Source organism: Eurosta solidaginis, chromosome 1 (assembly GCF_040869045.1).
Source record: "Eurosta solidaginis isolate ZX-2024a chromosome 1, ASM4086904v1, whole genome shotgun sequence".
NCBI classification, from domain to species: Eukaryota; Metazoa; Arthropoda; class Insecta; order Diptera; family Tephritidae; genus Eurosta; species Eurosta solidaginis.
In genome coordinates this window covers 337,501,882-337,646,060 of record NC_090319.1, presented here as the reverse complement: position 1 = coordinate 337,646,060, position 144,179 = coordinate 337,501,882, and the positions used below count along the sequence as shown (strand labels likewise).

At 36.7% G+C, this 144,179-nt stretch overlaps 2 protein-coding genes across 4 annotated transcripts; one reads left to right on the top strand and one right to left on the bottom strand.

Annotated features, from left to right (window-relative positions):
* Window positions 1-38,308: 38,308 nt before the first annotated feature.
* LOC137237914 (lysosome membrane protein 2) lies at window positions 38,309-128,253 on the top strand. 3 transcript variants are annotated; one of them, XM_067762284.1, is made up of 9 exons: window positions 38,309-38,887; window positions 78,600-78,913; window positions 117,662-117,753; window positions 124,054-124,563; window positions 124,644-124,813; window positions 124,885-125,171; window positions 125,232-125,350; window positions 127,459-127,584; window positions 127,664-128,253. In XM_067762284.1, the coding sequence occupies exons 3-9, from the start codon at window positions 117,703-117,705 to the stop codon at window positions 128,012-128,014; spliced, it is 1,614 nt and encodes a 537-aa protein (XP_067618385.1). In that variant the 5' UTR covers window positions 38,309-38,887; window positions 78,600-78,913; window positions 117,662-117,702; the 3' UTR covers window positions 128,015-128,253. The 3 variants fall into 3 exon arrangements, with proteins under 3 accessions (XP_067618385.1, XP_067618384.1, XP_067618383.1); XM_067762283.1 differs by having other exon boundaries at window positions 78,600-78,920; XM_067762282.1 differs by lacking the exon at window positions 78,600-78,913.
* LOC137237916 (trypsin-1) lies at window positions 127,324-143,604 on the bottom strand. The gene is made up of 6 exons (XM_067762285.1): window positions 142,463-143,604; window positions 133,291-133,534; window positions 132,525-133,229; window positions 129,070-129,157; window positions 128,801-129,007; window positions 127,324-127,852 (listed from the first exon to the last, which is right to left on the bottom strand). The coding sequence occupies exons 1-5, from the start codon at window positions 142,560-142,562 to the stop codon at window positions 128,840-128,842; spliced, it is 1,305 nt and encodes a 434-aa protein (XP_067618386.1). The 5' UTR covers window positions 142,563-143,604; the 3' UTR covers window positions 127,324-127,852; window positions 128,801-128,839.
* Between the last annotated feature and the right edge of the window lie 575 nt (window positions 143,605-144,179).

Sequence of the window (144,179 nt, the reverse complement as noted above, 5' to 3'; positions counted from 1 at the left end):
TTAAGATCATTTAGTCTTGTAAACCTTGTACATATTTGTTTTTGGATACGATCGAGAACACTTTTCATAACGCGAGAAATTCTGCGGAAGAACCAACATCTCTAGCCGATTATCTGGTCGTTTTGCGGCGCCTTCTTACACGTTTTACTATATCAATATCCCATTTTTCACGAAAAGACTACGCCTTTTCCATTGCTTCTTTACAGAGAGTATCTCGGATTCGGATAGTTCAGTCTCCAATGGTTTAAGTTCATGATACGCTCCTCTAAAATTCATCCCCGGATCATGTAATCTGAGCTGCACACGATCAATCCTCCTTAAGATTTCATACCAGAAATGAACGAATGTTGTGGAACTAAAATTTAGTATATTTTGCAACAGAATTTTAGTTTCGCTTCTGGTGTTACTTGTGGTGTTAATGTCCTCTGCTAATTGTTCTAAGTGTTCTACTACGTTCTATAGCCCATAGATAATAAAGCTAATCGCTTGTACTCTGACGCTCCATCGTGTTTCAGATTCACGTTTGACAGTTTTTGTTAAATCATTTTTTAATAATTCCCATCGTAACGTTGAATGTGAGAAAAAAGATATATGCTTTCAATTATTCCACATCTTGTCGCAAGTGTTCCGGATATATGCATGCATTTTTAGAATAGAAATTTTTTTCCAGAAATCAGTTATAATAAAAATACAAATTATCCAGGAAGTTCTGCTTTGCAGACCCCTTCGCGGCCCTCTGTGAGTAGCGCCCAGAGCAACTTTTTTTTTCCAATTATATAATTGTTATTGTGAAAATGATAAATGATACTTATAAATTTGTTTATAGATTAACACCTTATCATTTGTATGCAAATTCTTTTATAGAAGAATTAATAATTAGCATTTCAACAAACTTTAATTACTTTGTTCATCGCAGTCATATTTGCTAATTAACACGGCGGATTTTTCTTTAGAACGAATAAGCCTTGTGCATAGAAAATATATTTCCAGTATTGATTCAGACACTTTGAGTATGCCGCAAACGCAAACACCTCCTAAATTTGAATATAATTAATATGCAAGAAAAATGCTTGCTTTATGCTTGCTCAATTTCATAAAGCCGCAAATGACAAAAGCTATTGCGCAAGGCCGCTTGTGGAACTATCAATCCCCCTAATCCAAGATGTTTTGAGGAGGGTGCCTATTGGATGATTTGCAGCAAGGGGATACATTCAGCTATATTCCAATGGAGGCTTCCTGATACAGGTACGCCTCGGAAAGTAATGGATTTCTTCCCCATATTTAATATTAGACCGCCGAACGTGCTTTGTCTCTGCAGGCAGGCCGTAACACCAAGATGAATTACGCAAGAACTTATGTTGATAAGGAGAAGGAAAGAGAGCGATCGGATCTCAAGACAATGAAGACAAAAGCGCTACAAGCTTTTTGTCAGAGGAGAGTGAACGAGCTGCGTGAAGGAAGTATATTGGAGAAGAGTATGAAACAGAGAGAGTGAGAGAGCACTCTCACACCACCATACAGAACTAAGAATTGTCATCGCTTTACCGATGAGCTATGCAATAAAATCGGGGGCTATCTCTTTAGTTCTTCCAATTTTTTCACCTCGCGAAATCTGGCATTGTCACCGCTAAAAGCTTCGGCGACCTTATTTGCAACGTAGGCCTGGAAAATTAGCCGAATGTGGTCGCCGAACTTAAAAGAAACACACTGGAAAATGCAGGCCTGTCAAAATACAGCGCTCAGAGCTGCCACGGGATGGTCTGATATGTCCTCAGAGTATCACCTACACAGTGAGACGAGAAAATTTCTCATTAAGGAGAGAATTGAAATGTTGGACAAACAGTTTCTGCTATTACCCTAATCACTATAAAGAAATTCGGCACTTAAGAATTTAGCTGTTTGAAAAACACGAGGAACATGACTAGGCCCTCAAAAACGTCTAGAAAAAGGCGTCGGACCACTATACCAGGGATTGCCCGGTGAAACGCGCTTAAAAGGCAAATACGCCAACACTTAGTTGAGGAATTCAACCTCCTCTGTATGTTCCGCTTGTAATATGTCCCTACATGTCACCAACCATCTTCACATTGCAATGTGGAACCAATGGTTCAATTCTGTTAAATCTGCACGTTTGCTCGGACTCCCGTTAGAGAACATTGATGACAATTAGTGACTGCTCACACGTGTGTGATGGGGCGAAGCACTGCTACAAAAAGAACTACTAAGAATTGTCAAACACCAAGAAACAGTGGTCGACCCAAAAGATCACAAAAGTGAGCACTTAGAATTTTCCCATTAGGCGGTAGAAACAGGTCGAAGGCAGTTCAAGAATTTTGCACCGAGAAACCCTCTATACTGAATTCAGGAGGCAACGTTCGGCTGAAGGCGACAAAACTGCTTTCAAGAGGCAGAAGAACCGAGTCCAAAAGTCCAAAGTCAGGTCAGCCGTATTGACAAGATAAGTGGGTCTTAACTGCAGGACAGCTGGACGCCAACAGCGGGGTAGTAACTACTTTGAAAGCAACAACTTCGAAAGCTGCAAGTCAGAAAGAGAACGTGACAAGTGAGGGTTCGCAAACAGCGCGTGTGGAAGTGGGTGCTAATCCAATGGGAGATAACTCTAAATTTTCGGATTATTTGGAGGGGTTAATCGAGTTAAACCTCGACGCCGACTGTTCTTGAGGCGATGAGTGACATGGTAAAACATTCCCCGACTTTGGTACAGATTGATTGTAAAACTGTTTTTTACAGATGCCTATCGAAGGGTAGAAATATGTAGAAATAGAGCTTAGTGCTCAAGATGAAGCGAGAAGAAGCATGATTCGACGGGGTCGTGCAATGGTGTTTAGTTGATGGCGTGCGAAAATATCGCGATCTTGAAGTGGCTAGAGGAAGTTGTTTCTAACCACATCAGCGCGCATGTTAATGTGGTGGAAGAGCGCAGATCTCCACAATACCAAGGTTCAAAGTATGAAGTATCGAGAATGGAATTAAGAGTTTCAGTCTTTTTCCTTAACGTTAAGAGACTCTTACAGGCGTTTATCAGGCTACATAACTGGGATGCATTGAGCGGCCTTAGGGTTTATATGAGCAAGACAGAATTGATAGTTTTTAGTAACAAAAGCTAAAGACTTCAATTGCGACTGCCTTCACTCAATGGCACAGTACTCTCGCTTTCCACGAGGATCAAGAACCTCGACGTCGAAATTGATAACAAGCTGTATGTATGACAATGCTAAAAGAAGAACAAAGAAAAAGTACAATGCTTACTGCTCGTGTTAGAGAATAGTTAACAGAAACTGTGGCTTAAGACCAAAATGTATGGTTTGACTTTACACAGCGGCCATATGACACACAGTTGTGGATGCAACAACGGACAACCTATGCAAGGATAACAGGAGTGCTTGGGTCATATTAAAAGAATGCAGAAAATATAGTCAGCTACCATTCGAGCTCCACATACGCATTGTAGCTATAAGCTTATCCATTGGCTTTAGGAAGGTCAGTTGCTGGAACGAGAAGCAGTATGACCGCAGTAGTATCCAAAGAAAGATCTCCGATGTCAATGCCGCAACAGACTATTTTTCATCCATATTGAGATTCAAAAAGCATTTAAGCTGAGGCTTCTTTAGACAATGAATTGGCCAGTCGACATAGTATGTAAGGTTTTGACGGATTCAAAATAGAGTGCCGTGTTGGACAATGAGTCTTGCACGAACAGCTTAAAGTCGTACTTTATATCCATTTCAGCTGGTATCTTCTAAGCAGAGCTATTAGGAATAAAGTTATCCTGATGTTTCTTGTTGGAAAGTCCGGTTTATTGTCGTGAGGTATGCATATACTCATAGAGCCAAACATCACGTTGCATCATTAGGTTTCACTCAGACATTCACGGCCCATATAAATCAACAAAAAGAAGCATTCAATGAAGGTACTTTACGGACGAATGTAAGTTCAGTACGCAAACCTACCGTTTACCATACCCTCGTAAGGAGCGGGAATCTTCTTGTGTAAGAGCTGTGAACACAACGGTCACCCACTACCACTGGGAGTGTCCTGCTTTTGCAGATATCAGGTACCGGCTCAGATATTTCTTTGAACTCTTTTTATCTATCTTATTATATTTGATTTGTTGTAATTGAAAATTCACTGATGACCGATATCGATAATGTACCTGGAAATATCATTTTAATTGTTTTGCTTTGAATGTAGGCTTGAAATATTTTGATGCTTCATTAATCGTTAATTAGTGGGACAGTTTTGGATTTCCAGTGATATGCTGATAAGCAACGGAAATTTATCATTATAGGTACTACGCTAAATAGGTAGCTGTATATAAGAGGTAGATACACATATATGCACCCACGAGTATGTAGTAAGTTTTGACAAAAATTGAATCGCTTTATGTGTGACACACACAAATTGGAGTAGATATCAATTAAAATCATGAATGTCTGTCGGAAATGTCACTAATTTCCGATACTTTTGCTATATCACAAACTGCGGGTATTAATACGAAGCGGATAATTCATAGAACCTAACTAAAATAACATACAATAATACAGGGGCAGAAACTGTTATTCCTTTTATTTTTATAATATAATTCCTTGCAAAACTATTAATTTTGGCCTTTTATTATATTTGGATCAAGATAAAAATTAATTTCGGATTTTTATTACCTGAGTCCGATAGAACTAGTTAAACTAAAATATACGTTTAATCCGGACTTTTATTTTTTAAGGCCAAAATTAAAGTCCGGATTGATAACAAAGAAACGGCTCATCCGAAATAATTTTTTTTTTTTTGATTCGGATAAGCCATTTCTTTGTTATCTAGCCGGACTTTTATTTTGGCCTTAAAAAATAAAAGTCCGGATTTAACTTTTATTTTTAAAAGCCCGACTTTAATTACTTCTATCGTACTCAAAAAATAAAAATACAGATTTTACTTTTATATGTGGACTTTTAAGGAAAAAGTTCGAAATATAAAAAGAATGCATGATTCGACATGATATTGCTATAGGGATACCTGAGAACTCAAGCATTTTCACCTAGGACAATTTTTTGACCACGATTTTTCGATTTCGAAAAAAAAAATAATTATTATTTTCCGTCCCTGCAATAATATGCAATGAGAATATGTCCCTGCAGCACGTGCTAAAATTGTTTTGATATGAAGTTGTGCTTATCATATAAAGAATATTATTAACTTAATTATACTCAGTTGAGCAGAGCTCACAGAGTATATTAAGTTTGATTGGATAACGGTTGGTTGTACATATATAAAGGAATCGAGATAGATATAGACTTCCATATATCAAAATAATCAGGATCGAAAAAAAAATTGGTTGAGCTATGTCCGTCCGTCCGTCCGTCCGTCCGTCCGTCCGTCCGTCCGTCCGTCCGTCCGTCCGTCCGTTAACACGATAACTTGAGTAAATTTTGAGGTATCTTGATGAAATTTGGTATGTAGGTTCCTGAGCACTCATCTCAGATCGCTATTTAAAATGAACGATATCGGACTATAACCACGCCCACTTTTTCGATATCGAAAATTTCGAAAAACCGAAAAAGTGCGATAACTCATTACAAAAGACAGATAAAGCGACGAAACTTGGTAGATGGGTTGACGCTATGACGCAGAATAGAAAATTAGTAAGATTTTGGACAATGGGCGTGGCCCCGCCCACTTTTACAAGAAGGTAATTTAAAAGTTTTGCAAGCTGTAATTTGGCAGTCGTTGAAGATATCATGATGAAATTTGGCAGGAACGTTACTACTATTACTCTATATGTGCTAAATAAAAATTAGCAAAATTGGATTAAGAACACGCCCACTTTTTAAAAAAAAATTTTTTTAAATTAAAATTTTAACAAAAAATTTAATATCTTTACTGTATATAAGTAAATTAAGTCAAAATTCAACTCCAGTAATGATATGATGCAACAAAATACAAAAATAGAAGAAAATTTCAAAATGGGCGTGGCTCCGCCCATTTTCATTTAGTTTGTCTAGAATACTTTTATTGCCATAAGTCGAACAAAAATTTACCAATCCTTCTCAAATTTGGTAGGAGCATAGATTCTATGACGGTAACTGTTCTCTGTGAAAATGGGCGAAATCGGTGGAAGCCACGCCCAGTTTTTATACACAGTCCACCGTCTGTCCTTCCGCTCGGCCATTAACACAATAACTTGAGCAAAATCCGATATATCTTTACTAAACTTAGCCCTCGTACTTACCTGAGCTCACTTTTCTTGGTATAAAAAATGGGCGAAATCTGACCATAACCACGCCCACTTTATCGATATCGAAAATTACGAAAAATGAAAAAAATGGCATAATTCTATACCAAATACGAAAAAAGGGATGAAACATGGTAACTGGATTGGTTTATTGACGCAAAATATAACTTTGGAAAAATCTTTGTAAAATGGGTGTGACACCTACCTTATTAAGTAGAAGAAAATGAAAAAGTTCTACAAGGCGAAATCAACAGCCCTTGGAATCTTGGCAGGAATACTGTTAGTGGTATTGCATATATAAATAAATTAGCAGTACCCGACAGATGATTTTCTGGATCACCTGGTCCACATTTTGGTGGATATCACGAGAACGCCTTCACATATACATCTAAGGGCCACTCGCTTTTAAAACCCTCATTAATACCTTTAATTTGATATCCATATCGTACAAAAACATACCAGAGTCACCCCTGTCCCACCCTAATGGCGATATCTCGAAAAGGCGTCCACCTATAGAACTAATGCCCCCTCTCTCTTAAAATGCTCAGTAACACCTTTCGTTTGATACCCATATCGTACAAACATTCTAGAGTAACCCCTGGCCCACCCTAATGGCGATATCTCGAAAAGGCGTCCACCTATAGACCTAGTGTCCACTCCCTCTTAAAATGCTCAGTAACACCTTTCGTTTGATACCCATATCGTACAAACATTCTAGAGTCACACCTGGCCCACCCTAATGGCGATATTTCGAAAAGGCGTCCACCTATAGAACTAAGGATTACTCCCTTTTAAAATACTCATTACCACCTTTCATTTGATACCCATATCGTACAAACACATTCTAGAGTCACCCTGGCCCACCCTAATGGCGATATCTCGAAAAGGCGTCCACCTATAGAACTAAGGATTACTCCCTTTTAAAATACTCATTACCACCTTTCATTTGATACCCATATCGTACAAACACATTCTAGAGTCACCCTGGCCCACCCTAATGGCGATATCTCGAAAAGGCGTCCACCTATAGACCTAATGCCCACTCCCTCTTAAAATGCTCAGTAACACCTTTCGTTTGATACCCATATCGTACAAACATTCTAGAGTCACCCTTGGTCCACCTTTATGGCGATATCTCGAAAAGGCGTCCACCTATAGAACTAAGGATTACTCCCTTTTAAAATACTCCTTACCACCTTTCATTTGATACCCATATCGTACAAACACATTCTAGAGTCACCCCTGGCCCACCCGAATGGCGATATCTCGAAAAGGCGTCCACCTATAGATCTAATGCCCACTCCCTCTTAAAATGCTCAGTAACACCTTTCGTTTGATACCCATATCGTACAAACATTCTAGAGTCACCCCTGGCCCACCCTAATGGCGATATCTCGAAAGGGCGTCCACCTATAGACCTAATGCCCACTCCCTCTTAAAATGCTCAGTAACACCTTTCGTTTGATGCACATATCGTACAAACACATTCTAGAGTCACCCCTGGCCCACCCTAATGACGATATCTCGAAAAGGCGTCCACCTATAGACCTCATGCCCACTCCCTCTTAAAATGCTCAGTAACACCTTTCGTTTGATACCCATACCGTACAAACATTCTAGAGTCACCCCTGGCCCACCCTAATGGCGATATCTCTAAAAGGCGTCCACCTATAGACCTAATGCCCACTCCCTCTTAAAATGCTCAGTAACACCTTTCATTTGATTCCCATATCGTACAAACACATTCTAGAGACACCCCTGGTCCACCTTTATGGCGATATCTCGAAACGGCGTCCACCTATGGAACTAAGGATCACTCCTTTTCAAAATACTCATTAACAGCTTTCATTTGATACCCATATCGTACAAACACATTATAGAATCACCCCTGGTCCACCTTAATGGGGACATCTCGAAAAGGCGTCCACCGATAGACCTAAGGCCCACTCCCTCTTAAAATGCTCAGTAACACCTTTCATTTGATACCCATATCGTACAAACAAATTCTAGAGTCAGCCCTGGTCTACCTTTATGGCGATATCCCTAAATGGCGTTCATCCATAGAACTATGGCCTACTCTCTCTTAAAATACTCTTTAATACCTTTCATTTGATACACATGTTATACAACCACATTCCAGGGTTACCCCAGATTGATTTTCCTTATTTTGTCTCCATAGCTCTCAACTGAGTATGTTATGTTCGGTTACACCCGAACTTGGCCTTCCTTACTTGTTTTTTTATACCTTTCATGCAAATGAAATGGTATATTAACTTCGTCACGAACCTCAAAATTGTAAGTCCTTAAAGGAAAATAGATAGACCGGCCAATAAATATATCGAAATGATCAGGATGAAGAGCTGAGTTGATTTAGCCATGTCCGTCAGTCCGTTTGTCGGTTTATATGCAAACTAGTGTCTCAATTTTTGAGATATCTTGATAAAATTTGATGAGCGGGTATATTTAGGTGTCCGATTAGACATTTGTCGGAACCGGCCGGATCGGACCAATATAGCATATATCTCCCATATAATTGATTTTCCAGAAAAAGTAAATTTTTGTCATAAAGCACTGTGAAATAAAATTGTTTGCTGATGATACATTTCTGATGATAAGTGGGAACAATATTACTGAAATATATGCTAAGCTGCAAGAAGATCTTAACAGCGTATATAGTTGGTTATGCGTAAACAGACTGAAACTGAATGTCAATAAAACGAAATTTTCAAAACAGTGAGCTACAAAACTTAAATATAAATAACGAACTAACTGAAAAAGTCAGATCCATAAAATACTTGGGAATAAAAATAGATGATAAGCTGAATTTCAACGAGCACGTGGATTATGCGGTAGGAAAAATAGCGAAAAAGTTATATTTTACACCACGAACCTGCAAATATTTAAATAGAAGGTATAAAATCATCGTCTACAGATCTATAATCGAATCTCATTTTATTTATTGCCCAACTATATTTTTCATCTTGCGAGATAGTCAGATCTACAAGCTACAAAAGCAACAGAACCGAGCTATGAGATTAATTCTCAAAAAACGGTATGAACACCTATCAGAGACATGCTATGCTCTCTTAATTGGCTTAGCATTAGACAGCAACTTTTTTATTATACCATGATATTTATTAAAAACATAATAGAAGGAACTTTGCCTGCGTATTTGAGGACTAATATAAAATATGTAAAAGATATGCACTTTGTAAATACTCGTAATAAAAATGATTTTAATCTGCCGGCTTATAAAGCTGAAGCAGACAAATGTAATCTGTATTATAAAGGTCTTAAATCCTATAATGAACTACCGAATGATATTAAATAATGTCATTCCAATAAATTTAAACAAAAATTGTACAATTATTGTAGAACACTACCAATTTAGTGCTGGACGGGCGAGCTTCCATAGCATCGATAGAAGTGCAGCGAAACTATTCTGCTACACTCAGAGAAACAATCGTTCTCAAACGAACGAAACAAGTTCAAAATTAAGAACATTCGTTGACAAAAGTCTGTTAAGTACATTTTTTCTTAACTTGTGACCGATGGGCTTGTTTTAAGAACAGTTTTTCCAAGCACACCGTTCGTATTTTATGACCAGTTTGGTATTGATGTGTGAAACTTCTGTGCTTATTTCAAGCACTACTTGGGCTTGATTTAAGAATTTTCGTTCTCACGCTTCGAGAACGATTTGGGGTCGATTTAACATTTTTCGGTCTCAAATCAAGAACGGTTCGTGCTTGATTTTTGGTGGGAAGGGAAAGCATTTTTTTAAATATATTAATTAATTTTTTATTAATAATAATTTTTTTGTCATAAATAAAAAAATATTTATAACAAAGAATTGTTTTTAAAATTCAAAAGTTTAAGAAAAAATGCATAATACGCATTTTCTCATACATTTCTCTTATTGAGAAATTATTCTTATTTGAAGATGTAATCTGCATATATACTTAAAATATTTCAAAACAAGTTTGAGAATTACCTGTGTATATGTGAATAGAACTGAAAGAAAAATAAGAGTTAAAAAAATAGAACATAAAAAATTGTTTTAAAAAGAGTCGAAGTTTGACGGTGATCGAAACCGCGCCACACGATCGTAAGCGCAACATCATAGCCGCTGGGCCACTACAACTGCTTGATAGCTGGTGCCAAATGTTGTATTTAACATGGTAGTGCACACGAATTGTACCATTTTTTTCTTGGGCTTAATTTAATAACATCGTTCTCATTAATAGAACATTTGTACATATTTTAAGACCAGCCGTTCTCTTTTCAAGAAAAAGGTGTCACTTCAAGAACAAGGTTGTTGTTTTAAGAACAGGTCGTTCGTTTTTCAAGAACAAAAAAGTAAGAACACGAAAATCTTGAATTGAGTTCGGTGGTGCTGGATTTTAGAACGGCGTTTTTCTCTGAGTGTATGTAGCGCCAAGACTTCCAAGCTCTTGTACGCATACAAAAAAGGTTGCCGAAGCACATACTGAAACGCATCACTCGATTAACTCAGTGCATCGCCGTGCAGATGTTGCCTTCGCGCTTTACTAACATGCGTGAAATGCCTACATACTACACTAGCACAACACTTTATTCGCATGATCTGGAAGTCTCCCATCCATAGTACTCTAAGGTAGGACATAGATGTAACTATTCTATATTGCACAGTCTAGAAGACAATTATAAACATGTAAAATAGATTTAAGTTAGGCTTAGGAAAGCCGTAATAAATAAATAAATAAATAAATAAATAAATAAATAAATAAATAAATAAATAAAATAAATAAATAAAATAAAAAAATAAAAAAAAATAAATAAATAAATAAATAAAATAAATAAATAAATAAAAAAATTATTACACATATTGTTGTCTGATAAAATGGATGAGATCGGTCGTATTTATAGCATATATCCTCCACAACCGATTGTTCAGATAAGAAGCTTTTCGTAATTTCTGCCCCATTTTAACAGCTAGAAGCATCTAATTTCACCGAATGCTTACGTATGTATATAAAAAATCATAGAGATCGGTGGTATGTATATTATATACCCCATACCAACTGTAATTTTTGCACTCTTTCTAACAGCTACAAGCTTCAAATTCCACCAAATAGTTATGTTTACTTATATATTGTTAGGATAAGTGATTCATTGTCATGGCTATTTCATGCAGACTAAAAAAAACGTGAAACTTTCCATCCTCACACAAAGTACCTACCTATTTTATTTACTTTATATTTATCTTAAAAAAACAGACAATACATATTTCTTTGAAAAATTATTTTGTTGGAGACGTCCGCTAAGTTGTAACGATAAGATGGAGAAAGGCGTGGTCTTCCTTGTGGCTCTTAATTGTTTTCAATTATCGCAATGCAGGGACAGCTGGCGTAGCTACTTGAGCAACCACCATTGATGATGATGATGCAAAGCTTTGTCAAATAATCTAGAGCAGCACCTCCAGCTCCATAAGGATTGGGAAAAACCTCTTCGAGCCGTTTGAAACCAAACGAGAATTCAGATAAGGCGGCTCCCTATTATACATCTATTCTGGGTTTCCCGTCATAAAGAATAGTCATAAAGAAGATAACGAAGAGGCCGATGAACTGGAAAAGGAGGGTCCATGAATCTACGGTAGACGGCCCAGTTAAGGAGAAATCAAAAGGACACAGGAATTGCATATGATCCACCAAGCAGGAAAGGCGAGGGCAGAAGCACGTGGCTGCGAAATTTCTAAGATCATGTGCAAATTCTACTTCGTTTTAAACTCACCAATTTGCTTATATCGCTAAAGAGACAAGACAAAAGGCTCAAGATCGACACACTAACTGGACACCGCCTTCTGGCTGCACATGCGCATGCATGGTTAGACCACGTCAATAACAGGAGACGAAGGAAGTGCGAGCTGTACGTACTGTGTTCATACCCTGCGCTCGCAAGGTCAAGGCTCCAGCTACTAAGGGCGGCAGACTTGCCAGATCGCGAGACAACAATTTATCTAGGTCATAGAAAAGTTCTAGTGTTTGTCAAGAGGACGAAGTAGGAGATAAGTTCTTAGTCCCGAAAATCTAACTGTACTGGATGTTACTCAAATATCGGTGACAAGATTCCTCATGTTGTAAATGGACTATCTAAATATCTCGATCCCTGCACAATATAGAAAAATCGTTTACCCCAAATATTACTAACTAATAGAGCCCAATGCTATGTTTAAAGGTCCAGGTCACTGGGTTATCGGGAAGTCCCTTTTTTGAATTGGATCACCTAGCAAAAGTTTGTTTTCCTCATCTTGTATTGTCATGGAGTTGTGGAGCATGTTTCTAATTTCAAGAATATTTGTAGTTCTAGCGGAAGGGGAGGTTACTCAAATAGCAGTCGCAAAAGTCCACATGTTGCGAACGGACTTTTTAATATCTCCAAATATCTCGATCACTGACCCAGTGTAGTTAAGCCCAAAACTACGTTCAAAGAGTCAGGTCTTCGGGAAATTTCTTGAAACTCGAAAGAAAACTTTCCAAGGTCGAAAGATTTTTTAAACTTTCACGATCCCTGGAGCATCTAGCAAAAAATATTTCCCTCAAGTGGACTTCATAAGAATCTGTAAACATCTTGATCACTGTCCCATCCATAAATCTCTGTAATACTAAATAGTATAGTTAAGTAGAGCCTAAAGTTTCTTTCAAGGTTTCAGGTATCAGATTTATTGGGAAGTTCCTTAAAAATCGAATGCAAAATACCCAAGTTCGGACGTTTTTTAGAATTTTTACAATCCCTAGACCACCTTCACCGGGTTCTAATAAAGTTCCAAATTTCAAGACTTTCGCTTTCCGGAAAGTTGCACAAAAATGGATTGTAAAAGTCTCCAATTGTGTATAAAAATTGGCGGAAAACATCAAAGAAAACTAAGTTTAAGGAAGTAAAAAGAATTGTATATCTATGTAGCTTATGTACTCACAAACCATTCCACTGATTTTGATTCAGGATTGCTTCATTGTAACCTAAGCATTGTTTCTGCAAAATCAGCAATGCCAAGACCCCTTATATATTGATCAATTTGGTTGAAATTGGGTAAAGAAGTGGACCAGTGGTCGTCCCATTCCAAAAAGTCTTATTGATGTTATCATAACACCCCCAATGTTTTCTGAAATTGTGGCTCTCACATAGACCCTATTGCGAAGGCGGTTATCTGCATCCAGGGAGGCAAGCGATCAAATATGCTAACAGCGCCACTGCTGTGGACTTTTTACGCTATTCGACATGGGTCCAATCTAGTTTACAGCATCTGCAGATGCCGTTTCAGACATCGCACGTGTCATATGCCGCCCAAAAAATTAGCTCTTTGAAGGATCAAGCATTTCAGGACAAAAAAAAAAATGCTGTGGAATATGACGTGATTTAACTGTTAAAAAGGAAAAGACAGATATTAATTTATCCAAAAATTTTACAGGGTAGGGCAAAGTCTGTCGGGTCTGCTAGTTTTATTATCATATTAAAAGATACTGCAATAATAAAAGTTCGACTAATCGATTATTCCTCAAAATTGCTTTTCATTGCAATTTTCCTTTATGTAACCGGGATATAAAACTTACGTAGGCTACCGGTAGTCAGTCTCTTCGCAAAAGCGCTCAAAGTTCGGGCTATACTCGAATTAACTCAAATATTCTACAATGTGAACAAGGCACAGAATGAGCTGATTGTTTTTCGTTGAAAACACCAGAAGTCGCAGAAACAGATCGTTCTACTGCAACTCAGATAGTTATAAGAATTTGTTTCACTTTGCCGTTTGGAGCTTCTACCCCTCATACTGGTTGATGAACCGAGGATTTCTCGCAGTAAAACTCTTTAAATGCCTTCAGCGTACTTCTACAGCCTAACGGCCCATGCTTAGAGCTCACTATCTAGATTTGTCGGGTCGACCGCTGCTTCAAAGCGCTAGACAATTCTTAATGCCGCACGGTGCTGTGGGAGAGCTTGTCACGTACACATACATTTGTGGATCTGCCCTTTGCGCAATCAAGGTGGAATCGCCCCAGCTAGCTCAGTACATGGAGTCGCGGTTCTGAACCGTTTTTCCACCTTGATTCAGGGCGGATGGCACAATCATATTAATGATTTCCTCTCTCACTCACCTCACAAGAAGCCCACCCTTCCTTGGACCGCTCGCTTCACTATGCTGGTCCCATTTCCTTACCTTTGCTCCAATATTTTCCACCCTACCTAACCTTTATTCATCTTCCCCCTCCACACTTTGTTAATTTAGAACACCATGTTAAATTTTTTTCTCAATTCAATATAAGATTTTAATTAAGTAAACTAAACGGAGATACATACATGCATATACGCTTTGAACAAAGATTGAAAAAACAAATTTTAAACTTTGCTTTTGACTTGTGATTTGTAGAACAAAAAAGAAAAAATATATATATATAAAATTTATGTTTGAATCAAACTCATGTGACTATACAAAAAAACAATTTCCTTACATTAACGTGATACGAAATTTCTTGAAATTTTAAGTTTGACTAATTCGGCTTACACAAAATCATACATACATTAACATTATTGTAACGAATTTACCGCAATTCCGCTTATTTGCAACCTTCTTTTAACGTTCGAATCACTTAAATGTTGAATAAATAACTGCAATATTCGATAATGCAAAATGGTCTTTATTAGACTACTTTCAAAATAACACTTCTATTGCTCGACAGATAGCGTTCTTAAATCAAGCTGACTTCTGATTGCTCAGATTGCGCTCTTTTATACTCTTCGATTTCCTCGTTCCATACTTCTAGGCGTTTCCAGAATTTACTTAGTTACTGCTATAAAATTATAATAACAGATGCACAATTATAGCTTCTCATATGCGCTTGTATATGTGAGTGACACTTCCAAAGATAGTTGCCTACATTTGGGAACATCTCAGATAAGATATATGCATGTGTTTGTGCGTCTCTTCTCCGCTGCGTGTACGTGCATATGTGTAGACATAATGATTGATTCGTTTATGTAGATACAAGTGACTCCCTGATTTATTGTTGTTGTCGCTTCATTTACTTAGCATCAAACTAGTGATATGAGTATCACTTAGTGTCACTAATATTCGTCACATTATTAATTTTACTAAGTGTTCCACGACTTCCCGCCAACACAGAAAAACCAAACATTAAAATCGCTCAATATGAGCTCAAAATTTTATAATCCCTGCCAGGGTCCTATCCTATATAAAATAGCTCTCTTTAGTGGTCAAGTCTTATAACTAGACGTAATATACATGAAACATATTTTAACGAATTTATTGAAATTCCTCTTATTTTCAACCTCCTGCTTAACGTTCGTATCGCTAAACTGTTGAATAAAATAACTCCAGTAATCAATAATGCAAAATGGTCTTTATTAGACTACTTTGAAAAAAAAAAAAAAAAAAAAATGTAAGGCGCGGTATCCTCGAAGAGATCTAAGGCCGAGCTTCTCTTCCAATTTCCGTCGTGCTTCTCTTGCTTTTTCCTACATATTGGCCGGACGGGACCTACATGTTTTATGCCGACTCCGAACGGCATCTGCAAGGCAGATGGGTTTTAACTGAGAGCATTTCATGGCAGAAATACACCAGGAGCGCTCGCCAAACACTGCCGAGGGGCGACCACGCTTAGAAAGAATTTCTTCTAATTGAAAAACCTTATTTCTAAAATTTTGATGTTGCTTTGCCCGGGGTGCGAAGCCAGGGTATACGGTGTGGTAGGCGGAGCACGCTACCATCACACCACGGTGGCCGCCGACTTTGAAAATACTTCACAATAACACTTATACTTCGCAACCAATAGCGTGCTTAAATCAAACTGGCTTTTATACTCTTCGGTTTCCTCGTTCGCATACTTCTAGGCGTTTCTTCTTCTAGAATTTACTACTTAGTTACCAGCTATAAACTACAGATGCAAGTTTATAGCTTCTCGCATAGCAATATGCGCGTGTAAATGTGAGTAATACTTCCACCGATGATTGCATACTTTTGTGAGTATCCCAGATATATGCATGTGTATATGTGAGAACTACTTTGCTGATGATTGCATAATTTTGTGAGTATTGGAAATTGGAAGAGAAGCTCGGCCTTAGATCTCTTTGGAGGTTATCGCGCCTTACATTTTTTTTTTATATGGCATAGTTACAATACCATAAAGCGCACAGACACATAGTCGGGGGCAAGGAGTTTGACTAAGCAATCACATTTTCCACCACGCCTACCCTAGTGAAAGCCTTGTGTAAGCTAGTAATAACAAATGAAACAAGTAAGTACGACTAAGTTCGGGTGTAACCGAACATTACATACTCAGCTGAGAGCTTTGGAGACAAAATAAGGGAAAATTACCATGTAGGAAAATGAACCTAGGGTAACCCTGGAGTGTTTGTATGACATGGGCATCATATGGAAAATATTAAAGAGTATTTTAAAAGCGGGTGGGCCATATTTCTATAGGTGCACGCCTTTTCGTGATATCGCCATAAAGGTGGACCAGGGGTGACTCTATAATGTGTTTGTACGATATGGGTATGAAATTAAAGTTATTAAGGGTTTTAAAAGAGAGTGAGCCTGAGTGGTATATGTGAAGGCGTTTTCGAGATATCGGCCAAAATGTGGACCAGGGCGACCCCGAACATCATCTGTAGCGTACCTCTAATTTGTTTATATATGTAATACCACGAACAGTATTCCTGTCATGATTCCAAGGGCTTTTGTTTTCGCCCTGCAGAAATTTTTAATTTTCTGCTGCTTAATATGGTTGGTGTCACACCCATTTTACAAAGTTTCTTCTAAAGTTATATTTTGCGTCAAAAAACCAATCCAATCACCTCGCTTTATCCCTTTTTACGTATTTGGTATGGAATTATGATTTTTTTCGAAATTTTCGATATCGAAAAGGTGGGCGTGGTCATAGTCGGATTTCGCCCATTTTTAATACCAAGATAAAGTGAGTTCAGATAAGGACGTGAACTAAGTTTACTAAAGATATATCTATTTTTCCTCAAGTTATCGTGTTAACGGCCAAGAGAAAGGACAGACGAACGCCTGTGTATAAAAACTGGGCATGGCTTTAATCGATTTCGCCCATTTTCACAGAAAACATTTACCGGCATAGAAGCAACGCCACTACCAAACTTCACAAGGATTGGTAAATTTGTGTTCGACTTGTGGTATTAAAAGTATTCTAGACAAATGAAAAGAAAAAGGGCGGAGCCACGCCCTTTTTGAAATTTTCTTTTATTTTTGTATTTTGTTGCACCATATTATTACTGGAATTGAATGTTGACATAATTTGCTTATATACTGTAAAGATATTAAATTTTTTGTTAAAATTTTACTTTAAAATTTTTTTTTTAAAGGGGGCGTGTTTATTATACTCAGTTGAGCAGAGCTCACAGAGTATATTAAGTTTGATTGGATAACGGTTGGTTGTACATATATAAAGGAATCGAGATAGATATAGACTTCCATATATCAAAATAATCAGGATCGAAAAAAAAATTGGTTGAGCTATGTCCGTCCGTCCGTCCGTCCGTCCGTCCGTCCGTCCGTCCGTCCGTCCGTCCGTCCGTCCGTTAACACGATAACTTGAGTAAATTTTGAGGTATCTTGATGAAATTTGGTATGTAGGTTCCTGAGCACTCATCTCAGATCGCTATTTAAAATGAACGATATCGGACTATAACCACGCCCACTTTTTCGATATCGAAAATTTCGAAAAACCGAAAAAGTGCGATAACTCATTACAAAAGACAGATAAAGCGACGAAACTTGGTAGATGGGTTGACGCTATGACGCAGAATAGAAAATTAGTAAGATTTTGGACAATGGGCGTGGCCCCGCCCACTTTTACAAGAAGGTAATTTAAAAGTTTTGCAAGCTGTAATTTGGCAGTCGTTGAAGATATCATGATGAAATTTGGCAGGAACGTTACTACTATTACTCTATATGTGCTAAATAAAAATTAGCAAAATTGGATTAAGAACACGCCCACTTTTTAAAAAAAAATTTTTTTAAATTAAAATTTTAACAAAAAATTTAATATCTTTACTGTATATAAGTAAATTAAGTCAAAATTCAACTCCAGTAATGATATGATGCAACAAAATACAAAAATAGAAGAAAATTTCAAAATGGGCGTGGCTCCGCCCATTTTCATTTAGTTTGTCTAGAATACTTTTATTGCCATAAGTCGAACAAAAATTTACCAATCCTTCTCAAATTTGGTAGGAGCATAGATTCTATGACGGTAACTGTTCTCTGTGAAAATGGGCGAAATCGGTGGAAGCCACGCCCAGTTTTTATACACAGTCCACCGTCTGTCCTTCCGCTCGGCCATTAACACAATAACTTGAGCAAAATCCGATATATCTTTACTAAACTTAGCCCTCGTACTTACCTGAGCTCACTTTTCTTGGTATAAAAAATGGGCGAAATCTGACCATAACCACGCCCACTTTATCGATATCGAAAATTACGAAAAATGAAAAAAATGGCATAATTCTATACCAAATACGAAAAAAGGGATGAAACATGGTAACTGGATTGGTTTATTGACGCAAAATATAACTTTGGAAAAATCTTTGTAAAATGGGTGTGACACCTACCTTATTAAGTAGAAGAAAATGAAAAAGTTCTACAAGGCGAAATCAACAGCCCTTGGAATCTTGGCAGGAATACTGTTAGTGGTATTGCATATATAAATAAATTAGCAGTACCCGACAGATGATTTTCTGGATCACCTGGTCCACATTTTGGTGGATATCACGAGAACGCCTTCACATATACATCTAAGGGCCACTCGCTTTTAAAACCCTCATTAATACCTTTAATTTGATATCCATATCGTACAAAAACATACCAGAGTCACCCCTGTCCCACCCTAATGGCGATATCTCGAAAAGGCGTCCACCTATAGAACTAATGCCCCCTCTCTCTTAAAATGCTCAGTAACACCTTTCGTTTGATACCCATATCGTACAAACATTCTAGAGTAACCCCTGGCCCACCCTAATGGCGATATCTCGAAAAGGCGTCCACCTATAGACCTAGTGTCCACTCCCTCTTAAAATGCTCAGTAACACCTTTCGTTTGATACCCATATCGTACAAACATTCTAGAGTCACACCTGGCCCACCCTAATGGCGATATTTCGAAAAGGCGTCCACCTATAGAACTAAGGATTACTCCCTTTTAAAATACTCATTACCACCTTTCATTTGATACCCATATCGTACAAACACATTCTAGAGTCACCCTGGCCCACCCTAATGGCGATATCTCGAAAAGGCGTCCACCTATAGAACTAAGGATTACTCCCTTTTAAAATACTCATTACCACCTTTCATTTGATACCCATATCGTACAAACACATTCTAGAGTCACCCTGGCCCACCCTAATGGCGATATCTCGAAAAGGCGTCCACCTATAGACCTAATGCCCACTCCCTCTTAAAATGCTCAGTAACACCTTTCGTTTGATACCCATATCGTACAAACATTCTAGAGTCACCCTTGGTCCACCTTTATGGCGATATCTCGAAAAGGCGTCCACCTATAGAACTAAGGATTACTCCCTTTTAAAATACTCCTTACCACCTTTCATTTGATACCCATATCGTACAAACACATTCTAGAGTCACCCCTGGCCCACCCGAATGGCGATATCTCGAAAAGGCGTCCACCTATAGATCTAATGCCCACTCCCTCTTAAAATGCTCAGTAACACCTTTCGTTTGATACCCATATCGTACAAACATTCTAGAGTCACCCCTGGCCCACCCTAATGGCGATATCTCGAAAGGGCGTCCACCTATAGACCTAATGCCCACTCCCTCTTAAAATGCTCAGTAACACCTTTCGTTTGATGCACATATCGTACAAACACATTCTAGAGTCACCCCTGGCCCACCCTAATGACGATATCTCGAAAAGGCGTCCACCTATAGACCTCATGCCCACTCCCTCTTAAAATGCTCAGTAACACCTTTCGTTTGATACCCATACCGTACAAACATTCTAGAGTCACCCCTGGCCCACCCTAATGGCGATATCTCTAAAAGGCGTCCACCTATAGACCTAATGCCCACTCCCTCTTAAAATGCTCAGTAACACCTTTCATTTGATTCCCATATCGTACAAACACATTCTAGAGACACCCCTGGTCCACCTTTATGGCGATATCTCGAAACGGCGTCCACCTATGGAACTAAGGATCACTCCTTTTCAAAATACTCATTAACAGCTTTCATTTGATACCCATATCGTACAAACACATTATAGAATCACCCCTGGTCCACCTTAATGGGGACATCTCGAAAAGGCGTCCACCGATAGACCTAAGGCCCACTCCCTCTTAAAATGCTCAGTAACACCTTTCATTTGATACCCATATCGTACAAACAAATTCTAGAGTCAGCCCTGGTCTACCTTTATGGCGATATCCCTAAATGGCGTTCATCCATAGAACTATGGCCTACTCTCTCTTAAAATACTCTTTAATACCTTTCATTTGATACACATGTTATACAACCACATTCCAGGGTTACCCCAGATTGATTTTCCTTATTTTGTCTCCATAGCTCTCAACTGAGTATGTTATGTTCGGTTACACCCGAACTTGGCCTTCCTTACTTGTTTTTATTTAGCATACATATAGTAATAGGAGTAATGTTCCTGCCAAATTTCATCATAATATCTTCAACGACTGCCAAATTACAGCTTGCAAAGCTTTTACATTTCCTTCTGCCACGCCCATTGTCCAAAATTTTACTAATTTTCTATTCCGCGTCATAAGGTAAACCCACCTACCAAGCTTTATCGCTTTATCCGTCTTCGGTAAAGAATTATCGCATTTTTTTGGTTTTCCGAAATTTTTGATATCGAAAATGTGGGCGTGGTTACAGTCCGATTTCGTTCATTTTAAATAGTGATCTGATATGAGTGCCTAGGAACTTGCATATCAAACTTCATTAAGATACCTCAAAATTTACTCAAGTTATAGTGTTTACGGACAGACGGACGGACGGATCCTTTTGATATATATAGTTTATGCCGTTACGGGGTACCATTATGCGAACAAAATTAATATACTATGTGAGCTCTGCTCAGATGAGTATGAAAAGTTTGTTTCGACAAGTTGGAGCCAAGAATATCATGAAAATTTGCATATATTTTATATAATGTCTAAAAATGTAGATTGAAAGTAGGGCCTGGGAGTCAGGAAAAGCGCAATTCACAGCATCCGCAACACAATAGACAACCTTACCTACGCGGGGCAAATCCCGTTAAAAATATGCATTTATCATACACATATTAAGCAGGTGAGGATTTGGCGATCATCTTCCTCATGAAACAAGAGGGGGTGGTGGAAATAAGGCCTAGGAGGTTTAATTTGGGTATACTAAATCGTTAACTAGATGGCAGGACCTGTCCTTTAGTGGTGCTTGTTAGCGGAACGTAGCGAATTCATATTCCTTTAACGCTACGACAACAACAACGGATACCGATGCTTATACGTAATTGTTTTTATACTCAGCGTGCTTTGCACACAGAGTATATTAACTTTGATTGGATAACGGTTGGTTGTACAGGTATAAAGGAATCGAGATAGATATAGACTTCAATATATCAAAATCATCAGTATTAAAAAAAAAAAAAATTTGATTGAGCCATGTCCGTCCGTCCGTCACGATAACTTGAGTAAATATTGAGATATCTTCACCAAATTTCTCACACGAGCTTACCTAGACCCAGAATAGTTTGGTATCGAAAATGAGCGAAATCGGATGATAACCACTCCCACTTTTTATATATATAACATTTTGGAAAACACAAAAAACCTGATTATTTAGTAAGTAATACACCTAGAATGCTGAAATTTCACACGTGGACTGATATTGAGACTCTTGATCAATATTTGGAAAAAAATTTAAGGTGGGCGTGGCACCGCCCACTTGTGATAAAATCAATTTTACAAATCTTATTAATCATAAATCAAAAATCGTTAAACCTATCGTAACAAAATTCGGCAGAGAGGTTGCCTTTACTATAAGGATTGTTTTGGAGAAAAACTAACGAAATCGGTTAAGGACCACGCCCACTTTTATATAAAAGATTTTTAAAAGGGTCGTGGCCGGATAAAATAAGCTATATCTTTGCAAAAAAGAGCTTTATAACAATGGTAGTTCATTTCCCAAGTGGATTTATAACAATAAATAGGAAAAACTTCAAATTTGAAAAAATTGGTGTGGAACCGACCCTTTGTTCTCTAAGAAATTTTCAATATTTCGGGAGCCATAAATCGAAGAAATATTTACATATCGTAACAAAATTGGGTACACATATTTTCCTTATTGCAGAAATTATTTCGGGTTGGTGTCGAAATTCTGTACGTAGAATTCTAAAACCAAAATTTTGCTTTTTAAAAATTTTGCTTTTTTAAAAAAAAAATTCTGCTTTCAAAATTCTGTATTACAAAATTCTGTATTCAAATATATATATATTTTGAAAAAGTGTGCCATGCACAGTAATTCTGCATAGAACACCTTTCTGCATATGCGGCCTTCGGCCGCACTTTAAAAAAATAATCCTTAGCCGATCCAAAACCGGCTACGCCATGCGATGATTCCGGAATTTTGACTTCTAGAATTAAACATGCAGAATTTTGAAAAAGCAGAATTTTAGAAAGCAGAATTTTAAAAAGCGGAATTTTAAAAAAGCAGAATTTTGTTCAAGCAGAATTTTTTTGCAATTTACAGAATTTTGTCACCCAGAATTTTGTAATACAGAATAATGACACGCTCCCAAATATTTCTAGTAGAAATGGACGGGATCGGTTAAAGACCACGGCAACTTAGATATAAAAGAAGTTTAAAGGGGTCGTAGGCTAGAACAATAACCTATAATTTAGCAAAAAATAGTTTTGAATCAATGATATTTCACTTATCAAGTTTTGTTGTAAGAGGAAATGGGGAGTCATTTTTTTAAACGGGTGGTGCCACGTGTTATGTAGAAAAGTAATGTATCTGAAATTAAATGTGCAATTGAAGCTCACGCTGAGTATATAAAGTTCGTTTACACCCGAACTTAGACACCTTTACTTGTTTTTATTTGGTATGAGTGAGAGTTGTATGCATACAAACATATAAGTGAAGCTTATATAAATAAGTGTTAATGTGGAAGAACTATAGACAAAAGGAACCCGCACTTATAAATGCTGTTTCCAAAATTTTGAATATGAGGTATTGCTATTTTGTTGACGACATGTTTATACGTTTATAGGAGAATATATGTACACAAACAAACATATATATCGTACTCTTACGGCTCACATGTGCTAAGCCAATGCAAATTTAATCATATCACAATGTCCGCTTGGCGATAGTTAGTTATTGTGTGGTGCTTAAAAGATCGCTATTTTGTGGCTCAAATAAATTCAAATTGAATTTTTGCTACTCTTGATTTGAATATACATTAGTCTGATAACATTTTTAATAAACCACGTACGTAGTGCATAGTAAGTATGCTTTCACCTATTTCTTCCAAAGTAGCGTAGATGTCTCCTTCCTTTGCTGCCGAATACCGATGTCGATACCAGTACAGTCATTGGCATAAAAGGGCTCAAAATATGTAGTCTTTGTGTTTGCCTTCGCTGCGAAACATTCATGCCGTAAACGTGCTTCAACCAACGCCATTGGCATCACGGGAAGGGCTAAAAATATTTCGTGAAGTTTCTCTCTCTACCACTCCAAGTGCCGTCCCGTTTCTGTCAACACCGGCTATGTTGCCGAGCCGTACATCAGGACGGCTGCAGTGAAAGACTTATAACAAGAATTATTCTTCGTGGGATTTCTAGTTTGACATTGTTTTTGGCGTAATGCTGATTCCCAATTATGTGCATTGATATACTGATTTAAGGAGCTCTTTTCTAGGACTCTTGAAAATTTTCTAATAATTCAATTAATCGGATATTCGATTACTGGATTTTATATTTTCGTTGTTGTTGTATTACCAATAAAGACACTCCCCGAAGCTGTGTTATCGATGCGGATGGTCCTTTTCCGGATACAGATCTGGTACGTTCCGGTAACATAAAGGTACTAGCCCGACCATCTCGGTAACGATTAATATGACCACATTAAACCTTCTAGGCTACCCCGCCCCACCCCTAGTGGGATTCCCCTCGCGTAGATGAGGTTCACAATTGGGTTGCGGAAGGCTTGAAGCTACAAAGTTTTGTATTGCGCTTGTCAACCCATTGAAACGCTACATTTTCGTAGGCTTATTAGAAAAATTTCAATATTCGAAGAGTTGATTTGCATTGATTATTGAAATAATTGTAACTCAAAATTATTCGAATACCTTTTTGAAATCGAACGTTCGATTTTTATTTGTTACGTATACGCCATGTATGAGCCACTTATATTTATGTCTTCTATTATAATTTTATCAATTCTTTTTCAACATCGATTTCTCGATAAAGCTGTATGAAACCAAAATCAAATATAATCTAAATATGTCCCGGGCACCTCTAAAAGTTAGCAACATACTCCCTACTTTGGGCGAAATGTCAAGGCAGGTTTCATGATTGCGTCCAGAACGACGATTTCGGTGATATTATCGTATTTTTTACCGTTTTATTTATGGTGGATCGGACAAACCATTGGTCCTTGATGCCATATACCTCCATGAGTTTTAGGCGGAGCTCTTTTTCCGATTTGCATCGTTGTTGTTATTTTATGCCAACTTCAAAGGGCAGATGCAGATAGCTGAATTTTCACTGAGAAGCTTTTCATGGGAAAAATATAATTGGAGTATTTGCCGAACCACTGCCAAGAGGGACCGAGATTAGACGTACTTTTTTCTATCGTTTAACCCACCAATATTCGGCGGTCAAACATCAGTTTACATGATATGAAAATAAATAGTCGAAGGTAGGGTAGTTGCAAAACACATTGTAAGGGTCAATCACAGTTTTCAAGATCATCAAAAAAGAAACCTTTGTTATGGAATAAATCGTAGTTTTCTTTATTTTGTAAGCTTGTCAGAAACTGTGACATGTGGCGCGTGAATGAAAGAGAAGATAAAAATTAAACCAAACAAAAATTAGAGTCGAAACCAATAGGCAAACCTGGTCTAAGTCTATTTGAACCGAAAATAGAACCAACAATTTTACCGAAACTAGATTCAAAAGAAAGCAAAATCGAAAACCGTGCCATGCTCATTTCAAGGCGAATTAGGTACCAGGCGTTGTTATCCTGCATCCCCAGCTGATTGCTTCTCCTTGATTATTTTCTATACAGCGCCTTGTACTTTAATATCTTATCTTATAACTTTAAAAGAGCAAATCTTGTTTGTTTCTATAGCCGAACGATCTCGGGAACGGCTCAACCGATTTAAATGAAATTTGGCACAGAGATAATGTATCACCTTCTAAGACTTTCTACCTAGGTGTTGCCACTCATAATGTTTCACAAGGTTGCCACCTAATCGAAATTAAAAAAACAAGTAAGGACGGGACTGTCTTCGGCTATGCCGAAGACTTCATACCTTTCATGAATGGGGCTGAACAATAATCTTATCCCGTTCGTAATCTCCAAATAATCGGATGTATAAGATAAGAAATATATAATTAACAGATGTACATACCTAAACGATTTTTAAGATAAATATAAAATAAAAAATGGCAAAAAACCCCCTTATCTGAACGATCGGTTGTATGGGATATATATTATATATAGCTCCGATCGAAATGATTTTTACAGGAAATCTTCTATGATATATTAGAATAAATATCACCAAGTTTAACGTTTTTATATTGGAAATTAAGGGAGAAATGGCTAAAAACCTTTCTATCTGAACGATCGGTTGTATGGAAGATATATGTTATAGTGGTCCGATCCTACCGGACCCGACAAATGTCTAATATAATACAAAAATACATCCTTGTGCAAAATTTCATTGAGATATCTCAAAATTTGAGGGACTAGTTTGCGTTCAAAGAGACAGACGAACGCACAGACGGACGGACAGACGGACATGGCTATATCAACTCAGTTCGACGCCCTGATCAATTCGGTATACTTAATGGTGAGCCTATCTTCTATATTTCTCAACGTTACAAACATCGGGCCAAAGTTAATATACCATTCAATGTTCATGAAGGGTATAAAAATTGCATGAGATATGCCGATATGCGCATCAAACGAAAGGTATTTCACTCCGCATTACAATAGGGATATTTTTGAGTAGGGTTGTCTTTTAGGGTTGCCACCTATTCGAAATTAAAAAAAAAAAATTGGATGCGATGTGCCGATATGGTTATCAAACGAAAGGTTTTCCACTCCGCATTACAATAGGGATATTTTTGAGTAGGGTTGCCATTTGGGGTTGCCACCTACTCGAAATTAAAAAAACTTGCATAAGATATGCCGATATGGGTATCAAACGAAAGGTGTTTTACTCCGCATTACAATAGGGACATTTTTGAATAGGGTTGCCATATAGGGTTGCCACCTATTCGAAAAGAAAAACAAATTGCATGAGATATGCCGATATTGGTATCAAACGAAAGGTATTTCACTCCGGATTTCAATAGGGACATTTTTGGGTAGGGTTTCCATTTAGGGTTGCCACATATTCGAAATTAAAAGAAATTGTATGAGACATGCCGATATGGGTATCAAACGATAGGTATTTCACTCCGCATTGTAATAGGGACATTTTTGAGTAGGATTGCCATTTAAGGTTGCCACCTATTCGAAATTAAAAAAAGAAACGTTGCCAGGCAAAGCCTGCCTTTTTCCCTGATTTTTTAAGACAACTTCAACGGTTTTAGATTTATTGTGACATTGATTTTCGAAAATTTCGATACTAATTTAAATTCGAAATTTTTTTATTATATGTGCGTTATCCACTTTTGCTCCTTATTAATACCTATAAGGACAAAGGAACTAAATTTCAATGAGATATCTCCAAATGTATTCAAGTTATCATTCTCATATTAGGTCGGCCGCCGTGATGTGATGGTAGCGTGCTCAAAATATTAGAAATAAGTTTTTTCAATTAGAAGACAATTTTTCTAGGAGGGTTCGCCCCTCGGCAGTGTTTGGTAAGAACTCCCAGAGTATTTCTGCCATGAAAAGCTAACAGTGAAAGGTCATCTGCTGATGCCGTTCGAAGTCGCAAGTGGGTCCCGTACCGCCAATTTTTAGGAAAAATTAAAAAAAGCACGTCGCAAATTGGAAGAGAAGGTCGACTTAAACCTCAACGGAGGTTATCGAGCCTTACATTTGTTTTTTTAATTTTTATTTATTTATCGCTGTCATAAATGGACGGACGAACGGACATGGTTTAATAAATTCCGTTTTTCACCCTAAATATTATAATAAATGTAAGTTCGTTTTCACCCCGATTCGTTTATGACGTCAGAGTTTACCGTTGTGACAATAACGGTTAAAAATTGTATAATCATAGACTAATTGCATGTGACATAAAAAATATGTAATTCATATTCAAGTACATGGAATTTAATAAAAGTTTTTGAATAAAAAGCTTAGACATAACTCTTGAACCTTCTTTTACATACACATCCATATGAGAAAATGCTTACGGATAGCTAGTTCTTTTAATTAACAGCAATTCTCAAAAGTTGCCTTGATGTTTGATGTAAACACTGTACACAAGTTTTTCAAAAGCTTGAAGCAACCTATGCATGTATGTAGGTGTCTGTTAAGCTCATAGAAAAAGCTTTTAACGTTTATTTAATTTGAACACTGATTTAAATTTTTATGCCAGATGTGCTTGTACTGAGGATTTTATAATTTACATTTGGTTGGGTTAAGTGGTAGCTGCTCTGGTAGGGGAAGCTCAATTGGATAACATGAAGGTCCGTTATGATACGACATATAATTATAGTTTCGAATGAGACGGATTCAACCTTGGATAAATCCTCCCGAGATCCAAGTGAGTCGCGACCTAAATATTAGTTCTGGCAAAAGCTTGGATATAAAATATAAAGTGATTCGATGATTCCACCTCATTATCCTCCATACAGTTACAGCATAATGGGGTTTCGAATATATTGGGATGTACAACATGGATTTCTATTGCTCAAAGCTGTATTCAATAAAGCCCAAAGTTGTGTTCAAAGCTTCAGGTCACTGGGTTATAGAGAAGTTCCTTAAAATTCGAATGCAAACTTTTCAAGTTCGGACGTTTTTTGGAATTTTCACGATCCCTGTAACACCAACGTTTTCTTTTCCCCTCGTGTTAAATCAGCATAGGGTTCCGATGCGTGTTCCAAGTTTCAAGACTCTAGTTTTCCGGAAAGTTATTCAAAAATGGATTAAATGATTTTGTATCAAAAATGAGACAACGTTTTAGACGAGGGCTAACTAAAACAACTTTCCCTGCGAATGCAGCCGAAAAGCGTAATTTTTGTATTTTTATGTAAAAATATCTCTAAAACTAGAACCAGAAATAACAATCTCATTCTGTATTTAAATTTAGCAAACCGCAGACCTTTAGAAAAGTATTAGCTCATTTCTGGGTCTGGACTTTTTTCAAATTACATTACAGAAATATATAAGGCCTTCGGAACAACCGAAGACAGTCCAATACTTACTTCATTGTTATTATTCTTATTATAAGTTTAAAAGTTTATGGGGATATGCATTTGATCAGCTGTTCGAATATATTAGTTTATTGGAATACGACAAATTAGTTAAATATAAACTAATATGTTCCGATTAATCGAATCATAGTATAACTAATTTTGTTGATTGGGAATCTGAGTAATATTATCTGATCAAACAGTACAGAATAGGAAAAAGTGTAGAGGGGTAGAGCACAGCTAGGCGGAAAAAGCTTTTTAAAATGTATGCAGATAGGCCAAAATCAGGGCAGAGCAACGTCTGCCGGGTCCGCTAGTATATATATACTATATATACCATCATATATATATTATATATATCACCGATCTTTATGATTTTTTGACACAACAATATATACTATATACGTAAGCACTCGGTGAAATTTGAAGCTTATAGCTGTTAAAATGGGGTAGAAATCACGAAAAGTTTCTTATCTGAACACTCGGTTGTATGAGATATATACTATAAATATATAACCGATCAGACAACTATATATGCCATATGCGTAAGCATTCGGTGAAATTTGAAGCTTCTAGCTGTTAAAATGGGGCTAAAATTGCGAAAAAATATATATATATATATATATATATATATACATATATATTTAATAAAAGATAATGGCTTAGTAGACGTGTTTTTGTAGCGCTGCCGGTTTTGTCATCTTTTCGTTTGTTTTTAAATAATAAAATTCTTTTGTCATCTATGCTCGTGTGTTAAGCGTTGTTGGCTACCTATATTTGCATTTACTTTGTGTATCGTGTTTAAACATTGCAATAATATGATATTAAAATAAATAAATACACATAAAGAATAATTAAAAAAAGAAAAATTGCAAAATGTCTTTAAATGAGAGGAAAATGTTAAGAAGCATCAAGGTGTCCCCGCAAAGAACCAATACCCTACTTCAAAGTAAAGGTAGAGATGCCGAGAGCGCGATAACTGCACACCTGATACAGCAATTTGAGGCGAAAATTGAGAAGCAGAATCAGAGCAAGGTTGAAAAGCTGTGTGGCGACGTAAAGAACAGTGAAGAGAGGCTGATGCAAAAAATTGAAGCGATCTCAGCTGAGCTGCTCTCTATTAAGAACAGCATAAAATACTTGGATGTTAGGTTGACAGCGGTTGAATCTGTGTGTGAGGAGAACAAAATTCTAAAAGCAGAGGTAATGTCACTAAAGAAAGAAGTTAATAGATGTGAAAATATTGCAGTTTCCACTGATCTAATTTTAAGCGGCATACCGAATGTTGTTAATGGGAAGTGTGTGGAGATCTTCGCTAACATCTGTAAAGATGTACACACTGAGGTGCCTGCTGTTAGAGAAGTTTTCCGAATACCCGCCAACAAATCCAAACAAACGAGCAGTAACTCTGCTTCTTCTTCACCAATTATCGTCAAACTATTCTCCTCACATGATCGAAGTCGTTTACTCAAAGCTGTTGCTAGTTATTGTAAAACCAACAAAAAAGCTCTGATTGCCAGCGTCATCTCAATCGAAGGCTCTGCTCGAATTTACATACGTGAAAGCCTTTCGAGAGCGAACCGCAAGATAATGCAATATGCAGCTCAGCTAAAGCGTCAAAAGCTCTTAGCAGCAGCTTTTTCTGTACAAGGAGAGGTGATGGTTCGAAAAAGAGATGGCGAAGAAGCAATTAGGGTAAATGATAAGATAGACATTGATGAAATTGCTGGCAGAGCGTAAAACTATAAAACTTCATAATTTTTAACATAATGTGTTTTTAGATTTATAATTTTAAGAGTATAACAGAATTTCTAAATGTAAGATACAATGATATTTTTTCCTTTCTCTTTCCGCGTTCTACTCTCTATTGCTTTTTTTCCACCTTTCTCCATTCCTTGTCAAAGATATGTGTTTTGTAGTATAATGATGTCTCTATGTCAGCCCACAATATTTAATTTAACATAACTTTTAACTCAACTACCGGCGCTAATGGTAATCATAAGTTGTTGTTGAATATTTTGTGTAAACAATCTGTTGGTCTTAACATAGTTCACTTTAATGCACGCAGCTTAAGCTCTGATAAAATGGATTATATTAGATACATTTTCGAGGAATCGTTGGTTGATGTTGTTTGTGTAAGTGAAACATGGTTTAGTGAAAATACCTCTGATCTGCATTCTTGTATTAGTAGCTATAACGTCATTCGGAATGACAGGAAACGTAAGAAAGGGGGTGGAGTGGTGATCTATTGTAAGAAAAATCTTAGCATTAAGCCTCTTAGTATGTCTGTCGACTCAGATGTTGAGTTTATCATTTCTGAGGTCTCTGATGGTTTAAAAAAAGCTTTAGTTTCTTGTGTTTATAACCCGCCTAAATGTTGCACGTTAGATTGTTTTTTTACTGCGCTGTCCGTGTATCTAATTGATTATGAATGTTACGTCATTAGTGGTGATTTCAATGTTAATTTACTTGTAAATGACTCGTATAGTAAACAACTGTGTGATCAAGTTTCAACAGCTGGTTTAGTCATAATAAATGACATAATGCCTACGAGGTATGCTAACAACTCCAATCCCAGCTTATTAGACTATTTTATGATATCTGACTTGACATATATTCTTAAATTTGACCAGCTTTGTTTTGTATCAGACCATGACCTAATTTTTGTACTGTTAACGTTGGGTTTAATCGGCCTGAGCCATATGTTTATGTATATCGTGATTTCCGTTCTGTGGATACCAAAGTGTTGCTCAGCGATTGTTCCTGTATTCCTTGGAATGATTGTTGGTATTTAGATACGGTAGATAAGAAACTTGAACATCTTAACCAAAACATAAATGTCATATTTGATCGTCATGTCCTTACACGTACTGTCCATGTTTTAAATAAATCTTGTCCTTGGTTTAGTAGAAGAGTTATTTGTGCAATAAAAAAGCGCAATAAGCTGCACGCCAAATGGAGAAGGTCCCGAAATGATGCTTCATGGGCTTTGTATAAAGCTGCTCGCAACGAAGCGACTGCCGTAATTAGGCAGGCCAAAAAGAATTTCTTTCATAGAAAATTGGATCCTTCTCTGCCATCAAAAGCGCTATGGCGTAACCTTAAAACCCTAAAGGTCCATGGGAGAAATAAGGTGGAATGCAGTATTGTCTGTCTCTCCTGTGAGGATGCCACAACTTATCAATACTTTTATTAATACGTTTGAGTTTAAGTGTGTTAGAGTGTGTGACGTAATAAAGTCTATTTTGTCTATAAAATCGTGTGCCGTGGGTAATGATGGGGTTTCGTTAAAATTCGTAAAAATTGTTCTTCCTTTTATTGTAAATCCTCTGACCCACATTATTAACCACTGTTTTAGAAGTGGTTGTTTTCCTTCTGCTTGGAAGAAAGCAATAGTTGTGCCTGTCCCTAAGAAACCGCTTGCTGCGGATCCTTCCGACTTCAGACCGATTAGTATCGTACCATCGTTCTCAAAAGTGTGCGAATCTTTAATTGCTGAACAAATATCTAATTTTGTTAGAGAAAACAACTTGCCCTCTCCTCTACAATCTGGCTTTAAGCCTAAACACAGTTGTGCCACTGCTATGGTAAAAATCATGAGTGACATCAGAGGGCCATATGATAATGGCGACCTAACCATTCTTTGCATGTTGGATTTCTTTTAGGCATTCGATTTGGTCAGCCACGAGCTATTGTGCTGGAAACTCTGTCACTTCTTTGCCTTTTCTGATAGTTCCATTAAAGTCATGGCTAGTTACCTCCAAGGTAGGGAACAAAAGGTCAGAGGAGAGAAAGCTTCGTCAGAATTCAAATCCATTAAAGCAGGTGTTCCGCAGGGTCAGTTCTTGGTCCTCTATTATTTAGTATGTTTGTAAATAATGTGTTTTCCGTGTGTAAGTATGTTAACGTCCACGCATATGCTGATGATATTCAGTTTTACCTTTCTAATCGTGTTGGCCTCGTTGAAGATTTATGCTTCAAAGTAAACTGTGATCTGTCTGCTGTTTTCTGTTGGGCTAAAAACAACGCTTTATGTCTTAACGCTGCAAAATCGTACGTTATGCCGATATCCAAAAATGAAATCGACCCTGAAAGTATTCCATCTTTAAAGATCGGATCGCAGGCCCTTAGTACCACTGACAAAGTTAAAAATTTAGGCTTTGTATTAAATAACAAATTAACTTCTTTCGATCAAGTTAATAAAGTAGTCCGCAATGTTTATGTAATACGGCGGACGTTACGCATATCGGCACCGTTCACACAACAGGAAACTCGTCGCAAGCTTACAATGCAGCTAATTGTACCCCACTTCACATACTTTGAACTCGTGTATACTAAACTTGACTCGGAGTCCGCCAACAAGATCAATGTAACCTTCAATAATGTTACCAGGTATGTGTATGGGGTAGGTTGATACGATCACATATCACCCTGGAGGGATAAAATTCGAGTATGCAACATCCTTAATTACTTGGCTGCCAGAAACTGCATGTTCATGTTTAAACTATTAGAATGTAAGGCCCCCAAGTATCTTTATGACAAACTGCATTTTACCGGGTCTCAAAGAAACCGTAAATTGGTGGTTCCAATGTTCAAATACCTGACGTCTAGCAGATTGTTTTTTATTAGCGCTGTTAGACTTTGGAACTCAATTCCCGGATCAATTAAAGTAGGGCTGAATAATAGCAACTTTAAAAGCATTATACTGAAATACTTCGCTAATGTTGATATTTCTTCTATATTTTGACTAAAATTTCTAAAATAATCTTGATGTAATCTAATTTCCTTGTTTCTCCTTTCATTGTTTTCTGTACCTCTGCTATTCATGTGTCTAGATTAATTTGTAATAGTTATAAAATTAATTTAAGTAAATGCATATATAAACGCATACTTTTATATCAGTACGTAAATTTTAGTTTTCTTTAAATTTTATATTGTTTGTTTTTATACTCAGTTGAGCAGAGCTCACAGAGTATATTAACTTTGATTGGATAACGGTTGGTTGTACAGGTATAAAGGAATCGCTATCTATCTCGACTTGAATATACCAAATCATCAGTATCGAAAAAAAGTCGATTGAGCCATGTCCGTCCGTCCGTCCGTCTGCCCGTTAACACGATAACTTGAGTAAATTTTGAGGTATCTTGATGAAATTTGGTATGTCGGTTCCTGGGCTATTTAAAATGAACGATATCGGACAATAACCACGCCCACTTTTTCGATATCGAAAATTTCGAAAAATCGAAAAAGTGCGATAATTCATTACCAAATACGGATTAAACGATGAAATTTGGTAGGTGAGTTGAACTTATGACGCAGAATAGAAAACTAGTAAAATTTTGGACAATGGGCGTGGCACCGCCCACTTTTAAAAGAAGGTAATTTAGAAGTTTTGCAAGCTGTAATTTGGCAGCCGTTGAAGATATCATGATGAAACTTGGCAGGAACGTTACTCTTATTACTATATGTCTGCTTCATAAAAATTAGCAAAATCGGAGAACGACCACGCCCACTTTTTAAAAAAAATTTTTTTTAAATACAAATTTTAAAAGAAAAGTTAATATGTTTACAGTATATAAGTAAATTATGTCAACATTCAACTCCAGTAATGATATGGTGCAACAAAATACAAAAATAAAAGAAAATTTCAAAATGTGCGTAGCTCCGCCCTTTTTCATTTAATTTGTCTAGGATACTTTTAATGCCATAATTCGAACAAAAATTTACCAATCCGTGTGAAATTTGGTAGAGGCTTAGCTTCTAGGACGATAACTGTTTTCTGTGAACAAGGGCGAAATCGGTTGAAGCCGCGCCCAGTTTTTATACACAGTCGACCGTCTGTCCTTTCGCTCGGCCGCTAACACGATAACTTGAGCAAAAATCGATATATCTTTACTAAACTCAGTTCACGTACTTACCTGAACTTACTTTATATTGGTGTAAAAAATGGCCGAAATCCGACTATGACCACGCCCACTTTTTCGATATCGAAAATTACGAAAAACGAAAAAATGCCATAATTATATACCAAATACGAAAAAAGGGATGAAACATGGTAATTGTATTGGTCTATGGACGCAAAATATAACTTTAGAAAAAAACTTGGTAAAATGGGTGTGACACCTACCATATTAAGTAGAAGAAAATGAAAAAGTTTGGAGGGCGAAATCAAAAGCCCTTGGAATCTTGGAAGGAATACTGTTCGTGGTATTACATATATAAATAAATTAGCGGTACCCGACAGATGATGTTCTGGATCACCCTGGTCCACATTTTGGTCGATATCTCGAAAACGCCTTCACATATATAACTAAGGGACACTCCCTTTTAAACCCCTCATTAATACCTTTAATTTGATACCCATATTGTACAAACACATTCTATAGTCACCCCTGGTCCACTTTTATAACGATATTCCGAAAAGGCGTCCACCTATAGAACTAAGGACCACTCCCTTTTAAAATACTCATTAACACCTTTCATTTGATACCCATATAGTACAAACAAATTCTAGAGTCAGGCCTGGTTCACCTTTATGGCGATATCTCGAAAAGGCGTCCACATATAGAACTAAGGCCCACGCCCTCTTAAAATACTCATTAACGCCTTTCATTTGATACTCATATCGTACAAACAAATTCTAGAGTCAGGCCTGGTCCACCTTTATGGCGATATCCCTAAATGGCGTCAATTTATAGAACTATGGCCCACTTCCTCTTAAATACTCTTTAATACCTTCCATTTGATACACATGTCATACAAACACATTCCAGGGTTACCCTAGGTTCTTTTTACAACATGGTGATTTTCCCTTACTTTGTCTCCACAGCTCTCAACTGAGTATGTAATGTTCGGTTATACCCGAACTTAGCACTCCTTACTTGTTTTATATTGTTATTGAACTTCCCATTTACATAAAATATATTAGCATAAGTTTTTAATGTCAGTTGATGTATATATAAAAGGCTTTAAGTTCTTAGTTGTACAAATTTGTTAAATAAATGAAATGAAATGAAATGAAATATACTATATATATATACTATATATACCACCATATATACTATATATACCACCGATATGTATGATGTTTTCAGACAACAGTATATGATATATACGTAAGCATTCGTTGAAATTTGAAGTCTCTAGCTCTTAAAATAGGGCAGTAATTACGAAAGTTTCTTATCTGAACAATCGTTTGTGGGGGATATATACTATATTTTCATTTCATTTTCATTTAATACGACCGATCTCATCAATTTTTTCAGGCAACAATATGTGCAATATACGAAAGTATATGGTGAAGTTTGAATCTTCAATCTGTTCAATTGTGTAAGATATTACAAAAATCCTCTCTTTCTGAAAAATCGGTTGTATGGAGGATATATGCTATAGTGGTTCGATCCGGCCGGTTCCAAAAAATTTCTAATCGGACACCCAAATACACCCGATCACCAAATTTTATCAAGATATTTCAAAAATTGAGGGACTAGTTTGCATACAAATAGACAGACGGACAGACGGACATGGTTAAATCCTTTAAGGACTTACAATTTTGGGTTTCGTGACGAAATTAATATACCATTTCATTTTCATTAAAGGTATAAAAATAGGTAGGTACTTTGTGTGAGAATGCAAAGCTTCACGTTTTTTGTTGTCTGCATGTAAAAACTATGACAACGAATCACGTATTTCAAAAATATATGACGTAAACGTAATTATTTGATGAAATTTGATGAATTTTGAAGCTTCTATCCGTAAAAAAGGGGCAAAAATGACAGTTTATATGAAGTATATAATATATATACCACCGATCTCTATGATTTTTTTAGACAACAATATATGCTATATACGTAAGCATTTGGTGAAATTTGAAGCTTCTAGCTGTTAAAATGGGGCCGAAATCGCAAAAAAAAATATATATATACTATATATATATGCTATATATACCATCATATATATATTATATATATCACCGATCTCTATGTTTTTGGCACAACAATATATACTAAATTGCGAAAAGTTTCTTATCTGAACAATCGGTTGTATGAGATATATACTATATATACAACCGACCTCTATGATTTTTTCAGACAACTATATATGCCATATACGTAAGCATTCGGTGAAATTTGAAGCATCTAGCTGTTAAAATGGGGCTAAAATTACAAAAATATATATATATACTATATATACCACCATATATATAGTATATATACCACCGATCTGTATGCTTTTTTCAGACAACAATATGTGCCATATACGTAAACATTTGGTGAAATTTGAAGCTTCTAGCTGTTAAAATGGGGTAGAAATTGCGAAAAGTTTCTTATCTGAACAATCGGTTGTATGAGATATATACTATATATACAACCGATCTCTATGATTTTTTAAAATAGGGCAGTAATTACGAAAAGTTTCTTATCTAAACAATCGGTTGTGGGTGATATATACTATATATACGACCGATCTCATCAATTTTTTCAGGCAACAATATGTGCAATATACGAAAGTATATGGTGTAGTTTGAAGCTTCAATCTGTTAAAGTGCGTAAGACATTACAAAAATCCTCTTTTCTGAAAAATCGGTTGTATGGAGGATATATGCTATAGTGGTCTGATCCGGCCGGTTCCGACAAATGTCTAATCGGACACCCAAATTCACCCGCTCACCAAATTTTATCAAGGTATTTCAAAAATTGAGGACTAGTTTGCATACAAACAGACAGACGGACAGACGGACGTGGCTAAATCAACTCAGCTCTTCAACCTGATTATTTCGGTATACTTAATGGTGGGTCTATCTATTTTCCTTTAAGGACTTACAATTTTGGGTTTCGTGACGAAATTAATATACCATTTCATTTTCATGAAAGGTATAAAAAGTTACCAAATCAGAAGATTGGGAAAACAAAACTTACAGCGCGGAAAGATTAATACAAACGCAAACTGACAGTCGGGAAATGCTTGAGAGAATCGAATTGAATTGAAAAACTAACTCAACCGGTTGAATTGACAGATCTGACTTAAAAAGCATTTTTAAAACGTTTTCATGTCTGTAAATTTGGTTTCTTAATTTAAGAAATTTTAACTATTTTTACTGAAATAGTTTTTTTGTTAAGGTTTCCTATGCCGTTAATAAACCGACTTTATTTAAGCACGCTTTGTTTCTGCTCTCACGTTTTCTACCGCATTGGCGAGCGATATGACGGCTTTAACTTCTACTTCTAGTTTTGAGTACATACGTACGAGTATGTCTATGAATGTATGTATGTTTGTTGGTGTAGACGGTGCAACTTTAAAGTTGTCGTATGTAGAAATTGTTGTTGTCTGTATCTAAAACGTGTATGTTGGTGATAACTTATTTGATGTTTTGAGCAGAATCGATATAAAGGGAAAACTTGCAACTATGACATTCACATTTAGCCATAAGATTTTGATAAGCTAAGAAGTGTTGGAGCGCGTGCGCATAAAATACAAACGAACGAGCAAAAATAGAAGATGAAATAAAGTGTAAAGCTGAGTTTAAATAAAGATGAATATCTTAAAAATTATAATGACATAAAAAAATAAAAAACTTTGTATGGAACAATTTGTGCTTAAATAAAAAAAAGATTGGATAAAGTCATCAAACTATTTTGATAAGTTCGTTGAACTGCTGTTTATTTAGACAAGTTGTGAGATGTTAAAGTGACTATTTTTGTTTGTGAACAAATATCTAGGCGGAAGTAATTACATATCAATTAAACCTTGTTTTGTTTTGTCAATGAAGACGTGACATTATAAAACTTGTGCATTTTTTTTTTTTCAAAAAACGAGGCGCAGTTCTTTGACACAAAAGCTATCAACTCATAATAAATTAATAATACTAATAAAACTAAAAAAATAATAAAAAAATAATAGCAATTGTCTAAGTGGCATAAGTTTTATAAAAATTAAAAAAATTTTGTTTCAATATACATAAAATATTAAGTCAAAACTATGAAGTTGTTCACATCGAGTTCGAAGACTGGCAGTAAGTATATGTACATTATAAATTTTACAAAAGTTTATTAATACAAAAAATATTTAAAAACATTTTGATCCAATATTATGCCAAATTTTAATTTAAAATATCCTTGTTTAGTTATGTATTTATTTCATTAGTCTATAAGTTGAACAAATCATACATACAGACCTAATGTGCAATTGGAGAGGCAAAGATTTTATACTTTTTTATTCACTAAATTATCTTTAAAGTTTCCGTATGTTTTAACTAAAATTTTAAAAATAATGCCGCCTATCAGTCTGGCAATGTTATCACATTAAAAACCATAATTGAATAACGTAACAGAGAATAACAAAAATGTTTAAAAGGTGGTTTTCAATGAGCTTTTGTCATTTGATAAAAGTTAACTGAAAAGCGGATAAGCTCAAATATATGCAGTAATGTTTTTATACCTTTCATGAAAATAAAATAGTATATTAACTTCGTTACGTATCTCAAAATTGTAAGTCCTTAAAGAAAATAGATAGACCGACCAATAAGTATTCCGAAATAACTAGGACGAAGAGCTGAGTTGATTTAGCAATGTTCGTCTGTCCGTCTGTCTGTAAACTAGTCCCTAAATTTTTGAAATATCTTGATAAACTTTCGTTAGCGGGTATATTTAAATGTCCGATTAGACATTTGTCGGAACCGGCCGGATCGGACCACTATAGCATATATCCTCCATACAACCGATTTTTCAGAAAAGGGAATATTTGTCATATATTTCTTAATTGATCGGACTGAAGCTTCAAACTTCACCATATGCGGACGTATATTGTACATATTGTTGACTGAAAAAATGGTTGACATCAGTCGTATATATAGCATATATCCCCTACAACCGATTGTTCATATAACATACTTTTCGAAATTTCTGCACCGTTTTAATAGCTAGAAACTTCAAATATCACCAAATGTTTACGTATATAGCATATATTGTTGTCTGAAAAAATCATAGAGATCGGTGGTATATATTATATACCCCATATTAACTGTAATTTTTTTTTCATTTTTAACGGCTAGAACCTTCAAGTTTCATCAAATACTTACGTTTACATTATATATTGTTAAGATAAGTGATTCATTGTCATAGCTATTTCCTCCAGACCACAAAAAAAGTGAAACTTTGCTTCCTCAAACAAACTACTTACCTATTTGTATACTAAGCGTGCTTTGCACACAGAGTATATTAACTATGATTGGATAACGGTTAGTTGTACAGGTATAAAGGAATCGAGGTAGATATAGGCTTCCATATATTAAAATCATCAGTATCGAAAAAAACTTTGATTGAGCCATGTCCGTCCGTCCGTCTGCCCGTTAACACAGTAAATTGAGTAAATTTTGAAGTATATTGATGAAATTTGGTACGTAGGTTCCTGGGCACTCATATCAGATCGCTATATAAAATGAACGATATTGGACTATAACCACGCCCACTTTTTCGATATCGAAAATTTCGAAAAACAGAAAAAATGCGATAATTCATTACGAAAGATGGATAAAGCGATGAAACTTGGTAGGTGGATTAAACCTATGACGCAGAACAGAAAATTAGTAAAATTTTGGACAATGGGCGTGGTATCGCCCACTTTTAAAAGAAGGTAATTTAAAAGTTTTGCAAGCTGTAATTTGGCAGTTGTTGAAGATATCATGATGAAATTTCGCAGGAACGTTACTACTATTACTATATATGTGCTAAATAAAAATTAGTAAAATCGGATGAAGAATACGCCCACTTTTTCGATATCGAAAATTACAAAAAATGAAAAAAATGCCGTAATTCTATACCAAATACGAAAAAAGGGATAAAACAAGGTAAATGGATTGGTTTTTTGACGCGAAATATAACTTTAGAAAAAACTTTGTAAAATGGTTGTGACACCTACCATATTAAGTAGAAGAAATTGAAAAAGTTCTGCAGGGCGAAATAAAGAACCCTTGAAATCTTGGCAGGTATTACATATATAAATAAATTAGCGGTACCCGACAGATGATGTTCTGTGTCACCCTGCTCCATATTTTGGTCGATATCTCGAAAATGCCTTCACATATACAACTATGGGCCATTCCATTTTAAAACCCTCATTAATAACTTTAATTTGATACCCGTATCATACAAACAGATTCTAGAGTCACCCCTGGTCCACCTTTATGGCGAAAAGGAGTCCACCTATAGAACTAAGGCCGACTCCCCTTTAAAATATTCCTTAACACCATTCACTTCATACCTTGGATTTGTGAAACGGTTGGCCAAAGAGTTTGATGATCCATATCTCACTAAGCTCCTTTTCAAATCTTTAGTACGTCCAATACTTGAGTATTGCTCGTGTGTCTGGTGCCCGCGGTATCAAAACTATATACATCGAATTGAGTCGGTTCAGAAACAATTTTTAATTTTCGCACCCCGTGGCCTTAACTGGGATCGTAACCTTCATCTACCACCATACAAAAATAGGCTGCTTCTTATTAGTTTGCCAACTTTGGAAAACCGAAGAATATTACTTGGGATAATGTTCCTGCACAAGCTCATCATCGGTGAGGTAGACTCCTCTTACCTTGTCAGTCACCTAAACTTCGCTGTCCCTAGCAGAACTTTTAGACACTATGTGCCTTTCCACCAATCAACTTGCCAACAAAATTTTGCTAAAAATAATGCCTTGCGGAATTGGTGCTCGCACTATAATGATTTGTATAATGGTATCAGCATGGAATACTCTTTTACTGCTTTGCATAATTAAATACTCTCATATCTGACCTGGCTGGTAGTTAAAATAAGAGCAAATTTAATTCTCTTTTTGTTTAGAGTTAAATTTAATTTTTAAAGTTCTTATGTATTTAATTAAAGTACATCCTGCCTTAATCAGATGGATCGGCTGCATGTTAAATTGCAGAAAGATAACATCGCAATGGGGATTGTACGAGGCCATGAAATCAGAGGACAGGGGCACGCCGCAGGGAGGGGTGCTATCAACTTTGCTGTGGATGCTGGTCATCAACCAACTGCTCAGGCGATTCGATGAGGGACCCGTAAAAATTACCGCTTACTCAGATGACGTTGCAATTTTCATAAATGGAAAGTGCCTTCCAACGATTAGTTCTTTGATGGATCGGGCGGTTCGGGATATTCATACCTGGGCATCTAATGTCGGGTTGAAAGTCAATGCGGAGAAGACGGATATGGTCTTGTTTACAAAGAGGTACAAGGTCCCAAATTGGACCAGGCCTAAGTAAGGGGGTGGCCTTACAGGAGAAACCTTGAACAAAATATCTAGGCATCATCCTAGACAGTAAGCTGTCATGGAAGCTCAACGTGGAGGAGAGCGTCAAGAAGGACTCAACGTCACTCTATGCATGTAAAATAATGCTGGGGTGTACGTGGGTCCTATCGCCCCCTCTTTCTCATTGGGTTTTTTACAGCGATTGTAAGCCCTATTCTATATTATGGAGTCCTTGTTTGATGGAAAGCCACACAAAAAATAACATATGTACCTCAAAAAATTTGAGGGGGTATGCAGAATATCGATGCTTAGTATTGCGGGAGCCCTGAAAACAACCCCGACGCCTGCACTGTATGCCATTTTGCATATTCCACCTGTAGACCTGGTAGCAAAGAACAAAGCATTAACAACCGCAACCAGGCTCGGTGCCTCGGGGCAGCTTGAGCGCCGACCATATGGCCATAGTAGTATAGCGTCATCAATCACAAGACGAACAGATTACCTGATTCCCTATCTGTGCTTCGAGGGAGATCTTAAGGCCACAATAGAGGCGGACGGTTGGCGCAACGGTGCGCAAATGGCGGACGAGGCGATACATGTGTACACAGATGGTTACAAAGTAGTGTAAGGAGTAGGGTCTGCGGTATACTGTGCTGATCCGGAAATAAGCAGATCCTACAGGCTGCCGGATTACTGTAGCGTTTTCCAAGCGGAAATATTAGCCGTAACCAAAGCAGTAGAAACCCTGGAAGAGAATAGCTTAAGCTGCAACCGTGTTAACTTTAATATTGACAGTCAAGCAGAAAATAAGGCAATAATCTCACATAGCACAGCATCTAAATGCGTGTTAGAGTGTAAGCAGTCTCTGGAGAAAATCGGAAGAGGCGCATCCCTTGAAGCTTGCTCCGTAGACGTCCCAATTAGACTAGGCGAGATTAAGCGAAGGCGAGAGGTGCACATGATCGACCAAGCGGGAAAGGCGTGGGTTGAAGCGCGGGGCTGTAAAGTGTCGAAGATTATTTGTAGGTCTTTCAACCTTAGACTAACAAAGTTGCTTCTATCATTAAAAAGAGAGGACTGTAGACTCATGACGGGTATTCTGACAGGACACCGCCTTCTGGCGTCACATGGCTTTAAATTAGGCTTGGCCAGTGATTGCAGTTGTAGGAAGTGCGTGTTGGAGGAGGAAACGATCGAGCACGTTCTGTGCTCGTGCCCTGAACTTGCCAGGCTAAGACCCCAGCTATTAGGAGAGATACAGCTGTCAGATCTAGAAGCAGCAAGTGGCTTAAGTCCTACGAAGCTTCTAGTATTTGCCAAGAGGACGGAGTTATTTTATAACTTATTTAACTTATTTTATAACATAGGTCCTGGTTTTTGATAGGGTTCTTCAGTTTGGTCGTTAAAACAAACTTCTGGTAACACTACGGACACAATCAGTCTATGTGAGGTCCTCATGGATCAGCCAGTTCAACCTAACCTAACCTATGTATTTAATTCTAAAGTTAACTTTTAAATTTACAAATATTTTGTTATTGAATCATATTATTTTTAGTAGTCGACCGCGTTGTGTATGTTGTTGACTTTAAATAAAATAAATAAATAAATATCGTACAAACACATTCTCGAGTCACCCCTGGTCCACTTTTATGGCGATATCCCGAAATGGCGTCCACCTATAGCACTATGGCCCACTCCCTTTTAAAATACTCTTTATACCTTCCATTTGATACCCATGTCATTCAAACACATTCCAGGGTTACCCTAGGTTAATTTTCCTACATTGTGATTTTCCCTTATTTTGTCTCCAAAGCTCTCAGCTAAGTATGTAATGTTCGGTTACACCCGAACTTAGCCTTCCTTACTTGTTTATTTTTTATTTATATTAAAATTCGCTTAGGTATGTACATCTGTTCGCTATATATTTCATGTCTTATACAGCCGTTTATTTGGATGTTACGAATGGGATAAGATTATTGTTCAGCCCCATTCATGAAAGGTATGAAATCTTCGCCACTGCCGAAGACAGGCACGACCTTACTAGTGTTTGTTTATCTAAGTTAGTACAATTAAAATATTTAAACAATAGCAAAAAGCAACTACGCGGGCAGCTTAACAGAAAGTTAGGCAACTTAAAATTAAAATTCCTAGTACATAATATGTCACCAAATGGGGTCAAGGTGAAGTTCAAGCAACATTAAAAAATTAATCAAAGTTTATGTCATATCGTAGAAAATAAGGAGAGGCTCTAATACTTGCATATTTAAATATTTGTTTACTATGTGCATAAGTTTGTTAACAGACAACTACAAAGATTTGTTTAACAGCTTCACAAAAAGTTTAAGACTGAACAATGAAATATATATTTCAATTAGTTTTAAACACTGTTTGCGACATTTTCCATAGCAGATTCGAGTTCAAAATGCTAAACGGTTTCAAAGGTTTTAATAACTTTTACGGTTTCGACTTTGGATTAGCAAAGCAAAATAGCCAGCCAGCTTCCACATCATGTTTTACGGGTGCTCGATAACTTTTTTCATTATTATTTTTGCTTAAATTTTAATTAAAAAAAAAAACAACTACCTTTTTAAAATTAATTTCAATCTATGTCGTACAAAACTAACCTATTCTCCTTCAATTAGGGTAGCTGCTATTCACATGAAAGCTGCTGTCCAGATACACATACAGCAGCGAACACGAAAATAGCAGTGTGCATTTTTATAAAATGTTGTTAATTATTTTAAATTATTATCAAGTTCTTCTTTTTTTATTTACGACAAATTAAGCATAAACTCCTATGAATTTTTTAACTGAAACCATGCAAACCAATCTCAAAAATGGTTTCAAAATATTCGAGAAAATTTTGCACAATTTTAGAACTTTTACTGTGAGTTTTCTGCAGCTTTGTAGCCCATAAATTTCAGTCGCACAATATTATAGGTCTCTAAATATTAAAAAAAAAAAATAAATGTAAGGCGCGATAACCTCCGAAGTGATCTAAGGCCGAGCTTCTCTTCCAATTTGCGTCGTGCTCCTCTTGATTTTACCTACAAATTGGCCGGACGGGACCTACATGTTTTATGCCGACTCCGAACGGCATCTGCAATGCAGACGAGTTTTCACTGAGAGCTTTTCATGGCAGAAATACACCCGGAGTGCTTGCCAAACACTGCCGAGGGGCGACCCGCTTAGAAAAATTTTCTTCTAATTGAAAAATCTTATTTCTAGGCGGAGCACGCTACCATCACACCACGGTGGCCATAAAAATATTTAAATATTTTATCTCTCCAAATATTTGATCTTTAAAAATTTTTCTCCGAAGTTTGTTATATATTTTTTCCATGCGAAAGACGAATAGCTTTATTTCTTATATGGGAGAACATCTAGAAGACACTTCGAAAAAACAAATCGTCTAAAATAAATGCGTATTTTGATGGATCTTTAACTTTTACTTTGTTAGATTTAATTTATTAGGTTTTTAAAACTGATACTCAAAAAAAATGCACAAAACTTTAAATTAAATGTTCGACGTTTTCGAAATTTTTCTCTTACTTTCGAATCTTTGAAAAATAGCAGCGAACACGTAAATAACAGTGGCCGTTTTTGTAAAAGCTTTCGCTAATTTCAAAACAAAAATCCTATGAATTATGTAAATGAAACTATCAAAAATTGTGAAAAAAATTCCACTGCAATTTTCGTATTCAAAGCTGTATACACTTACATATGTGTTTATTAAATACCTTCGACTATTAAGTGTTTACAAAATTATAATCCTATTTTAATGCCTTGTGAAACTAATTGGAACCTATTGGACTTGTTACATTATATCACAAAGAGTTATTGTAATTTTATACCAAAATTAATATTTAAATAAAATTATTCAGTAAATGTAAGTCCGGAAATACTTTTTACTTATTTCCAAAAAATGTAACCAAACTACAAGTGTGCGTTAAGCTCTTGATATCTTCTTGTATGTTAAATTACAATAATATTTCATGCTACATCGGTAATGTTAAACGTAGTGAGACTACCACCCCCACTGCCACTCCTACTCTCACTTCTATTCCCATTCCCACGCCCACTCTCACTCCTACTCCAATTCGCACTCTCACTACCATTCACACTGCTACTCTCACTCTCACTACCATTCCTATTCCCACTCTCACCCTCTCTCCCACTCCTATTCCCATTCGCACTCTCACTCCCACTCACACTCCCACTCTCTTTCCTATTCCAACACCCACTCCCATTTCCAATCGCACAGACACTATATTTTTATATGCGGACCTATGTATCGTTTGGATTTTAATTTGGAATAAATCTTGATTAAGTCCAGCTAGGCGTATACGTAATATTTTTGCGTATTTAACCGGCAAAGCGAAAAGATATTTTATAGGTTATATCTGAACAAAAAAAAAAGAATGTATACTGCTCATTCGTTTAATGTATGCATGAATGCAAATGTATGATCATTTTATTAATAAATATTTAATATTTTCTGTTATCGTAAATATTTACTCTTTGAAGATCCAAGGCAAGCATGAGCGCTATTACAGAAGCTGTTTTGTTGGATTTTTTGGGCTAGTGAACCCGATTTACATTTTGTCGTAACAAATTACTTATAATATAAAGCTTTAAGAGCTCGTCCTATACAATAATTCATCTTTATAATTCAAGTAGTCGTTTTGCGAAACCGTTTAAGCTTTTAGCTATTTTTTTAATAACCAATAAGGAAGTCTCAGATCGTATACTACAAATACTATATCCGCGAAAAATAGTGGAACTGCTATTTTAGCTATTTCTATAATTTCATTATAATAACTTAACATTTTAAGATTTTTATTTATTAAGTAATTTAGAGTTAGAGAATTGTTCGCAGTTGTTGTTGTAGCGATGAGGACACTTTCCGAAGGCCTTGGGTAGTGTTGTCGATGTTTATAGCCCCTTGCCGTATGCAGATCCGGTACGTTCCGGTAACAAGTGCCATTAAGGTACTAGCGCGGCCATCTCGGGAAGGATTTGCTATGACCACAATCTTCTAGGCCATAACCACCCTCCCACCCCCTAGATCAATGAAAAATTGTTCGTCGTAGAAGAGAGTGCAAGGTAAGATCCAATTAGAAGGTATGTGATTGTCTGAATGTAATTTGCATAAGAGTAAATGTATGTATTCATTTTATCACATCTTGAGATGCATGCTGAGAAACTTATGTTAGTACTCCTTAATATTGAAAAAAATTACTCTGGAAAAATCAAAAATTCTGGTATGTATAATTTATTAATTTATTCTAACACACAAAAGTTTTTAATTTGTAGTTTTTAATTTATATGCGCTATATATTGTCGTTTTATTTATCGTTGTTTCGACTTCAATTAGAAGTCATCTTCAGGAATCGTTGGATGTGCCAGATCGACAAACTAAAGACCAAAGAACCAAAAATAATAATTTATTTATTCTGTAAAATTTTTATATCAAGAGAACAAATTTGTTAAGTAATTTCAACAGAAGAATAAATGTTTACAATATTATATAAAGATGACTGACTGTAAATCAATATAACTGAACTTTCTGTTAAAGGAACTGACTTTTTTGGTCATTTCAACAGCGAACAAATGTCAATATTTTGCAAATGCATCAGCTAATTTTGAAGAGAGACTTACGCTCACGTCCCTCACTACTTTTTTTAAATTAACAATTGCTGCGCTGTAGTATTAACTGAATTCACTGTTGATTGCATTCAATATTGAGAGAAATCTGTTGTTTTAACAGTTTTCATTGGTATTGCAGTTAAGTAGGTTACCTGGGTTATGGCGTACATATGATGAAATTTTTTTTTGCTGATTTGACTGCGTAGATGGTAAATTCAAAATCAACAATTTGTTGGAAGTTGATTAAACAACTTTGGCTAAAAATTGACAAAAGTTTCGGTTGACTTCACATGCTTGATATATCTAACAGCTTTTTTTCCAGCGCACTTTCGAACGTTTTACTATTTTTGAGCTGGCTTCTCTTCTTTTGTAATTATCAGAAGATAAATCATATTAAACTTATACGAATTCCGCATCTCTTTCGCAATTTAAGTTGTAGTAAGTTTAACTGGTCGACAGTATTTTTTCCTGCAGGCTTAGATTAACATACCATCAATGTTAGTTCGAAGCGGCTGCCGTGATGTGGTGGTAGCGTGCTCCGCCTACCACACCGAAGATCCTAGGTTCACGCCCCGCCAAAGCTTTTTCGAAATTTAAGAAACAAGTTTTTATAAGAGGGATCGACACTAGCCAGTGATTTAGCAAACATCTTGAGTGTACTTCTATCATGAAAAGTTTCTCAGTAAAACATCATCTGCTTTGCAGATAACGTTCGGAGTCGGCATAAAATCCGTAGGTCCCGTCCTGCCAATTTGTAGGAAAAATTGAAAAGCAGCACGACGCAAATCGAGAGAAGCTCGTCCTAAAATCTTATCGGAGATTATTGGGCCTTACATTTATTTATTGACTTAATGTTCCTTCGTATAGAAAATACAAATTCAATAAAGCATACAAAAGGGTTGCATACTTTAAAGCGGTAAATTCCCTTTTTTGCGTCTTTGGCCTTCCAAGTCTGAGAGACCTCCAGGTGGCTTTATTAATATTATCAGTTTTGATATGTCATTATGCCGCTAATACAGCGTTGCCACGTATTTTTTTTCCAAGTTGTCAGACGCCGCCAAAAAAAATTGTCATATCTATGGCAACTACCAATAACAAACAAAGTTGAGTTAGGACGAAGTTAGGTTATTACCAGGGAACGTACGATTGAATTCTCCGGAAACCAAAATGAGATCGCCGGATTTCATTCAACAATATTAACCTTAAAAGCACTTTTCTGAAAAATGTTTTTGACTGTTATTTTTTGTTGCCACATACAACATATAAAAACGTTTTCAATTCATTTCATTTTATTTTATAAATTAGAGCTTACGATTTCTCATGTTCGAGAAGAGATTTCTCGCGAGTCTCGCCTTCTCGCGACCTTCTCGCGAGATACTCGAATCTCAAATTACTCGTAAGGCTCGCAAGCTTCTCGACATTCAACTTAATCGATTCATTGGCTTTTTTATATAGAGCTTACGATTTCTTCTGGAAAACAAGCCAATATGTCCGCAAAACCACAAGTAAAAACCCCGAAATGTATAGAATATTGCCAATGCAGCGACTGAATTGAAAGTCGAGAAGATCGCGAGTATTACGAGTAATTCGAGATTCGAGAATCTCGCGAGCCTTACACTTAATTCGAGAATATCGCGAGAAGCCGTGTTCTTGATGTCTCGTTGAAAAATAAAATATTTCGTTCAAAATTATATGTATAATAAATATGTTTTGAGTTAAATGTCATTGAAGCAATATAATCAACAAAAAAGTCACAGGAAAAAAAACCAATGTATAAATACTGTCTATACAGCGATTAAGTAAGAATGTCCGGAAGCTCGTGAGATTTACGAGTATTTCGAGACACGAGAATCTCGCAAGAAGTCCAGTTCTCGCTTTCTCGGGTCTCAAACATCTCTTGTGTTCGAGAAGAAATCGTAAGCTCGATTATAAATAACAAAAACTTCTTAAAAGATAAATTTTGTATTACATACAAAAGGTATTTGTTTTCAGTCATTTAAACATACATTTTTTTTTGTTTTCTTTGAGTTCGAATCGAACTTCCTGTATCATTTTAGTTTTGTGTTATACATTTTCGCGCTAATTTGTTTAGCATATTTATTTGCGGTTCAATATTATGGCAGGAAAAGTTATTAAATTTTAAATAGTCTTGGGCTAAGATTTGTGTTTTGTTTAAATTTATTTTAGAACAAGTAAGGAAGGTTAAGTTCGGGTGTAACCGAACATTACATACTCAGTTGAGAGCTATGGTTACAACATAAGGGAAAATAACCATGTAGGAAAATGAACCGAGAGAAACCCTGGAATGTGTTTGTATGACATGTGTATCAAATGAAAGGCATTAAAGAGTATTTTATGAGGGAGTGGGCCATAGTTCTATAGGTGGACGCCATTTAGGGATATAGCCATAAAGGTGGATCAGGGTTGACTCTAGAATGCGTTTGTACGATATGGGTATCAAATGAAAGGTGTTAATGAGCATTTTAAAAGGGCGTGGACCTAAGTACTATAGATGGACGCCTTTTCGAGATATCGCCGTAAAGATGGACCAGGGGTGACCCTAGAATTTGTTTGCACAATATGGGCATCAAACGAAAGGTGTTAATGAGTATTTTAAAAGGGAGTAATCCTTAGTTCCATAGGTGGACGCCGTTTCGAGATATCGCCATAAAGGTGGACCAGGGGTGACCCTAGAATTTGTTTGCACAATATGGGCATCAAACGAAAGGTGTTAATGAGTATTTTAAAAGGGAGTGGGCCTTAGTTCTATAGGTGGACGCCGTTGCGAGATATCGCCATAAAGGTGGGCCAGGGGTGACTCTAGAATTCGTTTGTGCAATATGGGTATCAAACGAAAGGAGTTAATGAGTATTTTAAGAGGGAGTGGGCCTTAGTTCTATAGGTGGACGCATTTTCGAGGTATCGCAATAAAGGTGGACCAGGGGTGACTCTAGACTTTGTTTGTACGATATGGGTATCAAATGAAAGGTGTTAATGATTATTTTTAAAAGGGAGTGGGCCTTCGTTTTATAGGTGTTCGCCTTTTCGAGATATCGCCATAATTGTGGACCAGGGGTGACTTTAGAATTTGTTTGTATGATATGGGTATCAAATGAAAGGTGTTAATGATTATTTTAAAAGGGCGTGGGGCTTAGTTCTATAGGTGGACCCCTTTTCGAGATATCGCCATAAAGGTGGACCAGGGGTGACTCTAGAATTCGTTTGTGCAATATGGGTATCAAACGAAAGGAGTTAATGAGTATTTTAAGAGGGAGTGGGCCTTAGTTCTATAGGTGGACGTTTTTTCGAGTTATCGCCATAAAGATGGACCAGGTGTGACTCTAGAATGCGTTTGTACGATATGGGTATCAAATGAAAGGCGTTAATGAGCATTTTAAAAGGGAGTAATCCTTAGTTCCATAGTTGGACGCCGTTTCGAGATATCGCCATAAAGGTGGACCAGGGGTGACCCTAGAATTCGTTTGTGCAATATGGGTATCAAACTTAAGGAGTTAATGAGTATTTTAAGAGGGAGTGGGCCTTTCTGGACCAGGGGTGACTCTAGACTTTGTTTGTACGATATGGGTATCAAATGAAAGGTGTTAATGAGTATTTTTAAAAGGGAGTGGGCCTTCGTTCTATAGGTGTTCGCCTTTTCGAAATATCGCTATAAAAGTGGACCAGGGGTGACTCTAGAATGAATTTGTACGATATGGGTATCAAATTAAAGGTATTAATGAGAGTTTTAAAAGGGAGTGGTGGTAGTTGTATATGTGAAGGCGTTTTCCAAATATCGACCAAAATGTGGACCAGGGTGACCCAGAACATCATCTGTTGGATACCGCTAATTTATTTATATATGAAATACCTGCCAAGATTTTAAGGGTTTTTTATTTCACCCTGCAGAACTTTTTCATTTTCTTCTACTTAATATGGTAGGTGTCACAACCATTTTATAAAGTTTTTTTCTAAAGTTATATTTCGCGTCAATAAAACAATCCAATTACCTTACCATATTTCATCCCTTTTTTCGTATTTGGTATAGAATTATGGCATTTTTTTCATTTTTCGTAATTTTCGATATGGAAAAAGTGGGCGTGGTCATAGTCGGATTTCGTTCATTTTTCATACCAAGATAAAGTGAGTTCAGATAAGTACGTGAACTGAGTTTAGTAAAGATATGTCGATTTTTGCTCAAGTTATCGTGTTAACGGCCATGCGGAAGGACAGACGGACGACTGTGTATAAAAACTGGGCGTGGAATCAACCGATTTCGCCCATTTTCACAGAAAACAGTTAACGCCATAAAATCTATGCCCCTACCAAATTTCAAAAGGATTGGTTAATTTTTGTTCGACTTATGGCGTTAAAAGTATCCTAGACAAATTAAATGAAAAAGGGCGGAGCCACGCCCATTTTTAAATTTTCTTTTATTTTTGTATTTTGTTGCACCATATCATTGCTGGAGTTGAATGTTGACATAATTTACTTATATACTGTAAAGATATTAAATTTTTTGTTAAAATTTTACTTTTAAAAAAATTTTTTTTTTAAAAGTGGGCGTGGTCCTTCTCCGATTTTGCTAATTTTTATTAAGCGTACATATAGTAATAAGAGTAACGTTCCTGCCAAATTTCATCATGATATCTTCAACGACTGCCAAATTACAGCTTGCAAAAATTTTAAATTACCTTCTTTTAAAAGTGGGCGGTGCCACGCCCATTGTCCAAAATTTTACTAATTTTCTATTTTGCGTCATAAGTTCAACTCATCTACCAAGTTTCGTCGCTTTATCGGTCTTTTGTAATGAATTATAGCACTTTTTCTGTTTTTCGAAATTTTCGATATCGAAAAAGTGGGCGTGGTTATAGTCCGATATCGTTCATTTTAAATAGCGATCTGAGATGAGTGCTCTGGAACCTACATACCAAATTTCATCAAGATACCTCAAAACTTACTCAAGTTATCGTGTTAACGGACGGACGGACGGACGGACATGGCTCAATCAAATTTTTTTTCGATCCTGATTATTTTGATATATGGAAGTTTATATCTATCTCGATTCCTTTATATATGTACAACCAACCGTTATCCAATCAAACTTAATATACTCTGTGAGCTCTGCTCAACTGAGTATAAAAAATTCGTTCTACATTCGATGAAGAGTGTGGCAAGCACATTAGATCTGCAACGAATGCACATAAATTAGAAAAAGCGTAGGTAGAGTCAGATCTTTTTTATAGTAGAAGTAGTTTTCCAAAAAACTTCTGGACGAACCTTAGCAATGTCTTCAAAATAGAGGAACTGCGTCATTTGTGGTATAGCGGTTAGTTTTTGGGTAATTTTGGCCTAACCAAAAGTCCAATTCACCTCTTTTTCATCGCATTTTGTTTTGTGAAATATCATCTATAGCGTAATTTATCAAGAGTTGTGTACCACCAACAGTTTACCATTTATAATACGCAATTCGGGTGAGCCCGAAATGCCGCTTCCACAAAAATTGGACGGTAACGTGGTACGCAAACGTAGGCTAATTTGGTATAATATACCATTTAACCCGAATAATAACCAGATCAATTTTACTAAAGAAAATATTAAATACCTGCAGACGATATGAGTCTAAACCGTATCGCACTGTAAACAAGCCACCTATTCTGATATATTTCTTTCGTCCGTCGATAACTTTTCGCAAATGGAGCAAATTGCTCCATCTCTAGGCATTTCAACAAAATCCCCTTGTTTCGATTCTGCGTAGACGACGCTTACTTCGGAGTCTTTGGTGAGTTCTTCACATTCAGCTTTTCTAGCTTTCGCTGCTGCTTTTTTTAAGGTTCCTTTTCTTCTTTAATTTTTGGCTTCACTTTTCACGGATCTTCCGAGTGCTTTCTTCAAACTGATTCTCATATGGCGATTTTGTTAACACTCTCGCTTTTGACTGTCTTCCTCCCTGTAGCAACTGCCAATATTTGGCAATGGCAAAATCTGCCTTGATGAAATGACTCCTTTATTGCTGATGCCACAGGTTCTGGGGAAATCTCTCGATTTGTATTAGATGTCGGTGAAGTAAGAGTACGTCGTCTCTGAAGTTGCATTATTTTGCTCGGAAGCTTCAGAGTTTTCGGCAGTTACGTGCTCATATATATCGTTGGCAGCAATATAGTCTGCATCAGTAAAAATATTTCGATCGAATGTGTATATACTAGTACATATCAAACCGTTAACTGCAACCTGACCAGTCTGAACTTTATAATACGCTTTCGAAAAGCGACCAACTAAATCGAATTGAGTAACTTTTCGTCCATTTTCTCTCATAAAAGGCTTTAATTCCTTACTGTAATAAGTCTTGAGTGGGCTCATGAATGCTCTGTCTAGCGGTTGCATTTTATGAGTGGAATGCGGAGGCAATGATATCGTCACCACTCCGTTTTCAAGAGCTAAGTTGATACTTCAATATTTATTACTGTAGTGTCCATCTAAAATCAACATTACTGTATTTATTTCTTGGTGTTTGAATATTTAAAATAAATTTTACATAGAAGGCAGGCTTAAATCTTTATTTTTGATTACAAAATCGTCCAAGCGTTCTAGTTGAAAATCGTCAAAATGACGACGGTGTCGTCAATCTGTCAACGCTGCGCTAATAATAAATGCTGGACAACAACAGCAGCAAGGCAAGCATATGAAATAGAAAACAATCACACATATATGCAAGAGCGCATGTATACACATATACATAGAAGGCAGCAGTGAATATGAGATGCAGAGTTATGAGAGAAGAAAATAACAACTAATCGAGAAGGCAGTTTAGACCCTGGGAGAAATAAGCGAACGAGGCAGGTGAGAGTAACTGTAAATCCGACGCACGCCATGCGCTAAAGGTCAGTTTGGTTTTAATACGCTATAAGTGACGTACGCGAATACATTAAATTAAAAGATCTACTATTATATTATTGTTGTTAATAACGCAGCGGACCAAGTTCGATTAATTTGCGAGACTTTCTTAAAATGCTCAGAAGTGAGCTCATATGTGAACAAAAGAAGATAGAAACTTTATTTTTATCGCAAAAAACCTGTAAACAAGCTCGTACGCGAACAAAGAGCGATAGAAAATTTATTTACCGCATATCACTCGCATAATGTTTGCAGAAATACTCGCAAGCAAGCAAAGAACGATGCTCATTTTTATGACGCAAAATACTTTCTCATGAGCTTTGCAGTTTGAAAATGCTTTCAAATGAAATATTTTATCCGACTATGCAGAAGTATCAAAAAAAAACCTAAACAAATATATCTTAAGACTCGCTAGCTTTATTTGTTGCGACTATCGTAAACAATATTTTCAGTGCCACAAACTGAATGACATATGAATCATATTGCTATCCTTTTCAGATGCGCTTGTGAGGGTTTTATCCGGTTAAATATCGTAAAACGCTCAAATGGGTTATCATTTGTGGCATTTTGTCCGCTGGGAAAGAGCGTTTAATATACAGAACATTTGCGTTTATTTATTCAACAGTTCAGTGATTTGAGCGATAACAGAAGGCACAGAATTATTGAGAAATTTTTAAATTTCTACCATTATATTTAAATTTACCACATCAAATTATTTAACAAAAGAATGTAAAAGGATGTCGAGGTTTTACTGTATAGGTCTTTCATTCCGAGTTAGAGTTGTTGTGCTCCAAAATTGCTGTCGTACAGTGTAATTCAAAACCAAAAAAATGAGTTTCATCATGAGCAAATAGAAAATTTTTATGTTAACCGTATTTTCCATAGTTTTGGAAACTCTAATTACTTGATGCTGCTATTTCTTGGGAGATCTAGTTGTTATACTCAGTTGAGCAGAGCTCACAGAGTATATTAACTTTGATTGGATAACGGTTGGTTGTACAGGTATAAAGGAATCGAGATAGATATAGACTTCCATATATCATAATCATCAGTATCGAAAAAAAATTCGATTGAGCTTTGGTGGTTAACCAAATATTTAAATATTTATTTTTAAAAAATATTATGTTATTTATTTGAAGTATAAAATATTATTTTTGTTTATTTTTGAGTTTAGATATTTTCTAACTAATTAGAATTTTCTTTTTTTGAAGTTATTCAAAATTTTAAGTTAACACGAAAACTCAATTAAAATTATTTTAAAAATTAAAATAAAGAGTACAAAGTAGTTAACACTATATTTACTCCCCCTCCAAGAAAATTTGAAACAAACAAATTATTAATTAATATTAAAAGTAACCTTTTTTTGTTTTTTGTTGTTTAATGTATTTGTATTTAAATTAGTGTTAATAAGTATGTTTGCTGGTTTAAGTAAATCAATTGAAATATTTTTAATAGTATTTTTGTATTGAATTGTAAATGTTTTATTTTTCTTAGAGATAACTTTAAAAGGTCCTTCATAAGGTGATTCTAAATTAGATTTACGAAGAACTTTAACAAAAACATACTCACAATTTTCTAATTGTTTAGGAACGAAAAAATTTTCTTTATTATGATGAAACACTTTAGAATGAACAAGCGAAAAATATTCTCTTATTTTATGAAGAGCGTCATTAGAAAAATCATGTTCTTTATTACTATTTGAAATAATTAATTCACCAGGTATTCTAAGTGTTTGGCCATAAACAAGTTCAGCAGATGAACATTTTAAATCTTCTTTAATAGAAATTCGTAAACCAAGTAGAATGAATGGTAAAATGTCAGACCAATGAACCGAGTCGTTTGATGCTATAATTGCTGCTTTTAAAGTTCGATGAAATCTCTCTATCATGCCATTTGCTTGGGGATGGTAAGGAGATGTATGAATTTTATGAGAACCTAAAAGTTTAGTTAATTCCGTAAAAAATTTTGAGGTGAATTGTGAACCTTGATCTACTGTAATATTAAATGGTATACCAAATCGTGGTATATAATTTTGAATAAAAGTTTTTACTATAGTATTTGTTGAAATATCTTTAAGTGGATAAGCTTCAGGCCAACGTGAAAATCTGTCAATAATTGTTAAAATATAACAATTTCCATTTGAAACTGGAAGAGGTCCAACAATATCCATATGAATATGTTCAAAACGGCCTTATGGTATTTGAATTTTTTGGATAAGAGATTTAGTATGTCTTGAAATTTTGGATTTTTGACAATTGATGCAAGATGAAGTCCAATCGTTAATCTCTTTACGCATGTTAGGCCAATAATATTTATTTTGAATTAATTTTCTAGTTGTTCTTATACTTGGATGAGATAATGAGTGAATTTTGTCAAATATAATTCTTCTCATAGAATGTGGAACATAAGGTCGAAAAGGTTGTAGAGAAAAATCACACCATATGTTTAAATTAATAACTGGAATATGAATTTCTTTTAAATTATTTTTAGAATTTTGATCAGAAATGGTTTTTTGTAGAAATGTATCAGTTTGCTGTTCTTTATATAAAGTTTCTAAATTTATATCTTGAGTTGAAATTGCATTTATTTCTGGAATACGGGAAAGTGTGTCGGCAACTATGTTGTCTTTTCCACGTATATATTGAATATCATTTGTAAATTGAGCAATATATTCAAGATGACGTAGTTGACGAGGAGATCTATCTACTTTAGAATTTAGAACATGAATTAAAGGTTTATGATCAGTATAAATAGTAAAAGCTCTACCTTCAAGAAAATGTTTAAAATGTTTAATTGAATTATAAATTGCCAAAAGTTCACGATCAAATGTTGAATATTTAGTTTCTGTTGTAGTTAGTTTTCTTGAAAAATAAGCTAAGGGTTCTAGTATATTATTGCTAGTTTGTTGAAGAACTGCTCCAATAGCAACATTTGATGCATCTACTGCTAATGATAAAGTACCATTTTTGTCGAAATGTGTAAGTAAAGTATTTTTAGCAAAAAGTTTTTTAACATTTTCGAAAGCTGTTGTGGTTTCATTTGTCCAATTTAATTGTTTGAGTTTGTTTTTAATTGCATGTGTTAACATTTCATGCAGAGGACTAAGTTCTGTTGCTAACATTTTAATATATCTGTGATAGTAATTTATCATACCTAAAAATTTTTGTAATTTATTTATAGAAATTGGTTTTTCAAAATTTGTTATGATTTCAATTCTATCTAAAGATGGTTTAATACCTTCGCCTGAAATTTCGTAACTTAAAAAATTTAATTTATTTACACCGAGAGTACATTTTGAAGGTTTGATATTTAAATTATATTCTTCAAGTCTTTTGAAAACTGATTTTAAATGATTTATATGTTGATCTTCATTATCACTGGCAATAAGAATGTCATCAATGTATGTAAATACAAAATCGAAATCAGAAAATACTTCATTAATAAAGCGTTGGAAAGTTTGAGCACTGTTTCGTAAACCGAAAGGCATTCTTACGAATTCAAACATTCCAAAAGGGGTAGTTATTGCAGTTTTATGAATGTCTTCTTCTGCCATTGGAATTTGGTGGTAAGCACGCACAAGATCAATTTTGGAAAAAAATTGTTTGTTTTTTAAATCAATTGTTAAATCGTGAATATGTGGTAAAGGATACCGATCTGGTGTAGTAATAAAATTAAGTCTTCGATAGTCTCCGCAAGGTCTCCAATCATTTGGTTCTTTTTTAGGAACGAGATGAAGTAGAGATGCAATAGGAGAATTTGAGGGTCTGCATATACCAGTTTTAACTAAAAATTCAAATTCAGTTTTAGCAATTTTAAGTTTGATTGGATCAAGACGTCTGGGTTTCGAAAATGGTAAAATACCTTTTGTTTCTATCCTGTGAACCGTATGGTGTTTAACTTTTTTAGTATAATCTGGTTCACAGGTAATAGACGGAAATTCATTAAGTAATTTTGAAAACTTATTTTCGACAATAGGAATTTTTAGTGAGAAAATATCAGAAAATCCAGAAGATCCAGTAACTTTAATTTTTGTAGTAGAATCCATTATTTCTTTATTTTTAATATTGACAATAATTCCGAATTTTTCTAAAAAGTTTGCTCCTAAAATTGGTATATCAATATTCGCAATAATGAATGGAAATTCAAAATCTCTTTTAAACCTAAATCAATTTTAAGTAGTTTTGTACCGAAAGTTTCAATTGAAGAACCGTTTGCTGCGGTCAAAGTAAGATCCGAATTTCTTTTATAAATTTTAAATTTAGAAAAAGGAATAACTGATACAACTGCACCGGTATCGATAAGAAAATTAAGTTTATTGAATTTATCAAATATGAATAGGCGACGAGTAGGTTTAATAATAGTTCCATTATCCGTCACCGTCATAATGGATCGTTTCAGTTTAAATTTTGTTCGTAATTTGAATTATGATTTTGATTAAAATTGCATGGGGGTATACATTTGAGAGCGTTATTCTTAAATTTTTTGTGATACCAACAAATAGTTGTTTGTGAATTAAAATTACGATTGTTTGAAAAATTTCTTGATCCTGAAAAATTTCGAGATTTAGATCTATTTCTATCTTTAGATCTTGAACGGATTTGTAATTGATTAATATCATTCGAAATTTTATTTAAATTTTTATAAATAGCCGTAGTTAATTCAGTTAAATTTTTAACGCATTGTTCTAAAATATTATTATTTATACTTGAGACTACAGGAGATTTGGAAGAATGAGGTTTATTGATTAAATCAAAAAGTTTGTCAGCTAAAATAATAATTTCATCTCTGTTTTGATTATTATTGGAAGTCAAATGAATTTGTATTTCTTGTGGTAATTTACGAATCCACAATTTAAAGAGTAATTCTTGGCTAACTATGGAGGCAGAACCTATAAGTGATTTCATAAATCTGAATAATTCAGATGGTGAACGATCACCAAGTTCAGTTTTTGAAAATAATTGTTCTAATCGTTTTTCTTCGCTAAGAGAAAATCTTTCACATAGAATTTTTTTGATTGTATCATATTTATTAAAAAGAGGAGGAGGGTTAATAACATCTAAAATTTTAGATATAGTATCTCGTTGAAGAGTAATTAGAATATTTTGAAATTTTAAATTATCATCATTGATATTGTTAATTTCAAATTGTCCTTCAACAAGCAAAAACCAGGCATCAGGACAATCTTGCCAAAATTGTGGTAATTTAATAGATTTAGTAGAAGGAAAATTTGTAAAGTTATCTTGTGTTGAAGTATTTTGTGTTGTATTAGAGATGTTGTTTTGTGTTGTATTAATGTTAGAATTTTGAGTTGTATTCTGAGTCATGATGTTATTTGTATGGTTGATATTTTGATTTTCTGCATTTGTAAATTTACGAGTTCGTATTGGTGAACGTAGAACCATATGAAAAAAAAAAAATAAAATAAAATGAAAAATTTGAAAATTAGGAAATATTTAAGATTTTTTTGGAAAGGGAGTTAACAATTTAAATAAAATATTTAATTTTATATAAAAAATAAGTAAATTTAAATAATTGTTAAAATATAAAAATAATCTTAAAATAAATTTGAAAGTTAAAAGGTTTAAAATTTTAATTTAAATTATAATTGAAAAATTTTAAATTTAATATTAGAATAAAAATTGTACTTACATAAAATTAAATTTAATAAAAAAATATTAAAATTAATAAGTAGTTGATTGATGATTGGCAATGGCATTTACGTTATTCGAGAAATTTTGATTGTTGATAAATATTTTCGTTTTGATTGTAGTTGGAAGTCTGGCCAGTCTGGTGATTAGAAGGTCTATTGAGTTATGTATATCGATTTCTCTGATGAGCAAATAGCTTTCATACATGTAGAATGCACAAATTGTAAAAAATTTCATTACTTTAACATTTTTTTGCTTTCGCAAATCGCAAATCAGTTCGTGCACTTAAAAATGTTGTATGTACATAAATAACTGGTTGTTTGGTTACAAAGCAATTTTGTGTATTGCATAAAATGTTCTAGTTTACGAGTTACACTAGATTGTTTTCATTTTTCTTCATATATTTTTAAGTTGTGTTAAACAATTCATGATAACTTGAACCACACGTGTCTTTTATATTTTAAGTTTTGCATTTAATATTGGCAAGATGACGGTTGAAGACGGTTGAAACTTCGCATGAGCTTCTGTTGGTAGCTACTTTCAGCTAGATGAGAAAAATTGGTTGCGCGGAAGTACTACACCACTTTTGTCAAACGAAAATTATATCGTTCTTGAACTTATTGGGGTTTAATTGATTCGATTGCAGGATCGTTGGTAAGATCGCCAATATATTTGGTGGTTAACCAAATATTTAAATATTTATTTTTAAAAAATATTATGTTATTTATTTGAAGTATAAAATATTATTTTTGTTTATTTTTGAGTTTAGATATTTTCTAACTAATTAGAATTTTCTTTTTTTGAAGTTATTCAAAATTTTAAGTTAACACGAAAACTCAATTAAAATTATTTTAAAAATTAAAGTAAAGAGTACAAAGTAGTTAACACTATATGAGCCATGTCCGTCCGTCTGTCCGTTAACACGATAACTTGAGTAAATTTTGAGGTATCTTGATGAAATTTGGTATGTAGGTTCCTGGGCACTCATCTCAGATCGCTATTTAAAATGAACGATATCGGACAATAAACACGCCCACTTTTTCGATATCGGAAATTTCGAAAAATCGAAAAAGTGCGATAATTCATTACCAAATACGGATTAAGCGATGAAACTTGGTAGGTGAGTTGAACTTATGACGCAGAATAGAAAACTAGTAAAATTTTGGACAATGGGCGTGGCACCGCCCACTTTTAAAAGAAGGTAATTTAGAAGTTTTGCAAGCTGTAATTTGGCAGTCGTTGAAGATATCATGATGAAATTTGGCAGGAACGTTACTCTTATTACTATATGTCTGCTTAATAAAAATTAGCAAAATCGGAGAACGACCACGCTCACTTTTAAAAAAAATTTTTTTTTAAATTCAAATTTTAAAAGAAAAGTTAATATCTTTACAGTATATAAGTAAATTAAGTCAACATTCAACTCCAGTAATCATATGTTGCAACAAAATACAAAAATAAAAGAAAATTTCAAAATGGGCGTGGCTCCGCCCTTTTTCATTTAATTTGTCTAGGATACTTTTAATGCCATAAGTCGAACAAAAATTTACCAATACTTGTGAAATTTGGTAGACGCTTAGATTCTAGGACGATAACTGTTTTCTGTGAAAAAGGGCGAAATCGGTTGAAGCCACGCCCAGTTTTTATACACAGTCGACCGTCTGTCCTTCCGTTCGGCCGTTAACACGATAACTTGAGCAAAAATCGATATATCTTTACTAAACTGACGTACTTATCTGAACTCACTTTGTATTGGTGTAAAAATTGGTCGAAATCCCACTATGACCACGCCCACTTTTTCGATATCGAAAATTACGAAAAATGAAAAAAATGCCATAATTATATACCAAATACGAAAAAAAAAAATGAAACATGGTAATTGTATTGGTCTATTGACGCAAAATATAACTTTAGAAAAAAACTTGGTAAAATGGGTGTGACACCTACCATATTAAGTAGAAGAAAATGAAAAAGTTTTGCAGGGCGAAATCAAAAGCCCTTGGAATCTTGGAAGGAATACTGTTCGTGGTATTACATATATAAATAAATTAGCGGTACCCGACAGATGATGTTCTGGATCACCCTGGCCTACATTTTGGTCGATATCTCGAAAAGGCCTTCACATATACAACTAAGGGCCACTCCCTTTTAAAACCCTCATTAATACCTTTAATTTGATACCCATATCGTACAAACCCCTTCTAGAGTCACCCCTGGTCCACGTTTATGGCGATATCTCGAAAAGGCGTCCACATATAGAACTAACGCCCACTCCTTTTTAAAATACTCATTAACGCCTTTCATTTAATACCCATATCGTAGAAAAAAATTCTAGAGTCACCCCTGGCCCACCTTTATGGCGATATCTTGAAAAGGCGTTCACATATAGAACTAAGGCCCACTCCTTTTTAAAATACTCATTAACACCTTTGATTTGATACCCATATCGTACAAAAAAATTCTAGAGTCACCCCTGGCCCACCTTTATGGCGATATCTCGAAAAGGCATCCACCTATAGAACTAAGGCCCACTCCCTTTTAAAATACTCATTAACACCTTTCATTTGATACCCATACCGTACAAACAAATTCTAGAGTCACCCCTGGTCCACCTTTATGGCGATATCTCGAAAAGGCGTCCACCTATAGAACTAAGGCCCACGCCCTTTTAAAATACTCATTAACACCTTTCATTTGATACCCATATTGTACAAACGCATTCTAGAGTCACCCCTGGTCCACGTTTATGGCGATATCCCGAAAAGGCGTCCACCCATAGAACTAAGGCCCACTCCCTTTTAAAACACTTATTAACACCTTTCGTTTGATACCCATATTGTACAAACGCATTCTAGAGTCAACCCTGGTCCACTTTTATAACGATATTCCGAAAAGGCGTCCACCTATAGAACTAAGGCCCACTCCCTTTCAAAATACTCATTAACACCTTTCATTTGATACCCATATAGTACAAACAAATTCTAGAGTCACCCCTGGTCCACCTTTATGGCGATATCTCGAAAAGGCGTCCACATATAGAACTTAGGCCCACTCCCTTTTAAAATTATCATTAACACATTTCATTTGATACCCATATCGTACAAACAAATTCTAGAGTCAGGCCTGGTCCACCTTTATGGCGATATCCCTAAATGGCGTCCATCTATAGAACTATGGCCCACTTCCTCTTAAAATACTCTTTAATACCTTCCATTTGATACACATGTCATACAAACACATTCCAGGGTTACCCTAGGTTCTTTTTACAACATGGTGATTTTCCCTTACTTTGTCTCCACAGCTCTCAACTGAGTATGTAATGTTCGGTTACACCCGAACTTAGCCTTCCTTACTTGTTTTTTAATAATATGAGCTTCACAGTAACGAAAATACCACCAAATTACACTTTTTATTGACAAATTAAAAAAAAATTCATTACCTCTTTAATTCGGATCTGACGAAACGAACATACTTGTCGTTTAACTAAGATGGTAACACCATCTCAAAAAATAAGTAAAGCCAAAAAAAAAAGAAACTACCAAAACGGTTTTACCTGTCACTAAAAACCCGCTGTATAACGCAATACAACAACAACTGCCATTTATGCACTCTGTTTGAAAAAACAAAACGTTTTGGTTTTTATCAAATCTTGTATCCAATGTAAACAAAACGCACGTGGTAGCGGACCAACTCCAATAAAAAAAAGTATTGTCTGAGAGAGCTAAATAGAGAGAAGTAATGAGCAATAGCAGCGATTATTGCAAACTTGTTAGCGTTAATCGATAGTTGTTTTTGTTGAATTAGATGTCGAAAGCATGCTAACAATCGTGTGACCGAGTATTTTTGTTTTTTTTTGTTTTTATACTCAGCTGAGCAGAGTATATTAATTTTGTTCGCATAGTGGTAATCCGTAACGGCATAAACTAATCGAGATAGATATAGACTTCTATATATCCAAATGATCTGGGCGGAAAAGGAAATTCATTTAGCCATTTCTGTCCGTCCGTAAACACGATAACTTGAGTAAATTTTAAGGCATCTTAATGAAATGTGGTATGTAAATTCCTGGGCACTCTTCCCAGATCGCTATTTAAAATAAACGAAATCGGACCATAACCACGCCCACTTTTTCGATAACGAAAGTTTCGAAAAACCGAAAAAGTGCGATAGTTCATTACTAAAGATGGATAAAGCGATGAAACTTGGTAGATGGGTTGATCATATGACATAGAATGGAAAATTAGTAAAATTTTGGACAATGGGCGTGGCACCGCCTACTATTAAAAAAAGGTAATTTAAAAGTTTTGTAAGCTGTAATTTGGTAGTCGTCGAAGATATAATAATGAAATTTGGCAGGAACGTTACTCTTATTACTATATGTGTCCTTAATAAAAATGAGCAAAATCGGAGAACGAACACGCCCACTTTAAAAGAGAAAAATTATAAATTCAAATTTTAACAAAAAATAGAACACCTTTACAGTATATAAGTAAATTATGTTAGCATTTAACGCCAGTAATGATATGGTGCAACAAAATATAAAAATAAAAGAAAATTCCAAAATGGGAGCCCTTTTTCGTTTAGTTTGCCTAGAATACTTTTAATGCCATAAGTCGAACAAAAATTTACCAATGCTTGTGAAATTTGGTAGGGGCATAGATTCTATGGTGGTAACAGTTTTCTGTGAAAATGGGCGAAATCGGTTGAAGCCACGCCCAGATTCTTACCCAGTCGACCGTCTGTCCTTCCTCTTGGCAGTTAACACGATAACTTGAACAAAAATCGATATATCTTTACTAAACTTAGTTCACGTACTTATCTGAACTCACTTTATCTTGGTATTATAAATGGGCGAAATTCGACTATGGCCACGCCGACTTTTTCGATATCGAAAATTTCGAAAAATGAAAAAAATGCCGTAATTCTATGCCAAATTCGAAAAAGGGATGAAATATGGTAATTGGATTAGTTTTTTGACACAAAATATAACTTTGGAAAAACTTTGCTAATTGAGTGTGACACCTACCATATTAAGTAGAAGAAAATGAAAAAGTTCTGCAGGGCGAAATCAGAAGCCCTTGGAATCATGGAATACTGTTCGTTGTATTACATATATAAATAAATTAGCGGTACCCGACAGATGATGTTCTGGGTCACCCTGATCCACATTTCGGTCGATATCTCGAAAAGGCCTTCACATATACAACTAAAGATCACTCCCTTTTAAAACCTTCATTAATACTGTAACGAATTTAATGCGATTCCCCTTATTTGCAATCTTCTGCCAACGTTCGTATTGCTAAACTGTTGAATAAATAACTCCAATATTGAATAATGGAAAAATGGCCTTTATTAAAGTACTTCACAAAAACACTTATACTTTGCAACCAATAGCTTGCTTAATAATCAAACTGATTGATAGCTCAAATGAAACTGACTTCTCGCCTCCACTGTTGTCGCCCTTTTATACTGTCCGACCTCCTCGTTGCATATTTCTAGGCTTTTCTAATTCCAGAACTTACTAGTTAGTTATAAATTTCTCAGCTACAACTACAGATGTATAATTTTTATAGCTTCTCTCATACCCCATGCGCTTGTGTGTGTGAGCGACACTTCCACAATCACAATTGCATACCTTTAGGAGCATTTCAGATAAGATATCTGCATGTGCTTGTGCGTTGCTTCTCCGCCGCGTGCACGCGTATGTGTAGCCATAATGATTGACTTATTGATGTGAATTCACGTCACTGCTTAGCGTCGGCCTAGAGATGGTAGTACCCATTAGTGCCGCCAACATGCGTAACAATACCTTTAATTTGATATCCATATCGTACAAACACATTCTAGAGTCACCCCTGGTCCACCTTTATGGCGATATCTCGAAAAGGCGTCCACCTATAGAACGAAGGCCCACTCCCTTTTAAAATACTCTTTAATATCTTCCATTTGATACCCATGTCATACAATCACATTCCATGGTTACCCTAGGTTCATTTTCCTACATGGTGATTTTCCCTTATTTTGTCTCCAAAGCTCTCAGCTGAGTATGCAATGTTCGGTTACACCCGAACTTAGCCTTCCTTACTTGTTTGTTTTGTAATATACTTGCACCGGTTGTTGCGCTTTAGGATGAAATGATTTGATTCAATCATTGACTTAATAGCCGGAAAAACGACAGATTGTCAAGACGAATTCTGACACAAAGCAAATGAGACTAAACTGCTAACAAAAAACCCACACTTCTTGATATATGTAAGTGGATATGAGTTTTTAAATGCATTGTAAGTTGATTGTAGTTTCGTTTGTCTGACTTTGTAATTATTTGTGCAATAGTTTTGCAAGATTGGAGGTTTTTCGGACTTTTCACGCAAGAAATATTCAATTATGTGCATGAAATACTTCGTTTGGTTTTTCGTTGAATTTTATTAATTACTAAAGAGCTCTTAACTATCGGTATTTTAGTGTTCCCCAAAGAACTCATGGTAATTGGCGTTTTCAACTATTCATTAAGAAAAATCATGTATTTAGCACGTAGAATATCAAGAATTTGCTAAGATTCGAGCAGTAAAAATGGGCCTGTTTTTGTTTTTGCTACACAAACGAGTATTTTGTCGGTTTGAGCAAATGCTCAATTTGTATGCACTAGTCATGTTATCTTACTCAATTGCTAATGCGGCATCAATAAGGAAATCTTTGGGGTCATTTCGCATCCAAAATAGAAATAAATGCAAGCCGCGACAGCACTACCCGAAAAAATGTTTTGAGGCCGCGCTTCTCTTCCAATTTTCGTCGTGCTCTTTTCAATTTTTCCTACAAATTTATGGTCTTATTCGAGATTCCTTGGCGATATTTTCGGCGTTGCTGTTTGTATTCTGTTTGGAATGACCCTAGTATCATTCTGTAACAAATTCGAAAACTTTTCGCTATAAACTCCTGCTGTATCAGTTCGAATATCTGCGGGTTCACTTTGAATCAAGTTTGGAATTACTTCGGGAATGTTTCTAGATTATTTCAGCACTATTTCAGAATTATTTCGGTTATACTATGCACAAACACACACCAAATTGGGAATTTCTACCATTTGGGCAATTTATTACGTAATTTATCATATAATAAATTGCCAATTTAAAAAAAAAGCGTAATAAATTGTTTCAAACTGCAAATGCAACCTTGTAAAGTGTGTTTAGTTAAAAAAACTCAAATAAAAATAAAATAAATCAATATTTTGTTAAAAATTACGGTGAACAACGTAAATGGTGAGTAAATTTTAAATTTTAAAAGTCAACCGTGAATCCAAACTTGATTCTGTGGCTTCAAATAACAACACACGTAAAGAATTTTCAATATTATTATTTTTTTCGCAAATAAATTTTAAATTCAAAACACCACCAGGTATCAAATTACTATTGTGTAAGCTAAATTGAGTTGACTGAAGACCACTCAATTTATATTGAAATTGCCTCAATTTATTTTTCTGTTTGAACATAGTATTAATGTTTCGGGACTTTTTCGGAAATAGATTGCGAATATTTTCACCCATTTTGGTTTAATTTCGGCCTTTACAGAACACAATTTTTTGTGTTTTACGAAGTCAGTTTAAAAAGTATCAAACAAATATGTAAATTGGTTAAAAAACTAGGTACTATCTCATTGCTTCGTCATTTTACGAAAAAAATGTAGGTTCAGTTCATTCTTGTTATACTCAGTTGAACAGAGCTCACAGAGTATATTAAGTTTGATTGGATAACGGTTGGTTGTACATATATAAAGGAATCGAGATAGATATAGACTTCCATATATCAAAATAATCAGGATCGAAAAAAAATTTGATTGAGCCATGTCCGTCCGTCCGTCCGTCCGTCCGTCCGTCCCTCCGTTAACACGATAACTTGAGTAAATTTTGAGGTATCTTGATGAAATTTGGTATGTAGATTCCTGGGCACTCATCTCAGATCGCTATTTAAAATGAACGATATCGGACTATAACCACGCCCACTTTTTCGATATCGAAAATTTCAAAAAACCGAAAAAATGCGATAATTCATTGCCAAAGGCGGTTAAAGCGATGAAACTTGGCAGATGGGTTGACGTTATGACACAGAATAGAAAATTAGTAAGATTTTGGACAATGGGCGTGGCACCGCCCACTTTTACAAGAAGGTAATTTAAAAGTTTTGCAAGCTGTAATTTGGCAGTCGTTGAAGATATCATGATGAAATTTGGCAGGAACGCTACTACTATTACTATATATGTGCTAAATAACAATTAGCGAAATTGGATGAAGAACACGCCCACTTTTTAAAAAAAATTTTTTTTAAATTCAAATTTTAACAAAAAATTTAATATCTTTTCTGTATATAAGTAAATTAAGTCAAAATTCAACTCCTGTAATGATATGATGCAACAAAATTCAAAAATAAAAGAAAATTTCAAAATGGGCGTGGCTCCGCCCAGTTTCATTTAGTTTGTCTAGAATACTTTTAATGCCATAAGTCGAACAAAAATTTACCAATCCTTCTCAAATTTGGTAGGGACATAGATTCTATGACGGTAACTGTTCTCTGTGAAAATGGGCGAAATCGGTGGAAGCCACGCCCAGTTTTTATACACAGTCCACCGTCTGTCCTTCCGCTCGGCCGTTAACACAATAACTTGAGCAAACAACGATATATCTTTACTAAACTTAGCCCACCTAGTTATCTGAACTCACTTTATCTTGGTATAAAAAATGGCCGAAATCCGACCATAACCACGCCCACTTTATCGATATCGAAAATTACGAAAAATGAAAAAAATGCCATAATTCTATACCAAATACGAAAAAAGGTATGAAACATGGTAAGTGGATTGGTTTATTGACGCAAAATATAACTTTGGAAAAAACTTTGTAAAATGGGTGTGACACCTACCATATTAAGTAGAAGAAAATGAAAAAGTTCTACAAGGCGAAATCAACAGCCCTTGGAATCTTGGCAGGAATACTGTTAGTGGTATTGCATATATAAATAAATTAGCAGTACCCGCCAGATGATTTTCTGGATCACCTGGTCCACATTTTGGTCGATATCGCGAGAACACCTTCACATATACATCTAAGGGCCACTCGCTTTTAAAACCCTCATTAATACCTTTAATTTGATATCCATATCGTACAAACACATTCTAGAGTCACCCCTGGCCCACCCTAATGGCGATATCTCGAAAAGGCGTCCACCTATAGACCTAATGCCCACTCCCTCTTAAAATGCTCAGTAACACCTTTCGTTTGATACCCATATCGTACAAACATTCTAGAGTCACCTCTGGCCCACCCTAATGGCGATATCTCGAAAAGGCGTCCACCTATAGACCTAATGTCCACTCCCTCTTAAAATGCTCAGTAACACCTTTCGTTTGATACCCATATCGTACAAACATTCTAGAGTCACCCCTGGCCCACCCTATTGGCGATGTCTCGAAAAGGCCTCCACCTATAGACCTAATGCCCACTCCCTCTTAAAATGCTCAGTAACACATTTCGTTTGATACCCATATCGTACAAACATTCTAGAGTCACCCCTGGCCCACCCTAATGGCGATATCTCGAAAAGGCGTCCACCTATAGACCTAATGCCCACTCCCTCTTAAAATGCTAAGTAACACCTTTCGTTTGATACCCATATCGTACAAACATTCTAGAGTCACCCTTGGTCCACCTTTATGGCGATATCTCGAAAAGGCGTCCACCTATAGAACTAAGGATTACTCCCTTTTAAAATACTCATTACCACCTTTCATTTAATACCCATATCGTACAAACACATTCTAGAGTCACCCTGGCCCACCCTAATGGCGATATCTCTAAAAGGCGTCCACCTATAGACCTAATGCCCACTCCCTCTTAAAATGCTCAGTAACACCTTTCGTTTGATACCCATATCGTACAAACATTCTAGAGTCACCCTTGGTCCACCTTTATGGCGATATCTCGAAAAGGCGTCCACCTATAGAACTAAGGATTATTCCCTTTGAAAATACTCATTACCACCTTTCATTTAATACCCATATCGTACAAACACATTCTAGAGTCACCCTGGCCCACCCTAATGGCGATATCTCTAAAAGGCGTCCACCTATAGACCTAATGCCCACTCCCTCTTAAAATGCTCAGTAACACCTTTCGTTTGATACCCATATCGTACAAACATTCTAGAGTCACCCTTGGTCCACCTTTATGGCGATATCTCGAAAAGGCGTCCACATATAGAACTAAGGATTACTCCCTTTTAAAATACTCATTACCACCTTTCATTTGATACCCATATCGTACAAACAAATTCTAGAGTCACCCTGGCCCACCCTAATGGCGATATCTCTAAAAGGCGTCCACCTATAGACCTAATGCCCACTCCCTCTTAAAATGCTCAGTAACACATTTCGTTTGATACCCATATCGTACAAACATTCTAGAGTCACCCCTGGCCCACCCTAATGGCGATATCTCGAAAAGGCGTCCACCTATAGGCCTAATGCCCACTCCCTCTTAAAGTGCTCAGTAACACCTTTCGTTTGATACCCATATCGTGCAAACATTCTAGAGTCACCCTTGGTCCACCTTTATGGCGATATCTCGAAAAGGCGTCCACCTATAGAACTAAGGATTACTCCCTTTTAAAATACTCATTACCACCTTTCATTTAATACCCATATCGTACAAACACATTCTAGAGTCACCCTGGCCCACCCTAATGGCGATATCTCTAAAAGGCGTCCACCTATAGACCTAATGCCCACTCCCTCTTAAAATGCTAGGTAACACATTTCGTTTGATACCCATATCGTACAAACATTCTAGAGTCACCCCTGGCCCACCCTAATGGCGATATCTCGAAAAGGCGTCCACCTATAGACCTAATGCCCACTCACTCTTAAAATGCTCAGAAACACCTTTCGTTTGATACCCATATCGTACAAACATTATAGAGTCACCCCTGGCCCACACTAATGGCGATATCTCGAAAAGACGTCCACCAATAGACCTAATGCCCACTCCCTCTTAAAATGCTCAGTAGCACCTTTCGTTTGATACCCATATCGTACAAACACATTCTAGAGTCACCCCTGGCCCACCCTAATGACGATATCTCGAAAAGGCGTCCACTTATAGACCTAATGCCCACTCCCTCTTAAAATGCTCAGTAACACCTTTCGTTTGATACCCATATCGTGCAAACATTCTAGAGTCACCCTTGGTCCACCTTTATGGCGATATCTCGAAAAGGCGTCCACCTATAGAACTAAGGATTACTCCCTTTTAAAATACTCATTACCATCTTTCATTTGATACCCATATCATACAAACACATTCTAGAGTCACCCCTGGCCCACCCTAATGGCGACATTTCGAAAAGGCGTCCACCTATAGACCTATTGCCCACTCCCTCTTAAAATGCTCAGTAACACTTTTCGTTTGATACCCATATCGTACAAACAAATTCTAGAGTCAGCCCTGGTCCACCTTTATGGCGATATCCCTAAATGGCGTCCATCCATAGAACTATGGCCTACTCTCTCTTAAAATACTCTTTAATACCTTCCATTTGATACACATGTCATACAACCACATTCCAGGGTTCCCTAGGTTCATTTTCCTACATGGTGATTTTCCTTATTTTGTCTCCATAGCTCTCAACTGAGTATGTAATGTTCGGTTGCACCCGAACTTAGCCTTCCCTACTTGTTGAAGTTAGTTTAGTTTACGCAACACTGTCACTCGTCTATATCTGCTAGAGATAGGTTTGCACAACACTGTCACATGCTCATCTCTATCTTGTAATGTCATTGAAATAAATTTTGTACTCTTCCCTTAATACAACAAATCGCCGAAGAATACACACGTGTTTTATTCAATATCTCCCAACAGGTTATGGGCCTTTTATTTGCATTAATTTTGTATTAAGCATCATCGGGATATTGAATCGGAATTCATTTGAAAGCATTAGTTGCTATATTTAAAGGTAAACGCATAAATTATTGTGTACGGCATTTGTTGCAAGAAGAAAAAAAATCCTTGGTTAAACACGATGGCGAAAGTACATAGGGAATTTGTATTTGAAAAGTTGTCTGACGGCGGTAATTACCACGATTGGTCATTTGCAATGGAAAACTTATTGGAGTCGAAGGGGCTCACCAATTGCATTGCCATAAACACTGAAACCTCGGTTGCTATTGAAAAATATGTCTCTAAACTTGGGGAGGCAAAAGCTACACTAGTGCTGCCTGTGGATAAATCTATATATGCGCATATTAGATCATGTAAAACTGCACTCGCGATATGTGAGAAACTTTAAAAAATATATGAAGATACAGGGTTTCTACGAACAGTCAGTCTGTTAATCAAATTTCTTTCGATCAAATTCGAAAACTGTCAATCTATGGAATCGTACATAGAATCCATTATTTCGGTTTACCACAAATTAAATAGCGCAGGATGGGAAGTTGACGATCGCTGGTTGGCTGGAATTTACTGTCTGGGCTTGCCAGAGCAGTTCATGCCACTATTAATGGGTTTCGAAGGAAGACAATCGTATCCGTCATCCGAAGAAGTTAAAACGAAATTATTTGATTTAGAAGTAAAGCCTTCGCCGCTGACAGACAGTAAGTATACGATAATAAAGGAATTCCATACGCTAATTGCAAAGCTAATTTTTCATGATATTAGTACAACTATTGTTGATTCGGATAAAGTGAGGGACGTGGGCTTCTCGGATGAAGATTATCCGAACCAACAAAGTGAAAGCATGCATAATGGAAAAGATAGTTCAGTCTCAGGGAGGGATGACGCATTAGAAAGTTTTGTTGACGCGCATCCAATTGATAATAAGTTTATCAGAAGGTGGTATAGATAATGAAACTAACCAATATGATAGCGATTATGTACAAGGTGATCCAAGTTATAAAGATTTGTCGATGTAAGAACCAAGAAATGTTTTCCCCCGTCGTTCGTTACATGACAATTCGTTTATTAATTGCGTTAGCTGCAAAAAGAGGAATAAAAATCGATCAAATGGATGCTGTATTCGCATTTCTTCAAGGAGATTTAGCAAATGAAATATATATCGAGCAACCAGAAGGTTTTAGCGATGGTACTAGTGAAGTGGGCAAGTTGAATAGAGCCATGTATGGTTTGAAACAGGCTGGTAGGCAGTGGAATCATAAGCTAATTACAGCTTTAAAGTCTTTCAGATTCAGTCGAAACTTGACCCATGTGTATTTTTTAATACCTAACTAAATCTCATGTTAGCAATATATGTGGACGATATTTTGGAGTAATCCGACGGAACCCCGACATACAAAATATATGCCCGATTGCAATGTGTCCCCACATGACACCAACCATCTCTTTAATTGTGTTGTGGAACCAACGCCTCTAACACCCCTTTCCTTATGGTGCACCCCTGTTGAAACGGCAAGTTTCCTTGGACTCCCGTTAGAGGATATTGATGACAATTTGTGATGGGTCGCGGCGGTTAGGTGGGGCGAAGCATTGCTACAACAACAACAAAATCCGATGGTGCTAGTCAAATTAAAATCAGCACTTAGTACATGTTTTAAGATGAAAGATATGGGATCAGCTACGCATTGTTTAAGTATTCGAATAAATGAAACAAAAGATTTTATAGAATTAGATCAGTCGAATTATATCAATGAAATACTCGAGCGTTTTCATATGGATAACTGTAAGCCGATATCTACGCCAAATGATCCGAATCTTAAGTTATCTAAAAATCTTGGATCAAACACAGACTCACTCAAAGATCTTAATCGCATCCCGTACCAAGAAGCAGTGGGTTGTTTGCTATATTTAGCACACGCCTTTGCGCCCCGATATCGCCTTTGCAGTCAACGACGTGAGCCGATTCAACGCGAACTACAATTCATCTCACTGGTCGGCGGTGAAACGTATATTTCGATACCTATAAGGGAGCATACATTTAAAACTACGATATATCCAACAAATCGACGATGTCATCTCAGGCTTTTTTGATGCAGACTATGCATGAGATGTTGATAACCGACGATCATACAGTGGTTACGTGTTCAAGTGGTCCAACGCGGCAATTACCTGGAACAGCAAGCGTCAACCAACAGTCGCGTTATCGACAGGCAGAGTATTTGGCAATGTCAGCTGCAGTGAGGGAAGCTATGTGGTTGAAACAATTTGTTAATGAAATCGATTCCATGCATCATCATATCAGAGACATGTTTCATGAAGGTGTAATTAAAATAAACTACATTCCGTCCGAAGAAATGGCAGCTGATAACTTAACCAAAGCAGTACCAAAGGACAAACACTCTTTATGCGTCAAACTTTGGGGATTATGCAGAACTTACAAATTTCATATGAAATATATTCATTAAAGATATTCTATTGTAAATTGAAATATTTATTACATACATATTGTAAATTTTTGGATTTAATACTTTGATGAATATTCTTTCATAAATTGTATTAGTATATTAATTTAATACATTTGTCAATTCACCAAGTGAGGGTATTGAAGTTAGTTTAGTTTACGCAACACTGTCACTCGTCTATATCTGTTTGCACAACACTGTCACATGCTCATCTCTATCTTGTAATGTCATTGAAATAAATTTTATACTCTTCGCTTAATACAACAAATCGCCGAAGAATACACACGTGTTTTATTCCATATCTCCCAACAATTCTGTGTCCGTATTTAATCTAACTCCTCAATCGAACTATTCCTAAATGCTACTACTTGGTACCATATCCATTTCTATATGTAGCTTTGGGGAATGCTAGAAAACCCGCTAATTCCATTTTTCTTCGGTATTTACAACTCAGATCTTGTGCAATATTATCTGTCCCTCAAAGTTTTTTGGCTTCCGTAGTACCAGAACAATTCCCAGTACAGCAACCCAACATAAGCAAACCTGTATTTCATGTAAAAACATTGAAGAAAGTTTTTTATGAATTAGGCAATTAAAGTAACAAGTCTTAATCTTCTAAATTATAAGAATCACTCACCATTTAACGTTCCAAGCACATGCGAATATATGCCATACAAAACTATTGTATGCCTTTAGCACGATTATAAATACGACAGACAACCCGATAATAGCCGACTTTGACGTTATCTCCGCATCCTGCTGTGAAAACGAGGTATCGGAAACAAAGCATGAAAAAAAAATGATAAGTGCTTTTATACAGTTGACAGATAACCTAATGTTAGACGGCAAAGCGCATCGTTCGCTATATGTTTTCTTATCAGATTTCAATATGATGCGACTGATGAGTCTCCCAAGATAAGGCTATTTGAAGTTTTCAGATCTACGAGTGGTGTCATGCCCACTTTTCCAAAAATATCTACATATTTTCGATTATATTCCTAAATAACAAAACCTTTTTCTTTCCAACTTTCAATAATGCAACCGCAAGATATAACAATTTAAATTTTTAACGTCTATGAGCAGTGTCAGTCCTCATATCAAAAAATTGTATTCTAAAAAAACAAATTCGGGACCCTTTCGTAGTGATGTCGGTACTTTTTCGGGATCAGCTCACAAATCTGCGGAGCAATCTCGGATTTACTTCTAGAGCTTATCGGGATGTTTTTTGTATTGCTTTGGGAATTATTTTGGGGTTGTTCTATTGGTTATTTCAGAACAGCATTGGGACTATTCAGGGATTATGTCGTGAACATTTTGGGACTACTTTGGTTTTTTTCAGAACAAGGGTGGGAAGCATTTAGGGTAATTTTGATAAAATTTCTGGACTTTTTGGAGACAAATTATCGGCTTCTTTTCTGTTTGTTATGGTCTTACTATCAGTTTGTTGTCGATAACAATAGTTGGAGATCTACCGATTTTTTAATAGCATGTTATCGATATCAAGCTATCGGTAACTAATCGATAACAAACCGATAAAAAGACTATAGCATATCTTTTAAAAATGGATAACCCTTTGCCACCATATCGATGATACTCAACCGTTTTAAGGGGTTGCCAGCGCAATTTATATCTCTAAAATCTACTCATAACTATCGATTATCGAGGGGACAAATTTATATGGGAAATCTAGTTATATAATTAACAATTAGGAGTTAAGTACGGAAATGAAGATTATCTCGTTATATGTAAACTAGGTCTAATTCGTCAAAAACAAGTCAATAACAAACTCATAACTCGTCAATAATTACCGTTAGAAAGGAGATAGATATCCGTTGTTATCGATAACAAGCCGACAAAAATGTGTGGATGTTATCGATACTAAGTCTACCCTATCTGAACAACAAACCAGTGCAACTCTTAACTCTTGGATATCGGTTGTAATCGATGGCAAGCAAATGGCAATATGGCAGACCGAAAAGATTCGTGCTAATTGTCATATGTGCCATTGATTGAGCGCCAACTTTTCTTCTTTTGTTCCAGTTTTTTAGGAGTTTTCTCCAATTTGCTGGGAAAGCTTGAAAAAGAAATTTAATGAAAGTTAGTTGTTGAATCGATATCGTTTTTATACCCGCTGTACTTGTACACAGGGTATTATAACTTTGATTGGATTGTGGTTGGTTGTACAGGTATAAAGGAATCGAGATAGATATAGAGTTCCATATATCAAAATCATCAGTATGGAAAAAAATTTTGATTGTGCTATGTCCGTCCGCCCGTCCGTCTGTCCGTTAATACGATAACTGGAGTAAATATTGAGATATCTTCACCAAATTTAGTACACTAGCATATCTGGACCCATAATAGATTGGTATTGAAAATTAGCGAAATCGGATGATAACCACGCCTACTTTTTATATATATAACATTTTGGAAACCACAAAAAACTGATTATTTAGTAAATAATACACCTAGACTTTTGAAAGTTGATGCGTGGACTGATATAGAGACTTTTGAGAGGTAGGTAGGTTGAACTGGCCGGTACATGAGGAGACTCCTGAGAAAAATTTGAAAACAATTTTTAAAATTGGCATGGCACGGCCCACTTGTGAAAAAATCAATTTTACAAATATTATTAATCATAAACCAAAAATTGTTAAACCTATCGTAACAATATTCGGCTGAGGGGCTGCCTTTACTATAAGGAATGCTTTGAAGAAAAATTAACGAAATCGGTTAAGGACCACGCCCACTTTTATATAAAAGATATTTAAAAGGGTCGTGGACGAATAAAATAAGCTATATCTTTGCAAAAAAGAGCTTTATATCAATAGTATTTCATTAACAAAATGGATTTATAACAATAAGGAGGAAAATTTTCAAATTAAAAAAAAAAAATGGGCGTGGCATCGCCCCTTTAATGACTAACCAATTTTCTATGTTTCGGGAGCCATAACTTGAAGAAAAATTAACGGATCGTAATAAAATTGAGTAACAAATTTTCCCTATAGCAGGAAATATTTCTAGAAAAAATTGGCGAGATCGATTAAAGACCACACTCACTTTTATATAAAAGATTTTTAAAAGGGTCGTAGACGAAAATAATAAGTTAAATCTTAGCGAAAAATAGTTTTATACCAATCGTATTTTTATTGTTCTGTTGTACCTTTCTTTTAAAATAAACGGTAGGGAAATCCCCATATCTGAAGTAAAACTGCACTATTACCCGCTCACGGTCATTGGTGTAGCATCTGTATCTTTTTTGCTTCTTTTAAACGAAAATTAGTTCAGAAAAGAACCATATGTATATGTATTATTGCGCAGCCTTGTAACACTATTAATCACACGAAACAAACAACAACAGCATTTAAAGTGTACAGCTGGGTATGTAATGTTCGGTTTCATCCGAACTTAGACTTCCTTACTAGTTATGTATCTGGTCAAAGTATGACAACTGACCTCTTTTAGGATATCTAAAATGTAAAAATATTTTGTACAGCAAAATGATAATTGGTAACTAATTGGCCTCGAGATTGAACGAGTTAAGAGGTAGTTTACAGCCAGTTTGTTCAGGATGCTTTGCGAGTGCATCAACCTTTGCAGGACAATCTCTGACAATGCGAAGCATTCCACACAAACCAACACATACCCATAAGTTAAAATAACTTGAACCCGTTCCAGCTATGAAAATCGACATTTACGTAGCTATAACGTGCACGGAATCACGTACTCTTAGTACGAAGTTTTATTGCATCCAATAACTAAAATAATTTAAAAGAATTGATTAGTACCCACATACTTAAACATCTTAATATAAAGTACATATTGATTTTGGCTTAAGATCATTAAGGTTGATATATTTTTCGTTTATATTTTCACTTTTTCTATGACCAGAACTAAGCAGCAAAACTATCATTTGCGGAAGTGGTTAATAGAAGATGCCAGCTGACAAAAATCTTATCATTAACGAGTAATCAAATTAAAAAAACTTAAAAAGGCCAATACAATTTATGTGTCATTGTAACTTGCTAGCCATGCAAAAGCACAGCGTGACATTTTAACAGTTAAGAGCAACGGAGCAATGACCTTGATTTTGAATTATTATTCAGCTATGTCGAAAATATAAATTCATCTGATAACGATGGTGCATTAAAGCCAAACTAAAGAAACCTTAAAGAAAAAAATCAAGTAGGTCAAGTTGATATCAAGTGAGTGGTAAGAATATTTTTATTTTTTTTTGTCGTAATTTTTTAGATAAACACAAAAATTCGTGATAATTCAAAAGACAAACACTTAGAATATATAATGTCCATGTTATGTTAAGAGTGTACAATATACAGAAAAACTGCAATAAATTTGTGGAGTTGTGGACAAACTGATGCCTATGTTCATATATGCATATTAGGGTGGTTTTTCAATACAGGGCAGTATTTTTTCTCCGAAATTTGTATGTGCTCACTTCTAGAAATGTTCTATTAGATATAAAAATGCAATTGTAAAAGTTTCAGCTCAATCGGAATTCGACTTCCCGCGCCTAAAGAGCCTGGAAGATTGACAAAATCCAAATTTTTACCGAAAACTCGAATATTTTTTGTTTTAACCTGCGATAAGATATCCACATTGCAACAGGTGTATTATTAAAAAAAATAAAATTTAATAAACTTTAAATAAAAAAAAAAAAAATAAATGTAAGGCGCGATAACCTCCGAAGAGATCTAAGGCCGAGCTTCTCTTCCAATTTGCGTCGTGCTCCTCTTGCTTTTCCCTACAAATTGGCCGGACGGGACCTACATGTTTTATGCCGACTCCGAACGGCATCTGCAAGACAGATGAGTTTTCACTGAGAGCTTTTCATGGCAGAAATACACCCGGAGCGCTTGCCAAACACTGCCGAGGGGCGACCCCGCTTAGAAAAATTGTCTTCTAATTGAAAAACCTTATTTCTAAAATTTTGATTTTGCTTTGCCCGGGGTGTGAACCCAGGGCATTCGGTGTGGTAGGCGGAGCACGCTACCTTCACACCACGGCGGCCGTTACTTTAAATTATATAATAACAATTCTTCTCTAAAACTGGACAGTTGAAAAGATATTTAACATTTAGTGGACAAAGATTGTTACCTGGTATTGTATTTTGCTGTTCCTCACAATTTCGAAAACAATTTTACGTTTACTGATATCTTACCTTATCCATAGCAAAGAACAAAGCATTAACGACCGCAACCAGGCTCGGTGCTTCGGGCCAGCTTGAGCGCCGACCATATGGCCATAGTAGTATAGCGTCATCAATCACAAGACGAACAGACTACCTGATTCCCTATCTGCGTTTCGGGGGAGATCTTAAGGCCACAATACAGGTGGACGGTTGGCGCATTGGTGCGCAAATGGCGGACGAGGCGATACGTGTGTACACCGATGGTTCCAAAGTAGTGGAAGGAGTAGGGTCTGCGGTATACTGCGCTGATCCGGAAATAAGCAGATCCTACAGGCTACCGGATTACTGTAGCGTCTTCCAAGCGGAAATATTAGCCGTAACCAAAGCAGTAGAAAGCCTGGAAGAGAATAGCTTAAGCTGCAACCGTGTTAACTTTAATATTGACAGTCAAGCAGCAATTAAGGCAATAATCTCACATAGCACAGCATATAAATGCGTGTTAGAGTGTAAGCAGTTTCTGGAGGGAATCGGGACAGGGAGTAGCATACATCTATATTTGGTCCCAGGGTATATGGGAATAGATGGGAATGAAAAAGCAGATAAACTAGCTAAAAAGGGCGCATCCCTTGAAGCTTGCTCAGTAGATGTCCCAATTGGATTGGGCGAGATTAAGCGAAGGCGAGAAGTGCACATGATCGACCAAGCGAGAAAGGCGTGGGTTCAAGCGCGGGGCTGTCTTTGCACTTTGTCGAAGATTATGTGTAAGTCTTACAACCCTAGACCAACACAGTTGCTTCTATCATTAAAAAGAGAGGACTGTAGACTCATGACGGGTATTCTGACTGGACACTGCCTTCTGGCGTCACATGCCTTTAAATTAGGCTTGGTCAGTGATATCAGATGTAGGAAGTGCGGTTTGGAGGAGGAAATGTTCGAGCACGTTCTGTGCTCGTGCCCTGCACTTGCCAGGCTAAGACTCCAGCTATTAGGAGTGATACAGCTGTCAGATCTAGAAGCAGCAAGTGGCTTAAGTCCTAGGAAGCTTCTAGTATTTGCCAAGAGGACGGAGTTATTTTATAACATAGGTCCTGGTTTTTGATAGGGTTTTTCAGTTTGGTTGTTAAAACAAACTTCTAGTAACACTACGGACACAATCAGTCTATGTGAGGTCCTCATGGACCGGCCAGTTCAACCTAACCTAACCTACCTGATCCGTAATCAACGGATGCAGTTAAGTATCTGTATTTATTATAATAGAAAAAACTGGAAGTTAAGAAATTGTTGGAGTTATGTATTTTCAGTCTTTAGTTAATGAATATAATGTTTAACAAAATGGTGAGATGATGGTAGCCATTCTAGAGTTCACATTCGAAGAAAGAATTCATATTAAAAATAAAAGTTAAAAGGATTAAAAAATTAAAAAATGTTGATTTTAAATTTCAGTCATCGGACACGGGTTGAAAAAGGGTACACTTTGAAGCATCGGGGTAAAACCGCCGGCAATCCGCCACCACCTGAAGCAAGAATTGGGTCTGCTCCTCGTCTTCTGTAAGAGTGTTATTAAAATATTAAATTAACTTAACTCTCCTCTCTGCCATGCCGTTTACTACTTTTATGCATCTAAAAAAACTTTGAAGCTTCAAAAAGTCTTTATTATCAAACCAGCTCATTGCGGCCTCTGCCAAAAAATCCGTCCCAACGTTAAAATACTCGAAAAATACAAGAGATTGGTCATCAAGGGAAATATTTTTAAAAAACTTCACAGCTTCCTTTTCAGAAACTTCTTCTCTTCTTTTCTCTCTTTCTACTCTTTTTTGATCAGCTTGAGCAGTATTCCTATCGACACCTTCCATGTGGCCTTTGTGACCTTTCATTCTCTGACTTTCCAAAAATCGAACATCTTGTTTATTCGACATTTTGGAAATGGCAACTTCCATTGCTACATCAAAAAGTTCGGGCAGCTTGGATTTGAATGCAAGATTCTTTCCCTCCTGGCATTTTGTCTTCCATGCTGAATTCATTTGAAGTGATCTCCAATCGTTATACAACTTTTCAACTTTGCAAACAGCACTTTTCGGCATCTGACAAGGTATTCTTGCTTTTGTACGACCCGTTTACACTAGGCAATTTTGAAAATCAACAGGACTGCAAAGTTGGGCAATGTAAATTCCTTTTATGTATAAATATCAAATGAACTAAAATATGACAGAAGTTTCAAGTATCAATATTCGCATAACTGAATTTTAAAACTATTAGACCATATTCAAGTTGAGTCATAAACGATTCTTTATGGGACGTTGTTGACTTTATTTTGTATTGTTTTTGTCAAAAAACTCGACTTTATAGGTCTGTTTAAGCTAGAGCAGAAATTTGTGATCTGGATTACTCTAGTTTTGTTTTGAGCATACTCATGAAACAAAAGATAGATCAACCTAGAGCAAGAAAAGTGTTCATGAAACACAATTTTGTGAAATAATTCAACCTGGCGTAAGCTAGAGCAGCTCAATAAACAAACCTTATGGCTCAATATGAACGTGGTCTGAACGTATACGGTGCTAAAAATATGTCATATTAAGAAATTTTATAGAACATCAGTAAAAAACTCGATTGATTCATTAAATATAATATATTTATCAAACCACCCAATTTTAAAGGAAAATTTCTATTATATACTTTTAAGTCTATTAAATTTCTTTTCATTTGGCAATAAATTTATTTCAAGATGTATAATATATTGAAAAAAAAAAAAATTGATTTTTCGCGAAAAATTGTGACTTGGCCAACTTCAGGGTTCTTTTAGACACGGGAAAGCAAAGTCCGATTGAGCTCAAACTTTTGCAATTGCATTTTTGCACTAAACAGCACATTTTAAGAACTGAGCACCTGTAAAAATTGAAAAAAAATTTTAAAAAACCACCCTAATGCATATGTATATACATATTCACGGACACTAGACTGTTTCAAACTTTTTATACTCAGCGTGCTTTGCACAAAGAGTATATTAACTTAAGGCCCGGTTTTTTAGTACAAGTTCAAATCAGTTTGTCAGTTAAAATACGCTTAAATTTATTCTGCAGTTTTTCAGTCTACTTTAACTGAAGTTTAAGCTAAGCTTAAGCGGCCGATCTGGCAGGGCTAAACTGCAGTTAACCTATCAGTTATTTGCGTACGTTCAAAAGGGCTTCGAATTTTGGTTTTAGTACCATTAGAGCTCATGCTGATAACTAGGCATACTTCTAAAATCTCAAGAGTGGATCAACATAGCGTTCTCAGCAAAAGAGGGATTTTTTTATCAAGCAAAAAATGATATTACTTAAGTTGAAAAAATTTAATTAACAACTTTTGGTTCTCTAACTGGCCTCAAATGTAACATTCCATACTACAGTATTTAATAATAAAATAAAATGAAATACTTATATATCATTTAAAAAATAAATAAATGTGCGGCGCGATAACCTCCGAAGAGAATTTAAGCCGAGCTTCTCTTCCAATTTGCGTCGTGCTTATTTTAATTTTTCCTACAAAATGGCCGACTCCGAACGGCATATGCAAGGCAGGATGAGTTTTCACTGAGAGCTTTTCATGGCAGAAATACACTGGGTGTATTATTTCTCATAACAAAAAGCTGTTGATTTTGGTGGTACCACCTTGGAGATTTTTTAACTTCACCTCAACTCGATATGCAATATGGATATCAACTGGAGAAATGTGTTGTTGTTTGAGAACTGTACACTTCTCAAAATCTCTCGAAATTAGGATAATAATTGGAAAATATTAATGACGATTGAGACCAACTCGAAAAATTTAAATTTTATAAAATTTCTCAAAGGTTGAATAGTGATTGGGGAATGAAGTTGGACATCAACTCGCGAACTATCTGGTTTAAAGATAATTACATAATGATATTCGATATCACTTCCATGTTTGTTGGGTAAACAAAACCCAGCTGTTGTTGTATCTACAAATTATATAGATAATAAAAAAACCCATGCTGCCACACTAAAAAGCATACCCCAAAGGCGGCCTTAAACTGTGACTGAAAAAGTGATCAGTAGTTTAACTGGAGTTTAAATTTAACGAGAGTTTAAGCTTAGCTTAACAAACTACTGACAAACCGGGCCTTAGTAACATAACGGTTGATCGTAACGGCATAACCGAATCGAGGTTTATATAGACTTCCATATATCAAAATGCTCAGGAAAAAGGAATTGATTTAGCTGATTCCGTCCGTTCGTCCGTCTGCCTGTGCACACGATAACTTGAGTAAATATTGAGATATTTTCTTGAAATTTTGTATATATGTTGCTTGGCACTCATCTCCCATCGCGAACTTTTTATGTATATAACATTTTGGAAAACACAAAAAACCTGACTATTTAGTAAATAAAACACCTAGAATGTTGAAATTTGATGCGAGAACTGATATTGAGACTCTTGAAAAAAATTAAAAAAAAAAGAATAAAAAATTTAAAATAGGCGTAGCACCGCCCACTTGTGATAAAATCAATTTTACAAATATTATTAATTATAATTAAAAAACCGTTAAACCTATTATAACAAAATTCGGCAGAGAGGTTGCCCTTACTATAAGGATTGCTTCGAAGAAAATTTTATGAAATCGGTTAAGGACCACGCCTTTTATATAAACGATTTTTAAAAGGAACGTGGACGAATAAAATAAGCTATATATTTACAAAAAAGAGCTTTCTATCAATGGTGTGTCTTTTCCAAGTGGAATTCTAACAAAAAATTGGAAAAATTCAAGTTTTTGAAAATTGGAGTGGCACCTCCCCTTTTTTGACTGAGTAATTTTCTTTTTTTCGGGAGCCATTACTGGAAGAAAATTATCATACTCGCAGAAACTTATTTGCACTGCCTTTTTGCTGCGGACGGCAATGTCGACTTTTAAACAATACTGTTATAGTGCCGAAAACAATTTCGAAATATTCTGGAAACGATTCCGAGTCATTCCCCAAATGACCCCCAAAATGATTCTGAAGTAAACTTGAATACAATCCCGAATGGTCCCGAAATGTCGTTGTTGTTGTTATAGCGATGAGATAATCGAGTGTTATCTATGTTGATGGTCCTCTGCCGAATGCAGATCCGGTACGTTCCGGTAACAAGCTACATTAAGATACTAGCCAGACCATCTCGGTAACGATTTTATATGGCCACGCGCCTTCATACCCCCAAGATCCATAAGGAATTCGATACGGGTGGGCGAGGTTGACAGTTGGGTTGGAGAAGCTATATATTGCGCTGGCAACCCCTTGAAGGGGTTGTGCTACACAACCCCTAGAATCAATTTGGTATTTTTGTCGCCTCTTACAACAGGCCGCGGGTAAATTCTAAGCCCTCTAACTCCCTGGTTCCGAAATAGCCCTTTATAATTCTTATAACAATTTCAAAATTTTCCATTAAGACCAAAGACATTTCGCAGTTATCCTGAGACATTCCCAAAACGATCTGTAAAACTGGCCCGTAATGGGTTTGAAATGATGTGATAAAAAAGTTCCAAAACTATAATAAAACAGTCTTACATTAACTTGAAATGGTCCCGAAAGGTCCTAACCTTTTGGCAAAAACCGTCCCAAAATATGCTTGAAATTGTTCGAAGATCATCCTTAACACAGTTTTGAAATATATAATATTAGACAGAATCTTGGAGTACTTCGGAAACGATGCCGAAATGGTTCAGGAATACAATCCCGTTAAAGCTATGAAACGGTTTCTAAATTATTTTGATGTGATCACAATCTCGAAACAATCCGGAGAAAGTTTTGAAATGACCTCCAAATTTTGTAAAATCTGTCTTTAAATTTTGAAAAACTTTCGAGATAGTCCTGAAAGTATTCTGAATTTGAGTATAATAATCCCGAATACAATCCCGACGCCTTTGCTTACTTTTACAGAATTGCTAAATAAACGTGTACCGATTTTAAAAGTTTTTCTGTGTAAGGTAAAAATTTGAGACTTAATTTGAAGCATAGTTGTACAGCCAAATAAATTCATTTGTCTAAATTTAGATTATTCCGGTTTTCGTGAAAATGAGTGCGCAATGCTTTTAAGTTTTAGGAGTTTACACTTGTAGGTCCGAATTAAAGTGCTCGGGATCACAGTCTTACGTTTTGCTTATTCAGCTATCACATCTGTTTGGCATATCATCTTACTTCATATGTTAAACAAAGTGTAGTTAAAAATATACTAGCGAACTTTTTATTTTTGGTTTTCAGTTTAAACCATTTGGTTTCGTTTTAAAACCACTTCGAGTATTTTAGACTACACAATAATTTAAACCGAAAAAGTTAAGAAAAGTAGTGGAATTTGAATTGAGAAGTTGCTGATTTTGTACAAAAAAGATTGAAAAACTGCTAAAACCGATTAATGCTTTAAAATCTAGATCAAAATTTTAACCGGTGGTACTACCCAAAAAAAGGGATTTAGATAAGCCATAAATGGCAGAGAACTTCCCTCAATAAATCGGTCGACTACCACGCCCGCTTTCAATATAATAATAAAATACCCTTAGAGTAAGTATATAAATAAACAAGCAAAGGTGTCTAAGATCGGGTGTAACCGAACATTATATACTCAGCGTGAGCTTCAATTGCACATTTTATTTCAGATAAATTACTTTTCTACATAACACGTGGCACCGCCCGTTTAAAATAAAATGACTCCCCATTTCCTCTTACAATAAAACTTGATAAGTGAAATATCATTGATTCAAAACTATTTTTTGCTAAGTTATAGCTTATCATTCTAGTATACGACCCCTTTTAAACCTTTTAAACTTGTTTTATATCTAAGTTGCCGTGGTGTTTCACCGATCCCGTCCATTTTTACTAGAAATATTTTCTGCTATAAGGAAAATATGTGTACCCAATTTTGTTACGATATGTAAATTTTTCTTCGATGTATGGCTCCGGAAAAACTGAAAATTGCTTACACAGAAAAGGGGCGGTGCCACACCCATTTTTCCAAATTTATGTGTTTTCCAATTTAATGTTATAATTTAATTTAGAAAGTAAAATTCTATTGATACAAAGTTCTTTTTCGCTAAGATATAGCTTATTATTTTGGTCTACGACCCTTTTAGAAATCTTTTATATAAAAGTGGGCGTGGTCTTTAACCGATCTCGTCCATTTTTTCTAGAAATATTTCTCGCTATAGGGAAAATTTGTGTACCCAATATTAATAAGATCCATTAAATTTTCTTCTTGTTATGGCTCCCGAAACATGGAAAATTGCTTAGTCATAAAAGGAGCGGTGCCACGCCCATTTTTTTAAATTTGAAATTTGTCCTATTTAGTGTTATAAATCCAGTTGGGAAATGAAATACCATTGTTATACAGCTCTTTTTTTCAAAGATATAGCTTATTTTATTCGTCCATGACCCGTTTAAAAATTTTTGATATAAAAGTGGGCGTGGTCCTTAACGGATTTCGTTAATTTTTCTTCAAAGAATTCCTTATAGTAAGGGCAACCTCTCTGCCGAATTTTATTACGGTAGGTTTAACCATTTTTGATTTATGATTATTAATATTTGTAAAATTGATTTTATCACAAGTGGGCGGTGCCACGCCCATTTAAAATTTTTGTTTTTAAATTTTTTATCAAGAGTCTCAATATCAGGCCACATGCCAAATTTCAGCATTCTAGGTGTATTATTTCTAAATAATCAGGTTTTTGCGTTTTCCAAAATGTTATATATATAAAAGTGGGCGTGGTTATCATCCGATTTCGCTCATTTTTAATACCGATCTATTCCGGGTTCAGATAAGCTCGTGTACCAAATTGTGTGAAGATATCTCAATATTTACTCAAGTTATCGTGTTAACGGACAGACGGACGCACCGACGGACATGGCTCAATCAAATGTTTTTTCGATACTGATGATTTTGATATATAGAAGTCTATATCTATCTCGATTCCTTTATACCTATACAACCAACCGTTATCCAATCAAAGTTAATATACTTTGTGTGCAATGCACGCTGAGTATAAAAAGTGGGCGCGGCTTTCAACCGAGAAATTTTATCCTTGAGCAGTAGTGAGCAATTTTTTTCCGCCAAAATCATTCCGATAACACATGTGTTTTTGGGAATAACTGTACAAGCAGAAATGACTTCGTACAATAAGAAAAATAAGTTAAAGAAATGTTAAACACTTAAAAACATATGCTAAAATCTTATAATTCGAAAACCTATTTTCCTTCCAAACTAAGCTTTTCAGACTGGTAAGAAAACAGTTTTTTTTCAGATCGGTCTAATGTAAATACATTGTATTTAGCTGGCATTCAACTTGTTCTAGCATTCACTTGCGTTTAAAGCTCATCATTGCATCAACTTTCAAGAATCATTTTATTACTAAATTATTGATGCCCTACAATATTCATTAAGCCTTACTTCATAAAAAAACATGTTTTTACCGGTTTTTAGTTCCGTATAAATGATATCTGATATTTGGCTGTCTTCAATTCACTTCATCATAAAGAGCAGATGCCAATGAAGGTATCCATATAACTACTTAAATACACACTTGTAAACAGACATACATATATACATTATAAACGTGCATAACAAGTAAGTATGGGCTGTCTTTGGCTGTGCCGAATACTTCATACCTTTTATGAATGAAGCTGAGAAGGAACCTGAACTACATATATATGACGTATACGTCAGTAGTTTATGAAATTCGAAGCTTCTTGCTGTTAAAATGTTGTATAAATTATGAAAAGTTTGTTATCTGCACAAATAATTTGTACGGGGTATATGTTATATATGTGACCGATCGCTATGATTTTTGCAAACAAAAATATGTGCTATATACGAAAGCATATAGTGAAATTTGAAGCTTCAATCTGATGAACTGGGGAAGATATGACAAAAACTCTTTTCTAAAAAATCGTTTGTATGGGGGATATATGCTATAGTGGTCCGACAAATGTCTAATCGGTCACCTAAATATCAAAATATCTCAAAAATTTAGGGAATTGTTTGCGTTCATACAGACAGACGGAGATGGCTAAATCGACTCAGCTCGTCATCCTGATCATTTCAGTATACTTATTGGTGAACTATATCTTCTCCTTTAAGGGCTTACAATTTGAGACTCGTGATAAACTTAATATACCATTTAATTGTCATGAGAGGTATAAAAATGGGATCAATGATCTTGACAATGAGCAAGAACAATGACATCACTGTTACCGGCAATATGTTGCGACCTTGAACTTCATTGTAACGTACCTGATGCTATGTTACATATGTACGTAAGTAAGTAGTATATTGAAAATAAAAGTCGTTCGCTTAAAATGGTGCATCTTGTAGTTGTAAACAAATATTTGGGGTATTAACGTGATTGGAAAGTTTTACAGACATTATAATGCAAAAGTGTTGGTTATTCTACTCATCAACAGACAATCTCATTAAGTAAGTAATTGACAAGTAGATAATTTTTTCCATTACAGCTATCAAAAGGTGTAGCAAATGCTCTTAATTGGGCACTCTTAAAATTTCCAATGAACAGAGCAAGCTCCGCTGAATTTTATTCTTAAATAACTTGTTTTCGCCGAAGCACATACTGCAGCGCATCGCTCCATCATATCAGTGCATCACCGCTCGGATGTCGCCTTTGTGCTTCTGCGTAAATGGCCTTCACACCAGAGATGACTGGCATCAAAATATTGTTGGCATGATTCGGAGGTCTGCCACAGTTCAGCACTTTATGGTAGTTCATAGATATATCTAGGTTAGAATATGTTAGTCTAGTTAAGATAATTATATATATACATTGTAAATAGATATAAGCTAGGCTTAATTTAGCTGTAATAAATAAATAAGAAGTTATCAGGTTACGCAGTTTAAGTCATTAATGTCACTTATCAATATGATCAGTTTGCTGATGACAGTCAGGAAACGTTGACACAATCTGTACCGCTGTACACTGTAAAAAATTGAAGCATAACTCTCCTTATTGGCTTTTCGAGTGATAACATTAAAATGAAATATAATGTGAACCTAGAACTCATCCCGTAAAAATATGGCTTTCTGTTGTGGCTGTTATTGTAGCGATAAGTACACTACCCGAGGGTTTTGAGGATTGTTATCCATGTTGATGGTCTTATGCCGTTACATTCCGGTTACAAGCACCCTTAAGGTACAAGCCCGACTGTCTCTGAAAGGATTTAGTATGACCACATTGAACTTATACGCAATCCCGCCCTACACCCCCCATGATGGACTTGGGGTCGCCAAAGCCTCGCATTTCAAGAAACAGGATTAGACACGGGTAGGTGAGTGTGATAAGCTTTGAAAGGAGCAGTTTCGAAATGGTTGCGCTACACAACCCCTTGAATCATTTGGGTGTTTAGTCGCCTCTTGCGACAAGCATACCTGTCGCGGGTATATTCTAAGCCCGCTAATTCCCTGGGGGCTTTCTTTTTATGACATAAGTAATTAATTATTTTGGGGACTCCTTATTTTAAAAACTACAGACAGTATACATCACCATACTATGGATAGTTTTACAATTACGGAAGAAATATTGCACACGGCTATTAGAGATTGAGAATTAAGAGCAGGGCTGCTCAACCCCTTTCCACTTGTAGCACTTTTGTTTTTGCTTTGCCCTGAATCATAGCACAGATACAAATTCATACTTCAAATATAAAAAAAAATTTCATATCACTCCCATATGCCCTCACATATAATTTCGAATCATATGAAAATGCTAGAATTACTTATGAAAGTGCCAAGAAAAAGCATTGCCGTATGAAGCTCAGGCACTTGTATATGATGAAAAAAATTTACACTAAGAATTTGACAACTAAAAATTATTCAAAAAAATGAAAGCACTGAAAAAAATTTGTAATAAAAATTGATTTATAATTAAAATTAAAATATATAACTGACCGCAGAACTGAAATATATGGGGCATAGGACCAAAGAATATAAGCAAAACTGTACCAAAAGAAGAGGAGCCTCTTATAACTTCATATGATAATAGTTGATTATCATCAAGGAAAGTCAGTAACTAGTGATACAAATTGCTGATTCGGAACTAGACCTATAGTGCCAAATAAGTACTATTTTGTTTGTACTATATTCGAAATAATAAAATCGACAGTTTTGTTTTTTATATTTCATATTTAACATATATTTAAAAATAGGCCCCCACAAAGATACTGCTACCAGCTTTAACAAGCTACGACTACACATGAGTATGCCTTTTTGTCAACACTATTCCACCATTCCGGAGCTATGGAAAAATGCGGTAATATCATAATAGAAGCAACATGTAGAATTCGCTCCGGTTCGGGGCCAACGACATATTACCAAGAAAGAACTAGATATCAGTAGTGGAATTCACTAACTTATAACGATGCGATTTGTCGAGATTTTAATTAACGATTTTGGCGCTTGTCTTATCGATTGTACTATTCACTAACTTAGTTTTAACGACTCGAAATAAATGACATTTAAATTTCGTTTTAATAGTAGAAAGGTGGCAGCACAGCTTAGCGAAAGTTAAAAAATTCGAAAAGCACAAAAGAAAGACCAAAAATAAATAAATTCCGTATACTAACTGCTTTTAAAAGTAATTATTGTGCAAGTTTTTGCCTATTTTAACAAAACGTAAGTAAATGCGGTATTAATTTATTTTTTTCTCTGTTGATATCGCAGTTATTCTTGTACCCCTTAATTGACCATCAAGTTGAGAAATAATATCATGAGCCAAGTCTGGGGTTAGTCGGTACAGCTTTCAAAACTCCGTTGCATTCAAGTGGAATGGTTATCTACTTCTTTAAGAAGGTGTCTGTCTACTGGCGATGGACTTAGTGATTCTTCATCTTGTGGTAAAACGAACGCCAAGTACTCAAATGCCATTTAATTTATAAATGAAGCAACTTTTCGTGTTTGAAAGTATTTAATTAAAGTTCCGATTTTCTTTTTTAACTTCAATTAACAGAATATTAATTTCGTGATTTTTAACGCAGCCAATTTACTTGCCGTTTATTTGACTGCACAGCTGATCGTCGATAAACAAATATCGCTACAAAATAGTTACTGAATACGAAATTGTTATAGTTATCGATTCGCAAATAAAGCGATGGCAAATGCCGTTTATAAAGTTAGTGAATTCCACTACAGGTGTAAAATTTTACATTATTTCGTAACTATCCAAAAAGTGCCAATAAAGAACAAGTTCTAGAATGTATATTTGTATGTAGCTGCGGCCACAGTTTCCATCACCTAGGACATCGCAATATTAAATTCGCCAGATGAAAGCATGTAAAAACAAGTAAATAAGGCTAAGTTCGGGTGTAACCGAACATTACATACTCAGTTGAGTGCTGTGGAGACAAAGTAAGGGAAAATCACCATGTTGTAAAAAGAAGCTAAGGTAACCCTGGAATGTGTTTGTATGACATGTGTATCAAATGGAAGGTATTAAAGAGTATTTTAAGAGGAAGAGGGCCATAGTTCTATAGATGGACGCCATTTAGAGATATCGCCATATAGGTGGACCAGGCCTGACTATAGAATTTATTTTGTACGATATGGGTATCAAATGAAAGGCATTGATGAGTATTTTAAAAGGGCGTGGGCCTAAGTTCTATAGATGGACGCCTTTTCGAGATATCGCCATAAAGATGGACCAGGGGTGACTCTAGAATTTGTTTGTACGATATGAGTATCAAATGAAAGGTGTTAATGAGTATTTTAAGAGGGCGTGGGCGTTAGTTTTATATGTGGACGCCTTTTCGAGATATCGCCATAAAGGTGGACCAGGGGTGACTCTAGAATTTGTTTGTACGATATGAGTATCAAATGAAATGTGTTAATGATAATTTTAAAAGGGAGTGGGCCTAAGTTCTATAGGTGGACGCCTTTTCGAGATATCGCCATAAAGGTGGACAGGGGTGACTCTAGAATTTGTTTGTACGATATGAGTATCAAATGAAAGGTGTTAATGAGTATTTTAAGAGGGTGTGGGCCTTAGTTCTATATGTGGACGCCTTTTCGAGATATCGCCATAAAGGTGGACCAGGGGTGACTCTAGAATTTGTTTGTATGATATGAGTATCAAATGAAATGTGTTAATGATAATTTTAAAAGGGAGTGGGCCTAAGTTCTATAGGTGGACGCCTTTTTGAGATATCGCCATAAAGGTGAGCCAGGGGTGACTCTAGAATTTGTTTGTACGATATGATTATCAAATGAAAGGTGTTAATGAATATTTTAAGAGGGCGTGGGCCTTAGCTCTACATGTGGACGCCTTTTCGAGATATCGCCATAAAGGTGGACCAGGGGTGACTCTAGAATTTGTTTGTACGATATGAGTATCAAATGAAATGTGTTAATGATAATTTTAAAAGGGAGTGAGCCTAAGTTCTATAGGTGGACGCCTTTTCGAGATATCGCCATAAAGGTGGAACAGGGGTGACTCTAGAATTTATTTTGTACGATATGGGTATCAAATGAAAGGTGTTAATGAGTATTTTAAAAGAGCGTGGGCCTTAGTTCTATAGGTGGACGCCTTTTCAAGATATAGCCATAAGGGTGGACCAGGGGTGACTCTAGAATTTTTTTGTACGATATGGGTATCAAATGAAAGGTGTTACTGAGTATTTTTAAAAGGAGTGGGCCTCAGTTCTATATGTGGACGCCTTTTCGAGATATCGCCATAAACGTGGACCAGGGGTGACTCTAGAATGTTTTTGTACGATATGGGTATCAAATTAAAGGTATTAATGAGGGTTTTAAAAGGGAGTGGCCCTTAGTTGTATATGTGAAGGCGTTTTCGAGATATCGACCAAAATGTGGAACAGGGTGATCCAGAACATCATCTGTCGGGTACCGCTAATTTATTTATATATGTAATACCACGAACAGTATTCCTTCCAACATTCCAAGTGCTTTTGATTTCGCCCTGCAAAACTTTTTCATTTTCTTCTACTTAATATGGTAGGTGTCACACCCATTTTATCAAGTTTTTTTCTAAAGTTATATTTTGCGTCAATAGACTAATACAATTACCATGTTTCATACCTTTTTTCGTATATGGTATATAATTATGGCATTTTTTAATTTTTCGTAATTTTCGATATCGAAAAAGTGGGCGTGGTCATAGTCGGATTTCGGCCATTTTTTACACCAATACAAAGTGAGTTCAGATAAGTACGTGAACTGAGTTTAGTAACGATATATCGATTTTTGCTCAAAATATCGTGTTAACGGCCGAGCGGAAGGACAGACAGGGGACTGTGTATAAAAACTGGGCGTGGCTTCAACCGATTTCGCCCTTTTTCACATAAAACAGTTATCGTCCTGGAATCTAAGCCTCTACCAAGTTTCACAAGGATTGGTAAATTTTTGTTCGACTTATGGCATTAAAAGTATCCTAGACAAATTAAATGGAAAAGGGCGGAGCCACGCCCATTTTGCAATTTTCTTTTATTTTTGTATTTTGTTGCAACATATCATTACTGGAGTTGAATGTTGACATAATTTACTTATATACTGTAAAGATATTAACTTTTCCTTTAAAATTTGAATTAAAAAATTTTTTTTTTTTTAAAAAGTGGGCGTGGTCGTTCTCCGATTTTGCTAATTTTTATTAAGCAGACATTACTATATGAGAGTAACGTTCCTGCCAAATTTCATCATGATATCTTCAACGACTGCCAAATTACAGCTTGCAAAACTTCTAAATTACCCTCTTTTAAAAGGGGCGGTGCCACGCCCATTGTCCAAAATTTTACTAGTTTTCTATTCTGCGTCATATGTTCAACTCACCTACCAAGTTTCATCGCTTAATCCGTATTTGGTAATGAATTATCGCACTTTTTCGATTTTTCGAAATTTTCGATATCGAAAAAGTGGGCGTGGTTATTGTCCGATATTGTTCGTTTTAAATAGCGATCTGAGATGAGTGCCCAGGAACCTACATACCGAATCTCATCAAGATACCTCAAAATTTACTCAAGTTATCGTGTTAACGGACAGACGGACGGACGGACGGACATAGCTCAATCGTATTTTTTTTCGATACTGACGATTTTGATATATGGAAGTCTATATCTATCTCGATTCCTTTATACCTGTACAACCAACCGTTATCCAATCAAAGTTAATATACTCTGTGAGCTCTGCTCAACTGAGTATAAAAACAGATGGCGAACTATTAGTGGTTCAGAATGCAGTAGAATTGCACAAGTTTTGAACTATAAATTCTCTTACGGTGTAGTTTCTGTGATTTTGTATTTTGTTTCGGTATATAATGTTTCGTGGTTATGAAATTTTTTTTTACTGAAAGTGGGGCCAACCACTAAGCAACCCTGCCTATCATTTACTTGTTAAACATTTTATTAAATTCCGGTGGTATTTAAGCACCTCAGTATTAAAACAAACCGCGCGGAGCCCTCTAATTAAGCATTTCGAAAGTTATCAAACTCAATTTCTAATGCAACATTCGCGGAAACCTCCACATTCACTTTTAGTATGATTATTGAAAACCAAATTCCGACGATATATATAAAATATGTTACTACAAAACTGGGGCTATAGGTCAATGTAATTTTTCGCAACTTTCAGTATTAAATTTATTGGCTCTTGAAAGTTGACGCTATAACTATTTACGAAATATTCTAATCAGTGGCGTATCCAGCGGGGGGGTTGGGGGGATTGGAAATTGGAAGAGAAGCTCGACCTTAGATCTCTTCGGAGGTTATCGCGCCTTACATTTATTTATTTTTTTATATGTACGTACACGCAGCGGACAGAGACGCACAAACCCATGCATATATCTTATCTGAGATGCTCCCAAAATTAGGCAATTATCTGTGGAAGTATCACTCACATATACACGTGCATATGAGAAGCTATAATGTGCATCTGTAGTTATGCTATAGCTGGTGATTTTATAGCTGGTAGCAAATTCTAGAAATAGAAATGGCTAGAAATATGTCAACGAGAAAACCAAAAAGTATAAAAGCAGCAGCAGCTGAGGCACGAGGAATCAGTTTTGATTTAAGCACGCTATCTGTTGAGCAGTAGAAGTGTTATTGTGCAGTACTTTAATAAACGCCATTTTGCAGTATTGAATAGTGGAGTTATTTATTCAACAGTTTAGTGATTCGAACGTTAGTAGAAGTTTGCAAATAAGCGGAATTGCCCTAAATTCGTTACATATGTATATGATGGTCAGCATTGCTTATTTATAAAGAAATACACAGAGATGGTAAACCTAGTTACTGTGTGGCTTAATTTCTATTTAACTTAAAATAAATTATTGCTCATCCTCCCCTTGGCAAAATCTTGGATACGCCACTGATTCTAATCAAAAATTTTGTAACTTGAAACCAAATCTTCCACTTTTCCCGACCTCAAACAAAATTATTTTTTTTTTTTTTTTGTAAATACAAAATTTTTTTAGTGCACATACAATTTTGTACATATATTGTGATTTGCACTTCCATATAAAAAATGCTGAGCAGCTCTGTTTAAGTGGGATTCGTAAGTTTTGGACATTTTGAACTTTAAATACCGTCGTGGTGTGATGGAGCGTGCTCCGCTGAAGATCCTGGGTCCACGCCCCGGCCAAAGAAACTTCAAAAATGTACAAACAAGTTTTTGCAGTTAGAAAAATATTTTTCTAAGCGGGATCGCCCCTCTGCCCTGTTTGGCAAGCACTCCAAGTGTATTTCTGCCGTGAAAAGCTCTCAGTGAAAGTTTGAGTAAGACAAGTAGGTGCCGTCCCGCTAATTTGGAGGAGCACGGTGCAAATCGGAAGAGAAGGTTAGCCTAAAATCTCTTCGGAGGTTATCAAGCCTTACATTTTTTTTACATTTTTAAATACCAAGCAAACGGACAGATCGTGACATTAGAATTACACCAGAAAGTTTAACATGTAACTGTTATTGCAGTCTATGGAGGCAGATCTGTGATGGGTCGAAAGAATTGGTTATTTAACAAGACTGTCTCCAAAGTATGTAAGACCTGTAATGAATTTCGAGAATATTGCGATTAAAATATACAGTTCGAGATGGTTTCAAGACTATGGTTTTTCAAGACTGTTTCAGAAGTATTTCGAAACCAGTTCTGGATATTTCAAAACTCATTTGGGATCAATTCGGGCCTATTCTAGGATCTTTTCGTCATAATATCATTCTGCTTGCTTTGGGTAATTTCTGAACGTTTTGGGATTGTTTTCAGGATCATTTCGATACCATTTCAAGGTGGTTGCTGGAATCATTTACAGACTAAATTCAGTAAATAATGCAGCTGGAACAACCAAATTTAATGTATGGCTTGAAATATTGACCCCTTATTTAAAATTTTGCAAATGTTCAAATAGAGGGTGGCACGAAATGAGTTATAATTCAAAAATATTTTCAGTGTAAATCCCAAAACTTTGTTCATCCCATATTGATGGCCTCAATATTTGCTTAAAATAGCTGTGTAGCTACTCGGCATAACCGAAAAAGTCACTTTGTTTTTTGTCAGGGTGTGTGTATTCCCCACGTTGAGCAGTGGACGAATGAGTCAGTTAAACCGTGCCCCACTCCTAAGTTTGGTGAAAAGTCAAAGCAAAACCGTATGGCATAAAAGAGCTTTCGATGCAGGGACTGGCAGACATAGAGTTGGGTGTGGAGAGTTGAGCTCGTGGAAAAGAGTAGTAATTCAGCTAAATTAATAGGCATGCGCAGTGCCATGCGAGTGGTATAGAAATGTGTGTGAAAAAAGAAAGTGGAATAAACTAGTTCACATGGGGTATATCTTGCCTGTGTGAGTGAAGGAGAAAAAGATAGAGAGAGCCAACACATACAGGACATGCGCACTGCGTGACTTTGGTTGTAGATGGAACAATTTAGAATGGAGAAGGGGATATATGTATAAACGCCAATGGCTTGCTTTTCGGGAGGTTTCTGCGACCGTCGGTTGCTGGTGATTGTTGCGACAGAGAAAATTTCGAATTAGTAAACAACTTCGTTTATTTGGGAACCAGCATTAATGCAAATAACAACATCGGCTCTGAAATCCAGCGAAGAATGACTCTTGCCAATAAATGCTACTTTGGACTAGGTAGGCAAACAAAAAGTAAATTCCTCTCTCGTCAAATGAAAATCATGCTCTACAAGTCACTTATCATACCCGTCCATCTACATGGTGCAGAAGCATGGACCATGACATCATCAGATAAAGCGGCTGTGGTAGTGTGTGAGAGAAAAGTTCTTCGAAAGAGTAACGGTCCTCCATGCGTTGGCGTTGATGAGCTGTTCAGGCTTTACACATCAACATACGCTGGCTAGGCCATGTTATGCGAATGGAAGATGTTGCTCCGGCTAAGAAGGTCTTTTTATCGCAGCCTGCCTATAGAAGTAGAGGAAGAGCGACCCCCACTCCACTGGAAGGACCAGGTGGAAAATAAATAAAAATTCCCTTGGCGTAACCAATTCGCGCGAGTTAACCTAGAGAAGAAGCGACTGGCGCTTTGTAAACGGGTGCCTGCGTGGTATAGAGGTAGTTTGCTGGCCTAACTTAAGTTCTCCAACTCAAGTGACGTCACAACTAACATCAAAATACTTAAGCAAATTTTTTCGATATGTTGCGCTTATATTTCCTACTGGCTTATATAGCCAAGCAACAAAAACCTACATGCTTAAATACTATTTAAGCCGGGCTCTATTGACCTTTGCCAGTGAAGTGTTCCATTATCAAAAATGGGTTCATTGTCAGCAGTCTTTGGCTGGGATTTAATGCAGTCCAGTCGAATCTACATCGTAAAACTGTAACGGCCACAATTTTATGATTTGTGTGTGTGCATGATGTGAACACCCCCCAAAACATCGTGTAAGCAATTATGACCGATAATACGCTGAAGTCCAGTTGAGTATAAAAAATTGTATAGGTACTCAGAATTTCCAATAAATGAATAAAAAAACAAAGCGCGCCAACCTTCGAAGAGATATTAGGTCGAGCTTCTTTTCCAATTTGCGTCGTGCTCCTAATTAACTTTTTTACAAATGAGCGCGACGGGACCTGCATAGTTTACGCCGACCCGAACAGCATCTGTGAAGGCCGATGAGTTTTCACTGAGAACAAATACACTCAAAGTGCTTACTAAATCACCACCCACTTGGAAAAGTCCGTTTTAATTGAAAGAACTTGTCTTTTGTCAAGAGCTAAATGTAAGCCGCAAGTTTAAGTTGACTGATCACTGCAGTGTATTCCAAGCGGATGTTGCTGCGATTAAGGATGCGGTGGATGAAATGCTATCCACCGCTACTACGGTTAGGGAATTTAACATCTACTCTGATAGCCAAGCGGTTATAAAGGCTTTGAGCTCAACTACAGTGCGATCGAGGGTGGTCTGGGAGTGCCTGACCTCTCTTGCGATTGCATCGAATTATTTTACAATTAAAATTATCTGTGTCCCGGGCCATAGTGATATTCCGGGTAACTGTCAAGCGGATCTCTTAGCCCGAATCAGTACAACTGAACCGGACGAAAATGGCTGTAGGGATTTCGGGATTCCGCTAGCCACCTGTGGATTGCTCTTCCATAGCTGGGCCTCGAGTCAGCTCAGCAAACGTTGGGCGGACACTACGTCTTGCAGGGCATCAAGATCTTTCTGGCCGAAAGTGGATGGCAGGAGGTCTGCTGAAATAATTGGGTTCACTAAGGCTCACCTATCAATGGTCATTGGGGTTTTGACAGGGCACTGTCCCATGGGTATCCATGCGGTACGTCTCAATATATTGGAAACTCCATCCTGCTGCAGCTGTATGGAGGATGATGAGGTGGAATCACCAAATTACTTTATGCTTGACATCCCACCTTTTGCCAGAACTAGGCGAAAGTATTTCGGTCGTGACTCACTTGGATCTCCCGAGGAGCTATCCAAGGTTGAGATCGGGATCATTTGGAACTTTATCGTTGCTACCCAATGATTCTCTAAGTAGTTATATCTACGTCACCGTTAGTTTAGTTTATTATATGTGGTATCACAACGAACCGTCATGTTGTCCAAGTGAGCTTCCCCTATCAGGGAAGCTACCACCCAACCTAACCTAACCTAATACTCCTATATTGCTAATAGAAAATGCTCGCAATGTGTTTTGAATTCGAAATCAAAAGAAGACAGCCTATAAAATTTTTGTGATTGTAGCAGCATAAGTGTGACAAGAAAAATTAAAAATTTTGGTACATTCGATTATTGAAAACAAAAACAAAAACATTTAAACAGCAATATATCGGCACTCTGATGTTTGGGAATGTACTTAGCCTTTTGTAGCAATATAGGAGTATTACATATATGTTAAAAACGTTCAAATTTAAAAGCATTTTCTGTTCGAAAAGTAATGTATCGTCGGGAGAAAAATGTACCATAAATGTGATTATTCTTGAATAATCATTAATGATTCATATTTCGAAGCGCTTTTTATTCAAATTTGATATCATTGTAAAATTGAGCTTTAATTTTTGTAGAGTAATATTGGACTACTTTTCACAGTCATTTTCTGGTCATATTCGTGAACATATTTCAATCGTTTTGCTTGAGATTTTTCAATCGTATTTGAATGCGATTATGATGCATTTATTCTTCATATCTCATTTAAAATAAAACGTAATAATCTTATTTCATCAGAGGAAGAAATCATGCGAAAGTGAGCTATTTGAACCACAGGTCACTCGTAAACAAACTTGACCGATATACACCTGCGACTACAATATCCAACATCAGCTATGATCGTCAGTATCTTAAAATACGATACGGTACGGGATGTTAAATACATATCCAGGTACATATGTCAAGAGAGTTTCACTTACCTGGTGTTCAAATAGTTCACAACCTTTGTATTTTCCAACTATTATGTGTTTTCTGGGAAGCCGAAGGTGGAGAAATGGTTGGGGAAATCTTCGGGTACGAGCAGCATTTGCATAACATTATCTTTACGAATGTCTTAATAATAAAAATGGTATATACATATTTTTTCTGAACTTCATGATTGAAAAAATATATGTATGTGAATAAAGTAAGATTTTCAATGAAAAGTAAAATTTTAACAAGTATAAAACTCATTATTCAGTCAACAAATATAGTCAGAAAAGATTCAGAAAGCTCAATTAAAAATAATTATAAATTTTTGATCACCTAAAGTAAACACATTTGATTGAAATATGATTCCAAAATGTGATTGAAAAATTATTTTAAGTTTTTGATCATCAAAGGTATTCAAATTTGATTATTTTTTTGTTGGTTTTTATGGAATATTAAAATTTAATCATCAAAGGACTTGTAACGTAGCAAATTCTACGCCACAATACCTATTTCCTATTTAGCGCCCACCCCTAACATTATATTTTCCATTTACTGCCCACCCCTAGTAGTGTATGTACCGACATACATATATACATACATACCGGCCCAACAACCATCGCGCAAGCTCAAGGCAAGCCAGCGATGGTGAACGCACAATGCTTGGGAATTGTCATTCGTGGCGCGCTGTGCGCGACAATGCGAGCATAATTCCCAATGTGTTCATAGTTACATATGAATAAAGTGATTGGCCGGAATGCACCAGGCACACTTCGCCGTAGGTAAGTGAAGTGCGTGTCGGCCGCCATTGGCGGTCGACAAGGGGTGCCCTTTGGGTTAGGAGGGTGCGTTACAAGGTCGGTTCCACCGATGGTACGCCCCCGCCCTGCTTATCGGACGCCCCGCAGGTTTACCCACATTTCCGGTGAGTAAGACGGGATTTACACCCCTTATTACTCATCGGGAAGGTAATGCACGAGCAGCCTTCTCGGGTAGGAAGGAAACCCGTCCCAACGCCAGTGGCGGGGCGGATTTCCCTACTACCTAGGCAGACTGCCCGAGCCAATATAAATACATTGTAGGGGCTCCCTTTGGGTCGACGAGGGGTAAAGTTACAAGTTCGGTTCTGCCGATGGTACTGCCCCCCAGGCCTATTGGGCAGCCTTACCCATATTCCAGGGACTCCCTTTGGGTCGAGGGGGGGGGGGGGTAAAGTTACAAGGTCGGTTCTGCCGATGGTACTTCCCCTCCCGGCCTATTGGGCAACCCTAATATTTTGTTATCATCTCCTCTGAGTAAGACGGGGCTCACCCCCCTATTACTCAGAGGAAGAGTAATGCACGGATATACAGCTCAGGTAAGAGGGGAACACTTCCCAACGCCTGCGGCGGGACAAACTCCCCTACTACCCTAGCCGAATACCCGAGCCAATATATTGTAGTTAGTTAGACTAGCCTCATACTAATATCGACACTTCGCCGTAGGTACAGCATCATCGCCATCCCGATCCTTGGATATCCCATCCCGAAGTCTAGCCACCACCGTCGTCATAGCTATTTGGTGAGAGCCACCGTCACTCAATACTCTCTCTTCGGGCGTGATCCTAACTACCGCCGTCATTACTACCGCCGTTAGCACCTCTTAGCGAGAGCCACCGTCGTCTTCACCATCTCAGCCACCGCTTATCTAGCACTCTATCTCCCTCTCTCCGTCGTCCTTGGGTTACACTATATTGTCAGCGACACTACCTAGTGAACATCTCTCTCTCTCTCTCTCTCCTGTATTCAAGGTTGTGGATATTTTAGCCTAAGAGCCGCATGTGTGTGTGTGTTCGAAATCAACACTAATTTACTGTGTATTTATTTAGGTGGGGGAAGTGGGACCTCCATCCGACTCTGGATTGACTTGAGCATACCTCAGCCTTTGACCAAACCCACCTCATAAATGGCGCCCGAGCAGGGACCCGTCTCCTCAGGAGACTGTGCCAAAACCAACGAGAGCACCAACACTGTAGGAACGGGTTCACCGAACACACAACCAACAATTGACACAAAAATAAGCGAAACCACCACCACCACGCTCAACGTCGACTCTCTAGGCTGGATTTACCTGCTGAAGAAGGAGAGGCTAATCGAAGATTGCAAACGCTACCGAATCTACACCGAAGGACATACCGTCGCCGAATTACGCAGCACACTCAGCGCATACGTCCGAGACCAACGAAAGCGTAAGTCAACAGGAAATCTTTTGAGAGAGGTAGAGATGGAGATCGCCGCCGAAGAGGCCCGGCCAGTCACATCTACGCAAAACACCACGCCTGCCGTCACAATTAAAGCAATATCCACCCAGCGTGAGCAGAGCGGCATTAGTAACACGGAGGTTATGAATACAGTCCGCCGCTGGGATGTACATTACGCTGGAGGCGACACATTATACGACTTCCTGGAAAGGATTGAGGAACTGGCAGAATGCTATCTGATTAAGCCATATCAACTCCTCCCAACCCTTCCAGAGATACTGCGTGGCAAAGCCCTTCAATGGTTCCGCCTGCGAAAACAACAACTACACACATGGGCTGACTTCCGCTCCGAAGCCGGAAAATTCTTTTTGCCGAAGCGACACATTAGCCAGCTAGAGGACGCTATCCGCCAAAGAAAACAGACGAGCAGAGAAAATGCCAAGGACTATATCCTCGCCCTCCAGACGATGATTCGCCGCCACCCGGCTTTGTGCAAAGAAGATCATCTAGAACGCATATACGACGGACTACGGGTGAAGTATCGACTTTTTGTGAAGCCGGGCGAGTTCCAAACGATAGAGCAGCTTATGGAGCTCACCGACGAGTACGAACTACTGCGGAGCGAAGAAGCCAAACAGAGCCGACTGTTAGCACATAGCTTAAGCACAGTAATAATCGAGGAGCTGGAGGAGCAGAATGATCAAATAACAAACTCCCTGTCCCCACTCACTGACGTTACGATGCAAGAAACACCTGCTGGCGATGCAAGAAACGCGGCCACCGCCGCTCCCATTGCAACAACAAAAGACGAATTTTTTGTTCTAGATGCGGCAGAGACGGAACGCTCTCCAGGGATTGTGCATGCTACGGAATGAACCGAAATAATCCGATAACACCCGCACTATTATCATCCGTAGCCAAAGGGAAGGGGAACGACGGACGTTTTTACATACAGGTGTCTATCGAAGGATTGATGTGCCGCGCCCTGATCGACACGGAGGCCACCGTGACATACATCAATGAAGCCGTAAGAAGGCATCTGGAACGACGAAAGATTCCACCGTTATCCAATCGTCGCAACGTGCAACTCGCCAAACAATCATGCATTGCGAGCACCCACTCCTACCCGGTCAAGGTCAAATACAATGATCAAACAGCCAGTATGTTGGTGTATGTTATCCCTAATTTAGCCGAGAGTGTTATCCTGGGTATGGACTTTTTGGCAAAGCGCAACGTTACCGTCTCACTGGATGGAAAGCCCCTTACCACAGCCGGTACAACCAAAGAAAACGCACCCGTAACCCTACATTACATAAGGGAAGCGGAGCACCTCAACGAAGAGCGAAAGATAGAATACCTAGAGCTCATAGAAATACATCAAAAAGCACCCACACACCTAAAAGGGCCAAACACTGCCGCAGAACACAGACACAACACAACACTAAAACAAAGTTATTACCCGGCCATCCTCCTCAGCAAAAATGGCGAGCAACTCGTCACAAACGCTCCGTCAACGATCTTGAAGGATCATAACATCACCCACCGATTTACTAAACCGTGTGCCCCCCACAAAAATCCTACCGAACGCGTTCATCGCGTTATCAAAACAAGGGTGGCACAACGTACGAAACAAGACCATATGGCGTTCGCCATAAATACGACCCAACACAAATCAACCGCCGAAATAAATTTTAACCGCAACTTCGTTGGGCCGAGAGAAGCACGAACAAAATATGCCATGCCCGAAGAACCGCCTCCATTCGACGCAGTACCGTGGCCCGCAAATAAGCCACGAATACTGGACGCTAAGATATTCTGGGGCCCGTCATTAATAGCCGGCCATCTAAACGCCATCGTATGCGACAAACCAACCGCTGGTGACACTATACCGTATGCACCAAACCGAGAGCCACACGATACTATTAATGGAAACCACGCCCAGACTTCTTTGCCCGGACTATGGCTAAATCGCAAAAGGGTGTAACACGCTGCGTAGGGTGGACGAAGATCACGCCATAATCAAGCTGAAAGAACACTCCAAGATGGTACGATTCGCTGGCTGAGGAGAAGCAAGATCCGACCCAGTTTGATAAGTTTTCTTTACATGAAATGTAAATACCTTAATTTTGAAATGTAAATTTAAAATGTAATATAAATATGTACATATGTATATACCTTAATCTGGAAATGTAAATTTAAAATGAATTTCTACTTGCAATGTAAATTTAAACACAAATGAAATGTACACATTATTGTTGAAAAAAAGAGAAGAAAAAAAAAATGAATCAATCATAATAATAAAAACATCAACGAACACATATACACACATGTCGGCCGAGCCATCGGATTCAACCGATGATAAAACATACCTCGGCTCTGCCCATGGTAGTTCAGGCCTCCGCGCAAAAACCCTAGAATACCACAACCTTTCGTCCGCCGAAGTAAGAGGGGGACTCTAACGTAGCAAATTCTACGCCACAATATCTATTTCCTATTTAGCGCCCACCCCTAACATTATATTTTCCATTTACTGCCCACTCCTAGTAGTGTATGTATCGACATACATATATACATACATACCGGCCCAACAACCATCGCGCAAGCACAAGGCAAGCCAGCGATGGTGAACGCACAATGCTTGGGAATTTTCATTCGTGGCGCGCTGTGCGCGACAATGCGAGCATAATTCCCAATGTGTTCATAGTTACATATGAATAAAGTGATTGGCCGGAATACACCAGGCACACTTCGCCGTAGGTAAGTGAAGTGCGTGTCGGCCGCCATTGGCGGGGCGGATTTCCCCACTACCCTGGCAGACTGCCCGAGCCAATATAAATACATTGTAGGGGCTCCCTTTGGGTCGACGGGGGGTAAAGTTACAAGTTCGGTTCTGCCGATGGTACTTCCCCCCAGGCCTATTGGGCAGCCCTAATATTTTGATATCATCTCCTCTGAGGAAGACGGGGCTCACCCCCCTATTACTCAGAGGAAGGGTAATGCACGGATATACAGCTCAGGTAAGAGGGGAACACTTCCCAACGCCTACGGCGGGACAAACTCCCCTACTACCCTAGCCGAATACCCGAGCCAATATATTGTAGTTAGTTAGACTAGCCTCATACTAATATCGACACTTCGCCGTAGGTACAACATCATCGCCATCCCGATCCTTGGACATCCCATCCCGAAGTCTAGCCACCACCGTCGTCATAGCTATTTGGTGAGAGCCACCGTCACTCAGTACTCTCTCTTCGGGCGTGATCGTAACTACCGCCGTCATTACTACTGCCGTTAGCACCTCTTAGCGAGAGCCACCGTCGTCTTCACCATCTCAGCCACCGCTTAGCTAGCACTCTATCTCCCTCTCTCCGTCGTCCTTGGGCTACACTATATTGTCAGCGACACTACCTAGTGAACATCTCTCTCTCTCTCTCTCTCCTGGATTCAGGGTTGTGGATATTTTAGCCTAAGAGCCGCGTGTGTGTGTGTGTTCGAAATCAACACTAATTTACTGTGTATTTATTTAGGTGGGGGAAGTGGGACCTCCATCCGACTCTGGATTGACTTGAGCATACCTCAGCCTTTGACCAAACCCACCTCATAGACTTCAAAAATGATTCCAAAAAGTGATCGAAAAAGCTTTTCAGTTTTTGATCATCAAAAGTATTCATATTTGATTATTTCTTTTGTTCAATTGTATGATAACTCATGATTTAGTCAGAAAGAGTAATCAAATTCTATTTATATGTAGGGAAATTGAAAATTGAATCATCTAAATGCTGAGTGGGTTATTATCTTTTTCAATTAGCTTTATTTGTATGTATGCTTGTTTGTTATCTCCATAGGCTAAGCACAAAGGAGAGCTAGACCCTTCTAGTGGCAATTATTGAAGACAAGCGGCAGTAGTTAAATAAAGCTGTAGACATTGGTGCTTTATCGGTAACCGTATCGGTAACCTTTTAACAGCTGATTCGACCAACCTTATGAGAATCAATGCAATCGATTATTGGTGCCGCTAAGGTCGTAACCGTATCGTAGCCAACCAATTGGGTTTTGGTTTACCGTCGTAACGATAAACAGCTGATTACGTTAGGGATACGGATAAAGCGATACGACATACGGCACCAATGACTCCGGCTTAACTCGCTACAAAACGAGTTGTGCTTAATAGCGAAAACACGATCCTCTGTGCTACGGCATCTTTTTTAGCTTTATTAAACTATATTTATGTTATTGCGATTAAGAAGTCCCTTTCGGGCAAATAATGAAAATTCCCACGAAAAGGAGTCGAAGTGGTGAAAAAATCGGTCCTCTTATGATACTGAAAGTGCCAGCTTACTAAATATCGTCCCAGTAGTTGGTAAGTATTCACTAGTTCAACTGACCTGGGATAGCAGTTCTAGATATTTACTGTTAAGCTTCAATGTAGGTTTATCCCTAAACTGATAAGGAAAATATCATCTAAAACAAGTAAGGAAGGCTAAGTTCGGGTGTAACCGAACTTTACATACTCAGTTGAGAGCTGTGGAGACAAAGTAAGGGAAAATCACCATGTTGTAAAAAGAACCTAGGGTAACCCTGGAATGTGTTTGTATGACATATGTATCAAATGGAAGGTATTAAAGAGTATTTTAAGAGGAAGTGGGCCATAGTTCTATAGATGGACGCCATTTAGGGATATCGCCATAAAGGTGGCCCAGGCCTGACTCTAGAATTTGTTTCTACGATATGGGTATCAAATGAAATGTGTTAATGATAATTTTAAAAGGGAGTGGGCCTAAGTTCTATAGATGGACGCCTTTTCGAGATATCGCCATAAAGGTGGACCAGGGGTGACTCTAGAATTTATTTTGTACGATGTGAGTATCAAATGAAAGGTGTTAATGAGTATTTTAAGAGGGCGTGGGCCTTAGTTCTATATGTAGACGCCTTTTCGAGATATCGCCATAAAGGTGGACCAGGGGTGATTCTAGAATTTGTTTGTACTATTTGGGTATCAAATGAAAGGTGTTAATGAGTATTTTAAAAGGGAGTGGGCCTTAGTTCTATAGGTGGACGCCTTTTCGGAATATCGTTAAAAAAGTGGACCAGGGTTGACTCTAGAATGCGTTTGTACAATATGGGTATCAAACGAAAGGTGTTAATAAGTGTTTTAAAAGGGAGTGGGCCTTGGTTCTATGGGTGGACGCCTTTTCGGGATATCGCCATAAACGTGGACCAAGGGTGACTCTTGAATGCGTTTGTACGATATGGGTATCAAATGAAAGGTGTTAATGAGTATTTTAAAAGGGAGTGGGCCTTAGTTCTATAGGTGGATGCCTTTTCGAGATATCGCCATAAAGGTGGGCCAGGGGTGACTCTAGAATGTGTTTGTACGATATGGGTATCAAAATAAAGGTATTAATGAGGGTTTTAAAAGGGAGTGGCCTTTAGTTATATATGTGAAGGAATTTTCGAGATATCGACCAAAATGTGGACCAGGGTGATCCAGAACATCATCTGTCGGGTACCGCTAATTTATTTATATATGTAATACCACGAACAGTATTCCTTCCAAGATTCCAAGGGCTTTTGATTTCGCCCTGCAAAACTTTTTCATTTTCTTCTACTTAATATGGTAGGTGTCACACCCATTTTACCAAGTTTTTTTCTAAAGTTATATTTTGCGTCAATAGACCAATACAGTTGCCATGTTTCATCCCTTTTTTCGAATTTGGTATATAATTATGGCATTTTTTTCATTTTTCGTAATTTTCGATATCGAAAAAGTGGGCGTGGTCATAGTCGGATTTCGGCCATTTTTTACACAAATACAAAGTGAGTTCAGATAAGTGCGTGAACCGAGTTTAGTAAAGATATATCGATTTTTGCTCAAGTTAACGGCCGAGCGGAAGGACAGACGGTCGACTGTGTATAAAAACTGGGCGTGGCTTCAACCGATTTCGCCCTTTTTCACAGAAAACAGTTACCGTCCTAGAATCTAAGCCTCTACCAAATTTCACAAGGATTGGTAAATTTTTGTTCGACTTATGGCATTATAAGTATCCTAGATAAATTAAATGAAAAAGGGCGAAGCCACGCCCATTTTGAAATTTTCTTTTATTTTTATATTTTGTTGCAAGATATCATTAGTGGAGTTGAATGTTGACATAATTTACTTATATACTGTAAAGATATTAAATTTTCTTTTAAAATTTGAATTAAAAAAAATTTTTTTTAAAAAGTGGGCGTGGTCGTTCTCCGATTTTGCTAATTTTTATTAAGCAGACATATAGTGATAAGAGTAACGTTCCTGCCAAATTTCATCATGATATCTTCAACGACTGCCAAATTACAGCTTGCAAAACTTCTAAATTACCTTCTTTTAAAAGTGGGCGGTGCCACACCCATTGTCCAAAATTTTACTAGTTTTCCATTTTGCGTCATAAGTTCAACTCACCTACCAAGTTTCATCGCTTAATCCGTATTTGGTAATGAATTATCGCACTTTTTCGATTTTTCGAAATTTTCGATATCGAAAAAGTGGGCGTGGTTATTGTCCGATATCGTTCATTTTAAATAGCGATCTGAGATGAGTGCCAAGGAACCTACATACCAAATTTCATCAAGATACCTCAAAATTTACTCAAGTTATCGTGTTAACGGACGGACGGACGGACGGACGAACGGACGGACATGGCTCAATCGATTTTTTTTTCGATACTGATGAGTTTGATATATGGAAGTCTATATCTATCTCGATTACTTTATACCTGTACAACCAACCGTTATCCAATCAAAGTTAATATACTCTGTGAGCTCTGCTCAACTGAGTATAAAAAGGTCCGAATTGTTCCCAAACTCAACCAAGAGTGGCCACCGTGGTGTGATGGTAGCGTGCTCCGCTTGCCACACCGTATGCCCTGGGTTCACACCCGGCGCAAGGCAACATAACAATTTTAGAAATAAGGTTTTTCAATTCGAAGAAAAATTTTCTTAGCGGGGTTGCCCCTCGGCAGTGTTAGGCAAGCGCTCTGGGTGTATTTCTGCCATGAAAAGCTCTGGGTGAAAACTCATCTGCCTTGCAGATGCCGTTCGGAGTCGGCATAAAATATGTAGGTCCCGTCCGGCCAATTTGTAGGGAAAATCAAGAGGAGGATGACGCAAATTGGAAGAGAAGCTCGGCCTTAGATCTCTTCGGAGGTTATCGCGCCTTACATTTATTTATTTTTTTTTTCAACCAAGAGCTAAGCTCAAAAAAGTTTTAAAGTTCTCCGCGAAATTCTGGATTCCACTAAATCATGATTCACAATAGTCTACTTAAAGGACCACTGCTTTTACGCCATCACTACTGTAATACATGACGCACCAATAATTTTACCAGGACTACTCATATTTATCATAAATTGACGCTTAACCGCCTATGCATCTTTTAGTAAACCACAAATGTTAACCTTCTTAGCCACAACTTGTGCCAGACGTTAGCTCATTTGTAAAGATGGTTCTCTTTTCTCTAGATTGATATTGATTCTTAACTGTTAATGCAGATTGAAAAATAGATGACGCTCTTAAGAATTTCAAATTTGCATATGTCAACTGTAACCGAGCTGCGAAGGGGCAACATTAATTTTTCCTCCTGCTTCAGTCGTTCCGCACTCACGGCAAACATACTTTATGCGGTTTCCAACTGCTCCAAGAGGTACTTTCCATATATTTTCCAGTAACTGGCATGTCGGCAAGATCTAGTCGTTAGTTGATTTATTAGATCAGAAGCCGAACTATAGACGAACCGACTAAGCAAGCTGAATCCGCGGTAAATACAGCGGTTAATGGGATTGACTTTTTTAAAATTTGGGATGACCCACCGTCTTAATCTGGAGGCATCCGCTCTATTCTTGAATTTCTCGACTAATATAGAAGGGGTTGTGTAGCGCAATATTTTAAGGGGCTGCCAGCGCAATATATAGCTTCTCCAATCAAATTGTCAATCTGACCTACCCGTGGCGAATCCTGTTTCTTCAGTACGCGAGGATTTGGCGACCCCAAGATTCTCATGGATGTAGGGGGAGGGAGGGCGTGATGGCCTAGAAGGATTCATGTTGTCATACCAAATCGTTCTAGAGATCGTCGGGCTAGTACCTTTATGGTGCTTGTTACCGGAACGTACAGGATTTACATCCGATAACCCTGCGCAAGTCCTTCGGGGAGTATCCTTATCGCTACAACATCAAAAGCAAGCTCATAACTTGGTGATAATTGGACGATAATAATTCGCTTTCCCTAATAAGCCAACAGTAAAACATTAACTTGTCGGTATGGGTAAGAACCCAAAGAAGCTCTATTACAGAGGTTCGTGTCTCCGCTATTAAGCACAACTCTTTTTGTACCGAGTTATTTAACCACTACCTTCCTTAATAATTTCCGCCAGATGGGTCTCTTTGCGCGTGTTAAAAATGGCTAGGAGGAGCGATTAAAATAATAGCGATAAATTGTCAAAAATATACACATGACGTCATCATTGTGCTTTTTTACTTTGTGCTTTTTTACGTGTTGATTGTAGGTGATAAAGACTAGCAGGAAGATATCGATATCGAAAGTTTCAGACTGAATATGCTGCTATTGCTAAACAATCGGCCAGGTGTCCATTTAGGAATTCCTAAGTCAAACCAATGGGAGGCTGAATGTATTGGATACACATATAGCAAACACAAATATCACATTAAACATACTTTCTAAAGTTGTATTGAAATAGGAATATTTGTACATATGAAACAAAACAACAACTTTAAAACTAAGCTTTTACAATAAGATGATTAAAGAAATGCGATAAGTAGTACATATACAGAACTTGCTATATATATTCTAAACATGTTATCCTTCTCCCTTCAACTGGGATACTCAAATATGGAGTGTTCTAAATACAAATTGATTCGATTCCTCAACCCTTGTCGAAGTGTGTTCTTATGTTGCTTGATATTTTCAAGATGCGTAGCCGTAAAACTAAGCAAGAATTTCACAAATCAAACTCGCAAAATTTTTTTAAGATGACAAAGGTGGGAATGAAATATAAAGAGGTTTTAAAAGGCGTCATTATATCTTTTGATTTTTTTATGAATAAAGTCGCAACACTTTAAATTATTGATACATATGACTTCTAAAAATATCACAATCAAAACGTTACTGACCTATTTATGAAGTTTTGAGCAATATATTTACTGGCCCAATTGTTGTTGTAATTTTTTTTTATATTTTTACTAAAAGAACTGTCAAATTTAATATATCAATACAGCAACATCTGTTGTCTAATGCAAATATGTTCGCTTGATTTTTGTTATTTCTTTTATATTGTTTATTTTGTTTTCCTACATAACTATTTATGTACGAACATAAATACTTCATTTGCTTTTGTTTACTTGTTATTGTGCAATTTTTTTTTAAGTGATGCCAATGCGTCTGCTAAAATATGTTTAAACAAAAAAGGAAATATGCCTGTTCATTGACCACAAAAATTGTATTGTTGTCAGTTGTTAGTCATAAACAAATTTTGATCACCATTAACCATTACATACATACCTAGTTACTACATTTTTGTTTATTCATGCACATTTGTGAATGAACGAATATCGAATAGATAATAAAACCATAATATTGACCTAACTCAAACATTAGATTAACAATTAACATACCAACAACAAAACTTGTACATTACAGTGTCATGTCCAAGGCAATTTTAATTGCAAGCCAATCAACTTATAAAGGTATGTATGTGAAAAAAAAAACTAGTTTCAATTTAAATGCATCTACATAAATATGTACATATATCCATGTTTGTATGTGATTTTGATTGAGGTTGACATCTAAGCATTATAACATAATTATTAAAAAGTGTTTTATACAAAGTTAATATGAATTGATTTTACACCTTTCATAGTTAAACGAATAAATGTCAAAATTGTGGCGTCATAACATGTCTCATTAGGCTCTGAAGGTTATATGTAGAATGTGAACAATTAAGAATCAAGTATGTACTATCATTGTTATGGCTTCAGCAGATACATAACGTCACTTACTTGGCAGGCTAAGAAGAAACTCACAGCAGAGTTTTGCGTGTTTATTTAAATGATAAACGCCAGATAAGCAACGTATCAGTCGTCGCATCCGTCACGCTATGGAAAAAAGGTGGATTATGATAGATTTAAAACATGCGGCAGGTAGCTGAATCCTTTATTGCGAAGGTGTTTTTGTATCGACTAAAATGCCGATCGGTGTCACCACTTTGAACGGCTAGGCATACTTGATGGTCAGTTGACATGTATTCGTGATCGCAGTAGTTGTTTTTTCGTGACCGCTGGTATCTCATGTATTTTGGTTGACTTGTGCTCTCAGACCGCCTCGATGTTGGAGCCTCGATTCATGCGGATATCTAAAGCACTGAAGGCACGTCGTTCGCGTACGGCAACATGAACGATTTGGCTGCGTGTTTTTCGATCAGGTAGCTTAATAGATATTCTTATACCCAGCTGTACTTATACACGCGGTATTATAACTTTGAGTGGATAACGGTTGGTATAAGGTATTTAAGGTAGATATAGACTTCCATGTATCAAAATCATTAGTATCGAAAAACATTTTATTAAGTCATTTCCATCCGTCCCTCCATTCGTCCGTTAACACGAAAGTTTGCGGAAATATTGAGATATATTCACCAAATAAGCGAAATCGGATGATAATCACGCCCACTTTTTCGATATCGAAAATTTAGAAAAATGGAAAAATGAGATAATTCAAAAACGAATACCGCTAAGCTAATAAAATTTAGTATGCGGATTGGTTTTGTGACGCAAAACATAAATTCGAAAAAAATTTGGAATACGGGCATGGCGCCCCCCACATTTAGAAGAAAAAAGTTTGGGAGTTAAACAAGCCGTAAATCGAAAGCCGTTAATTACATCGAAATTAGGAGAGGACACTATCCTTTCTAAATTCAATAGACTGACTGAAGATAATCAAATCGGGTAAAGACCACGCCCCTTTTTCCTAAAGGTCTAAGCTTAACAAAGTTTGCAATAACTCTATGGTATTTAACAACATTTGACTGATATTCTGCCAAGAACAAAACTTTGACAAATTTTGAAAATGGGCGAGATCCAAGCCTTTTTGTGTTACTCTTTCCAAAATATTTTTAATGCCATAAGTCGAACAAAAATTTCCCACTCCGAAAAAGATTTGGCATAAACATTTTTTATACCTACAACAGTTGAACTGCATTTTTACCCGCTCAAGTTCATATAGAGTTCAGAATAAGACCATTCATGTATTATTGCGCAGCCTTATAACGCCATTAACCACACAAAGCACACAACAGCGCTTCAAGTGCACAGCTGTGTATGCAATGTTCGGTTTCACCCGAACTTATACTTTGTTACTTGTTATGTTTAAAGTTGACACTCGATATGATAATGTTTCGGGTACCGTCGAAGTTATTCGTATCGAAGTCAAAAACTAGAAATTTGTATGTGCTGTGCGATATCAAGAGCCGGCGGTTGCCGTGGTGTAGACGAGGCGTACTCCGCCTACCACACCAAAGGTCCTGGATTCATGTCGGGGGCAAAACAATCTATGTTGCAGAAGTTGTGCAAATACATCTACCAAAGGAACTGTTGAGTATTTGCTGTGTCAAAGTCCGGGTCTTATTAGAATATGTACATATAAGAAACTTTAGAAGCCATTGCTTGGTAAGTTATCGGAAACAGGGACTTCAAATATTATTGATTTTAACAACTCGGCCTGATTTCTTTCATATTTCTAAAAACATTAAATTTTTGATAACATTTTCTTGTCGCGCATTTTGTAGCCCACTCTAATGCACTTGAATAGGTTAGTATACATTAGACTGGGTTGGTCTCCATACAAAAAAAAAAGTTGCTAATGTCCGCCCCTAAATTTGAAGATTATGTTGAGAGGGTTTCGGAAAAATTTTTTTATATTTTTTTTTGATCCTTCGAAATACAGCCAAAAAGGTTTTTTCGTTGTAACTTGGTTATTTGACGTCCAATTTTAAAATTGATATGCCATTATTTTGGCCTTGAGAAGCTTCACATTTCCGTTTAATGTCCTTTTAAACTATGAAGTCGTTTTCACATGATTAGGTCAGCAAACAAAATTTTACCCCCCCCCCCTACATTTCGAAATTTTATTTTATTTTTTTCTTAACGCGTTCAGCAAATTCAGAAGTCAGAGTCTGACTTTTCACCTCGTATAACAGCTGTTATACAAAATTTCTCCAAAAAAGAATCCAGCCCTTCTAATAATGGAAAAGGGCGGGTCACGCCCACATTTTTACTTCTTCAATTTGCTGAACGCGTTAACAAAAAAATAAAATAAAATTTCGAAATGTAGAATTTCGAACTCCAAACTTCGTAAGCCGATATCTATTTTTTGGAGGATAAGTTCGAAAAACGGAGATAGTACTTTGTTTACTTAAGCCTCAATCTCTACGAAAAAGTGGGTTTGTCCAATACCCAGAAAAAAAGTTGATTTTGTCGCATAGTGTTATTATTATAAATACGAAACAACAGGTTTGACTCACTTATTTACTTTGACTTTCCCTATTCATGATATTTGCATATCTTTATAAACTTCTCAATGAAAACCCGTCAATTTTTCCTCCAAAAATATCATGAATTTCAGGTCTAAGTATAATAAGAATCAGGTAAAATAACTGTTGCAATAAATATTGAAAGTGCTAATAACTTCTTTGTTTATTATTTTAGTAATATGGTTTCAAAGCAACATTTTCTTGAATTTTCAAGTACTTTCGTTTGGTAAGGAAAAAAACATACATTAGGGGGGGTACAATTTTGTTAGCTGACCTAATCATGTGAAAACGACTTCATAGCTTAAAAGGACATTAAACGGAAATGTGATTCTCAAGGCCAAAATAATGACATATCAATTTTAAAAATCGGACGTCAAATAACCAGGTTACAACGAAAAAACCTTTTTGGTTGTATTTCGAAGGATCAAAAAAAATTAAAAAAAAATTTTCCGAAACCCTCTCAACATAATATTAAATTTTAGGGGCGGACATTAGCAACTTTTTTTTCGACCCAGTCTAGTATACATCATAACATAAGTACGTGCGAATGCATGTCTAATTTAAAATAAATAATTCGATCTATTACTTTTAGGAAATCCCCCTATTATATGTAAATTGTAATTAACTCTTGTTATTATTTTTTTTTCTATATCTGCCGTTATTATTCAATTCTAATAATCTGCTGCCACATTGGAATTGTTGAACTAACATTGCTGTTGCCAATTGCTTGAAAGCAACAGAAAGTAAAAATGTTGCTTATTATGTATTAATTGCGTTTGACTTGCTTTTGTTGGTGTTGATATTGCGTTTGTCAAAGCTCTATTAGCCATTGTTGTTGTTTATCATTTACCCTCGATCAGTGTTGCTGAGATCGGTGCGCTATTTACATACCCATTGTCTACATACATACATACATACACACACACATACAATATTGTGCGGGTACAAAAATAATTTGGTTGAATAATCTAACTTTGTTGCAACCAACATTGTTTTTGTTGCTATCTCTTCATTCAATAGTTTTTATTGTTGTAGGTCGTTATATTTGTTTTCGTGATTGCTGACTTTGTTTAGCTTTGCTTCTCGAGTTTTTAGTGTTATTATTTTTTCATTATCTCCATATTAATAACTCTTTTTGTTTTGCTAAGTGTTTTTCTTTACTTAAATATTTTAAATATTTTCGTATTTTTTTTTTGTTTTTTTGTAAATGTATGCAGCTTTTGTTGGAAAGCTATACCCATTTTTAAATAACATTTATTTTCCTATTTATTTTTTTTCTACATATGTATTTGACTCAACTCAAAAATGTTTGGTTCGATGTCAATGTCGCTTCTCTGAGAAGTGAAACCAGTTTGGTGTTGGTTTTGGTTTCGGTCTTTGAAACTCATTTCAGTTTAGGTTTCGGTTTTGATACAAGACAATTTACTCTTGGTATAATCATTACCTATAACTATTATCCCTTTTCTGCAAAGTGTACCATATTTTGACGAATATTAGCAACACATCAGGGATACTATAATCTCTAAGCCGATACTTAGCAGTGACTTGTATGCACATCAACAAATCAATTATTATGTCTGCCCATATGTCCATACAAGCAGCGGATAGTAGCGCACAAACACATGCATATATATCTGAGATACTCCCAAAAGTATGCAATCATTTGTCCCAGTATCACTCACATATACACGCGCATGGGCTATGAGAGAATCTATAAAATCGTGCATCTGTAGTTATAGCTGAGTAATTTTATAGCTGATAACTAACTCGTAAGTTCTGGAAATAGAAGCGCCTAGAAATATGTCAACGAGGAAACCGCACAGTATAAAAGCAGCAACAGTTGAGGCACGACAATCAGTTTGGTTTAAGCAAGCTATCAGTTGCGAAGTATAAGTGTTATTGTGAAGTACTTTAATAAAGGCCATTTTTGCATTATTCAATATTGGAGTTATTTATTCAGCAGTTTAGTGTTTCGGACGTTAGCAGAAGATTTGGAATTAGCGGAATTTCAGTAAATTCGTTACAATATATTATAAGCGATTTAACCCATTCAAAGACGAGTGCAGAATATGGTACCAATAGGAAAAATTTTCACTGCACTTTCAATTGCATCAACACTTCTAAATAAGTTATCATCTTCTTTTTTTAATTGCAGGAATACTGAAATTATCTAGCCTTGGCATTGCGTTGATAATTATGTCCGCGCTGATGATGGCAATCGATCCTTTACAGATATTAGTCGATAATGTAAGTATAAGACATAGATTACATTATCATTATCTATAAATGATTTAATTATTAAAGTATCGTGCATAATTCTATATAAATCTAGCTACATACTAAAAGGGGTACCGGGTATATGTAATTTATTTAAATTTTTGGAAGTGGCTACTCGTTTGGAGAGCCACTATAAAAACCATAAGAAAGATAAAGAAAACATAAGCTGGTTGGATAAGAAAACAAGCAATGGTGTCTTAGTTCGGGGATAACCGAAAATTATATACTCAGCGTGAGTTTCAATTGTACAGTTCATTTCAGATAATTTACTTTTGTTAATTTTGTTACAAGGGCTTTATTTTTTTGAGGCTCTAGAAATGTTGTGTAATGCTTGATCGGAATAGGGGCGTACACCGCCCATAAAAAAATCTCCCAATTTCCTCATACAATAAAACTTGGTAAAAGGAATATCATTGATAAAAAACTATTTTTCGCTAAGATATAGCTTATTATTCTAGTCTACGACCATTTTAAATATCCTTTGTATATACAAGTGGGCGTGGTCTTTAACTGATCCCGTCCATTTTTACTAGTAACATTTTCTGCTATAATGAACATATGTACACCCAATCATATTATGAATGTTTAATTTTTCTTCGACTTATGGCTCCCGAAAATTGCTTGGTCAAAAAAGGGGCAGTGCCATGCCCATTTTCCAAAATTTGATATTTTGCAAAGCTATAGCTTATTTTATACTTTTGTATATAAGTGGGCGTGGTTCTTAACAGATTTCGTAAATTTTTTTTTAAGCATTCTTCGTATTTTGTTATGATAGGTTTGACGGTTTTTGATTTATAAATAATAATAATTATAAAATTAATTTTATCACAAATGGGCGGTGCCACGCCTATTTTCAAAAATGTTTTCAAATTTTAACTAAAAGTCTCAATATCAGTTCAACCGTCAAATTTAAACTTTCTAGGGGTATTATTTACTTAAAAATCAGGTTTTTTGTACTTTTAAAAATGTTATATATGTAAAAAGTGGGCGTGGTTATCATCCGAATTCGCTCATTTTAAATAGCGATGGGAAATGAGCCAAGGATCCCATATACCAAATATCAATAAAATATCTCAGTATTTACTCAAATTATCGCGTGCACAGACAGACGGGCGGACAGACATAGCTAAACGAATTCCTGTTTCCATCCTGGTCATTTTGATATATGGAAGTTTATATTTATCTCGATTCGTTTATGCCGATACGATCAACCGTTATGTTAACAAATGCCCCTATTACCTTTAACAACTCAACTCTGGTTGGTTTGTCTAGTCTAACAACTTTTTGTGGCATTACCGTTTACAACGCTGTGTTAGTGTAGTTGTCAAAAACGTCAAAATCTTACAACTGATTACTAGCAGTTGTCTCATACAATTTTGCAGTTGTTGTAACGTTTTAAGAGACGGTTCACCACCTAATTTTTAACAAAAATTCTCAAAGTTGGTATCAAAAGACGCGTTTCTACCTCCGATTTAAGAATCCGAAAACAAAAGTTAAAAATTGTATTTCTATCATATCATGTGGGTTGAAATTTCCATGTGGTTGTAATTTGCCAGATTTTGTGTACACACTAATGCAGAAAGGCGTTGGACCTACCCAGGTTGTTTTTAAAAATCGCGCCCAAAGGCCGCCAACACAGAAAGATCTTCTGTGCAAAAAAACCGTGGACCGGGCCTCATATTTCGGACCCTCTCGAGCCATTTTGTGGTTTTTGTGAATATTTTGCGACAGAAATAAACTTTTTAATTTCCGCTTTCGAATCCTAAAAACGGAGATGTTGTTGTTGTTATTGTAGCGATAAGGTTGCTCCCCGAAGGCTTTGGGGAGTGTTATCGATGTGATGGTCCTTTGCCGCATACAGATCCGGTACGCTCCGGTAACACAGCACCATTAAGGTGCTAGCCCGACCATCTCGGGAACGATTTATATGACCACAATAAACCTTCAGGCAATTCCTCCCTCCCTACCCAGAGGTTGACAATTGGGTTTGGAGAAGCTGTATATTGCGCTGGCAACCGGAAAGGGTTGCGCTACACAGGCCCTTGAATCTGGTATTTCAGTCGCCTCTTACGACGGGCATACCTACTGCGGGTGTATTCTGACCCCCTAACCTGCTGGGGGAAACGGAGATCGAAACGCGTCTTTTGGTACCACCTTTGATAAGAGTTAGATGGTGCACTGGCTCATAAAACGTTACAAAAAAAAAAACAAAAAATTTAAAGCCGGTAGTTAAACCTTTTTTAATCAAAAAATAATCAACAATTTTGTGCACATTTATAGAAAAATACAACGTTTAAACGAAGGATTACATTGAATAACTTTTTGACTTTATGGAGCGATATTCCGAAGTTGGACGAGGCTGGCCGCAGTTCGGATGCAGCCAAAATAGGTGAAATTATGCGAACGTTAGTCCCATCGTTACTAATCACTACTCCTGGGCATCCTGTTTTAAAGTAAAATACAATTTTTGCTGTTTGGGTTTTAATCCACTTCGCACAAATATGCTTTTCAATAATATCTAAAACCGGTCCAACACCAAAATCATTTCCACAGCATTTTTGATAGCTGCCATCAGCAACGAATCTGAATGTGGCGAATAATTTTAAAATAGGGGTACAGCCTTCGCTCGAAAGCGTTTGCGGAAATGGTCCTTAATTTTGTTTAGTAATGAGTAAAATGCTTTCTTTCAAATCTGCAAAATAACTTCATTTGAAACTCATTATTTGTCACTTAAACATTTTCTTACTTGGTGCTTGGTAGTTTCAAGGGATTGGAATGATCACGCGAATGTTTTCCGTATTCGCGACATGTCAATCACGAACATTTTCGCCATTATAAAATAGATTTCATATCATATAATATGACTTATCTTGTTTGGTTGATTTTCCGTGGATGATACGTGGATGACATAATATGCGTTTTAACTACTAATAACGAAGAGCTTGTACTGGAGTACCTCACCAAGCAGCACGGAAATATAAAATTTACAATGGAAACCGAAAAAGACGGAGGAATCAACTATGTAGACCTCAAGATAAATATTGATAAAGAAGCCAAAAGATTTAACTATGACATATATAGAAAGTCAACGGCCACCGACACAATAATACACAATACCTCAAATCACCCTCAACAGCATAAAAATGCAGCATTAAGGCACTTGGTACATAGACTTGAAAGAACACCGCTTACACAAGAAGCATATAAGAGAGAACATAAGGTCATATATAATACCGCTGCAAACAACGGATATAAAAAAGCACTAGTAGATAAGCTCAGAAGGACAAATGAAGAACCAAAAGGAAATAATGAAAAGGAAAATAATAGCTGGGCGACTATGACATATACTGGAAAAGCAACATATAAATTGGCAAACTTCCTTAAAAAATACAACATTAACACAGCATTCAAAACATCGAACAATCTAGGGCGAAAACTAAGAACTAACATTAACTCAGATGATCCGTTTAGCAGCCACGTCGTATACAAGCTTACCTGCGGATGCCAGCATTGTTACATAGGACAAACAGGACGGCAAATAAGAATGAGGTTCAGAGAACATATTAGAGATTACAACAAAAAAATACGGAATCCAAACATTATACCCGAGTCTAACTTCGCGAACCACATGGTCGAGAATGAATGTTCCCCAGCAAACATCAATAAAACAGTTAGGGTTCTTCATATACAGGAAAAGGACCGAGGTCTCAACGTACTCGAAAATATTGAAATCTACAAACAGAAAACATTCGACGGTAGAATAATAAACGAACAGATAAACACAATTTCTGACACAATATTCGAGCCTTTAAAACTTGTTTACAGGAAACAACTTAATCACACAGGTACAACAGACAAACACACAACAACAAATAAACACCAAACGACTAAAATCACAGATTTCTACCTACCCCAGTCAGCCACACAAATCGATTAGTAAACCACCCTCGGTTCTGAATGAACACACAGCACATACACATAACTAAATATACACAAGCATCAATTTGACAATACCTGCTCATATACCTACGAACTATAAATACAGGACAAACGACAACAACAGATCAGAACGAAAATCGACACTGACGATGGCACAACGCCGAAACCGGTTTGCCTCAAAACCAAATTTGACAAGGGATGACGGAAAATCGTTCCAATATACATCATCATATAATATCTTGTAATAACAAAATCACTTTTGAAAATGCTTAAATTTTCGCCACAAATTGATTAGCTGTTCATTTATCTGTCAAATTATCACTTTCTTAGGTTGGCAGCACCAATTCAACATCAACTGAAATAAGTTGTAATTTGTAATACCAAATAGGAGTTAAGTTGTCTGAAAGTTGAGTTGTTTTAATTACAACCCAACTAAGTTGAGTTGTATACCGTAATATGGGCAAAAGTTAATATACTCTGTGTGCACAGGACTACTGCAAACTTTGTTAAGGTTAGACCTTTAGGAAGAGTGGGCGTGGGTTTTAACCGACTTTGATTATCTTCACTCAGTCTATATAATTTGGCAAGGAGAGTGGCTCTGCCAAATTTCAATGTTATATATTTAACAGCTTTTGATTTACGGTTTGTTCAACTTCCAAATTTTCTTCTTATTAATGTTGGTGGTGCCACGCCCATTTTTAAACATTTTTTGTAATTTATGTTTTGCGTCATAAAACCAATTAAGCTACAAATTCAGTAGCTTAGCGGTGTTCGTTTTGGAATTATCTAATTTTTTTTCATTTTTCTAAAATTTCGATATGGAAAAAGTGGGCGTGGTTATTGTCCGATTTTGTTCATTTTCAATATCCATCTCTTCTGAGTGCAAATAAGCCCGTTCACCGAAGGTATTTGGTGAAGATATCTCAATATTTGCTCAACTTATTAACGGACGGACGGCAGACATGGCTTAATACAATTTTTTTTCGATACTGATGATTATGATGTGTAGAAGTCTATATATATCTCGATTATTTTATACCTACATTGTTTTTAAATTTGTCGAAAGAAGTTGTTATAAAAGCATAAAAATAAAACTTGCTTCAAACTTTCGCAAAGAGTAGGGAGCCGAAGAAATGATAGAAGCCTACGTAAAGAGACAGGGAAAGAGTGAAGTTAAAGGAGAAAAAGGAAGGAAGTGGGGGAGAATAACGTAGGTGACTGGGTCGTAAATGGACGAGAGGTGGGGAAACATAAAAAAATTGTATATTTTTGTCACGAATCTCAAAATTGTAAGTCCTAAAAAGAGAAGAGATAGACCTAACAATAAGCTTAGATGAATGATGAGCTGAGTTGATTTAACCATGTCCATATGTCCTTCTGTCCCTCTGTCTTGCTTGAAGGCAATCTAGTCCCCAAATTCTTGAGATATCTTAATGAAATCCGGTGGTAAGTGTCTGACCAATCATTCGTGAGAATCGACCGGATCGGACCACTATATCATATATCTCCCATGCAACAGATTTTTCGGATAAAACAGTTTACATAATTTTTTCTCCATTTTTTTAGCTAAAAGCTTGAAATTTCGCAGTATGGGTACATATAGGGCATACAAATATTAAGATTGGCCAAAAACTGTCCCATCCTAATTTGTTAAACTATGCCAAAGTTCATGCAGGACAGCGCTCGCGAGTTGCGAACTCGCAAAAGCTGTCAGCATGTCGCTATTGTAGTCAAATTTCGTACCCGAAGGTTTACCTTGAGCCAAGGAACAAGTAAGTTCTTGAGTGCTAAGTACAGCGAATAAGAACCACTTATTTAATTCCGGCGTGTTGCCTTGTGAAACTGAACTTCTGACGGTAGTTTACTACGCCTATTCCCCTTGATAACCTCTCGCAATTTGCTGTTCAATGTTTAAAAAAAAAAAAACGGACGCCCTGAGATTGATCCTTTGAATTGATTCGCCATCGGTTAATTAGCTTGTTTTCATATATTCATGTTTAGTTTCGGGATCAAATCAGTAGATGGAGATCTCGTCTATTAGAAAGAATCAATTCGCTGCTCTTCTTGGAACTTTTCGGCGGTTGTTCTTGAGATGTGGACTCTTGGACCTTCCTCATTCGAAACTCGTTCGCAAGGACCCTTTAAATACTGTAAATGAGATAACAATGACCTCACCTGCATGCGTAATTGTAACTCTTCGTTTGCCCAACACATCTCCTGGAACTTCTTGTCTTCGTATATGATAACACATTTTAAAATTAGTTAAAAAAATTGTAATGCTATACTTTTTAATCATGCTGCTTTAAATGATTTTCTTTTACGATTTCACAGCAATTGACACTGAAGCCTGGTACAATACTCTACAACTTATGGTTAAATCCACCACTGGAGGTATTCATAAGTGTTTTTATGTTCAATGTCACAAATGTGGATGCATTTATGAGTGGACACGATGCAAAATTGAAGGTAGTCGAAACAGGCCCGTATGTTTATCAAGAGGTATTGGAGAATCAAGATGTATTATTCAATGACAACAACACAATCACATATACACCAAAACGTACTGTAAGATTTGTGCGCGAACGTTCAATAGGTGATCCAATGGATGATATGATTTTTGCGCCAAATATACCATACATGGGTGTGATGTCAGCTGCAGCTGATTATTCAGTTTTTACGAGTATGGCTATAAATGTACTAATGAAGAAATTCGATTCGAAGCCAATGTTAAAATTGACAGTACACGACTATCTCTGGGGTTACGAAGATCCGCTGGTGCATTTAGCGTCAAAAATAGTGCCAGGCATTATAGATTTCCAACGTTTTGGTCTAATGGAGAGAGTGAGCATAGATATTAATTTTAAAATTAATTTATAACTTACATAAGCAGCATATTGTTACATATATAATTATTTGCGTAGATGTTTAATGAGGGCCATAATGTCGTTACCATAAAGTTACCGGATAAGCTAAAACCATCAGTGGAGGCAAGTGATGAGCTTGCCGGAAATGTGTTGGATCGTGAGTTCTCCATTGACAACTGGAATGGTAAAACTGGTTTTAAAAACTGGGACTACAATGAGAACCGGAAGTAATGTTCACTATTTTGTAACATATCGCAAATATTCAAACTAAGCTATAATTTTTCTACGACATCCACAGCAAAAGCAAAACACCATGCAATACGCTCCGTGGCACATATGACGGTACTCTGTTTCCACGCAATATACACAAAGGCGAAACATTTCGGGTATATCGCAAAGCTTTTTGCCGCAGTTTGCCAATTCAGTATTCACATCCAGAAGCAGTAAACGGTTTCGATGGATACAAATTCAAATTAAAGGCAAATGCTTTCGATAGCGATTTAGAGGATGAAGAGACATCATGCTTTTGTAAGAACAAGCATTGCTTGCAGAAAGGTTTGGGTAGTATTGCACCGTGCTATTACAGTAAGTTGATGTAGCATGGCTAAATAATGGTTAATACAAAAGCGCTTCTTCACATTTTAGATATTCCATTGGCAGTTTCATTTCCTCATTTTTTCAACGGCGAACCTAGCTTACTAGAAAATATTGAAGGATTAAAACCGGATAAAAAACGACATGGTACCGATATCATCATTCAACCGGTGAGTGCAAAAAGAGTTTATTTAATTATGAAAAATTAGTAAATTTTGTATCGGATTATCCAGCGTTGGGGATCCAAAGTGTGATGCAATACGATACTATATCGATTCCCCCAGCGGGTTGGCTGGCTTAGAATATACCCGTGGCAGGTATGCCTGTCGCAAGAGGCGACTAAAATACCTGAACGATTCAAGGGGTTGTGTAGCGCAGCGCAGCCTTTTCAAGGTTTGCCAGCGTTAATTAAAGCTTCTCCAGCCCAATTGTAAACCTCACTTACCCGTAGAGAGTCCCGTTTTCTTAGCAGCCTTTTCTCTGGCGACCCCAAGCTCCTCATGGAACTAGGGGATGGCGAGCGGGATGGCCTAGAAGGTTGGTCATATTGAATCTTTCCCGAAATGGTCAGGCTACTACTTTAACGTACCGGAACTATATCCGGTAAAGGACCATCAACATCGATAACACTCACCAAACTCTTGGGGGCTTATTGCTACAACAACAACATACTTTACCGATACATTTGGCTTCATATTATGCGAACGGACGAAAACGCTCCAGCCAATAAAGTATTTCAGTCGGCACCGTAGTTTGTAAATAGAGGAAGGGGAGACCTCCACTGAGTTGTGAGATGCTGGTGGATAAAGCGACCTCTCTTGTTGCTCTCAATTAGCGTCAGCTATGGCGAAATGGTGATAGAACAAATTATAAATATATTGGTTTATAATGTCGTAGCAAATTCTGGGACTGGGAATTTCCAGTTTCAGTTACAGTCGCAGCTTAAGTCCAAGTTCTACTCCCAATCCCAGTCCCAGTCGATCCATGATCGATGTCCCGGATAAAAATTATCGCAAATATTAATTTAGGCAAAGGGCACCTATATATGTATGTATCAATTTCAGGTAAATTGAACCATGAAAAGAATTTGTTCGAATAGATCGATCCCTGGTCCACTTTCCGGAAAGAAAGTTAACAACGAACTGCATTTCGCGAAAAATCTTACTTTTGTTTTGTTCGAAAATAATACTTCTGCTCATATAAGAAAGGAAGGAAGTATTTTTTCAATGCAGAAAATATTTCAAAGCTTTACTGCATTGAAGAAATATTCCAATAGAACCATCCGTTTTTGATTTATATGTAGCTGTGAATACATTTTTTTTTGATTTTTTACTACACTCTGCCATGCCCCTATAATATTGTGACGAATATTAGCAACACTAAGGGATACTATCATCTCTAAGCCGATACTAAGCAGTCACTTGTATGTAATTAAACAAATCAATCATTATGTCTACACATATGTACATACAAGCAGCGGAGAGATACGCACAAACACATGCATATATCTGAGATACTCACAAAAGTATGCAATCATCGGTGGAAGTATCACTCACATATACACGCGCATATGGCTATGCGAGAGGCTATAAACGTGCATCTGTATTTTATAGCTGGTAACCAAGTAGTAAATTCTGGAAGAAGAAACGCCTAGAAGTATGCGAACGAAACAGCAGAGAGTATAAAAGGAGCGAAAGCTGAATAAGAAGCAAGCAGTTTGATTTTAGCACGCTATCAGTTGCGTAGTGAAGTTTAATTGTAGTCTAATAAAGACCATTTTGTAATACAGAATATTGGAGTCTTTTATTCAACAGTTCAGCGATACGAACGTAAACAGAAAGTTGCAAATAAGCGGAATTTCTCCTAAATTCGTTACAATATATACATACTTTCAAATTATTTTTAAAATGTCTATCTCATATCTCTGAGCTTTCAAACGCAAAACTCGTTCTAAAATCGGAGCATTCTATGTGAAGTGACGGCATTTCAACGGTATTTAGCGACTTAATTTAATAAGATTTATAGATGTCATAATGTCAGTTAAAGTGAAATGGTAAATATAGCGATAATAAACATTGAGTGAAACTACAGTATATTGTATATATAAGATTTAAATTTATATTTATTAGAGGCATCACGATGTACATATCTATATATGTTATATATAATTTTTAAATAATATTACGAACCCGGTGGGAATATTGTCAGGGATCTATGATATGCTCTAATTCTTTCCGTATCAACTCTGCTATTTTACTGCCTTTTTTATATTTTCCAGCAACTCGGAATTCCTATGAGAGTGCGTTCTCGTTTCCAAATAAATTTACTCATTGGCAATGTTAAACACAATAGAGATGTCTCGCTTTTTAAAAATATGGCCTTACCAATATTCTGGATTGAAATGGTTTGTGTTTTTTTTTTTTAATTTCAAGAGAACCTGCATATAAACTGCTATATTTTTCGTTTTTTACTTTCTTAATTAGGGTGTTGAAGATCTCACGCCTGGCGTCAAAATGCTGCTTATACTACTCTTTCGTGTGCTTCCAGGCATACAACTGGTATTAGTAATTACATTAATGGCGATTGGTTTATATTTGGTGTCCAGCGCCCTTTTGTATTGTTTTTGGTTGCCTCCATCATGGTTTACGATCAGTGACACACTGGAACACAATCTGCATGCAGAAAGAAAATTAAAAGCGAATACAGGGTTTTTACCGCTATTAAAACAACCAATAATAATCGAGATGAAAAATGTGCCAAAACACTCAGCTGATCAGCTGACACATGAAGCTGATGTCAAACTATTGCCGATTAAGCAAAACGTTATGGTATAGTTGAAGATTTAACACAAATCTTTTAAGATACCTAACTGTGATATTACGAATTAAGTTTAACATTTTCTCTTTTTCGAGGAATTTTCAACAGGGTGCATGCGAACTAAATATGTTTTTTTTATTTATGGAAAAATATAAATAATTACGCCTATATGCATTAAGTATTTAGTAGTTAGGTTAAGTGCGCTTATAAATTAAAGTATACTTTTAGAAAGATAATATTTAATATCCCTGTTTTGCTTTGCTATATACATAAGCGTGGGTCGATTTTTATGGACGAAAGTTAACCGATATCGCGCCATCGATTTTTCAATAGGATTTGGGCTCAGAAAAAAAGTTCCACTACGCATACCCAAAAAAATAATTTTTTTTTTTACTTTTTTTCGACTATGATTTTTAACGTTTTTTCATGACCGACTAAAAAATTTTCATATGTATAAAATATATATTTTTTTTTTTTCAAAAACTGTTAAGCATATATGACACTACTTAATTTTTGCTTGGATCCCAAGCTAAAAAAACTAAAGAAACTTTTTTGGAACTGAAATGAAAATTTTTTAGTAGGTCATGAAAAAAACCTTAAAAATCAAAGTCGAAAAAAGTAAAAAAAAAAGAAATTTCGCAGACTCCAAAATTATTTTTTTGACTATGCGTAGTGGAACTTTTTTTCCTGAGCTCAAATCCTATCGAAAAATCGATGGCGCGATATCGGTTAATAAATCGACCCAGTCTAATATACATATGTACATACATATTAATACATAATAACGTAAATCTACTATTTACATTAAGGTAAGCTGTGTGTGTTTATATGCATATCTGCATTTACTCAATCGCTATAGTGTCTTGTATCCATTTCATATAATAAGAGATTCGCACATAGACATCAGGGAAACCCTCCATTGCGCACCCGGAACCGAATGATGTTATACCCGCAAGAAGCCATGGCCCATTTTTGTTGAGTTTACATTGCAGTGGTCCACCTGAGTCACCCTGTATGAAATTGGATATTTTTGAAAATCAAGTATTCAAATAAATTCAACTGCAAAACTTACCACACAAGTACCGCCTTTGCCGTTAAGTTTGCCAGCACACAAATGTCCGCGATGAATCTTTACGAAACTGCCATAGGCTGCTCTGCATCTAATACAATATTTTTGAGAAATATTTCATTTAATATTATGAATACAAAAAATTGCCTACTTAATTTTTAACTAACTTATTATAACCGATTCTTATAGAAACTTCTCCGACAAATGGATGACTTGTTGAACGTAAGAATTATTCCTATTTTACCACATGTCAGTTCATTTACAATTGAGATATCTATACAAAGCTTAGTAAATGGCTATATATTGAACCAGAATACACATTGTATTGGAAATGAGGAAGTTCGGCTGAATTGTCACAAACCGGGACATCCCAGCACACAACTACTTTATCTAGACCCCCGTCGCAGACGGACAAGGAAACATCTCCCTAAGCAATATAATGAGAGCCGGCCCCAAAATCTCAGCCGTTTGAGCCAGATAAGCATAAGGTGGTCCTAAGGCTAATCCACACTGATTCAATAAATACCATCGCTGTGTCGCACCCTGTGAGCGACTTTATCAATATACATTTTCCGACCCTTGCAGAAGAGGAAAGCGAACTACCGCTGGATACTACTGTTAAATGTTACAATTTTAATTGTACAGAATCCACACCGACATATCCAATGTAATGTGTCCCCATATAACATCAACGATCTATTCAATTGTAATGTGAAACCTACGCTTCCAACAGCAGAATCCCTATGGGCCAATCCTATTGAAGCTGCTTGTTTCCTTGGATTACCGTTAGAGGTTTTTGGTGACAATTTGTAAGTGGTCAAACACGAAGCACGTTTAACGCAGCAACAACATATCGAAAAATATATAATATATGTTTACTACTGACCAAACACAACAACAACATATCGAAAAGCTCGAATGCCTGATTATTGGGCACATCTTTTCTATACCGAAAATTTCAGAAAGTGTGACAATTAATTTACAAAAGTTGACAAACTGATAAAACTTGATAAGTGGGCTAAAGCTAACATCGCGAGAATCAGAAAAAAAAAAATTTGGTAACATTTTGAAAGCTGCTTGTGTAGCCATCCACTTTAAACTCGTACACTACCTTCATAACACGACAGGGCGCAGGCTCATATAGCATATCATTAAAGTTGTTTCGATACACTTCCTTGGAATATCGTGTAGAACCATAAGTCTTCCGCAAAATTTTTCTCTCAAATACTCTAAGGGGTTTTTCATCTTCTATCGACACTATAATGAGTATGAGCCACATACATATCACGACAAGTGTGACGTGAGGCCTAATCTACGTAATTTTTGTTCACAGAGAGGAGGACTTTACTTTACACTCTATTTAAAGTAGCTCTTGTTGGCAAGAGGTATTCTTAGTTTCCAGATATACGAAGTCCATCACAATTTCCATTAATATCTGTGTAGTGAGTACCTGGACGCGAATTCGCCTATCTGTCCTTTAATGACAATGGGTACGTGGTCTTTTCCGCGTTTACCGAATGTCCTACTTTTCCTTTCGAAGTCAGTTTGAAGCAACAAAGAGACGGTGTGTGTCGGTCTTCTGATCATTATGAATATTTGGTCAGTAATAAACATGCTAGGGTACTCATAAGGTCAGATTAAATTATTGACTGTGGTCTCTAGCTTTTCGCGCATTATGCTGGATGAAACCTCAAATAAGATCCTAATTGCGCGTTAACTCAGACGGTTTTCAGAAAGGCTTAACTTGTACATTCGTCATTGCTCACTTGAGTGTCAATATAGTCACATACGCTCGCCCGACTGCATTCTCTATAAGAGCCGATTCATGAATAGTGGCGGTGGAACGTAAAGTAAATCGTCGGGGATTAACGTATTGTCTACGCCACCTTCCTTGTTATCCGTCAAACTGTCGTTCAAGTTCGTACAACAAACTTTCTGCTTCCTGAAGCGTTACTCCTATCAGCCAGCATCTGAAGCTATTCACACTCACAAAGTTCAGCCACGTAATTCTTTTTCGTATTAGGTGTCAATTTTGAATCTTTTCGTTCCACGAACGCTCACAGACCAGAAGTTGCTGCGATCTTACGCAATGTGGCCCTACAGGCAGCATCTTTCATTTCCCAGACGGCAAGATATTTCTGATAGTATTAGTTGTTATTCCAGACTCGGTGAAGTCCAATTATATCGACAGCGGCGGTGTGTATTACATAAAAAAGTCGAATATTAATATCAGTTAGGAGATATGAGAGGCGCTTGCACTTTTATGTTTTGTGAGCAGCTTCCTGATGGAAAACTTTCCTTGTATCCCGTAGCGTGCGCACATTCATGACACTAGTAGTATGCTTGCCGTCAATCACGACGTGATCGACTTGATTTTTTGTTCTTGAATCAAGAGGCAGCCAAGTAGATTGGTGCACCTTTATATGCTTAACCTTGTACCGCAGATTACCTTATTTCGATCTGCGGTGAAGTCAATCTACCTCAACCCGTTGGAAAATGTTTTAACGTGGATTCTGACTTTCCGCTTTGACCAAAGAATTTTTTCCGGCCCACCCTGGCGATTTAGCCGCCAAGCATTGCCATTGACGGGGACGTGGCAAGGCCCAATTTGTCGTTATGCACTGCCTCGCCCATCGGGCATTGTTCTTCTACCTGTAGCTATAAGGAAACTCCCCGAAGGTTTTGGGAAGTTAAATATTTGTTAATTATCCTTTGTTACTACGAAACCAGTCCAACCGTCTCGGGAAATATTTCATATAACCACGTTGACCCTATCTCCTTCTGTGAGGTATGATTAGCTACGGTGAGTTGAGGTTGACAATTAGGTTGGTGAAGCTATAAATTGAGCTGGCGAAAACTCCTGAAAAGGTTACCCTACACAGCCGGTTGAATTTTACCTTCTATTTGGCGGTGATATCAGCCTTTGTCTTCCCGAGGACGTCCGTACTAACTCTGGACGCCCTAGATTTATGTCTTCGTTTCTTATCCAAGGTTTGTATGATTTTTTCCTTGGTAGGGCTTTTGGCTGGCTCTGAAGTCCAGCACACAACCCGACTACCGTATTTGGACTTTGGTCGCATTCTAAGGCCACTTATCCAACGGGGTACTTCAACAAGATAGAAACCTCAAATCTTTCCTAATTTATAGTGCCAACAGACATGAGTTAAACAATTTAATTTCAATCCTGAAGTTACGAGTGTACTTTCCACCGAGTATAGACCTGCAGGAAGTCTAATATTTTTGAAGGAGACTATGGAGTTTTATGTGATCAAAAACTTACTAAAATGTGTGTTTCAAGACTTTTATTCCCGAATACTTAGTTCAAATTAATTAGGTTCGAAAATGAGAGTTACTCAACTATTTTTGAGGCAACATTTGCATTCTGCAGAAGATCCTTCAAGAATCGGTTACAACAGATAAAAAAAAGTTCTAACAACGCAATGTTATGTTGCACTCACCTCTCAGTATGATGCAATGGTACCCGCGTCTTTAGTAGCAGGTTTGTAAGATCGCTGGTAACATTTGATTTACCCCATCCCGTCGCAACGCAGTCGCTGTATGGCAATTCTTTATATTCTTCATATTCTTCGTTATTTTGGTAATAATACTTGCGTGAATCTATGATACCTTCATTTTCACGATAATTTGTTTGCACTCTCATCAGCTTATCATTGCGTCTTCGTGTTGTACGTAGGGCGCGCACACGTCTCTGTAGTTCTGTCTGTTTGAGACGACTAAGTATTTTCGTGTTCATCAATTCCCGCATGCTCGGTAGAGTTACATTTCGATTACGTCGTACTTTTTGCACACTTCGCAGAAAATTTTCATTTAAATCAGGTACTCCGCTAAGTTCCGGTTCCAATGGATCTACTGCTTCACCTTCTGCAATGATCTCTTCGTCGCTGCCTACGAAATCCATTTCAGACAGTGACTGTTCCTTGTATACAAATGGAAGACAGATAACGCGTATGTTGGAGCTTTTGGCAAGATTTGCTGGTATGGAGAGTTTCATAAGTGCAAGATCGTGACGAAAATTATGGTAACGTTTGTGTAGTATAATTTTATCTACTGGAATGCGTTGCTCATAACCAGATTCTTCGAGCCGATCATGTTCTCCAAGCACAACGGTCCATAGCAGTGGTATGGGAAGGTTAAAGAGATCACTGTAAAAATTGTATAACAGTACAGGTAACGTTTTTAAAAACGCATTTATTGTTAACTCACTTGTGTACGCAATGTGCTGCGGAAAGTATCCAATATGGATGTATAAGTACCCCACCGCACCAATGGCCTAAAAATCCCATTGAAGGATGTAATAGTTCTAGTGATGCTTGCCACGGATATTGCCCATCTTTTGTAGGAGATCCTGCTATTATACGTGGCGTGCGCTCTGATTGTTGATCGTGCTCTGGTTTATTAGTTGAAAGCTCCGTCATTGATGCGTGGCGACTAAAGCGCGAGCCACAACCTGGAATATAATTAAATGAGTTTATTGACTATATTCTAACTACTATATGTGTGCAAAACTATGACACATAGTCGCCTAAAATTGAAAAAAGAATATGAAACACAGCACAAAATATTTATGTGAGATCAGAGGAACGGCCACCTGGACTTCGAGAATGGTCAGGGAACGCCTCAATTTTCTCACGGTTGCTTTGAAGTATTTTTGGAACCAAATCGTCTGTGTGTAAGATAATAAGGATTACAGGACAATTGCTTCGCGAGTATCGTTCCCTAATTGAGCGCATGCGAATCGGACGTGGTATGCAGTACTGACTTTGAAACTTCTGGTCACTGATAGTCTACATCTGCACAGAACTTAATAGGGCCCAACTTGCCATAGTGATTGGAGTGTTGATAGTTCACCTATCGAAATATTGAGGTGCGGTTGAAGATTTTGAAACTTTCTAGCTGAGTAAGTTGCTTAGATGTTAAAAATCGGATACCATTTTTCACAAAAGTCTTGATGCCATGAAACTCGTCTGTATATGCTAAATACTACATCGAATTTGTACTATAACCAGCCCGATTAGTTTATAAAACCAAGCGGATTTTTTAAAGAAGGGGCTTCCGAAGGGTCTTAGGCGTGTTATAGCTAGAGACGGGCATTTACACATAGACCCATATTGTTAAAAAATTCCCAAAGAAAGTGCTCACTAATCTCTTAAGTAGTTAAAGTTTTAGAGGGTTCTCCCTTCCTTCAAGTATCCAAAGGTGGACCGCAAATTGTATGTCTGGACGGCAAGTATTGGCGCAATTCAGAAACGTTACGTCCAAACCCATAAGAGTTAAACAAGGCATACCACAAGATGGTTGCCTATCCCCACTTTTGTTTAATTTCTACATATCGTGGCTATGTCCGCCATGAGAAGGAGTCAGCATTGTATCCTTCGCCGATAACTGCACAATAAGTGTCGCAGGACCAGGACCACACATCAATTAGCTATATAACAAAATAAGCAGCGATCTCCCTGATCTCTCCAGGTTTTTTGCCTCGCGAAACCTGACATTGTCACCGACCAAATAATCGGCGATCTTGTTTACAACATGGGCACGGCAAATATCGACCATATTGCACATCTACGTCGATGGCACTACGCTGCCGACTGTCTTACACCGAAAAATATTAGGTGTGACGTTCGATGAGGATCTACATCTTCCGACCATGCAACCGCAATTGTACCTAAAATGCGGAGTCGTAATAATATCCTCAAATCTCTTGCCGGCCAAATACAAAGCAATAGTACGGCCGGGCATGCCAAGCATAAAGGTTACTCACTGGAAGAAAATACAGGCCTGCCAAAACACGGCTCTCAGAACCGCTACGGACTGTTTTCTTATGTCCCCAGAACATCACCTACTAATGAGGCGAAAAGTGAAATTCTGAACAAACAGTTTCTGTTGAATACGCAGAAACCTGGACATCCCACCAGACAGAAGAGGCAATAACTCTCAGATGCTTAAGGGGTCATCTCCTGAAGAATTATGAGGAAAGACGGCGTCTATGAACACAGCAGTATGAAGAAAAGAAAAAACATAAACAGGTTCTCAGTGATATCCACAAAAAGGCGTCGGACCTGTATTGCAGGAATTGGCCGGCGAGTTCAGTTCTTAATGCAAAATACCCAGAGCTCGCAGATGAGGAATGCACTTTCTTTCGGGGGACGAGCATAACTCTGGCTTAACCTTGATCTGGATACTGTAACAGGTTAAACACTTACTTATCAACACCAACCATCTCTTTAACTGCAATGTGGAATCAAAGCCGCTAACACCATCACTTTGGTCCATTGAACGTGCTAGTTTCCTTGGACTCCCATTAGAGGATATTGATGAAAAATGTGAATGATCGCCCATATTGCATGGGGCGAAGCACTGCTACAACAACAACCGGCGGAGTTAGTGATCATTGTCGAGCTTTCTCATTAAATGTCCTGCAGCGAGTATGGGAGACAGTCACACAAAGCAACAGTTTCGCAACACAGGTTTAATGACTACCACCAAAATGGTGCTAATCGGCTGCAGAGCGGGGCAGTTGATGGCCATATTTGTTCTAACAGCGCACAGCTTTTAACAATAGAGTTTCCATTGTTACGGTCGCGACAATTTTGAATAAAACTTTCATAATTTTAAATAAAGCTGTCAAAATTATAATTGAATTATGCAAAAAGGACTGCGAGACTTTAGAAACATAGTGAAATAATTTAAATTAATTAGTAATGCCCAGAAAAGGCCATGGAAGAGCGTTGCGGTCGCGACATTATAAAATGGATGCATGTGTGGAACTCATTTTCATACCATACACTGTAGACTTTTCCCACTAAACTCAATAAAACCATCTTACCATATCTAAGTTAGAATCAAAGAAAAAATACTATTTAACCCTTTCTGTTTATTAGCATTTTAAATGTTACGCTCGGACATCTCAGTGTTACGGTCGCAACTTGATTAGTTTTTTGATGTCCATGCCAATTTCGTAGGACGTCATTTTGGTAAAAATGTCAGTTGAAATCATTGCGATGAGGAATCACAACTAGGACCCTCTCTTAATCCGATATTTCTGAATAAGGTGGCAGTTAAAGGATTCTCTGCTGGGTATAAACACAAAGTCTCAAATATTAAGAGACGGTAGCTCAGAAGGTTAAACAAAGTTGATTTCTACTTGATCCAGTCTTTAAGCGGTCATGTTTGTTTCTCTGTTGTTCGAGATTTCAAGTTTCTAGCCTAATGCGCAGTTATTTAAACATAAACAGCAAGATTCCACATTTGGTGCATGTGGAGTTTGCTTGTGCTGGATTTTCTTTAAAACTCGTTATATCTCGATCCCTGGCCCATCTAAAAAAATGTGCACTATATTAACAGAATGCAAGAAGATCCAGGCCGAGCTTCTTTTTCGATGTGTGGCGTGGTGTTTTTCTAAAAAATTGGGGCTCCTACATCTTTTATGCTGCTTCCGAACGGCATATTGGAGTTTTCACAAATACAACCCATCTAAGCTAATAAACAAGTTCAATCTTGCATTATCCAAAAACGTTTAGGTGCGGTCAAGTAAAGCTACTCCATTATAATTAAAAAATTTGCATTTGAGTATCCAGTGCTACTACGGTTAGGGAATTTAACATCTACTCTGATAGCCAAGCGGCTATCAAGGCCTTGACGTCAACTACAATCCGATTGAAGGTGGTCGGGGAGTGCCTGACCTCGCTTGCGATTGCATCGAATTATTTTACAATTAAGATTTTCTGATTCCCACGCCATAGTGATATCCTGGGTAACTGTCAAGCGGATCTCTTAGCCCGCATCGGTAAAACTGAACAACTGAACCGGCCACCTATGGATTGCTTCTCCATAGCTGGGCCCCTAGTCAGCTCAGCAAACGTTGGGCGCACACCACTTCTGCAGGGTAGCAAGATCTTTCTGACCGAAAGTGGATGACAGGAGGTCTGCTGAAATCATTGGGTTCACTACGGCTCACCTATCAATGGTCATTGGGGTTTTGATAGGGCACTGTCCCATGGGTATCCATGCGGTACGTCTCAATATACTGGAAACATCACTAGGCGAAAGTACTTCGGTGGCAACTCACTTGGATCTCCCGAGGATTTATCCAAAGTTGAGATCGCTCTCATTCGGAGCTTTATCGTTGCTACTCAACGATTCTCTAAGTAGCTAGATCTATGTCGCCGTTATTTTTGATGTATGTGGTATCGCAACGGACCTTCGTGTTGTCCAAGTGAGTTATCCTTATCAGGGCAGCTACCACTTAACCTAACCTAACCTATTGTGATGAAGACGTAAACTCAATTCAAACTTGCTCACAAGCTTATTTAGAACAGTGATCGTCACTCCATAAGCGCTTTAACGCAATTGTTTTCGTAAAACGCTCAGGCAAGCGCACCACACATCCCCGCGTGCCGCATTCTTTCCTCTCGCCACAACCGAATGCATTCTGCTTGCCCATTAGGAACTAAACTGCTATATTTTCGTATAAAATTACTTTTGAAGTAATATTTTTGTGTATATTTTTGGTTGACCTGTACGAAAACAATTTATTAATTTAATAATTCAATTTTAAATTAAATTAAATTTTCATTGAGCGCATGCTGAAGTATTTTTGAATGCATTCAAGGAAACAATGCGATACGTTAATTTTAAAAGCTATCAAGTCCGACTGGGTTTGTGAACGTGTCGGCGTCATTTCTGCTCGCTGATTGGTTGTCGCTAACTTTTTAGAAAACAAAATAAAGAATAGACATGCACTGTCAAAAATTTATTTCGTCTCACTTGACTTAAAATTGGAAATAGAATATCCATATTAGTGAAAAGCTTGAAGTAAGAAGATAATTTAAGATTATCACTCATTTATCTAATTTTTTAAACGGTTTTATTTAGTTTAGCTCTGTTTAGCGAACCGAATTTTGTAGTCGAAATTTAAGTAACTTCCCGATAGGTGGTGCATGGATCGAAATATTTCGAAAAACTGTATTTGTTCTCCGATTAGGCTCATATTTGGAACACGTATTACATACGGAAATAGAAACCGCTTTGTGAAAAAAAACTCCCGCTAGGTGGCGCATGGATCGAGCACATATTATATACCTAAATAGAAAGCGGCATATAGAAAAAAATCGCCGCCAGGTGGCGAAAGGATCGAGATATTAAACAAATTTATTTTATGAATTTTCGAAGTTTTTACAGTGTACTTTTTACTAGCTCCGTCGCCATTTCTTTTTTATTTTTGGATTTCAAAGTAGGTGTGGTCACGCTTCCATGATAAGCTCTTGGCGATCCCTGATTTAAAAGATCTGTAAAATCGTCATCGTTGTTGCAAAGATTATTTATGAATTTGACATTATTTGTCATTAATTCGAAACATATGTATTTCAAGATCTTTGGAAGAATCTACGGCTCGCAGTAAATACCTTAACTTAAAAAAAAAAGTGTGTGAGAACTATAATTTTCACAACATTTAATTCATTACTTGCGTGTCAAACAATACGTAGATATTACAATACAAAAATTTCATAAAAAACGGTTAAGCCGCTAATTTATTTTTAAATGTTTATAAGTGTTGCGACCATAGGTTAGGATAGGTTAAAAGGTGCGTGGATATTACCCACACTTCCACTCGGAGAAATTTTTGTCCATTGTGAGTGTCCTCATTAAGTGCGGGGTGGCGGCACATTCGTTACAGGTAATGGGGTTATACCTCCTAGTGGTCCTCAACGAACAACTTGTTTTCCCTGATGAACCCAAGCAGAAGCGAGACGTTCACCTTTCTAGCAGAAATCTGAGTCTTCTTCTTTGAAGCCCCTGACATTGGCAGAGAAAATTGTAGATCTACTCCTCTTCCTCGTTATCCTGTCAGCTTCTGCAGAGGGAGCTTGTTGGTATTCGCCACCTCGGAGCATTGGTGCGATAGCACAATGACCTGTGATAACACCAGTAAGTACCCTCATTGATTTGTTTAGTTTGAGAATGAAGCTGGTGCCTTTCCTATTCAAGCATTGTGATAAGGACCTTGAGATTTCGCAGTCAACCCTTTGGTCCATAGCAAGTCCGTTGCTGTGTTCGCATATTCCTCAATTCTGCCCAGGAGATGACTCAGCGATGGTTGGACAGAACTTTCCACGGCAATTTTGTCCAAATCGGAACTTTTCCTAGCCATCTCATCTGGGAGTTTATTCCTTTCAATACCGCTGTGCCCAGAGATTTAGCAAACGGAGACATTGAGATGACTTATAGAAGCCAGCGAGGCTCTACACCTCCACACGATATCCGATTTTATCATGTTGAACTCTAATGCCGTTAAGGCGGCTTGGCTGTCAACAAAGATTGTTACGTCGGTGTCGGAGACCATATTATCTTGAAGCTGCTTTGCTGCTCTCTCTATGGCATAGACCTCGGTCTGGAATACACTGCATGCGTCAAGAAGTCTGAATGCGACCATACCATTTCGTAGATTTATTTTGAAACTGAAGGCATTATACTGTAACCAATTTACTTGCAATTTCCCTTATTTGCAACCTTCTGCTAAGTTCGAATCACTAAACTGTGAATAAATAACTCCAATATTGAATAATGGAAAAATGGCCTTTATTAAAGTATTTCACAATAACACTTATACTTTGCAACTAGCTTGCTTAATAACCAAACTGACTGATAGCTTAAATGAAACTGATCTATTGCCCGACAGATAGCGTGCTTAACTGAAAACTGCTTCTAGCGCCTCTACCGTTGGTGCTTCTATACTCTGTGATTTCCTCGTGGCATCTTCTAGGCGCTTCCAGAATTTACTTAGTTACCGCCATATAATTATAACCACAGATGCACGTATATAGCTTCTCATATGCGTGTATTTGTGAGCGACACTTCCACAATTACAATTGCATACTTTTGGGAGCATCTGAGATAAGATATCTGTATGTGTTTGGGCATCTCTTCTCTGCTGCGTGTACGTACATATTTGTAGACATAATGATTTATTCGTTTACGTACATGCAAGTGTAGCAGCTTGCTTCATTGTTGTGGCTTTATTTACTTAGTATCAGATTAGTAATGGGAGTATCACTTAGTGTCACTAATATTCGTCAAAATACTTAAATCTGAATTTTTTTTTAAATAAAGCGGGAAATGCGATAAATTTAATAATACAAATCCTGCTGATTTAAGTGGCACTAATCATTTTTCTGTGTAAACTCTCGTTGTCGAGATACTGACCTAAGTTTGGACCTGGGTGACCTTATCATATTTTACTTTAATATGGGTATCACGCGAAAGATGCTGTTCAGACTATGAAGATAGAATACATTTCGTTTGTATACAAACACCTGTTATTGAGATATCGCCAAATATATACTAAAAAAACTAATCAAGTTCCGTAACACTGAGATGTCCGAGCGTAATATTCTAAAATGCTATTAAATCAGAAAGACTTAAGAATTATTATTTCCTTGATTGCAGTATCAATTTATGCGATTTAAAATTTAGATCTGGTAAGATGGTTTTGGTAAGTTTCGTGGGAACATTTTACAGTGCATGGTATGGAAATTAGTTCCACAGAATTAATCCAATTTATAATGTCGCGACCGTAACGCTCTTCTTTGACCTTTTTTGGGCATTACTAATTAATTTTTTTAAATTGTAATTTATTTCACTATATTTCGAATTATTTGAGGTATTTTTTTCCCGAATCTTTCGTTGTATTTAAATTTTTATTGTGCATATATCAGTGATCTCAATTAAAAAGGTATTGAAATAAATGTTAACGCTTAGCATACTTCAACCTAATCGAAACATGTTTTAAGTTTGGTAATTATTTAAAATTTTTATCTGAGGAAGTGCTTTTAACAATTTAAATTATGTAGAGATATTTATAATGCGGCCTGGATTGAAGAGATCTTCCATTTGGCTGTTTTTCACCAAAAATAGCAATGAAGTTAAATGCATATATGCAAAACAAATCAAATTTAAATGACCATCTACGCCGTAAGCATCCGTCTTCCTTAGAACAAAGGAATGTAACTTCTGGAGAAATAGCGCCTGTAATTTCTGAAGAGGAACGTAGCTCTATTTCTCTTTCGTCAACTACTGCAGTAAGTACAGCGAGCGGTTCCTTAACAGTACCTGTTGAAGACATTTCCAATAGTGGATATTTGCGAAGGACTGTTCAAACCAAATTATGTTGTTGAACAATACAGATACAAATTCATTTTCACTAATCTTCTGCCTGTTGTTGTTGTATCGACATAAAATCTCCCCAAAGGTTTGGGGAGTACTGAGATATTGGCCATATGAACTGGTAAGATCAAAACACTCAGTGGGTTGCGAACCAAAACCTTTTGCATATCATGCATGCACTTTGCATAATATGTAACAGAGGCAATTAAAACAAGTAAGGACGGCACTGTCTTTTTTGTGAGGATCCAAAGTTTCACCTGTTTTGTGTTCTGCAGATAAAAACTATGACTACGAATCACGTATTTCAACAATATATGACGTAAATGTAAGTATTTGATGAAATTTGAAGCATCTAGCTCTTAAAATAGGGCAGTAATTACGAAAAGTTTCTTATCTGAACAATCTGTTATATATATATCTCCCATATATGTTATATAAATGACCGATCTCATAAATTTTTTCAGACAACAATATGTACAATATACGAAAGCATGTGGTGAAGTTTGAAGCTTCAATCTGATAAATTGAGGAAGATATGACAAAAATCCTCTTTTTATGAAAAAATCGGTTGTATGGAGGATATATGCTATAGTGCTCCGATCGGACACCTAAATACACACGCTCTCCAAATTTTATCAAAATATCTCTGAAATTGATGGACTAGTTTGCATACAAACAGACGGACGGACCGACGGACAAGCGTCAAACCACGATTATACTCCACTTAGAGCATACAATCTGGCATCATAATCAATAAATGTCAATTTGTATGACAAAATGTCAAAATGAAATGGAAGCAAACAAATGGCATCTCAAAATGTAAACGTCACTTAGAACTTACATAGAAAATCTAAATTCAACAGACTTCTAAGTCAAGTTAAGTGTTGTTAAGTTTTGACTAATCAGTAACATGCAATGTTTATTTAACATAACTGTAAGTGACAGTTCTCAAGTCAAGTCAAGTCTATGCTAAGTATCAGTAATGGGCCCTTAATCTTTGGAAATTGCGCCATTCGATAACTTATTTCATTATCTGCTCCTAATATTTTCGAACGGCATCCCTAGACATATTGCCAAAAACTTTAATGGGACGATGCTACTTGGTATTATCTCAAACCACTTCACAAATCACAAATCTATCACGTTCTGGTAAGGTTGAAAGTTTTCCAACAGTGCTAATGTCATTTATACGTAACTTTGAACTTGACTTTACCTGCGCCAAATTGCTGATACTTTCGATTTTGTGATGCTGATGTTGCTATTAATATGAAAACACTTAGCCACAACAACAAAATGTAAAGCTTATAAAGCATTTTTATTCACATTATTCACAGATTGTTAAGCGCATAGCTAATTACTAGCATTTTTAATTGTGTAGGTTACAAAGTGAGCAACATTTCTTCACTAAAGCACGTTTTGCGTTATGACACCCACACCAACGCGTTTACCGTTCATAAAACCGTTAGCAGGTGTCCACACGCAGCACTTAACAACACATTAAAGATTTTACGAGCAACATTATTTAATCATGATTTGTTGTGAAAACAATCTTTATTTATAAATTACTATGTATGATTTTTATTGGCGTTGAAATTCTGCTACTGGTTTTTGGTGGTATGAAAGACTTTTAAATTGAAACGGATTTTGTACGCGTGCGGAATTTCCACTTTCACGCTCGAAGACAAACGAAATAGTTATGCGGCTGATCTTAAACGCTTTGCACAATATCGAACACTCATAATTATGCAAAATATTTACTTTTTTTTCGTTGCTAGTTTGTCTATTGCTTTTTAATTTAAAACTTTTTTTTTTGCATTTTGTTATTTTGATTTACACTCTTTCTGCATTTTTACCTTCGTTATAATATTTGGAAATATTTTAAGTTGTTTTGTTTTTTTTTTGTGGGCGTACATACGATCACTTTTAATTATTTAGTACGAATCTCGAGCAATGCTAATTTGCTGCTAAATCCGTTAATCACCTGCAGCAATGCGCGCCTGAAAAGCAATTTTTGGCAGCGCGTGTTCGACTGGCGAAAAATTTTGCGTTGAGCGTGGCTCACACGTTACTTTCGACTTTTGCAAAAAATTGTTGATTCGATCTTTAAAACACAAACGCCATAGACAACCAGAAATTCAATATTAAGTAAGTACTAAAATTTTACTTTTGTTCCTTTAGTTAGTGGCAATTATGTAATGTAATGAAACATTCTGTTACTGCTGCTAAACTGGCACAGGGGCACAAAAAAGTTGTTAATTTTATCACCCCTATCACTTAAAACGCACTTCAATCAAACACGTCTAAAATAAGTTACTTCGCTCAACTTATTTGAGGACAAGTTGCTATTACAAGCGTTTCCAGAAAGTTGGGAAACGCACGCGACCAGCATTCAAATGCAACTGCAATCAACTCCTGTCGTGAACTTAGTCTCAACTTCAACGCAAGCAAACGGTGCTCATGTAATAGCAGCAGACTTCGCATCAAAACTTTGTCTCTGATATAGCTTCCCCTTTCCATTTTAAGCTTTCAATTTCATAGCATCGCAAGAGATTATTGCATTGTTGTTATTGTAATGAGAGTGGCTGCTGTATGTCACCTATCACCTAAAATTCGCCGTCACCCACCTGCCACCGCATTTTCTCAGCCACTATAAGCAGCGTGCGGCTTGTATTCAAATACAACCGTAAGTATGTATGTATGTATGTATATGGGAAATGAAAATTTTCAATGAAAATAAAAGTGAATCAAAGAAAAATTTAAATGAATGATAAAAAATAACAAGAAAGCAGAATTAAAACAAAAACATTACAATAATTTTAACACGAACACAACGCTGTTGTATGAGTGTTTAGACAAAAATGTGTTAGCAACAAAAACGAGTAACCTTTAAGATAGGCAAAGCAAGCAACTGGCACTTCACTTAATGCACT

Excerpts from the sequence above, each read along its gene's own strand:
- LOC137237914 (XM_067762282.1), top strand. The coding sequence starts at position 38,854 with ATGAAGTTGTTCACATCGAGTTCGAAGACTGGCA. Across the intron at positions 38,888-117,661 it reads ATCGAGTTCGAAGACTGGCA|GAATACTGAAATTATCTAGC; the intron begins GTAAGTATATGT and ends TTTTAATTGCAG. Across the intron at positions 124,814-124,884 it reads GACTACAATGAGAACCGGAA|CAAAAGCAAAACACCATGCA; the intron begins GTAATGTTCACT and ends CGACATCCACAG.
- LOC137237916 (XM_067762285.1), bottom strand. The coding sequence starts at position 142,562 with ATGCTTTATAAGCTTTACATTTTGTTGTTGTGGCTAAGTGTTTTCATA. Across the intron at positions 133,535-142,462 it reads GTATCAGCAATTTGGCGCAG|GTTGTGGCTCGCGCTTTAGT; the intron begins GTAAAGTCAAGT and ends ATTATATTCCAG. Across the intron at positions 129,008-129,069 it reads GCAAAGGCGGTACTTGTGTG|GGTGACTCAGGTGGACCACT; the intron begins GTAAGTTTTGCA and ends AATTTCATACAG.